A 128965-nucleotide genomic window follows, 5' to 3' on the forward strand; every position below is an offset into this window, starting at 1 on the left:
CTATATTATTTTTAAATAACTGAAATTTACTGTCTCTTTCCCATATTATAACCTATTCGTTCTTAGCTGTTACAACGAGTAACAATTCTAGTTCAAGAGTATTTTAAACGCAGAGCCCAATACTAAAACCCACAAACCCTAATAAGTTACTGCATATATATGGTGTAGAAATGAATGAGGCCCCTTTCAAACATCGACTATTCATGTTCCGAACCTAATGTTAATGAGATAAACGCCTGTATTCTAAAAGCTCACTCACACTCAAACTCATTGAGTGGGAGATCTTAATCTTCTCATAACGTTTCAATGGCGGTATTTCCAGCCGAATAGGGGCTTGATTTTCAGTGATTTACCTTATATCTTTCCATCTATTTAGAAAAAACTTTCTCATTGAACAGCATTAACGAAATTTATATGTCACACTCAATGAGTATGAGTGTGAGTGAGCTTTTTGAATACAGGCGTATGTCTTGCCTTAAGTTAATTTTGCACTGGATTTGGCACATAAAAAATTCGACGCCTTAAACGAGCGTAACTTGCACTAATGTGTTGTACCTAAGTCCCCGTTTCCACGTAGTTTGATACCAGTGTAACCAGAAAATGTTTAGATAGTTGGGAGCATTCTTTCCAACATATCTAGCTGTAGCACAAGAGAATTTTTAATGTGCGTCCTCATTTACAGTTACAGATTTTTTGTAGCTTTTTGTTAAATATTTCAAAATCTTTTGAATATTATAAAAAGTAAAATCAATTTATTTAATTATTCTTAATATTTGAAAAATGGTGCTTATTAGCACTCCCAAATCTCCAGTAGATTAGTAGCCTTTGCATTGACGTAATTTATGAGGGACCGTTACGTCTGTGCACAGGCTAGTTGATTAGTGAAAATGAGTTAGATCTCCATATTTTCACGAGACGCAAATCCAAGTGAAAACGCTTTTTACGTGTTTATATCACTTTAAAAAGCTTATAATTCATAAACCATACAACATCCTTTATATAATAGTATTATAAGAATTATTATCCTGACTGTGTCTCTGGTTTAGGGGATTGTGAAGTTGAGATTTAAAGACAACAATGGATCCATTGAAAGGCAAAGCTAATTATTCAAGGGTATGTCATTTGTTGGTAGATAAAGGTGGAGAAGTTTTAAGAAATGCGTTGCATGCGGTGCATCCACCTTCCACCTTAGCTTCCGTATTGAATGCAAACAAGAAGACCTTACAGAGAATACGATACAGTGTAATTAAAGCCTCGCAATGGGATCTACTCTTCCCAAGATCTGGTACACCAGATTCAAAAAACTTTGATATTACCCTATTGACTGTCCTACTCCGAAATATTTGTGGATTGTCCGCACCAGCCACCGGATGGAATGTGATGCCTCCAGTCAGCGATACTTCTATATCTGCAAATATTTTAAGAGTCAAAATGTTTAGAAATGAAGTCTATGGTCATATTCCGACTGCTGGTTTGGACGACGTAACGTTTGAAACATTGTGGCAAGAAATTTCTGTTCCGTTAGTCAGCTTGGGAATTCCTCAAAATGCTATTGATGAATTAAAGGTGGCTCCTCTTAGCCCTGAAGAAGAAAGTTATATTGAAATATTAAAAGAGTGGAAACAACAAGAGGATGATTTCATGTCAAAATTAAACGATGTTGAAAGTAAAGTAGTCAAATTAACTAAGAAAGTTGAAAATGTTTATCCCTCGCATGTCGAGCAACTGGCTAAATTTAACTTTGCTGGAAAGATTCGTGACCTTAGTAGAAAATTTAAAGATGGCACTAGAAAGTGGTTGTTTGATAAACTTTCAAGTTGGTTTGGGAGTGAAGAATCCAGGGTCTTGATCTTAACTGGAGGTCCAGGCGTTGGAAAAAGTGTTTTGTCTGCAAAGCTTTGCGAGCTTTTTAGAAAACGTGGTCAACTCGCAGCTCACCATTTCTGTGACTTTCGAGATTCTGATTCCAGCAATCCTCAGAGAATCCTCCAGTCCCTTGCCAGTCAAATGTGTGATAATGTTGAAGGATTTCGTGATAAACTAACAGAAATTCTTCGTCGTGAGCATTCTCGTGACTCGCTGTCAGACGCATTTCGTGTTCTTTTGAACGACCCCCTCCATGCCCTAGACAGACACGACCCAATGTTGATAATCGTTGATGCTTTGGACGAGAGCAAAACTAACGAGAAAAGTGAATTATTGGAGTTGATATCTGAGAGATTTTGTGAACTGCCTGATTGGATTAAGATATTCATTTCAAGTCGACCAGAGCTACAAGTACGAAAGATTCTTGAACATCTTCACCCGTGGGAAATCCGTCCTGATGACAAAGATCACAACCACGACATAGAGTTTTTTGTTCGTCATAGTTTACCTAATCTTGATGATAATAGTATAAGGTCAGTTTTGTCAAAATGTGAGGGATCGTTTTTGTACGCTTATTATTTTGTCAGTGAATTGAAACAAAAGGGCGTGGGAATTGAACCCGACCTAAGTGATTACATCTCCAACGGTATTTCGGGATATTACGAAAAACAGTTCAAACGTTTAGACATAGGCCTCCAACATTTCAAGCAAGATACCTCATGTCTCTTAAACAGTTTCATCAATGTCGTTGCCGTTTCTAAGGAGCCCCTTCCAATAAAAGTTCTCTTCACATGCATGGGTCTCTCTAAAGACGAATTTAAAATACGTAAAGCGGTTCTTGACCTAATGTCAGAGATTCTTCCAGTTTACGATGGGTGTCTGACTGTTTATCATAAGTCATTATGGGATTGGCTGACATTGAACGGTTATGAAGAACATGCATTCGTTGCAGATGTTGAAGACGGCAAAAGACGTCTCTGGCGTGCTTGTAAGAAACAATTCTGCGAGATAGATGCTTTAAAGTCTAATTTAGAATTCCAAATTTCAGCCGAGAATAGGTACGCTTTAGAAAATGGTTTGGAATATTTGGTCGATGCTGGCGAGGTAGAGGAATTTCATTGGTTGGTGCATGTTGGTATAAACTTCTTGAAACTAAAATTTTTATGATTGAGCGAGTTTTTTTTAAGCGAAATCTTGGCACGTACCGTTCTAAACTTTCCAAAGATATTTATTGGGGCCTCATTCAACACGTTTTTTCTCCGAAATAGTAAAGTTAGCTATGAGAGAGGAATATTTAAGACTTATGAAAAAGATCGTTGTTACGTATATTTGCAAGCACTTGCTAATGGGCACTTTGATTTTTCACAAGGTGCTGTCAATTCCAAAAGTGTAGCTAGGGATATCTTTGGTGCGACAAATGAGATTTGGATAGAATATGTGACAACTGAAAGCAATTCTAATTTAAGCATTGTCCCCGAAGCTGTGTTAAGCGTTCACTTTTTTATATTTTAGTGTCACCGGACAACACGATGCTTGCTTGCATACATGCGATGAGCGAAAAGTTCGAATGCTTAAAATACCAGATCTTACAACAATCTTTGAGGCACAAATTACAAAAGGACTCTCCTGTTCTTGCCTTTTCTCCAGACTCTTCATATATTTTATGCAATTCAATCCGGTTCTGCATCAATATTAAAGAAAAGAAAGAGGTCCCCTTCATTACGCACGGCCCCGATGACATCAGTGACTGTTCATTTTCTTCATGTGGAATGAAACTTGTCACATTAGAGAAAACGTCAATCAAAGTGTGGGATGTAAAAAGAAGAATTATTGGTTGAAGTTGAGAATGTGTGGTATGGTCTTATTGTTTGTTTAGTAATTGTAACTCGTACATTCTTCTTTGGCCACAGTATGGGGGAGTCTGATTACATGAACGTCTTGAATTCTGAAACTTTAAAGACTGATAACAAAGAATATTCGTGTTGACCAGAATTTGTGTAGTAATGATTCCTTTCAAATGTTTTCCCGCGCCTTATTTCTCCGACTGAATGTTAAAATGAAAATGAATTACATCTGTTTGCCATCTGGTGAGAAAGTTATAATTTCCAATAAATATTGTTCAAAAGTCTTTGTGTGGAAAAACAGAAAGTGTGTAGCATTTACAAATGATTTGAAAAATGATTTAGCTTTGGTAGTGTACGATTTCATAAATCAAAAGATCGTTGACGTGTTTGAGATTGGATTTTTGCCTTGTGATACTCTGTCAATTACATTTCGAAATTAGATGGGACGAGTTTCCTTTTATCTTTAGGATTTCCCAAAGTACTCAGTGTTTTATCCTTCAAATCTCTTCTCGAATGGCCTGATGCTACTTTTGTTGACAATGCCAAATAGATTGTCGTGCACTCTCTCCAGACACTTTGTATGTGCGTGCTGTTTTGAAAATTGTTCTTTCAATAAGAAGTGTCGAGAGTGGGAAACATTGCAAACTGTTGCACTGAAACAACGAGCATTAGCATGTTGGTGGTCAGAGTCGTATCTTTGGTTGGTCTGTGAAGGTCTGGTTGTTAAATATCGTTATGAACCTAGGAGTGAAAATATCTTAGGAAGTCAACATGAAGAATCTATTGTAAATTTTGAACGTGTCCTTGCATTTAAAAATGGAGTTCTTGTGATTTACGGCGATCGGAAACTTTCTATTTTAAGAATTTGTAACGAAAAACTGTGTTATCAAGAAACACCGTCATGTAGGTTTACTGACCTTTCTGTTGCAATAAGTTCTGATGGGTGTGCTGTTATGTTATTCAATTCTCATTTCATTTCATTTTATGAATTGTGGGAAATAAAATGTGGCAACACGTGGATGTACGTTCAACCGGAGAGTTGAATCTACACGATATTCGTTGGTGGTCTTTATCTGGTACAAAAACGACTCGCAATGCAGTGTTCTTGACAGGAGATACATCGTCTAATATTCGTTTACTTTCTATTACTTTCGGCAGACCAAATGATGTGCAAAATTTCATAACTTCCTATTGAAACTATCACGGTGCTGTTTATATCGATTCTGATTTGATCGCTATTTTCTCCCGTCAATGGATACATTTTGTTAAGGTGTCGGAAGGCAGAATCATAGCTTCCAGATACTTTCGTATCTTCTTTTTTAGCAGTGTATTTCCTCCTTATCCACCTCCTTTCTTTCTTCCATCAACGCGTTCTCTTCTGTTCGTTGACAGAAATGGCAACAAATATTTGAAAATTCATAATATTGAAAAGTATTTCTAAGATTTCCTTTCTTGATGTAAGTAGTTTAGAATCCGATTTCTTGTTTAAATGCGAAAACCACGCGTAAATCAAAACGTTCAGCTATGGAACGTACTGAAATGCGAAAACCACGGAAATCGTTGAAACGTTTTTTTTAGTTTTTCCTTTCGTGATGTAAATTGTTGAGCATGGAATTTCTTGTTTTAACGGCGAAACGCACGCAAATTGTCTGATATATTTTTAAAAAAAAGGCAATTAACTTTAACTAGTCAACGGATTTAACAAACACGGAATGCGTCCATGAAAACGTTTGAACTGTGTAATATTAGTACAAATATATTTTCAAAATATATTTTTATAACCTGCGTGTGAGATCGTTTAATTCACATACTTCCTTTGTGTACTTGTGATAAGCGTACAGGAATCGAATATTCAGCATCTTACTTGTTAGGCGATCAGTTTATTCTACACACAGTGATTCAGTATAATAGCCTTCTTTACTTGTTTTACTGTTCCTAACGGAAGACGATGAACGAAAAATCCTTCTATAATTAACATGGATCATTATTACATTTTTTCCGCTTTGGGTAAAAAAAGGCTCTGAAAGAAACCAAAAAAATTACGCTGTGACTAATGGAGTACATGAGTAATGAATCATGGATATCTTTGTTTTTAGAATTAGTTTCCTGTTTTGTCAGGCACATTGTATTAGAAGTTTTTTGCATTCCATTTTTATCTTCTAAAGCAATTTTTTGAAGCTCCTCTGGAAGATATAAAGTACATAAACCTTTTGGAAAAGGAGAAAGAAGCCTGTGGCGAAGTACAATTTCTTGGTGTAGTCAGGCAATAATCAGATCTTATTTTTTTCGAATATCAAAATCATATCAGAAGATACAAAAGACGATGTGTCCTTCGATTAAAATTTAGAAGTAAGCAAAGTATTCTCTAATTTTTGCAGTAGAAAACCTGACTAGCCTCGTTTTTTTGTATGTCGCAATAGGCCTCTTGTTCTACTTCGAATAGGTCCATGCATAGTGATGTGAACCCGCGTCATGATGTAAAGGGCGGATTGCATGGACGAGACTGGCCCGTTCCCTATATTTTATTATATTATTTTTTATACTATATTTTATACTACATTTTATTAATTCAAACGTTTTGGTTACATGCAACCGGGTCAGCTTGGGCTGTAGTTGTGTCAAGCGGGCCAGCTCGGCTTGCCGATATGCGCGTGGCATTTGGGAAGGGGGGGGGGGCTGTCAGCATGATAAAAAGTTGGTCAAATTACTTTGTTACATGTAAGCAAATTTAAGCCAATTGATCAAATATGCAACAACTTTTATTTTAGTGTTTAGGAATATTTAAGGATCGTGATTCTCATAGAAAAGTTGACCAATCTCCTAGGCCCATGTCATACAAAAATTTTCAATTCCACTATCAAAAGTGAGTCAATATTACGTGACACCCCCCTCCAATCCTAGCTTGTTTGCCACGCCCCTGCTTATTTGAAGTTTCGTTTGAGGCCGGCAAACTGGCCTAAAAGCACAAGAATGAATATCATACTTTAAAACCTAGGAAGGATTGACATTTACCCAATTGATTTAAAAAAAATTCGCTAAAATATCATACTGAAATCACTCATGTAATCGTTTACTGGGCAAACGTGCTATCCCAGTCCATGTAATCAGCCCCTAAATGGTATGATTAAATCTTGATTCGTGAATATCAGCGACAGCGATTACTCATGAATGCAGTGATTTCGCGGTGGTAGTTTCCTATTTCTCGAATATATTATTTATATTATTGTATAACCGTGAAGTTACGAGATAAAAGTATTTGTCATGCACATGCATGATATAATTTACCACGTATGTTTTTCTATACTCCATATAAATACAATATATAAACATTTTTAAATATTTTATCTCTTTGCTTAAAGCAAATAATAGTTAAGTAAATTAGCTTGTAGGTACACCACGTAAGTAAGTATTGTAGTTGCTTGTAGTTTAAATATGACTCGATGTTGTCGTTGTAACGGGAATGGACGGTGTGCACAATGGATGTGTTTGTAGAACGATCCAGTTTGCATTAATTGTAAGCCTGGAAAGAACAAACGATGTGAAAATAAAAAAGCAGCTCGTCATTTTGTTGAAACTGTTCTGTTTAAGAGAAAATTTTTTGAACTGCTTCTGACATCGTAATCACCCAATGTTTGCTTCTGTTTTTCTGTATTAAAGATAGAAAGAAAATGGCACAAATTAATTCTGAAAGGCAAATTTAATTGCTATTCAAATTAGTAAGATGGCTCCAGACGGTTTTAGTTAAGCTATATAATGCAATATTTTGATAATTTTTTATCAAATGCGTACCAGGCAGTGGTACCAGGCTACTAATACGAATTCACGCATTTCTTGTTTGTTTCAACTGTAAATACATGCATTATGTCATATAATAAACTTTATTAACCTCGCTCGCCCGCCCGGACCTTCGACGAGTCAGGAAAACTGAGGAATTTCACATGCCCGTAAAGGAATACTTGAATTTATTCCACAGGCAGATAACTGTCACTGGTTTGATAATTGTTATTTATGAATTATGTGGTCAAAAAACAAACGAATTAGTTCATCATATTTCTTCTGGTAAAACGATCTTTTAATAGATTACTGATATCCGCGCTCTGTTGTACTTGGAATAAAAAGGTATTACTTTGTTTTGATTGTTTTTATTGTGTAATTTTGAATCATTCTATATTAAATTTTTCAGCATTCTCGTTCTTACGGCTACACCCTAAAATATTTATCAATAATTGATTATCAATTCAAGATCATACCGAAAATGTATACCGAGAATATTTCAAACTATTAATAAATCATACAATATATTAGCAACATTAGATGAACTGTTTGACATTTAGAATTTTAGAGATTTTAATGATGAACACACCACACACACATGCATCAGCATGATGCATAGCTGATCGATAGCTTGGTCTGAGTCGAGTCATTTTGTGTAACACTATATAACACTTATTCTCACACTGTGCCGGCCATGCAATGTTGGCTGTTTCTCTTTACATGTCATGAGCAAATCAAATTGTGAACAAGATACCTCTTGTCAGATTCACGGTTACGATTACAGACAGGCTTTGGTTGATCAAATATGTTGAATAAACACTAGATTGCAAGCTGTTGCGATACTTATCATGCATGGAAGGGGAGCTTTTTGTTAAGATTTTAGCCAGATGTAGACGTAATGTTTAGTCACTGTTAATTTAGACGCTGTGAAGTTCACATAAGAAAGCTTATTTTTAAATGTAATTATGTTAAACCCACTTAACATGGTTTCAGATGTAGGGTTGTGAACAGCGTTGTTTTAATTTTACTCGGGAAGACATTCCATCGCACTATATAAGCAATGTCTGATAGTGATACAGATCAAGACATGCAGGCTTGAAGTCGAAGGCAAAAGCCAAAGGCAAAGCGGAAATTTCATATTCTAGAAATATTATGGCAGTATTTCATCGAGGATGGGAGACTTACGTTTTGGTCTGTATAGTTTCTCGATTAGATGAATGCGAAGAGCAATTCAAGAAGTGAAGACGCATTTTGTTAGTAATTAGCCATGATCCGCCATTTTGGTTTCACTCATTAATGAGGGAAAGTGAGTGGGAAAGTGAGAGAGCTAGCGTTCTTGGCTTAATTGAGTTCACTGGCCCTCGCAAGGCGGCTCGGCTAAGTGAGTGATTGGCGGATGAATGCTAAATTTAAAGACGTGCTTAACCAACAAAGATGTTCCCGCTGTCTGTGGGAAAAAATTGCGGATGCTTGAGGATACAACGTGATAAATATAATAATTACATTATGTTTATTTTTATTAAGTCAGTGACTTTTTATTCATTGTTTTTGATCGTTTTAATATTTTCAACTCAAATTATCTACTCACATAATTATTGTTGTAGAATTTTCTTGCTATTACGTACTTATAATCATACATTCTACATTACTTTCCTAAAAAGCTACAACATAAAAAATGAAAAATGTCGTGTATTTCAGGTAAACCATAAACATGTATAATACGTTTAATGTAGTTTATATGTTTCGATTCTTTATAAAGATTTTGAAAAGCAACAACACAATGAGACATTTTTGTGGCATATAAATTGGGCAGGATTCGCTCGAAAAAAGGTCTAGAGGCTCTAATTAACCTAAGTTTTTCCTAGAGGAACAGGAGGATCTCTAAATAACAGGGAAACAGGCAGACCCTTGTTCAGGTCAGTCAGCTCGACTCAAATAATATTATTGTCTGACTGACCCATCGAGTCTCCAGGTCGCGTTTTCGACCAGAATAACCAGTACAAATGCACTTCACGTGGCGAGATGTTGTCCAGAAGGACAGCACTTTCTGCCATTAATGGCGGTCTGCACAAAGTGCAGAATGCCATTTCCGCCACGGGAAGTAGGCCGAATTATAGTCCTGTCTTTCGACAGCGGAGAGGGTCCACCCGAAAATGTCTTTAAGACACAATCTTGCAAAGGTGGCCGGAAATTGTGTGCATGTGCGTCCTTGAACAAACAGATTCGAAGATATTGTGCAGTTGCCGTGGTAGCATGACAGAACAAACATACGACAGGCTATGAGTTTGCAGGAAGGATCCACATACACACAAATAGGGGACTGGTATTATACAGACTATACAGCAAGGAAGGATAATGTTTGAGTTTTAAAGGCAGATATTAAACAAAATTTTCAATGTTTGGTACTTGCAGTTAGTTTTTATGGAACGGAAGTTAAGACGTCCTTTGGAGTTCTAATGTATCTCTCGTGACAGTCTGAAGACCAACGTCCTAGCGTTTTGATGAGCCAAGAGGGTAGGCCGGCTGAGTCCGCAGCTGTAGCAGCTCCGATCCTGAAACTATGAGAGGCGTAGAGTTTTTCGGCTAGTCCTTGCCCTTGAAGTAGATGACGTAGGTGCGATGTTAGGGTTACACGTGTAAGTGAGACACCTGATGTAAATTGGAACAGTGGACGAGTTGTTTGGCCAGACGATGACTGGAGTAGATATGTTTTCATAGCTCGAACCTGGCAGAGTTATTTGGAAGCCGGTACCCCCAATCACTGGATGCTTTCTACGCCCCTTAGCTTGATTCACGACAAAATCATTTTCATCGAAAACGCACGCGCTGGGTGGTTCAATTAAATGACGTAGCTTGTCCATCCGTGAGCGACAATTGGTTTCGCTTCCAGCTCATGGGAGGTCTTGGTATTCCGATCTTTAACGACATCTGTGATGAAGAGCATTTGAACTCCACCACCATCTGTCATCTTCTCTCGAGTAGAATCATCCACGAGAATGGTACACCATCAGCAGAACATGGAGATTCCATCAACGATCTTCGCCGTGAGATTGCAAAACAACGTCAAGCTAGGAACTCGTTGCTGCTACAGAACTTGAGATCGAGCATGAGTGAAGAGCAGATTCGAGCAAATGACCTCGCCCAGTTGAAAGGATCCTCAGCTTGGCTAACTGCTCTGCCACTTGCTGATGAGGGCTACATCTTGACCAAGCGTGAGTTCTTTGATGCAATCTACATGCGTTATCGATGGCCTTTGAAACGCCTTCCATCTTTCTGCGCTTGTGGAAAATCGTTCACGGTAGATCATGCCCTGTCGTGCCTGAAAGGAGGTTTTATCCATCGAAGACATAATGAGATCCGTGATCTACTTGCTGCTGCTATCGATGACGTTGCTTACGATGTTTCAATTGAACCTGCTCTTGCTCCTTTGACTGGCGAGGTTCTTCCATCCAGTGCTAACTCAACCGATGACGCCAGAGTGGACATTGCTGCGAGAGGTTTTCTGGCAGAGATGTGAAAAGGCATTTTTTGATGTAAGGGTGTTTAACCCATACGCCTCCACACATCGACGCCAGACGTTGAGCAGCTCGTTTAAAGCCAACGAACGGGAAAAGAAGCGACATTACAACCAACGGATTGTTGAGGTCGAGCATGGCTCCTTCACACCGGTCGTCTTCAGCGCCTTTGGCGGATGCGGAAGAGAGACCCAACATTTTCTCTCCTTCCTGGGTGCGAAACTGGCTGACAAGAAGAATCATTCTCCATCTATGGTGGTTAGCTGGTTACGACGAAAGATCGCCTTTGCTTTGCTTAGAGCTCGCGTGGTGTGTGTTCGTGGCAGTCGAAGTTGGAGGACTGCGTCCATCACATCAACTAATGACATTACGTTGTCGGAATGGAACTCCAACATTAGCGAGTAGTCTAGTTAAGTTGTTTTTGTAAATAGTCTGTAGAACTATTATACTTAGTTTTAATGCATGATTGATTATTGTAAATTTCCCTAGTATTAAATGACGTAAAATTCATTCAATTGTTGTCAATTAAATGATCGTTTCGTGCGGATAGGTTTGCAAAAATTTTACGCGCGAAATATAATTTCACAGAGCGATAAAAAGCGGTTAATTGAAAAGTATGTTTTCTCTTTCCTCATTATCCAAACCCTTCGATGATTTGACATTACGATGAGCCAATTGTTAAACGACATCCACGACGAAAAGGGTCGGTTTTGGAACGCTTGATCAAGACATCATAATATTCCGCGTGGAGGATATTTGGGTGGAAAATAATGTCATTGCGGGATGATAGGTGGCACTCGGGATCAAATGGAGAATTACACGTGTACAGCGCAGGAAACGAAAAAAGGCCAGAGTGAAGGCGGCCCAAAGCATCACATTGTCTAAACAGTCTGTAAACTGAGGACGTAGGTCAGAATGAAGACACTAGAGTTCGGTCACAGTGATAGGCCGTCGATCCCGCAATTTTTCACCCTTGAGGCGCTTCAGACCTTTCAGACTTTTCTCTAATAATTGCATGCTCCCCATGTCGAATGGGATTTGAAAAATTACGTGGAGGTAAGACACGCTAGCTAAGTATGTTTTAACAGTTGAATATGAAACAGATTTGGATAGATGATCGACGAAGTAGAGCAGGGTAAGTTCAGTCGCAGGCAGTAAAGGTGAACAAGGTGTCACGATACCTTTGGCAAGGCAGAATGAAATGAATTGTTTTACGCCAGCGGCGTATGTTTCTTTAGTTGACGGTGCCCCTGAATGCTGAATAAGTTCATAAACACGGTTCTTTAAGTTTGGATCATGGATACTGGGATGACGCAGGGCAGAGGAGAGGCCAGTGGCGCTAATTGTTTGAAGCGGTCCATCTGAAAACGAGAGAGCGAGTCAGCAATGCCATTGTCAAATCCGCGTACAATGCCTGGCCGTAAAGTAAAGTTGTTTTTCAAAGTACAAAGAACAATCGGTCGGAGTAAATCGATTATCTTCGGACATTCTGATTGAGAACTTGGACAACGGACTCGTTGTCACAGAAAAACACAATGCGTTTTGTTGCCCAAAAACAAATAATATAAATGTAAATACACTGAATTAAAAAAATTTAAAATGGTTAGTCGATCATTATCGCCTTGACCTCTATACGAACTTGCAGCTCTAATCGATAAGCGAAACCTTCCTCGCTAAATAAATCAAGCTTAGACTACGTGTAGTTGAGAAACACGCGCTGGTAATCCTCAACCTCTGAGGCAACAAATACCTGTAATTTAAACTAGGGTTTGATTTTCATCTGCAAGGAATTAGTTGCTTTTTGAATATTTCACGCAACAACTTTGCATCAAATGTGGTTCATAATCACAACTACGTAAAATAGACAATAAATACTTCCTGGCATCACTGCTACTTTCCTGATCAAAACGTTGAGAAGCTCTCTAACTTTGATAAAATTGTTGTCTTTGCTTTCATGGTATTTGGATTTGAAACATGAAAAGCAATTCTTGAAATTATTGGGTTGCTTGGCGGCTCTACTCAGTTTGTGATTTAATGCGCAGGAGAAAAAAATGTTGTTTGTATATCATATATAAGTTGAACAAATATTTCCGGGACAATCAGCAATACTAACAATTAACAAAGGTAATCTTAATACTAAGACTAATTAATCCTGAAACACGGAACACTAACTCACCCCCCGTAAGGTTGAAAATGTCAGGAAAACTGAGGAATTTCCTATGCACGCCAAGGAATACTTGAATTGTTTCACAGACAGTCACGTGATTTTTGTGGTGAAAAATCAAAACTCGCTCATCCAAACACTGGAATATCTTTGTGATAAAAATACCAAATAAATCCTGATATTTCTTCTGGTAAAATCATCGTTTAACAGATTTCTGATATCAGATCTGTTGTACTTGGAATAAAAAAGTATTACTTTGTTTTGATTGTTTTTAAAGTGTATATTTATTTACAGTGCAATTTGGTATTAAATTTTATGGCAATGTAAAATAAATATACTAATGAAAATATATTTCGAAATAACTTGGAATGCAGTTGACCTGAAGTTTGGACTTTCATAGCCACTTTAGGACTTGCGGAATCCGCTTCCGGAGTCCGCGTTTTATCCCCATATGCGGAATCCGCTTTCGGAATCTGCGTTTTATCCCCATTGTGACTCCATATCGGAAAACACATGCCTTTTTCGTGTTAAAAAATAAAACATGGTATGATTTTTACCGTGTAAATCATTGCGTAAATTCGATTGAATAGAAATAGATTTTTCTAATATAATCACTGAATATAATCACAAAATTTCCTTTCATTAAGATGTTCTCGCGCTTACCACGAACACGCAATAAACACGCACTTAGACCCAGACCTCTCACGGCCACCACCTGTCGTCGTGGGGATTTTATCCCAAGATCTTGGGATTTTTTAGAATAGAGACAAGATAATGTTTTAATAATGATAGTTGTAATACTGATTAATCTGCCTGCTCGGTATAACTGTTATTCACTAAATATTTTAATATACCATACAGAGTATACAGCAGTTAAGTGCTGAGATCAGTGAGAAGGTTTCTTCCTATCGTTTATACAAGACCAAGTATTTCGCCAGGCTTCGGTTAACGCGCATGGCTGAACACTTCGCCTGATGAGGGGACCTGGGAACTAATGAAAAAAATCTTGGGATTTTTTTGGGGGGAAATAGGGAATCTTGGGATTTTTTGGGAGCTATATTGGGATTTTTAGGAAAACTGACTTGGCAAGTGGCAACACTGGTCGTCCATCTCCTTTAGCAACAACTCCAAACACTGGAATATCTTTGTGATAAAAATACCAAATAAATCCTGATATTTCTTCTGGTAAAATCATCGTTTAATAGATTTCTGATATCAGATCTGTTGTACTTGGAATAAAAAGGTATTACTTTGTTTTGATTGTTTTTATAGTGTATATTTATTCGAAGTGGCTAGACAGCCGGCAGCCGGCTGTATAGTTTTTACTTGTCAAGCCTAAATAACCGGCAGCCGGCCATATTGTTGCTTGAAGTCAGCTTGAAATACTAAACGGCCGGCAGTATTCTTCGTTTGCGATGGCGTAATTTCGGGATTTCAGTTGGTGTGCAAGTATGAAGAAATATATTTTTGTAAGGCTTCTAGTCAATATCGTTGCTGGAACCAAAAATTATGTAGTGCCAGGTTTGGTTAATATTAAAGTATGTATATAGACTGTATAGACGGGTTGCAATGTTTGTGTTGGAGGCGGAGTACTTATTATTAAACTACAAAAATTAATGATTGGTCGCTTGATGTTGTTAAATCTATGTTAGTGAAAATGATTTATTGATTTCTCTTCTGCCTCCAGTGCAATCTAAACAAATTACGTCACGAGAAATCCATCTTTACATCAAAATGTGTAAATATGATTTTAGTTATCAAAATATTATTATTAAGTATAAGTGTTCATTGTCTTATATACCAAAGTCTAGTAATTAGTGACCAGTTTTATACGTGCTTAGCTTTGCATTTGCTGCAAAACCAATTCCTTGTCTTGGGTGGTCTTTTCAGTGAAGTACATTTAATATGATACCAACACAGGCACCTTTCACATGCTACACTTTCATCTTTGCTGCTGATTGTGGTTGAACATCCAGGACATATCCACTTTGTCTTGTTCTTTTTTTCACTGACATTAAGAACAACTTTCCATGCATTGGCAACAAAATATTTCTCAATCCTATTCAAATCGACATTCTCTTTGTCACGAATCATGTCTGGAAGCTTAAGAGGATTTGTTTCGACTTCTTCTGGTGGTATTAAATCACCACTTTGGATTGCGTTGTTAGCAACTGAACAACGGACAAAGCACTCTAAAGAATCCTGTCCTTTTCTACTGCTTTCACCTTGCAAAATGGCAGCAACCCTTTCTTTGCTTTCTTTACTTTGGGTAGCCCAATGACAGTTAATTCCGCTCCTTTGGGCCTTCCTCTCTTGAGCATTTTCGGTGGCATTTTTATGTTTTTAAGCTCTTTCTGCTTGCAATCATTTTCTTTGCTCTTTACTTGTGAAGATGTACCAGCAGTCTTAGACTTATCAGCGAGGATGGTGGGAGAAGTTTTGGCAACGTTACCTGGAACATTTGATTTGTTTTTGTTTCTACTGGCCTTCTTTTGATCACGGGGAATGGGACCAAAATCTCTTTTATCATAGGGTATGTCATGATCTTTGTTACGAAAATGTTCGTTTTGGGTTTTGGTGGGCTTTTCTTCATCAATATTTGTTGTGTCTTCAGTGTTGCTGCATCTTCCCAAGACTGTCTTGTGCTTGCCAAAGTTGAGAATTTGTTGCAGATCAGCCATTCTACTGTCAAATGTCTTCATTCCGCCTTCACTTGCCAGTGAAGCCAGGGTTCGTGCCACATTCATTGCCTTGTGGAATTTCTGGGCTTGCGTCAAAGTGGTAGATTTCTCTTTACTTTCATGAAGGACATCGACGTTGCTGATGCCGCATGTGGTTGGCACATTGGCTGCCTCAGAAGCTTTATTATAGTATTCAACGGTCCATCTGGCAGAGAGGAGGGAAGGATCAAATCGAGATAACTTAAGCGCAGTTCTGGCTTTAAGGATGTGTCTACATGGAAGTCCCATTTTCACAGGATACGTGCATTGGCAAGTGTTACCTGACACTGTTACTTCACCATAGGTACAACTCTTTATTAAAACTTTGTTCTCGGACAAAACCTGTTGTACGGTTAAACGTTTGGCAAGTTCAACTTGACGCTTAAGGTGTTTGAAAGCGTATGGTGTTAGAACTTCAGCATATGTGCGGATGTCCTCCTCACACGATTCAATTGATATGGGCTTGCGTAATGTTGCCATAATTTTCTGGTGTGTCCTTTCATTCCGCAATGTTCCAAGGAGTGCAAACATTTCTGTAAAAAATTGTAAAAGTGTTGCATAGCGAGAGCAAACACTTTTAATCTTCGCATTAGCACTCTCTAAACGATTGTTGGTTGTTTCACCAAGGTTAAAAGTTGAATCCTTAAAACAAGAAACCCATTGCTCTTTTATAGGGTGCCAATTGTCAAAGAAATAGTTTCTTACAGCTTTTGATTTGGTTTCCTTTAACAGAATTTACGTTTTCTTCATAGGCTTCTTCTGTTTTGGAATAAATTATTGCGGTTAATATCTCAAGAACTCTGTCCCGTTCACCTGACGTTATCCCCATTTTCTCAACTGTTATCTCCCTTCTGAAAGTTCGAAGTGTATGATAAAGGCATATAAGTAGGGATGCGCTGGGAAAGCATTTGGCGAAGGCTTGACGTTCTGTGAAATCCTTGTCGGACATGATTACTGTAGTCCTTATCCAAGCTGGATTGTGCCTTTTAAATGCTTCCATGGCTGCTGTTATGACAGTTTCACTCTCTTCAGCAACGATTAGAAGGGCGACAATATCACTAAGGCCATTTCCATCCACTACCATCAGCACATAGAGTGGCATTCTCAAATCAAGAAGTTTGTAAGTAGCATCCACAAGCAGGAGCTCAGGAAACCTGTCGTACGCATGTTTCATGTACTGGTCTTGAAAGAAAAGAGACTTAAAATTGCTGTCTTCGTCCGTTGCTACTTCTACAACTGCGCCTTCTTTTGTCTTCAGATAATCCACGACGACGTCAAGGTCATTGCTATTTATTTTCGACTTGGTTTTGGTTTTCAAGTTTGAAATATCCTTTAATGTTACTCGCTGTCCTGTCGTGGTTTGTATTTTCTGTTGCAGCAGTTTGTTGTTAGCTTTTAGGCGCACTGCACCTTGGATTTCCTCTTTCAGTGCACCAGTGAGCTTTCGCTGACGAGGTAGATGTTTGTACAGTTCTTCTGACAGAGAATGGTTGTGATCCATGGTCATTTTCATAACTTCTAACGCTTTTCCGTCCGTGGACAAAACAATATAAACTTCGAACTGACATCCTTGTTTAAAGGTTTTAGTATCACGCTTTCTGTCGTCTCTATTCTCTGCTTTTCTTCCTCCAAATTTGCAGCTTAATTTCAGGGAGTAGTACTGGAGGCTCAACTCAGCATTTGCTACTCGTTTGGGGACTCGCTTCTGTGCAGATACAAGGGTTCTGACATCTCGTTTCCACAGCTCGCAAAAGTGAATATCCTCATATTTGGCTTTGGCCTCATTAAAGTCATTTACAGTATAGAACTTTCTACCAACGTAAAATATGTCATTACTAGCATCTTGATCTACTTCTTCTTTAATCGAGAGGATGTCACCTGTTTCACTTAAGGGGGAGGATTTAACTACATCATCTGGCAACACTATCGCAGTCTGTTCTGGTGATGTTACAGATGGTCGCTCTAATGCGCTAAATGTGAAAGACATATGAAAATAGTTAAAGTATTGAATTCAATGATTGCACACTAAACATCTCAGGAGAGGATAGAATGGATTATGATGAATAACATGCTTAGAAAACTTTAATACTTGAGTGGTAGCAGGCAACATGGCAACATTGTGACGACTAATCAACTGTACACTACACTACTGTATAAATTATACTGTGACAAAACTGGCAGATCATTACCATGCTTTAATTTCTTTGTTTCTTATTTCATTCACCATATCCAATCGAATTTTTGCTATATCTTTCTATAAATGCAAATATGTATAACAGCTATGGTGCTTAATGAATTACTTTACATACTGTTAAATTAATAAGCACATATACTGCACATAATAAACAAACACACAGCAGCTATGCAGGACTATGATGGTTGTGTATACGTAAAAGTTTAGGAGACCAATTACTGCAGGACCAAAACTCAAAACTAAGAAACCGACACATTGCCATCACAGATATACTACACCATGTAACTAACAAACTAAAAATCCAAAGGCAAGGATACAAGGCAAAGGTAGTTAATTAAATGCAATACCTGGTTGAATGAGAATGGCTGTTGAAATACCAAATGCTTCATGTACTAGTTGAAGAAATAGAAAACATTATGGTTAAAAATATTATTGCCCTCAAGCTTGCCCAGCAAATAATATTTGACAAAGGCATATCAAAATTGTATTGAGCAACGTTAAAACGAAACGTTACTTGAATAAAATTTTATTAAATTATTATGCCTCTTTGGAGTATTATTTGCTGGCCAATAATATTTTTTACTAGAATTTATTTTCTGCCTGATGTTTTTATTGCTAAGGGACCGGTCATTAAATATGGTAGGTGGGGGGGGGGGTGGAGGAGAAACCCAACATTTTGACACAAAAAAACCACAAAAGTTGTATACTTTTCAAGACCTCCCCATATTTATCTTATATTTTTGAAGACCCCCCTCTCGATCCTTGGTCCTCTTGAAAATTAGTTTTGTAGTAAACATGCAGTATGGCCAGCCATACTGCATTCTTACTACAAAACTGAATTTAAATTTTCAAGAGGACATCCATCTATTTCTTATAGCTATTTCTTATAGACATTTCTTATAGTTTAAAAAGACATACCAGGTTTAATGATCATAGCATTTTAATACTGATTGCCTATCATAATTGTTTTGCATATTACAGTATACCTACCTGACACAGAAATACTCCACAGTCAATGTAGTTGTCTTGTTTCGGAATATCCTAATAAATTGTGTCAATGAACAAAATAATATTTAATTAACATAAACTGCCTCCGTTTCTAATCACCAGTCAGCAACATTTAATTATAACATAAAGTTAGCCTGCTCACAGCAACCAGGTATCTCTGTCACTTAGAAATTCAAGACCCAATGTTTCATCCAAGTCTAGTGTCGGGGGTTATCTGAAGTAACAACTTTAAGGATCTTTATGAATACAGTGACATCATTGACCAACAAGGTGAAGATACTCTAGCAGCCAATAACAATAGCTACTACCTGCTCTAATCATAGCATTTTGGTTGCAAAATAATAATTTTATGTTACTATAAATTTTATGTTACTATATGTGGCCGAGGGTCAATTAAATCATCCAAAGCTGACTAATACCACTTTTTAACAATGAACATATATCAGTGCATGATCTGTCTTGCTCGCTGTTATGCTACAGTGATCTGTCTTAATTGCCTTCCAACGTACTGCTATATGCTATGCACATATGACAGCTAGTAACTTACTTTTGCAGTCCCAAAACTCCAAGACTCTGAATTATGTTCAGGGTAAGGTGAGTAACAAGTTTTCTAAAAATAAATGTGTATTTAGACAAAGTACATAATTAACAGGACTGCATTTATACTCATTACTTCTGAATTGACGTATTACCTTATTAATTTTAAATGATCCACAACATAGTCAGGTATGCAATCTGTACCACCCAAGGAGTCATAGTAGGTGACAACTTTATTTCTTTTGTCCACCACCTTTGGTTAGATACAAAATTACTTAATTACATGTACATGTGAGCTAAAATATACCTATACAATATGTCATTTGTAGTACACTAATAAAGTAGTCTACTCTGCTAGTCCATGCATGCACATGTCATACATACACATAGTGTCCAGTGTTTATCTTCATTGATAGGGAACATGAGCAAGTCACTTAGAACTGAACTATCCTAAAAAATACAAATAAATTATTATTTTTTATCATATGTAATTAACAGTTGACTATCTAGCAATATCTTGTTATTTCTCAACATAATTATAGTGTTGCAACATAAATAATGCATACAATTTAGAGCAGTACTACTTAATTGATCGAGGTATTGTCAGTCACTTTTAAAAACAGAAAAAATGTAATTAACACATGATTGTTTTATTATTTTGTTTATTGTTTTACCACCTACAGAGATGCACCATTCCTTTTTAGACTTTCGGACTAGGCAAGTTAAACAGTATAGCTTAATCCCCTACTACTTTAAAAAAAGGGGTAAGCATTTTCCACACAAATACAAAAATATAAAAAATTTGCCAACATCACAGGGCTATATATTTTCTGTATTTTACATGTTTTTTTCTGCTGTACTGTTAACTTTCGAAATTCAAAAGAGGAATGGCGCATTGATATTATTAATAATATAGCCTGCAAGCAGGCTCTCCAGTTGCTACAGGTGTACCTTGTCCATCCATCTAGCAAATGAATTGGAAAATTCCTCTTTTTTAAACTTTGTGAAACAGAAGCTGTTTTTAATTGTGATTGATACATTCTGTAAGAGACAATATACATATATATACCAATAATTAATTAATCAATCAATTATAACATTAACATATACAGTAAACCTAGCAATGCTCACCTATTCTAATTATTATCAGAGAACATGCAATGGAATATATGATCAAGACACATATAAAATTCATAACACATGTACACTATTGTGTAGTAATACCATACAGTGCAATATCATGGGACACCATGGTTGCCTTGAATGTATGCATGGTTTTGCAATTGGCCATGTATTCCTCAACAGCTTATAGTATAATAGTGTGTTTAGACATAGCATCCTTGATTAATTGATTATGAAGTGCATGCATGTATGTAGCATAACATAATGAATCATATACATACAGGCATCTTCTGTGCGCATTCTTGTAGAAGATTTCCATAGAAATTTATTATCTAGAAAGGAACCAAACAATTAATGATTATAAATTAGTAACCTCTAAGGAAAGCTTGCCTTATCCTTAAGCTGCAAAACTCTCCCTTAAATGAGTGTAAGTTCATCTGTTGGACAGAGTATAAATACCATACAGTAAACTAGTAATGTGGCAATGCATTGTAGTAATCAACAGTGGGTCAAAGTACGGCCCACCATAGAACTCTGCACCGTAATGGGAAGCACCAACAAGAACAGAATGATACAATACTGTAGGGATGGTACTGGCTGGATTATACAAAGCGGATTTAATTCCTTAGGGGTATATTTAGTCAGTTGGGGAGGGGGGGGGGGGGCTAGCAAATGTGTGGATGACCATTCGATGACCACTTGCACTATGGTTAGCTTTGCCATTGGGATTTGGGAAACAGTAGCCATACGCCAAATGGATTGTATAAAGCTTGTCTTACCTCGTCATTGAGCCACTGATTATTAGATACCTGTACTAGGCTTAGGTTGATATTTGCTGCGATCTCTTCTGAACAAATAGTTTAAAATTTAGTAAATAAAGTAAATATTTGAGTTTGAGCAAGATTTCTAAGTGTATTCCAATTTACCTTTACTGTTTTCAGCCATATGGATACAATCTTGGAAATTTGTATTACAAATTGACTTGTTGAATATTCCAACTTCCCGCCATCTGTATATACCGCGTAGGCGCGCAATAGCGTGTCTTTTTCGCGCGTCGCGCACGTTTTTGTTCCCAGGTTATTAGGGGCCAGACAGCGCTTTTGCAATAATACATATAAACAAAAGCTTCTGAGTAGTGGTTTTACTGGTTTATACGAGTCGCAAATATCTTGTACTCGAAACCATTTTCTTCAAACAGAGAATAACAAGTAAAAAAAGGGGAAAATATTCGGATTCCTCATGTATGACGGCTCAATTACTGCAAATTATTTATAAAACAACACGATATATATACAATGGCATTTAATAAACTTTATTCGTGCGAAAATACGAATTCTTGGCATTTTGTATTAGGATACTCGTGTAGACAATACGTAGATACTGCAGGTTAGATAACTGCCGGCCGTTTAGTATTTCAAGCTGACTTCAAGCAACAATATGGCCGGCTGCCGGTTATTTAGGCTTGACAAGTAAAAACTATACAGCCGGCTGCCGGCTGTCTAGCCACTTCGATATTTATTTGTGCAATTTGGTATTAAATTTTGCAATATTCCCCCACAAGGCCCACAGACTTGGTAGTTTGTACTGTAATATATACTGGTAACTACAACATTAAATATTTATCAATAAGTCATTATCAATTCATAATAAATATTTCAAACTTTTAATAGAAAAAAACAATATATTAGCAATTAACACTTGATGAACTGTTTAATGTTTATCATCTTGTGATGAACACTCACCCACCCATGAAGCATAGTTATGTCTCAGTCATTTTGTGTAACTGTGTGTCATGTAATGTTTGTTTTTTCTTCATACATGAGGAAATTGAAATAAGGACAATGGTCTTCTTGTCAAATTTAATGTTATATTGTTATGATTACAGACCTAAGGACTTTGGTTGGTTGAATAATACATAAGAAAGCACTATAATTAAATTGCTGCCTCCAATTCTTCACATGTTTTGCACAAAATGTTCCAAAAAGACACATCACATTGTGTTTCATATAAGAGCAATGTAATATTAAGTACAGTGTAATGATTTAGTTTATTCGCAATATGTCTGCTTTTCTGTTGGGTAGACATATAGGAAAACAAGTTTCTAGACTGGAGTGTAAATGCTCTTAATAACTGCAGAGTCTCAGGTGTGCAAGAGAAGATTTTGAGGGGTGAAGTTTTCTATAAAGTTTAATAATATTTATCCAAATTGGACAGAGATATAATAAGCATGTAAATAGTTACCTGATCACTATGTTCAAATTGTGATGTAGATTTAAACAGTTTAAACTCTGCCATTGATGGATTCACACAGTTTTAATGTACAGTATTTCCCCAGAGTTAGGAATGTGTGAGCATCTAAGTTCTAGGGAAAGGGAGTTTAACTAATAAATATAAAAAATACAAATATGAGAGTAATCATGAAAGGTATTAATCGTGCAAGTGTGAATTGATGCATTTATTATTAGTCAGTGACTCAGTGTACATATTTATATTCAGACATGTACAGTAACTATACAGCCTGGGGTATTAGGTTGGTTTAAATAAATTAAAAAGAAATTAGTTCTACTTTCTCGCTAAGTTATTTGATCAGTTTTGAAAATAACTACATTCTGCCCAACAACAAGACACTTCTGTTTTGATCAAGTCAAAATTTCATGATCATTATTAATACCATTCTTACTTTAGTAATATCCAAATGAGAAACTCAGCTATGTTATTACAAACTAATGACATGTGTGGTTTTTCAAGAGTTTCACTCAAGCTTCACCCTTAGTAATTTCACTAGTTAAATATTACTTATATTTACAAGTTTCCAGTCCAGTATTCAAGATATCTGAGAGGTCAAAATATCAAGTTTTATAGCAACATTTATCTACTTTGAGAATGTCATATTGAAAAATGTTATCACACTGAGGAATATAGATTTTCTTGATATATATTATAAATAATTTATTGGTAATAACTATTATTATTACTTCTACATTTGTGTCATCATGTGCCCTGGTATGAAATTGAAGCCGGGATATTCAAAATGAAATGAAGTATTTACTATTCGTAATGGTAATGGTAATGGTTTATTTACACATTTTAAATAGCGATGACGCTAAATTACAATATGTTTACAATACAAATAGCTATAAAAGATAAAAGGTTTTACTAATTATTTACAGCAATTATATATAAAAAACCTATATACATAACTATCAGTACATGAGAAATATTATAAAAATATGCTAACTAACTAATTTAGCGTTATATAAACTTATGGAATAGGCCAAAGGACTTTGTTTAAAACGTTCAGTTCTACAAAAGAAATTATATAATGTTTGGCTATTAGTTCTTGTTTCCTTTTGACTAACCTGTTCTACTTTCATTGGTAATAAGCTATGTAGTTTATGATTTGGATCCAGCATTTCCTTAATTAAGGATATGCATGATTCGTCCCTACGTCTTTGCAGGGTTTGCAAGTTCGTCTCGGCTATTACTTGCTCATAATCCTGATTTGGGTGTATTATCCTTAGTGCTCTTTTTTGAATACGTTCAATACTCTTTCTTTGTTCTTGTGTTAAACCTCCGTTCCAAATCTCTGCACCATATTCTAGCACAGAGCGGATTACAGAGCAGTAAAAGGATAACAAATCACCCGTAGGGGCTCCATAATTCTTTAAAACCTTTAGTAAATACAAACGCTTAGCCGCTTTTTTAATGATATATTCAGTATTTACTTTCCATTTAAGATCGTCACTTAACCATATCCCCAATAGCTTGTATGATTTTGTACGGGAGACGTTATGGCTACCAATAAGGATTGGGGCTATCGAGGTTACGTTTTTCCTGAAGTCAATTATCATCTCCATGCACTTTTTATCATTCAATTCCATTCCTTCGTCCGTTGCAAATTGTACCACTTTATCTACATTTTCCTGGGTATTACCGATTGGTTGATCATCTAAATGATCAATCACATTGATTACTTCCGATATTGTGGTGTCGTCCATAAACATCGCTGCATCCTGCTCTTCTACGGCATTCCGTGTTTGATCCTGATCATTCGATGCAATAGACGCTGGTAGTTGGTTTATTTTAATTATAAAAGCGATTGGACCCAACTTGCTTCCCTGTGGGACACCACCCTTGACTCTTTTACGGTCGGACTGCTCTCCTTGGAAGGACGTTACTTGTGATCTATTAGTTAGGTATGATGCAAACCAGCCAACCATGGCCGGACGAACGCCAATTTTAATGAAATTATCTAACAACAAGTTATGATCAATCAGATCATATGCCTTCCGGAAGTCAAGAAACATGATACGAACAATCTTTCCTGGGCTATCCATTGCTTTATACCATTTGTGTAACAAGTAAATCAACGCATGTATTGTTGACGTTCCAGGCAAACCTCCAAATTGACTACCACTGATCTTATCATGGACATCCTCGTAAATCCATTCAGTAGCGTAGGATTCTTGTACCTTAGATAGAATACTCGTCAATGAGATAGGTCTTAAGAGATCCACCGCGACACAAGGTTTACTTTTTGGGATTCCACACACCTTTGAGATTTTCCAAATGTCTGGGAATATTCTGGAGGTAAATGACTCATTAAAAATGTAGCTTAACGGTTCAGCGAAATATTTCGCAAAAAGTTTTATTATCTTCACATTTGGGTCAAACAGACCACTTGCTTTATTCGAGTTAAGTTTACTTAACTTTTTTGCTACACTGTCTACAGTTACGTTCGGTAATTGCTCATCCGTTCCAAAATTAAGCCAATTATCATGTACTTCAGGGTAATTACTAGTAAGACTGGTAAAGTACTCGTTCATTAGATTAGCTGTATCTTTTGGATTTAGTGGGGTATCAGATTCTGGGTTACTTAGGACAAAATCCTGTTTATTCTTCCCAATAAGTTTTTAATATTATTCCACCACTGCTTCGAATTAGAACATCGAGCAGGTTTGATTTTCTGACTGTAATACTTTTGTTTCGCTTTCCGAATTTCTCTAACAATTTTATTACGAAGCGATTTATACTCGTCCATTCTCCCGCATCCATACATTTTATTTCTATTAGATATCATTTGTTTAATCCTCCCAGTCATAAAGGGCTTATCATCTTTATGGACCTTCACAGTTTTGGTTGGAAAACAGTTATCAATCATTGCATTAGTGATCGATAAAAAAGCGTTTACCTTGGTGTCAATACATGGAGCATCATAAACCGCTGACCACGTCTCTTGTCCGATACATTCTTCAAACGTAAACAACCTTGCTTCTTTGATGGGTCTCACTGTGATCTTTTTCACCTCATTTTTGCTTTGGGTTTGTTCTTTAGATTTCCATATAATAGCACAATGATCTGAAAAGCCAATCGGTGCCAATGATATTGGTCTTTCATAGAACAAATGGGCATTGGTCAGGATCAAGTCCAGAATTGCATTCCCTCTGGTTGGTGTTTTAACTACTTGTTTTAACTTACAATGGTTTTTTAGGACACGTTCCTGAAACCCATTACTTTCTGGATTGAAATCCCCAGCCAACAGTTATTGATGTATCTGGACTCTCACTAATTAGAGTGTCATAACACTGGCAAATATATTCATAAAACCTTTCAATTGTTTCGGTATTCATTGATGGTGGTAGATAAACACACGCAAGTGCTAATTTAGAAATTTTTCTTGGAAGCCATTTTGGTCTGAGGGTAATCCAAAGGCATTCATAGTCAAGATTATGGAAATCCGGTCGAATTTTGAAGGGAAGTGATTCTCTTATATATATAGCTACGCCTCCTCCTCTTCGAATTGACCTATCTCGCCTAACTATAGTAAAACCAGAAATATGAAGAGCCGCGTCATATGCGTTTGCAGAGTTTATATTTCAAGGGCCGCTTATTTGAACATGAATATATAAATCCCCCACCACCAATTAATCTTCTAGCTATATCCCTGATTTACAAGTACTTTTGCAGAGTTTTTAGTTCAAATCACTTCCCTAAAAAGTTTTCCTTGGGCGTATATCTTTTATATTGCCAAAACCTTTAAGCTATATTTGTTGTAATACATATATGTTATTGACTGAGCGAGAGGTCCGTACAGGAGGATACTGGTCGAGTTCTTTTTTCGCTTGATTCAATCCTTGCCGCACTCCAGTACATGGAAATTATATAATCTTTGTAGAGCATAGGAAATGATAAAGTGGCTCTGTCAATACTCACACTAGTAGCAATTTTCATGCCACGTCCGCGTCGTAGATTTGGTGCATCTTAAACTCGCTTTTTATTAAGTGGCTTTAGGCGAGGTCCATACAAGCGAAAAAAGAACGAGACCAGTATCCTCCTGTACGGACCGAACAAGCTCAGTCAATAAACTATTTATTATATGACTAAAAACGATTAAAATTCCCAACTAAAAAATTCCCGCCGAACCTGGCCGGTCCGTACTGTTGGTTACCGACCGCTCAGGAACCAATCAGAATGCTTGATTTTAGTTGATGGACCGATGAACTATTCTAGTCATATAATAAAAGTATTTCTGAAATGTCCTAATCACACACATGACAGAGTTTTTAAAAACAAGACGCCTGTTCTGGCGTTAACTCCGGCGCACGTGCCAGTCTTCAATATAGAGCTTCTGAACATAAACGATACAATAATTTTCTTGTATGATTGCATGGCGACTTTAGTAATTATAATAACTTGTAGGTACACCACGTAAGTATTAAATACTGCAAAGCTTTCGGTCCGTTAACCCGGACCTTCATCAGTGCAATTACTTGAATACACGTTTGCGCGTCACTTAAATATCATGTTAGTCGAAAGCTTTGCAGTATTTAATACTTACGTGGTGTACCTACAAGTTATTATAATAAACGATACAGTTCATATTCGCATTTAGATGCCTTGCGAACCTAAATGTTCGATCGCGAAATTCAAAAGGACATCGTACTTTAAAAAGTATAGAAGTTCAATTGTTCAAAAATGTAAATAAACCGCATGATATATTCGCTTTGTCTTACACTTTGCCTTTGGAATTCGCGCTTATATAGTTATATTAAATATTCAATCCTATGCAAACTACGACGTGTCAACGCGCCCATACACGATGACATCATCTTGTTAAACGGCGGAATATACAATAGGACCAGAATCTACATGTATTAAATATATTCTTACCCCAATTCAATCTAAACTGCATGAACAGCATGAGACGCACGGTTTATTTTGTTTCTGTTGTTTATTTGTTTATGAAATCGAACAGCATGAGACGCACGGTTTATTTTGTTTCTGTTGGAGGAACTGCCATATCATGCGAGCGAAATCGAATTGCGCATCAGTACATTACTCAGAGATTTCGAGCTGTGCACCACAACTCTTGGGAGACAAGACTGGGACGTAGATAAATACGGTCACATACACATTTTAAATACTAGTATATTTCGCGCCATTACAGACTTGCGAAGACGAAAAATAAAAAAAACCCCAAAAAAAACCCAGCAAAACAACCGAGGCGAATTTTGAACTCCGTCGCCGACGCCGGAGTAATAATTTTAATTCAAACCCACAGAATGAAAGTTTTGTGAGACACAAAATTAATCCTCAGCCTGCCAACAACTGTTATATTTACTATGTCCATTCAGTCTCTTATTCCTTATATTCATATAATCATGTTTGCATATCGTAGGAACAATAGCGTACGAAAGAAATCAGTCATCATAAGACAAATATGTGAATATACACCCCCCCCCCTTAAGGTCCCTGCTACGACGCTGAAAACTCACAAATTTCTCACTAATGTTTTGTTTCAATCATTGCCGCACTCCAGTACATGGAAATAATGTAATCTTTGTAGAGCATAGGAAATGATATAGTGGCTCTGTCAATACTCACACTAGTAGCAATTTTCATGCCACGTCCGCGTCGTAGATTTGGTGCATCTTAAACTCACTTTTTATTAAGTGGGGCTCACCAACTGCATAATATGTTGCACAAAAAATATTAACGACTGTTGCGGAATTTAGGTTAACGCATAGTTGAGTATAGCAACCATAAAAGTAAACAGTCATTTACAGTATGCGCAAAAATATAGTGTTATGGTCGTAATTTGTAATTCGAAACGGCCTTTTGATGTTTTTTTAAACGTGTGCCGAACTGGCGTTTTGTTTCACCTAGATATTCTTTCTCGCAATCATCACATGGTATAGAGTATACAGCATGAGTTTTCTGTTTAGTCGGTACGCGATCCTTGGGTTTTGCGAAAATATGTCCCAGTGTCTGAAAGGGTTTTAAGGCAACATTAGGAGTGTTGGGAATACTGTCTACACAGTAAAAAACTCCACTCATTTCGTGGAATTTATTAGAGGTTAAACTCTAAACGCAGACCAAGTGCTCGTATCGTTTGATGTCGTTTCCTTGTTTACCAAAATCCCTGTCAATCTTGCCATCAAAGTTGCTGAAAAAAGACTCACATAAGATGTTTCTTTATCACAAAGAACATCGTTGCCTGTGGAGGATATAATCGATCTTTTATCCTTTTGTCTCAATACGACTTATTTTACTTTCGAAGGCAACTATTACCAGCAGGTTTTTGGGACAGCGATGGGATCCCCGGTCTCGGCAGTAATTGCTAACCTAGTAATGGAAGATGTCGAGCAAAGAGCCTTAGCCTCTAGTCCAGTTAAACCTTTGTTTTGGAAACGATATGTTGACGATGTGGCCTCTGCGGTTAACAAAAACGAGATCGATAATTTGTTGAAACATTTGAATTCTATTGACCCATCAATTCAATTTACTGTAGAGCGCTGGAGTGAGGGAAAGTTGGCTTTTTTGGATACTTATGTTCATAAAAATATCGAAGGGCAGTTAGAAACTGATGTTTACCGTAAACCTACACATACGGACAAATATCTATCCCTCTACTCACACCATCCAAAAAGTCATAAAAAGTCTGTTGCAAAAACTTTGTTTCAAAGAGCTGAATCGTTAACATCCAATCGCGTTGCTAGGGACAACGAGCGTGATTATGTTCTCAGAGTACTGAGAGAGAACAATTATCCACGAAACTTTTTAAACGATTGTCTAAAATCCCCTGTCTCGACTAGATGCAATTCCTCAGAGGGTCATTCCTCAAAAACAGGTTTTGGTACAGAAAACTCATGCTGTTTACTCTATACCATGTGGTGATTGCGAGAAAGAATATCTAGGTGAAACAAAACGCCAGTTCGGCACACGTTTAAAAGAACATCAAAAGGCCGTTTCGAACTTAGACAGTTCAAAATCAGCCTTGGCGGAACACGTGTGTCAAACTAACCATAACATTGCGTGGAACGATTCAAAAGTCATTACCACTAATGATCGTTATGGACAAAGGCGTTATTTGGAAGCCTGGTATATTAATGCGAGTCTTTGTGCCCTAAATAGGGATGACGGAAGCTATTTGCCAAAAGAATATTTACATCTGATTGATAGATGACGTCATTTTGAGAGTATATAAGGAACTGAGTTTCAACATCAGATCACCCCTGATGAAGACACTAGACCGGTGTGTCGAAACGTTGGGTCGTGAAAGTTAATCTTTGTGTGGTGATTACTTTCATTTATTAAAACCAGAGTAGCGATAATTACGATGGATTATATACCTGGTTGCCGTAAACTCATTAACTTCAATTCGTAATTACCTCTTTTTACATATTTAAAGCTGGTCTTTGGCTTGACGTTTTCTTGTATTAGTGTAAACACTCAATTTCTGAAACACATTTGATGTGCCTGTTTTGTGTGTAACATTTCATCGGGATCCTTGTTTAATATTGTTTCTGTTATAATTTTAGGAGGAGATCTACCATTATTTTGCTTATACACAATATTGCATAATGTTGGTTGAGTGTTTACAGCGAGGACAACTCAAAGTTATTCAACTCGTGTCAGAAGTTCTCTGAGTCAAGGTGCGAATAATTTACTGAGTAAAAGTTCCGTTTAATGTAGCTCCCTACAACTAGTACAGTTTTACGTGATCTATGAGATCAGCTAGATGTGCCTTGTTAAATATCGGCGAAAAACATTCGTTTATTTAATACAATGGCATCTATTAATCAACTCCCTACACGAATGTCATCTAGACAACAGAGTGTTACTAGAGCATAGGTATTGAAATTGATCAGGATATGCATGTCTCGAGTAAAATTAGACTTCGCATTAGCACATTCTGTTATTTAAGCAATAAAAACTAGGAATCCAATTTCGCAGTTAATCATCAATTGAGAACCTGCATCCTCATCATGCACAATCGCATTGTCCCATTGATACTGAAAATTTGGTTCAACTACGGGGTCGAAATTTTTGGATATTATGCAAAAGTAAAGGAATTTATTTATTTATTGTTAACATTTAACGAATGCTGCCTATTAGCACTCCCAAATATCCAATAGATTAGTAGCCTGTGCACTGACGTAATTTATGAGGGAGCGTTGCGTCTGTGCACAGGCTAGTTGATTAGTGAAAATGAGGTAGATCTCCATATTTTCACGAGACGCAAATCCAAGTGAAAACGCTTTTTACGTGTTTATATCACTTTAAAAAGCTTATAATTGATAAACCATACAACCTTTGTATAACAACAGTATTATAAGAATCATTATCCTGACAGGTTGTTTTTCTGGTTTAGGGGATTGTGAAATTAATATTTAAAGACAACAATGGATCCATTGAAAGCCAAAGCTAATTATTCCAAGGTATGTCATTTGTTGGTAGATAAAGGTGGAGATGTTTTGAGAAATGCTTTGCATGCGGTGCATCCACCTTCCACCTTAGCTTCCGTTTTGAATGCCAACAGAGCGACCTTGCGGAGAATACGATACAGTGTAATTAAAGCCTCGCAATGGGATCTACTCTTCCCAAGATCTGGTTCACCAGATTCAAAAAACTTTGATATTACCCTATTGACTGTCCTACTCCGAAATATTTGCGGATTGTCGGCACCAGCCACCGGATGGAATGTGATGCCTCCAGTCAGCGATACTTCTATATCTGCAAATATTTTAAGAGTCAAAATGTTTAGAAATGAAGTGTATGGTCATATTGCAACTGCTCGTTTGGACGACGTGACATTTGAAACATTGTGGCAAGAAATTTCTTTTCCGTTAATCAACTTGGGAATTCCTCAAATTGATATTGATAAATTTAAGGTGGCTCCTCTTAGCCCTGAAGAAGAAAGTTATATTCAAAGATTGAAAGAGTGGAAACAACAAGAGGATGATTTTATGTCAAAATTAAACGATGTTGAAAGTAAAGTATTCAAATTAACTAAGAAAGTTGAAAATGTTCACCTCTCGCATGTCGAGCAACTGGCTAAATTTAACTTTGCTGGAAAGATTCGTGACCTTTGTAGAAATTTTCAAGATGGCACTAGAAAGTGGTTGTTTGATAAACTGTCAAATTGGTTTGGGAGTGAAGAATCCAGGGTCTTGATCCTAACTGCAGGTCCAGGCGTTGGCAAAAGTGTTTTGTCTGCAAAGCTTTGCGAGCTTTTTGGAGAACGTGGTCAACTCGCAGCTCACCATTTCTGCGACTTTCGAAATTCTGATTCCAGCAATCCTCACAGAATCCTCCAGTCCCTTGCCAGTCAATTGTGTGATAATGTTGAAGGATTTCGTGATAAACTAACTGAAATTCTTCGTCGTGAACATTCTCGTGACTCGCTGCCAGACGAATTTCGTGTCCTTTTGAACGACCCCCTCCATGCTCTTGACAGACACGACCCAATGTTGATCATCGTTGATGCTTTGGACGAGAGCAAAACTGAAGAAAAAAGCGAATTTTTGGATTTGATATCTGAGAGATTTTGTGAACTTCCAGATTGGATTAAGATATTCATTTCAAGTCGACCAGAACTACAAGTACGAAAAATTCTTGAACATCTTCACCCGTGGGAAATCCGTCCGGATAACGAAGATCACAACCACGACATAGAGCTTTTCGTTCGTCATAGGTTACCTGATTTTGATGATTATAGTATAAGGTCAGTTCTTTCAAAGTGTGAGGGATCGTTTTTGTACGCTTATTACTTGGTCAGTGAATTGAAAGAAAAGGGCGTGGGAATTGAACCCAACCTAAGTGATTACATCTCCAACGGTATTTCCGGATATTACAAAAAGCAGTTCAAACGTTTAGAAATAGGCCTCCAACATTTCAAGCAAGATACCTCATGTCTCTTAAACAGTTTCATCAATGTCGTTGTCGTTTCTAAGGAGCCCCTGCCAATAAAAGTTCTTTTCACATGCATTGGTCTCTCTAAAGACGATTTTAAAATACGTAAAGCGGTTCTTGACCTAATGTCAGAGATTCTTCCAGTTTACGATGGGTGTCTGACTGTTTATCATAAGTCATTATGGGATTGGCTGACATTGAACGGTTATGAAGAACATGCATTCGTTGCAGATGTTGAAGACGGCAATAGACGTCTCTGGCGTGCTTGTAAGAAACAATTCTGTGAGATAGATGCTTTGAAGTCTGTTTTAGAATTCCAAATTTCAGCCGAGAATATGTACGCTTTAAAAAATGGTTGGAAATATTTGGTCGATACAGGCGAGGTAGATGAATTTCATTGGTTGGTGCATGTTGGTATAAACTTCTTGAAACTAAAATTTTTTGATCGCCTGAACAGTTATTTTTTCAGTCGAATTCTTGGCACGTACCGTTCTAAACTTTCCAAAGATATTTATTGGAGCATCATTCAACACGTTTGTTTCTCCGAAATAGTCGAACTGATTGGAATATCTAAGACTTATGAAAAAGATCATTGTTACGTATATTTGCAAGCACTCGCTAATGGGCACTTTGATTTTTCACAAGGTGCCTTGAATTCGAAAAGTGTAGCTAGGGATATCTTGGATACGACAAATGAGTTTTGGATAGAATATGTGAGAACTGAAAGCAATTCTAATTTAAGCATTGTCCCCCAAACAGCGTTTACAGACAGTTCATATTTTGATATTTTAGTGTCACCGGATCAGACGATGCTTGCTTGCATACATGCGCATGAGCAAAAATTTCAAATGCTTAAAATACCAGATCTTACAACAATCTTTGAGGCACAATTTACTTGTAAAAGACGTCTTTGCGAATTCTCTGCCTTTTCTCCAGACTCTTCATATATTTTATGCAATTCAATCCGATTCTGCATCAATATTAAAGAAAAGAAAGAGGTTCCCTTCATTACGCACGGCCCTGTTGGCATCAGTGAATGTTCATTTTCTTCATGTGGAATGAAACTTGTCACATTAGAGAAAACGTCAATCAAAGTGTGGGATGTAAAAAGCAAGAATATATTGGTTGAAGTTGAGGATGTGTATGATGAGCGATTTTATTGTTTGTTTAGTAATTGTAACTCGTATATTCTTCTTTGACCAAGGGATGAGAAAAGATATGTTTCCCCGGTCGTAGATTACATGAACGTCTTGAATTCTGAAACTTTGGAAAAGATTGATAAAAAGAATATTCGTGTTGACCAGAATTTGTGTAGTAATGATTCCTTTCAAATGTTTTCCCCGCCTTATTTAATTACCGACTCGAATGTTAAAATGAAAATGAATTATATCTGTTTGCCATCTGGTGAGAAAGTTATAATTTCCAATAAATATTGTTCAAAAGTTTTTGTGTGGAAAAACAGAAAGTGTGTAGCATTTACAAACCATTTAAAAAATGATTTAGCTGTGGTAGTGTACGATTTCATAAATTAAAAGATCGTTGACGTGCTTGAGATTGGATATTTGCCTTCTGATACTCGTGTCAATTACATTTCGAAATTAGATGGGACGAGTTTCCTTTTATGTTTATATTTTCCCAGATTACTCAGTATCTTATCCTTCAAATCCCTCGTCGAATGGCCTGATGCTACTTTTGTTGACAATGCCGAAATAGTTTGTTGTGCAATCTCTCCAGACACTTTGTATGTCGCGTGCTGTTTTGAAAATTGCGTTCTTTCAATAAGAAGTGTTGATAGTGGGAAAACATTGCAAACTGTTGCACTGAAACAACGAGCATTAGCATGTTGGTGGTCAGAGTCGTACCTTTGGTTGGTCTGTGAAGGTCTGGTTGTTAAATATCGTTATGAACCTAGGAGTGAAAATATCTTAGGAAGTCAACATGAAGAATCTATTGTAAATTTTGAACGTGTTCTTGCATTTAAAAATGGACTTCTTGTGATTTACGGCGATCGGAAACTTTCTATTTTAAGAATTTGTAACGAAAAACTGTGTTATCAAGAAACACCGTCATGTGGGTTTACTGACCCTTCTGTTGCAATAAGTTCTGATGGGTGTGCTGTTATGTTATTGTTGGATTCTAGGTCAGATTATCAATTGTGGGAAATAAAATGTGGAAACACGTGGATTGTTCGTACAATCGGAGAGTTGCGTCTACCTTTTATTCGTTGGTGGTCTTTATCTGGTACAAAAACGACTCGCAATGCAGTGTTCTTGACAACAGATAAATCGTCTAATATTCATTTACTTTCTATTACTTTTCCAAATGATGTGCAAAATTTTCATAAACTTTCTATTAAAAACTTTAGAGCGGCTGCTTATATCGATTCTGATTTGATCGCTTTTTTTGCCGGACATGAATGGATACATTTTGTTAAGGTTTCGGAAGGAAGAGTCATAGCTTCCAGATACTTTCGTGATCTTTTTTTTCCTTTCAATGTATTTCGTCCTCATCCATCTCCTTTCTTTCTTCCATCAACGCGTTCTCTTCTGTTTGTTGACAGAAATAGCAACAAATATTTAAAAATTCATAATATTGAAAAGTATTTCTAAGATTTCCTTTCTTGATGCAAGTAGTTTAGAATCTGATTTCTTGTTTAAATGCGAAAACCACGCGTAAATCAAAACGTTCAGCTATGGAACGTCCTGAAATGCGAAAACCACGGAAATCGTTGAAACGTTTTTTTAGTTTTTCCTTTCGTGATGTAAATTGTTGAGAATAGAATTTCTTGTTAACGGCGAAACGACGCGTCTATGAAAACGTTTGAACTGTGTAATATTAGTAGAAAAATATTTTAAAATATATTTTGTATCCAAGAGATTTTCCTGCTGTGTGTTTTTATAACCTGCGTGTGAGATCGATTAATTCACATACTTCCTTTGTGTACTTGTGATAAGCGTACATGAATATTCAGCCTCTTACTCGTTAAGCGATCAGTTTATTCTACACACACGAATAACCCTTTTTCCTGAAAATATTTTCCTGACGGATGAAGATGAACAACAAATCCTTCTGTTTCTAACATATCCGCTTTGGGTAATAAAAAGACTTTGAAAGAAAAATAAAAGAAACATTTTTTGAAAGTTCAAGGTATATAGCTATCTTTATGTCCCAAGTTGCATGCAACTGAACATGTTTTCTTGCATTAAAAATTAAAATCCTGGCAAGTGAAGGAATATTTTCGTAGCGAGGCAAACTAAGCTATAAAAAGAAGGATATTTTGATCATTTTTCTTTTGTCAGAGACCTGAGTGAAATGAATATCCGGGAAGGTTGAGGTCATTGATTTACCTGGACTAAAATAGCTAGAATGTGTTTCATGGATATCTTTACTTTTAGAATTAGTTTCCTGTTGTGTGAGGCACACTTTTATCAGAATTTTTTAAGATAAAGTACATGAACCTATTCGCAAAAGAGCAAGAAGCCTGTGACGAAGTACAATTTCTTGGTATAGTCAGGCTATAATCAGGTCTTATTTTTTTCCAATATCAAAATCATGTTTTGTTTATGTCATAAGATAATAAAAACGAAGTTTCTTTCAATCAAAATTTAGAAGTAAACAAATTTTTCTGGAATTTTTGCAGTAAAAAACCTGTCTAGCCTCTAGTTTTTGTGTATGTCGCAATAGGCTTCTTTTTGTTTTTCCGAAATGTCCATGCATAGTGATGTGAATCACGTCATGATATAAATGGTGCGCATTAATTGTAAGCCTGGAAAAGACAAACGATGTGAAAATAAATTTTGTTGAAACCGTTATGTTTAAGAGTTTAAGAACTGCTTCTGCATGACATCGCAATGACCCAGCCATAGGCAGCATATACTGCGCTCATTCATAGCGTCAAGGGGCTGTTTAGATGATCCTGGGATAGCGCGAAACTATCCGGGGGCAATCAATTATGCTTGGTCAAAAATCGTATTGTTAACATGATCCCGAGTTGAATTTTCAAATTTTCATATTTTCTCATAAGACAACATAAAAACCTTTCTCATAAAGGCAATATTTTCGAATTCATTGAATCCCCGACAAACTTGACGTATAGAGGTTGTTTTTTTTCAGCACTTGTGTATATAATAAAACAGCTATCGTGCTCACTCTCGTCGTATATGACTATTGGTTAACTCTGCGCTACGCGCCTCGTCGGCTATCAGATCATTTTTTTTGGTACAATTATAGAATACCAGGGGTCGGTTGTTCGAAAGGCGTTTAGCTTAAACCGCGGATAAGCCAAAATTTAAAAATACTCCCATACATCTTGTGAATGCCTGAACCTGCATTTTATGCATTTAATATGTACTTCCATTGAAAATTAAGCTCTTTACATCGAAATAGTTCAGTACATTTGTGGAATAAAGAGATAATTTTGTTTTCCATTTTGAACTTATCCGCCGTTTAAGCTAAACGCCTTTCGAACAACCGGCCCCAGGCCGGCAATAGTCCATTATGTTAAAAAATTTGTTAGAAGATCAATTTTAGAGTATAGAACTGCCCGTTCTTTAAAAAAAGTGTTTATTCTAAGTCCAATTCATGGTTTGAGTAGCATAAAACAAGGTACATGTATCTAGAAGACTATATGACATTCACTGTTAAGAGGTGGGTTGGCCAGGTATTCTATAATTGCTCCATTAATTCTCAATTTTATCCATGCCAAAACTGAAAGTCAACATATAGTGTAAACGAATGAAATTGCTACGTGGAAAATTTGACTATTTGGCAGTTTAAAATTTCATCCGTGCAATTTTTTAGGTACCGTTCCAAAAATTGTGCGTAGTGTAAATTGGGCTTTAGATGTCATCAATAGGTTTCGATGGCCTTCTCAACAACTCCTCTTTCTGTTTGTGATGAGAAATTTTCATTGGAACACGCGCCATAAGTTCTGCAGGTGATTTTCAACAATATCACTGCTGATCTCTGAACTGAAGTTTTTCACGGAGTTGGTACTATACACCATGTCTATGAACTTATAACGGATTACGTGTTCTCTCACAGAACAACAAATAAAGAGGATGCTGCTCGTCTGGATGTCGTAGGTGATCGTTTTTAGGGACGTCTTTCGCACCGAGTTATTACAATACATCTCTTTCCAAATGATATTGACCGAGCGTGAGGTCTTGTGTGAAATATCAGACACAGACTATTTAGTATGCTATTTCATAGTACAGATCGAACAAGCGAGGTCACTAATCTGTTTATCATAATATGACTGAACTGCATGAGACATCCGGGATACTAGTCCAGATACGGAATATACAGACCACGGTCCGGATATGGGTTTTTACCGACCACTCATCAACCAATCAGAATAGAGGATTTTTAAAAGTCAAATAACAAAGTATCATTAATGACTATAACTCCTGAGTGTTTTTGCCTATTTTATGCAGTTGTTATACCACATTTGAAGCAAAGTTGTTTGAAGACGCTGCCTGTTACACTGCTCCCTGTTATATTGGAACGTATTCCTATTGATCTCATAAAATTCACACTTAATGAGTGTGAATGAGCTTTTTTGAATACAGGAGTATCGTATGTATCTCGCTTCTTTGTTCTGTACACCGTCAATTCATTGAATATCTGAACGCAAAAATCTGTGTATAAGCTAGTGTTTGACTTTTAAGCTCGTTAAGATATTTGTTCGAAATACTTGAGCAATAATCCCTAGTTTTAACTAGGTACAGGCACGGGCCTACAGCAGGGAACTCGTTAAAGAGACATCACAGAATGGCTTTTTCCACCATGCAAAGATTCTGATAATGGCCAACTTACATCGCACGCTGATGGAGTGAAGTGGAAATAGACATGATCACGTGAATTTGGACTAAAGAAATAAGTGAATACCGCGAGATTCAGTTGGAAACAGACAGACAGTCACGTCATTTTTGTCAAAACAAATCTTACAACACTGGAATATCTTTGTGATAAAAATACCAAATAAATATATGTTATTTACCAGATTGGAGGTCCGTATAGGGAAATATTTCCCAAGGTGTCAAAAACAGCCCAAGGCCAAAGGCTGAGGGACGTTTTTGAGACGGAGGGAAATATTTCCCTATACGGACCGACTAAACTGGTAAATAATAGTTTTTTTTTAATTCGTGTATGCGTGCGAATGTTAAGTGACGCCATATAAGGAAGACATGTTTATTTCAAAACAAGGTCCAAGCGTACAAAAGCGGTTTAGATGTATAAATAATCTAATTAAAAACATCAAAAGCATTAAAAAAGCTGTGCTTGGCTCACAATTTTCATAAACAACTTTGATCGCAGCGAAGAAGAATTCATATTTTGGCAGATGAATTCAACGAATGTGTCAAAAAATTTGTGTGTATGTCAAAATATAAAATAAACATTGTTTGTAATCGACCCTCGAATCGGCCACATGTTTACGCCTTGCACCAGCAGAGGAAGCCATTTTACTTTGTAAATATGAATTTTAATTAGATAAGCAGAGCCGCTGAGGGCGTGCGAGCGGGCGCATGTCCGCAATTTCTGGCCATGACGCGTGATTACAAAATCTTTGTAATCAAAAGTTAGATTTCACACCAAAATTGCACGACACAAGTGCAATTTCCACTTTATTATATTCATTTTGAAGTCATACAAAAGATTAAAGAAATTCAAACCGATTTATTGGCTTAGAGAACCGTAAACGGTGTAAAATGTGAGTAATTTTCATTTATTTTTGTCAAGAAATTTTGCGGGGCATTTAAAAATTCAAAATAATAAAATGTTGTTCCATTTTCGATTGTAATTTGATTGGATAGTTACACTGAAATACTAAATCTGATTGGTTATTGTGGTGCAGACTTCAATCTTATTGGCTTATAAATTATGTGATTAATACTCAAAAATAGTGTGATTTGGGAATTAATCACACTATTTTTAACCAATAAGATTGCATGAAACACTATTGATTTTAAAATGAATATAATAAATTCAAAAATTACATACTTCCTTTGTTTAGTTGTGATAAGCGTACATGTATACACCTCGTCCTCGTGTATGTTACGCGATCAGTTTATACTCACACACGAATTACCCTTTATACTTGGTTCACTGTTTGTAAAAATATTTTCCTAGCCTCTTGCTTATTAGATAAGCAATCAGTTTATGCTCATAGCCCGGCCCTTTTTCCTAAAAATATTTTCCTGACGGATGAAGATGAACAACAAATAACACTAACATGGATAATATATTCCATGTTTATTCCGCTTTGAAAACACGTTAGTCGTCAGGATCTCCCTTTTTGGTGGCTTTACACCAAGAGCTCGGGCTGTCGAAAATGTTAGCACTTCTGCAGCACTTGAAGACGTGAATTTCCCGAGCTTTTCATTTCAAGTGCTTTTGAAGAAAGATGGGATTGGCCGCGGAAGGTTTTCCTCCGTTTTTACAGCGGAATTACCACAAAGTGGAGAAAAGGTGGCTGTAAAAAAGTTTTTAAGAAGTGAACAAATCGACGCCACAATCTTACCGAAAGAGGCAAAACTTTTTAAAAACAGTTTACGACATCCAAACATCGTAGGATTTAAAGTTATCTGTAAGGATACTGATTACGTATTATTTCTAGAGTTTGTCCAGTTCAGTTTCAAGCCTTTTGGGATAGACCTGCAGGAGAATTCTCTTGCGGAACTACTGTGTCATTTTAACAAATCCGACTGTGAACACGTTTCGGAAAAAGTGTTTTATCGGACTGCGGAAGGTGTGGAACTTGGAGTCCAATACCTTCACGTCAAAGGACTTGCCCACCATGATTTAAAGCCGGCAAATGTTCCTGTCTCGAACCAACATATGCGTTCCGCATTTTATCCCCATATCCGTATCCCATAACTCCTTATATAAAATACAGTAATATGGAAGGCAGAAAATTAAAGGATTTGTGACTCCATATCGAAAGACACATACCTTTTTCGTCTTAAAACATGGTATGATTTTACCCTATAAATCATTGCGTAAGTTCGATTGAATAGCAAATACATTTTTCTAATATAATCACTGAATATAATCCCAAAATTTCCATTCATTAAGATGTTCTCGCGCTTACCACGAACACGCAATAAACACGCACTTAGACCCAGACCTCTCACGGTCACCACCTGTCGTCCATCTCCTTTAGCAACAACTCCAAACACTGGAATATCTTTGTGATAAAAATACCAAATAAATCCTGATATTTCTTCTGGTAAAATCGCCGTTTAATAGATTTCTGATATCAGATCTGTCGTACTTGGAATGCAAAGGTATTACTTTGTTTTGATTGTTTTTATAGTGTATATTTATTTGTGCAATTTGGTATTGAATTTTGCAATATTCCCCCACACCGCAGGCCACACGGCCCACAACAAACAACAGACTTAGCAGTCGGTACTGTCACTACTGTGTATATATTTATCAATAAGTCGTTATCAATTCATCATATATCTTTCAAACTTTTAATAGCAAAAACAATATATTAGCAACACTAGATGAACTATATTTAATGTTTATCATCTTGTGATGAACACAAAATGAGGCATAGTTATGTCTCAGTCATTTTGTGTAACTGTGTGTCATGTCGTAGCTAGAGATTTGCCAGGCGGAAAACGGATTCTTATTATAAATATGAGAGCCCAACATATAACATTTAAGAAAGCCATCAAAACAATTTAAAGTTTAAAAGTAAATATATTTGTAACGTTTCGTCTTTAACCTAAGACATCTTGAGACAAGTGATATAAAATTACATGAGATTTGAATATATATATAATCTATTTACATATGTAAATTAATGACGGATGGAAGGTATAAGATAGTACATGACAAAACCACACAGACGAAGGGACATAAACACAATACAAAAACTATGAAAACACGTTACAGTAGCCTGCTCGCAGACTGAATTAGGGGGCCGGAAATTAAACGGGAAAAATTCAGTCTGCTGAACTGCGGGCATTTTCGTGTACGGTGACGTAATATGAACTGCATAATAATATGATAATTATTCGAGCGCACCGCATACTAAAATGCAAATGGTGGCCATTGCCAGGAGCGCGCATGGCGTCGAACAATCCTAATTGCAACTGCATTTTGTGCTCTCGAACGATCGAAAAGCCGCACGAAAGATATTTGGTATCCGGGAAAACAAAATTTAAAGCTAGTGAGGCTCTTCGACAGTTGCCATTTGATGTTTTAGAGACATCAATTTACATTTGTCGACAGTGTCTCGATAAACTACGGAAACGAGCCGCTCTTCTTGCTCAAAATAAGCTCATCGTAAGCGAACTTAAAGAGGCATATGAAAAAGGTCAACTCGAAAGGCGACAAGGCTTTGAAGACGAAGACGAGCAGCAAACGGCCATGTATAACAGCGCCAAATTTGCCCAGCACATCTCAGACAAAGGCTACGACATCAATTGCCAGTACACGTGAAGTGGCCAGTGCGCTGCCAGAATTGTTGGAAATACCAACTCCCATTTCACATTCAACCCCTGTAAAGTCCAGAGAAACGACAGGAGTTAACGTTATAGCAACGTGGCCAAGTCAAAGCAGGCAGAGGCAGCTGAATCCTGATTTGGAGCCATTAGGAAAGATGCTTGTGAGAGGAACATACAAGCAAATTGCCAATGCAGCGTGGAACAATCCAAACTTAAGAAAACATCTTGTCTTCAATGCTTTGAAAGATATTAGAAAAGAATGTGTTGGCTTGTGTTAAAAAAAAACCCAAGTTGCCTGCGGTCACCTTCAAAGGAGCAGATGCTTAACTTTTCTTTTGATAAGCAAAGAAAAGAATTGGAAGAGAGAGCACCATTGTTTTTCTCTGTTCTAGTAGCTGCTGGTTCAACTAGTACCAAAAAAGAGGAGAAGGCATGGATTCCAGCTGTTGGCATGGCTTCATCTATACTCCTCAGAAACCTTTCACCATACATGAATGCTATTCAGTTGTTGTTAGGAATATTTCTATATCATTCTAATTAAGCGGTAAGTTTAGTACCACATTATTTTATTTATTTAGATCCACCCTATATGGAAATAGATAAAAGTTGACCAGTTTAACCAGGACACATTTCTCTTCTATACACTTGTATATTAAAAATTTCTACATTACATTTACAGCCTGTAATGTCACGGTTTTCCAAGTTGAGACTGGTAACATCACCGAACCATCTAGCAAGCCAGGAGAATGCAACAGAATCAATGCAACCCTCTGTTTGGTTTAAACTTACAATTGACAATGTGGACTACAGACAGAATGTTCATTACATGACTGAGGATCACCAAAACATTGATAAGCATTATGTCTCTGTTAATGCAACCATTAATAGGGTTTCAGCAAACCATTTGAGTCACAAGAGTCCTGTTGGTGGCATCAATGAAATGGAGAATGGGAAGTGTATTCCAAATCACACAGAGCAGAAAGCACAGAGAGATGACTACATTTCTCTTGTCGAGCGTGTAATTGTGGAAAATGTTCCATGCCTTGAATTTGGAAAGGATATTATACAAAAGCATATTCCACATAAATACACTAAGGAAGCATCAGAACCAACAGAATCTGTGAGTGTTATAAACAAATATTCACCTTTTAATCCTATGTTGTATATCATAGCCTCATACAACATACACCACCAGAATGATTTTTGCTCTTCCCCAGGTCCCTACAGCATGTGAAAAAAATAACATTTTATTTGAATTATAATACTACAGGCATTTCTTGGTGTAATCTACGAGAGTGAGAATGATGCTAATGGGATAAACAAGATATTGCATGATCTTCATAAATATGTCCCATTTACCGGTGAAGGAAAAGACCGAGAATATGCCAACCAACCTATTGTTGGAGATCAACTGACGGTAGAGCGAGCTGTCAATTGTCACAAGGCGTTGTGCAATGGCTTCACACGAGAAGAGCAGCTAGATGGTCTACAATTTGAAGTGGCAGACTGGCATGCTGGAAACAAGGCTATAGGTGTAAGTTGAATGGTGTTACAGGGACTACTGTATAAACCAGTTAAATCTTATCAGTCAGAATGCTCATTTCATTTTTTTTTAAATATGCAACATTGCATTGTAGATTCTGCGAGCAGGCTATGTAGATACTAGTCAGAGGAGAAGTTAAGGAGAAATAAAGTTTCACTGAGGAATGCTTACCAGAAGGGGAGATATTAGCTCTCTAAGCTTCTTCATATACTGATATTAGCAATATTGTTCCCTTGCCTTAATAGGAAGGAGACTGATAGTATTAGCAATATGTTGTTGGATGAGTTTGAGACATCTTTTCATTCCCAACTTTTTCTGCAACAAACATATTCAGTTATGTGTTTTATTAATGTTAAATTTTTTATGCAATTATAGGTTGCATTTTCACATTTGTACGGTGCAGCTTCAGCAGGAGACAAGTGCATTGTACAGCGACCGTAATTTGGTAAACCGCCGCAATGTGAAAAGTGATGTGGACTCAGCTGTATTGGCAGCACGGCGCTTCTTCGCACTTGAGATCGAAGCACGAATTGTAGCAGCTGCAATGACAGAACTAGGCATGGAGGAGTTTGATGATACAGCAGATGGAATTCCAATAATGAACAACTGGGCTAAAAAAGAAATGGGAACCTACATCCTACGTTTTGGATGAAGAAAAACACAAAAAGATTGCTGCAGCTGTAGAATGCCTTGAGGAGAAGCATCTACAAAGACTGAAAGACAAGACAGCAGATGGCCGATACAAGTGTCGATTTCCCGGTTGCGGAAAAACTTTCAGCAATGATGGAAAATGGCGAATGATGCATGAACGAGCTCATGACCCTCCCGTTTGCATTGAAAAGCAGCCAATGCTGGTGGAAATTTTTGATGGGGACGTTGTAGATGATGATATGTACAACTATCAAAAAGCATTGCTGGACTATGGGATGGTAGTGATGAACTTCGTAGATGCTATTTCTGAGGGTGATGGTTCAAGAGTCATACGAAATTGGAAATTTTTTCTTCTTTATTTCCACCATGACAAAGGGAGCCAGAAATATGCACTTGAAACTCTTTATCTGATGTTTCAGGTGCATGCCCTTCTCAGTCCAAAAGCAGCCCACCATCTTGTGTGGAATAGATTTTCGAAGAGGAAGCATTCTCTCGGAGGAAATATTTCTCTTGACCTCCAACTAGAATTCCTCAATGGGATTTTCAAAGATGTCGTCAAGAAACTGGGTCCCAATGCCAACCCTAGATCCATTAGCAGAATTTGTAATGCTATGAACGTAACAAAAAAGTTGACTGAAAATTTTGACAGTGCTATGGCCCTCTACAAGAGATCAGGAAAGCATTTCCGCAAATCATGTAGTGCTGACTTGAAAAAAATTGTGAATGAACTTTTGTTTCATGAAGCATTTGCAAAAACACCAGGAAGATCGTATGGTGCCTACTCAGGGATCAAACCATCAATTGTGTCAGATTTTAATTTGCAGAGGTTTTATGGTTGGATCAATGGCCACAAGAACTATATGATCCTTCATCGAAAGGCCAGATAAAAGAATTGGCTGATGTGAACTGCAAACAACAAACAGATATATTGCACAAGGTTGTTGTCACAGTGTTGTTTATACAGTAGCATATTGCATTTCAACCCTTTTTGTATACCAATGATTTACATACCATTTGATGAAGCTTTTGATGTAGTTTCAAACAAGATTCAATAGCTCAACATGAAGTTCTCATATGTTTTATAAGCAAAGCATCTGACTGGTGTGGGAATCAAAGGGCAAATCAATTGCTTAGTTTATTAAACAGTTGGGAATTTCACCCAGAAATATTAAATGTTTTAAAAGTGTGGCCATTGATGATTCATTTTTACCCTCAATTTTACCCAAAATAAGAAACTTGTCAAGGGACCAGCCAAATACCAACATGCACTTGATAATAGTTATAAATGATTTCACAAAATAGTTTAACTGTAAATAGTATGGTTTACAGTGCACTTGGTGTAGTTTTAATGATTTCACTAAATAGTTCAAATGTAAATAGTATGGTTTATAGTAAGCAATAGATGTTTAAGATGACATGATATCATGGTATAGTAGAAAGTGTAATTTATTTACTCATGACAGCAAGGTTTTCAAGGAAACTATCATTTCCATCCTCATTTGAATCATATAAGGACTCTGTTTCATCAAAGTCATATTCATGACTATGCCAAAGCTCATGAAGACTGGAGTCATCCTTCAGTTCCTCTCAATCCATTTCAATGTCAGAAATTTCTTCGAACATTAACATATCATGCTCAACTGTAATGTCACCAAATACTTGTGAAATAATATTCAGTACAGCATATGCATGGTGTCTTCGCCAAATTTCAACATTTCGTAAAACATCTTCTACTGTAAAAGGTTTGTGGCATGTTTATAGAATTTGGATAATCTGAAGCCAACCAAACTCCAGAAACGCATTAGGTACACCTACAGCTGATGTCATACCAGACATTTCCCTCTCTATTAACTCCTTCTTAAATGTTATAAGATTTGCTCTTAATTTTTCCTTGGCATTTGCACTTACTGCTCTTGTTGCATACAACTCTCCTGAAAGGCTTGGGATATCTGTAGTTTCTTGGATAGCAACAAGAGGCACTGTGCTACAATCTGCTAGTCCACATTAACATTTTGCAGCACAAATTTCACAACACATATGCGAAGGGCCATCACTGCTATGACTGTAGCCAAACTCTTCCATTATCGTTTTGCGAAGACATACAGAGTCTTCGTTTGATAAAAATGTTGCCATCTTTGCTGAGCAGCAACTTGACAGCAATCCATTGTAAAGAATAATGCAGTTACTGGGTTTTCCATCTTGACCAGCTCTCCCACTTTCTTGTACATATGACTCTAGGGTGCTTGAGGGACCAAAGTGAATGACTTTGTGAACACATTTGCAATTTACACCCATGCCAAAAGCGATTGTAGAAATCAAGACACGAATGTGGCCAGCCTCATCTCCAAACTTGTTAATGATGTGTTCTTTCACCACATTTAGGGTGCCTGCATGGTACATTTCAACTAATCTTTTCTCAGGATCTGTGCTACCATGATAAAATTTTTCTTTTAAGTTTAACTGAAACATTCGAAATATTAGTCCACACTGTTTACGGGTTCGACAATATATCAGGGTGCGATCTGTTTTAACCCCATTATGGTAAAGCTCATCAATAAGCCCTGAAAAGACCATCTCAAGAGTCAAATTATTGTTGATATACTGAACACTGTAACACAAGTTCTCACGGTCAGGACTCCTTTGTACTGTGTAGGTGCTCTTTTTTTGAAGTTGTAAGGAATTAAATATATATTCTCTTGTTGATTTTGCAGCTGTTGCTGTTAGGACCAAAAACTTTAAATGTGATGGCATCAAAGATCTTAATTCGCCTAAATTACCATACCATTGTCGGAATGGTATGCTTTGTCTACCATGTCCCCCGTCACTTGAACCCCTAAAATGATAAGCAAATATAACAGATTTAAAAAAATAGATATGTGAGCAAAAAGGCTATGCATTGAAACTTACCATTGGGCAATACAATGTGCTTCGTCTACAGCCACTCCAACAAGATTTTTTACAAACAATTTGGAAGAAAATATTGCTCTCCATTTGCTAGTCGAAAGAAGACACTTAGGAGACGCATACACATGCGAGTATCTCCCTTGCATTACAGTTTCTATCACCTTGTCTTTAGAATCGTCCGTAATACAAACGGCAGGTATTCCCAGATTGGTCAAGTAAGCAACCTGTTCTTCCATCAGCGATTTTAAAGGCGAAATCACAACCAATATGCTTGTGCCGTTGTCCTTTGGCTTTATGACATCAGCAATAATTTTATATTTGCAAAAATAATTTATTCAAATTATTTAGCGACTAAACGAATCAAAACGCTTGATCTATCGTTGATACGTTTGAACCAATCACGTTCAGTTACTTAAATCCGTGTAAGTGTTACGTCACCGTACACGAAAATGCCCGCAGTTCAGCAGACTGAATTTTCCCCGTTTAATTTCCGGCCCCCTAATTCAGTCTGCGAGCAGGCTACGTTACAGAAGATTAAGTGGGATTGAACTGCCCTGGATGTTAAGTGAGGGTTTGAGTTTGGAGATGAGGAGGCTTTCATGAATCATGAGCTCATGTTTGTCAGAACGTGAAGAAAGAATTTTAAAATCATCTAATTCGGCAGAATGCCCTGCAGTGGTTAAGTGGGAGAAGATGCTGGACAAAACTGGACTAGATGACGGTTTTCCAGTTATAGGGGAAATTCCCAAGTATTCCGATACTCTGGTGTGTAGATGGCGTGTGGTTTGACCCACGTACGATGCGGAACAGCATCGACACTTGAAAAGGTATACAACACCAGATTTCAGAAACCTGGGAACTTTATGCTTAAATGGAAAGAAGGAAGAAATACGTGTGGTGGAACGAAAAAAAAGCGAATATTGAGATGCGAACAAGCAGCTGCAGCATTACAAAGTCGAGTAATTTGATTGCGAATCTGAAGCGACTGGGAACCAGTGAAGGGAAGGCAAAAATAGGCCATTTTCTTTGAAACTGTGTGAATAAGTGGTTTTGGCTCAAAGGTATTGTTAAGGAAGCGACGAACTAATTCGTCAAACATATGAGCGGGATAACTATTCAGGTTGAAAAAATTCCTGACAACCTCAAGTTGGATATGAAAATTTTCATAACTAGAACAGAGGTTGAAAATTCGGTGAAGTAAACAGGAGATTAAAGAGCGTTTATATTCAACAGGAATAAAACTGTGGAAGTTGGTAAAAAGACCGGTAAAAGTGGGTTTACGATAAACAGAGGTGGAGAATTTACCTCTTGAGCGAGTTATTTCAATATCTAGGAAAGGCAGCTTTCCGTCTCTTTCCAATTCAGATGTAAAAGAGATATTAGGGTGCTGGCAGTTTTTAACAGAAAGAATCATCAACATAACGTCGATATAGAATAGGTCTGAAAGAAGAAGGACAGTTGATTTCTCATGGAAAGACATGAAAATATTGGCGAAGAGTGGTCCTAGAGGGCTACCCATAGCCACACCATCAATCTGCTGATAAATCTGGCCATTAAAGGAAAAATGACAGTTTTTAACAGAAAGAGATAAGAGTTTGGTGAATTGTGAACGATCAAGGCCTTCAAAACACATACAGTTTGAAAAAATGAGATCTGAGATAATCTCAATCATTTCATCTACAGGAATATTAGTGAACAATGATGCGACATCAAAACTGGCCATAACTACATGGTCTGAATCAATGTCACTGCTCAACAGTTCCTGCATGAACAAAGAAAAACGAGTCCTTTATGACAAAAGAACTGATAGAGATTGGAGTAAGGAAAGGAATGAAAAATTTAGCTATTGCGTACGAATAGTGATTGATATGTGATAGAATGGGCCTTAAAGGAATAGAAGATTTATGAATCTTTGGAAGCCCGTATACGGTATGCCAATGCGTGTACCAGTGGGATACAGTTCATTGTAAGTTCTTTCGTTGATGCAGTTGCTAGCCTTCAGTTTCTTTAGCAACGCTTTAACTTGATTCTCACGTTTCAGGGTGAGTTTAACCCACCTTTCCGACACTCTCAATCACGTGACCCTGCACGTGTTAAAAACAACAGCGACTCGGACAAACAAATCGGACAAATCGTATAGATTAGTATAACGCGCGCGTTAAATCGGTGAAGAAAAAATAATATTTTGTGTTTGTGTTTGCGAAAGAAGAAAGAAATCGCGGAAATAGTCGGAAAGGATCTTGTGTGATTGTACATTGTAGAAAGGCTGTTATATTATAAGCTGAAAAACGTCTTAAAATCAGGGACGTGCAATAGCTAGCCTTCTTCGGCTGTGATTATTAATATAAAATCATGGTGAAAAGATGTGCTTGGGGTACTTGCAACACGGATTCTCGTTATCCTGAAAGGTTGATTAAAGACGGAATACCTGTAACGTTTCACCATTTTCCTTCGGAAAAGAAATTTAAGGAAAGGAGAGATGCGTGGATCCGTGCTTGTTGTCGTGCGGACACGTTTGTTTGTTCGAAGGACAGCTACATATGTAGCTTACATTTTGTTGAGAAGACAGGGCCAACAGACAAATACCTTGATCCCATTCCAGCCACGGCAACCAGGGACAAGGTTTGTAATTTGTAATTTTTGTAATCTTACGTTGTACTAATGTACTTGAATCTAAGAGCTATTTAAAAATTTTGCGTGTGCGTGCATAAATTTAATCCCAATATAAAATGCAAATGAGAAGCATTGGTAAATCATGCATTATGGTATTAGAATATCGGTGTACGTTTATAGATTAAACGTCTTCGCAAAAAAAGAAAATCACCGACTAAGAGATTGGGCTATGGGAAAGATTTAGGACAGAATCGGACGTACTAGCTGCTGAGTCAATGTTGGTACTTTCATCTGAGGAAAAGTCGACTGATGGCAGAGATGAAGCTGTCGATGCCTTACTATCGTTGTCAGCTAGTATACCAGAGGGTTTGGTAACAACAGCACAAGATTCTGTTCATGAGGAGCAGGAATCATCAAGTGAAAAAGAGGAAAAGAATATTAGACCTTTAGACTGTGCAACCCAAGTAAGCTGGTGACTTTTACTGTTAAATTTCACTGTTAATTTATATATTATTTGTTATTGTATGTTACATAATTTTTTATATTAGTCCATCCATTTTTAACTTGGTAATTTTTCCCTGATAGACTAATATTACATTGGACCATATGAAGGCTTTCACTGATAGCCAGATGATGTCTCATCCAAAAATGTCCAGACATTTATTCATGCAAAAGGTAGAAAATCCTAAGAACACAATGCACTATACAGGTTTGTTCAAAATTATAACTTTTCAATAACCTTATATGAAGGAAGAATAATAATTTGTCATTTTCTAATATTTATTGTTATATATTCAAGGCTTGAATATAAAAGTTCTTCATGCACTTCATGATCTTGTCAAAGACAAATCAGAGAGAATGCACATGTGGAAAGGGGTTAAAAAAACAAATGATAAAGATCTTGATGAGCATTACCTCAAGGTTAGTGGCCATGGTAAAAATTGTATTGCTAATACATTTAAACTAGCCAGAGCAATTTCATAATGATCAAATTTATTTTTTAGCAAAAATGTAACCTCACAGCACTGTCATCATGGGAACAACTGGTGTTAACAATGGTTAGATTACGTCGTAATTTAACAATTACAGTTCTGGCAAATTGTTTTGGAATTTCAAACTCAAGTGCAAGCAGAATCATCACTAGCTGGATTTTGTTTTTGGTAAAAGAACTTGAATTTTTAGTGGATTTCCAACCGGTATCTCAGTTATCTGGAATAACACTTCCTGAAGCTTTCAGGAATTCCTAACTTAAGAGGCATAATTGATTGCACAGAATTTTATGTTGAAACACCACATCGTTTGCCTAGCCAGAGGAGCACATATAGCAGCTACAAATCAAGGAATACTTTCAAATTGTTGATTTCAATTTCTCCAATTGCACACATCAATTTTGTGTCCAATCTGTTCTCTGGCAGTATAAGCGACAAAGAGATTGTAAGACAAAGTGGCTTTTTGGAAGCATTGGAACCTGGTGATGCTATTATGGCTGACAAGGGATTCAATGTGCAAGATCTATTTGCTCTTCGTGAGACAAAATTGATTGCCCCACCAATAATGAGAAAGGGTGTAGCATCTTCAGAAGCCTCCACAATGACCAGAAGAATTGCAGCATCTAGGATTCATGTTGAGAGAGTAATCAGAAAATTGAAATGCTTTGGTATTTTAAGAGGTATCATGCCATTGACATTGAAACCTTATGCAAGTTCAATTGTCAAATTGTGTTCAGCTATTGTAAATTTACAACAAAGCGCTATTAAAATATAGTACTTTTATTCTTCATATGCTTCATGTGTATTTCATTTTATACTTTTTCAACAATAAAAGAGACTCCAAATGCTTTTTTAACATAGTGCGCTTATCTTCAGCTTCTTCTGGCTCGAACCATCTATGCTGAAGAGAGCAATAGCCTTCTGGCTCAGATTCATACTCATCCAACTCCTTAATTCAAGGAAAAAAGTAGTTTAGTTATTGCAAACTTATATCCAGTAGATTACAGTTGCAAAAAGTTGCAATATACCTGCAGAAAATACTTTAAGAAAAGTGATATGTAAATGCCACAGTTGTTGCTGTTTAGTGGTTGCTGTGGTACCTGTAAAATTAGTATGATTCTTTAATATTGATGTATCATGTAATTCATCAAAATTACCTCAAACAAAATTGCTCATAACTTGATAGTATAAGAGAATTATTAAGATTTAAATCATGCTTTAGTAATAAATAGCATTAAACAACAGTGTATTGAATGCTATAACTGATACCTTCAATGCTTTGCAGGAAAGATTCAAATACTTTTGCTTCACACCAAATTTTCTTGAAATGTGTTCCAGGAAGCTTAAAAAGAATATATACAATTTCCAAAGTTGGCAAATACTTTATTAATTAATAGAAATTCACATACATGTACATATTTTAAAGGCATGAACTATGCATTATATATGATATGAAGTAACAAACCTAATGATGTTAGTACACTCAGTATTCCTCAAGTTATCATCCCATGTTAATGAGTCCATGACCAAAAGATGCCAAGGCGTGATCACAACTAATAGCCAATGTTTGCTAGGAAAGTTTGATGTACTCATTAAAAATTAAATTATAAATTACATTATAAAATTTAAATTCATTAAATGATACATTACCTTCTATTAATAGGAATAACTAGGTATTCATCATTGATCAGTCTTGGTGGAAAAAACATCTCTCCTTTTATATTTCGTTCCATTCTAGAAAATTACACAAAAATGTTGCATATATACGTTATGTCAGAATTTACATGTATATATATTTAAATTTGTGCTCAACATTGGCATTACTAACCGTGACAATTTATTATTTCCTTCTTGTTCCCCACATAGAACAGTGTAGAAAAAAGTGCTCATTATTTCAAATTGGCAGCTTAAATCCCTGATAAACAAAACACTACGTAAGAATTCTATTAAAATCATAATGAAATGGCTCAAGACGTAAATTTACTTACTCCAATAAAACTGATACAATGTTGTCATTCAAAAGTCCTTGGGGTTTCAAAGTTTCAATGCAAGCTTCATAGACATCAACACCATTACATCGAATAGATAACTGGTCATGTTCTTCATTATTATGCTTATCAGTTTCATCATCATTGTTATGTTGGAGGTTGATGGGATTAGTTTGTGGAACAATATTGGTTGCAGGAGCACCATCATTATATGTTGTATTCTCAACATCCATTTCTTCTAAAAAATGTTTAATATAATAAATTTCAAGCACTCTAAAAAGGACCATAGAAAAGACAATAATAATCTATTGTAGATTATTTATTTAAATACAATGTATGGTACCTGTTTGTAGGTGAACATTTGGGAGTTGTTGCTTCAGTAAACATGGTAAAACATGGTTTAGAAGCACATGTTTTGTATAATTTGCATTATATGGCACCCTCACAATCCAAATACCTTTGTTAGTCCATACAACAAAGTCACAGTTTTCCAACTCCGCAACAAACATTTGAATTTGAATTTGGCAATAATATCTGCTTGATTCTTTCAATACCAAATCATTGTTGATCTTTTCTCCACCAATTTCAGGAGTAAGAAAAGCTTCTTTAGGAGTAATATTCTGGTGCTTCCAAGGACATTTATACTCCACAACGACATCAGGGCAGTTATCAGCGCAGCCACATGACCGAATGTTATCCAAACTGGCACCTATATAAGGCTTCTTCTTTGATAACAACAGACCTTTGGAAACTAGGGACAACTTACAGTGGTTTTTAGATTCCACCTTATGATAGCTCTCGCGGGCACTTTCTTCATGCTTTAAACCCCAACCTCTGGGGTCTGATGGTGCTTCTTCTGTGGTATTGGCAGCTTTTGAAGTGGTTAATGCTTTGAGCAAAGACGAAACATCTCTTCGTTTGCCTTTATCCAGGCTGTTCTGCATGGTAAAAACTCTATATGCAGTGGATCCAGAAATGAGGCCCATCTTCTGTTTATACCATTCATCGCATGTCGATTGCCCTAAGGTTAACTCATTTACTAAGTTGATCTCCTCCTGGCTGTGTGTTAAATTGCTCAGAACATCTTCAGCTGCAGCTTTGGTAAAAAATTCTTGGCCTGATTGTTCAAACAGTTTAATAAGTTTTTCATTTATAATTCCATTTCCTGAAGAAAGTTCATTGGGTTTAGGCACACATTCAATCGAATTAGTTTCATTCTCGTTTCTAGGTTCCTTTTCTTCAGCTGAATGTTTATCTTTTTCACCATCAAGCTTAGAAAGTAATGGTAGAATAGCTGAGTTGCACCCACTACTCTCTAATGAATGTGTAAACTGTTTTAGAGCCTCGTTTGTTGGACAAACTTGGTCGTGTTCGTTTCTTAAATCGGTATTTATATGTTCAATATAAACATGTTCTCGCTTGGGCTTTTTTAAAGGAAGATCACAATGTGAAATCTGCAAGTCTTTAACATCACAAGGCTTGCTATCAACAGTTGGCTTCTTGGTCCAAACACATGGCATACTTGTTGGGCTGTCCTTATCGCGTGTATTCAGTAAATCATCTAAAGAATACATGGCGGCAGCAATATGCTTGCAGCCACCATCGCGACCTCCCTTACACCGGCATCGGGCTTTCAGAACACTCCCTCTGTTTGCTCCTTTACCTTCAAGTATAAACCAGCAATCGTAGAAAGGTTTTCCTTCATCTGTCTTATCTTTCATAGCTGGCTTAACTTTACCCATATACAGGTGAAGTCTTTCATTTACCAAAGTCTCAGTCAACAGTGATTCGACATATCCGTCCTGGAAAAGACGATATTCGTCGAACGATTTATATGCCGCCAATCCTTGTTTATCGTATTCAGTCGAATGATAAATAAGATAGTTGAAAATATCATACAACCCAAACGGCGGGAGTCTGCGAAGTTGTTTGCCAGGTTTTTATGAGATGTGAAAGGGTTATCGATTTCCATTTCATTGATGTAAAACCTCTCGTTGTCCAAGGTTTCTTTTTCTTCGAAACTGCGACTTAATGGAATCATCATTTTGTTTACGGCAGTTGCTATTTCCACTAATGCAGGTTTTAGGTATCCACTCACACTAACACCGCGATTTTGCAGATACTCTTTTAGCTGTACAACACTCATATCCTTGAAGTTTTTCGGCTCCGAGTCATTAGAAGACATATTTCTACCTATTTCCGCGATTTCTTTCTTCTTTCGCAAACACAAACACAAAATATTATATTTTTCTTCACCGATTTAACGCGCGCGTTATACTAATCTATACGATTTGTCCGATTTGTTTGTCCGAGTCGCTGTTGTTTTTAACACGTGCAAGGTCACGTGATTGAGAGTGTCTGAAAGGTGGACTGCGTCGTCTTTCAGAGGCTCAAATTTTGAAGTATCCGACAGGATTTCGTCCATCTTCATATTATAGTCATCTTTGTTGAGAATTACAACACCGTTACCTTTGTCGGGTTTCATAATAACAACGTTGCTATCGCTCCTAAGGTCTTTGAGAATGTTCAGTTCTTCCTGTGTGTAGAAGGTGTTAGGTCGATTGTAGCTGCGGAAACCGGAGCTACAAATTAAGCAAGAACCAATCAATACCCATTCCGTTTTTTTCCCTGATTCGATCAAAGTTAAGTTTAAAAATATAGCATACATTTACATTTCAGTCATCATGTTGAAAATTGAAGGGTCCTGGAGAGTCAAATTAAAATCAAGCACTTACATACTATTCTAAATCAAGGCTGCTTATTTGAACATGAATATGATTTACAAGTACTTTTGCAGAATTCATAACCAATGATTTATTAATTCAGCTTTCCTGACTTCTGTTCAGCTGAAACAGTTCATTTATTGGCAAAACTGAAAAGTATTTTTAAACTACTTGCATGTTTGAATATTCGAATCCATTGAAAAGGTTCATTTCTAATCATTTAATCGAGTGTTTAGTTGAATAACTTTTTTGACAACCCCAGTGTAAATGATAGTGAATAGGAACCGTCATCTTCTTGAAACTTTATGTAAAATATAGAAAGCCTGACTAGAAGCTTCGAAAGAACTCGCGGTCTTTTCATAGTATTAATATTATATCCTGTGTCTCTGTATAAAACATGATGATAGCAAGCTTGTAAATATTCACAATGGTTTCAGAATGATTTTGAAATAGATTAGAAATATCACTGCAAATTGTCTTCTATTAAAATATCGTGAACCGACAAGAAGCACAGAAATACCGACAAGAACTCCGACAAAAAATTATACTAAGGACAGACAAAAACCGACAAAAAATACAGATAGCGCGTGCTGAACGTGAACATTATTTTGTATTATACTATTATTAGAGACACGCACAAAGTTAGTGGTAACTTTGTCGTGGGTCGTGTTTTTTCTCACGACTCGAGGAATAGCACTTCACTACTCAAAAATTAAATAATTATTATATCACCTATGAAGTTATGTAATATTTTAAATACTTTATTATAACTTTTTGGCACCGAAATGAACTTAGAAAATAACGAAAATATTCATAATATCGCATTTAAAGGCAATTATAAATTTTCGGTGTGGAAGCACTGGCTTCAGTCGTGAGCTCATGGCGTGCGGAAGCACAAAAAGGCCAACAAGACAGGCCCGAAATTCGTAATATTTTTACTGTTATTGTAAAAATAAAGTCGAAGAAACACAATATTAGCGTCTATTAGATCGTTATCGATGATTATAAGCTTTCTGTCAGTAATTTTTAGCTTGTTGTCGGTTGTTGCCGCCATTTTTGGGGTACTTTTTTCAAAAACCGTGAGCGTAAGACTTGGTAACGGCGACTGTCTTTAATTTTAGGCTGAATTTATTCTTCTAATGGTCCGTTTATTCCAAAAATTTTGATGTTTAAACATAATTTTTAAATCCATTTCAGAAGATTTAAAGTACCCCAAAACGTCATCGTGAGAAAGGCTAATTGCATTTGTTCGAATTGCATTCGACGCGACCAAAATGCGACATATAACCTAGGCCTAAACTAGCCAAGGCCATACCTAGATCACTTCATTAGTGGTGGTTTCATTTTTTTCAATCCTGGTCGCACTCCAGTACATTGAAATGATATAATTAACAAATAGATTACAATGAACCGTTGTCTGTTCAGTTATAGATACACGGTATGACGTCATATGTGATAAGAACAAAAAAAGTGGCCACGAGCCGCCGTTTTATATAATAAAACTGAAAAAAGTCCAAAATTAAACCGGTAAAAAGAAAATTGCTGTGACGTCATTCCGTGCTTCTGTCCTCTTATAGATCATGGCTCTCGACCAATGAAATTGCTTGAATTCTTCACGTTATTATATAATCTGCTGTAGAGCATATGAAATAATACAGTGGTGAGTGGCTCTATCTGTATTATCTATAATACCTGTTTCCTCGCCTTCCCCGACACAGCTAACCCAAGCCAAATATAAATGCATAATATAAATACATAAGAGATGCCTCCGGAGGAGGCTAGGTTTCCTCACACTAGTAGCAATTTTCATGTCACGTCCGCGTCGTAGATTTGGTGAATCTTAAACTCACTTTTTTATTAAGTGGGGCTCACCAACTGCATAATATGTTGCACAAAAAATATTAATGACTGTTGCAGAATTTAGTAAACAGCATTTACATAGTATGCGCAAATGTATAGAGTTATGGTCGTAAATTCTATAATAGTGTAGTATCATATAGCATAGAAAATGGAGGTTTTGAGGTAGCACGTAGCAGCAACCGCGAAACCAATGTCCCACAGAATAACGTAAGCGGACGCAAATGTGGGTTCTAGTGGAGCAAAAACTACAGAAAAAACATCCTGTAGTTCTGTAAGAGATGCGTCAGCGAAATGCATCATTGATTGGTAAAGCATCCTGTTTTGTTATTATAAATATAGGTTAAAATCATTGTTGTAAGTTAGTTGTGCATTAGAGCGTGAATTGTTGTAAAGTGTTGATTCCTGAATAAATGTAAAATTATATACAGTCCCAGATTGAACGATTTTGGAGCAGCGTAGCGGAAAATCAGACTTGTTTGGAGATTTTCAACAATAACCTCTTTTTACATATTTAAAACTGGTCTTTGGCTCTACGTTTTTTTTGTATTAGTGTAAACACTCAATTTCTGAACCACATTTGATGTGCCTGTTTTGTGTATCATTTAAATCATCTGGATCCTTGTTTAATATTGTTTCTGTTATAATTTTAGGAGGAGATCTACCATTATTTTGCTTATACACAATGTTGTATAATGTTGGTTGAGTGTTTACAGCGAGGACAACTCAAAGTTATTCAACTCGTGTGAGAAGTTCTCTGAGTCAAGGTGCGAATAATTTACTGAGTAAAAGATCCGTTTAATGTCGCTCCCTAATCTGTTCTACCTAAAGCCCCGTTTCCACGTAGTTTGATACAAGTGTAACCAGAAAATGTTCAGTTAGTTGGGTGTATTCTTTCCAACATATCTAGCTGTAGCACAGAGTATTTTTAATGTTAGTACTCAGTTAAAGTTAGATACGTTGAAAGAAAAGGCCCTAAACAGCTAAAAATTTGGTTAAACTACAGGGTCCTCGAGAATGATTTTTTGTAGCATCTTGTTAAAGAATTTCGAAATTTTTGACTGCAAAAGTAAAAGCAATTTATTTATTTATTCTTAATATTTAAAAAATGCTGCCTATTAGCACTCCCAAATCTCCAGTAGATTAATATCCTGTCCACTGACGTATTCAAGTGAAAACGCTTTTTACGTGCTGATATGTACTTTAAAAAGCTTATAATTGATAAACCATACAATCTTTGTATAACAACAGTATTATAAGAATTATCATCCTGACAGTTTGTGTCTTTGGTTTAGGGGATTGTGAAGTTGATATTTAAAGACAACAATGGATCCATTGAGGGCTAAAGCTAATTATTCCAGGGTATGTCATTTGTTGGTAGATAAAGGTGGAGATGTTTTGAGAAATGCTTTGCATGCGGTGCATCCACCTTCCACCTTAGCTTCCGTATTGAATGCAAACAAGAAGACCTTACAGAGAATACGATACAGTGTAATTAAAGCCTCGCAATGGGATCTACTCTTCCCAAGATCTGGTGCTCCAGATTCAAACAACTTTGATATTACCTTATTGACTGTCCTGCTCCGAAATATTTGTGGATTGTCCGCACCAGCCACCGGATGGAATGTGATGCCTCCAGTCAGCGATACTTCTATATCTGCAAATATTTTAAGAGTCAAAATGTTTAGAAATGAAGTCTATGGTCATATTCCAACTGCTGGTTTGGACGACGTAACGTTTGAAACATTGTGGAAAGAAATTTCTGTTCCGTTAGTCAACTTGGGAATTCCTCAAATTGATATTGATGAATTAAAGGTGGCTCCTCTTAGCCCTGAAGAAGAAAGTTATATTGAAAGATTGAAAGAGTGGAAACAACAAGAGGATCTCCACAATGTCGAGCAACTCGCTAAATTTAACTTTACTGGAAAGATTAATGACCTTTGTACAAAATTTCAAGATGGCACCAGAAAGTGGTTGTTTGATAAACTTTCAAGTTGGTTTGGGAGTGAAGAATCCAGGGTCTTGATCCTAACTGCAGGTCCAGGCGTTGGAAAAAGTGTTTTGTCTGCAAAGCTTTGCGAGCTTTTTAGAGAACGTGGTCAACTCGCAGCTCACCATTTCTGTGACTTTCGAAATTCTGATTCCAGCAATCCTCAGAGAATCCTCCAGTCCCTTGCCAGTCAAATGTGTGATAATGTTGAAGGATTTCGTGATAAACTAACTGAAATTATTCGTCGTGAACATTCTCGTGACTCGTTGTCTGACGCATTTCGTGTTCTTTTGAACGACCCCCTCCATGCCCTTGACAGACACGATCCAATGTTGATCATCGTTGATGCTTTAGACGAGAGCAAAACTGACGAGAAAAGCGAATTATTGGAGTTGATATCTGAGAGATTTTGTGAACTGCCTGATTGGATTAAGATATTCATTTCAAGTCGGCCAGAGCTACAAGTACGAAAGATTCTTGAACATCTTCACCCGTGGGAAATCCGTCCTGATGACGAAGATCACAACCACGACATAGAGCTTTTTGTTCGTCATAGTTTACCTAATCTTTACGGTTATAGTATAAGGTCAGTTATTTCAAAGTGTGAGGGATCGTTTTTGTACGCTTATTACTTGGTCAGTGAATTTAAAGAAAAGGGCGTGGGAATTGAACCCGACCTAAATGATTACATCCTCAACGGTATTTCCGGATATTACGAAAAACAGTTCAAACGTTTGAAAATAGGCCTCCAACATTTCAAGCAGGATGCCTCATGTCTCTTAAACAGTTTGATCAATGTCGTTGCCGTTTCTAAGGAACCTATGCCAATAAAAATTCTTCTCACATGCATGGGTCTCTCTAAAGACGAATTTAAAATACGTAAAGCGGTTCTTGACATAATGTCAGAGATTCTTCCAGTTTACGATGGGTGTCTGGCAGTTTATCATAAGTCATTATGGGATTGGCTGACATTGAACGGTTATGAAGAACATGAATTCGTTGCAGATTTTTCAGACGGCAATATACGTCTCTGGCGTGCTTGTAAGAAACAATTCTGCGAGATAGATGCTTTGAAGTCTGTTTTAGAACTCCAAATTTCAGCCGAGAATAGGTACGCTTTAAAACATGGTTGGAAATATTTGGTCGATGCAGGCGAGGTAGAGGAATTTCATTGGTTGGTGCATGTTGGTATAAACGTCTTGAAACTAAAATTTTTTGATCACCTGAACAGTTCTTTTTTCAGGCAAATTCTTGGCACGTACCGTTCTAAACTTTCCAAGGATATTTGTTGGGGCCTCATGCAATACCTTTGTTTCTCTGAAATGGTAGAAGTTAGCCCTGGGAGAGCAAGTGTTAAGACTTATGAAAAAGATCATCTGCGCGGAATAGTTGAGACTTGTGAAGAAGATAGTTGTTACGCATATTTGCAAGCACTTGCTAATGGATACTTTGATTTTTCACAAGGTGCCGTCAATTCCAAAAGTGTAGCTAGGGATATCTTGGGTGCGACAAATGAGTTTTGGATAGAATATGTGACAACTAAAAGCAATTCTAATTTAAGCATTTCCCTCGAAGCTGTGGTTCCATACGACTCAAATTTTAATATTTTAGTGTCACCGGACCAGACGATGCTTGCTTGCATACTTGGGGAAAAAGTCCAAGTGCTTAAAATACCAGATCTTACAACTGTCTTTGAGGCACAAATTACTATTATAAGACCTCTTTGCCAATTCTCTGCCTTTTCTCCAGACTCTTCGTATTGTTTATACAATTCAATCCGGTTCTGCATCAATATTAAAGAAAAAGAAGAGGTCCCCTTCATTACGCACGGCCCCAAAGACATCAGTTGCTGTTCATTTTCTTCATGTGGAATGAAACTTGTCACATTAGAGAAAACGTCAATCAAAGTGTGGAATGTAAAAAGCAAGAATATATTGGTTGAAGTTGAGAACGTGTATAGTGAGAAGTCTTATTGTTTCTTTAGTAATTGTAACTCGTGTATTCTTCTTTGGTCAAGGGATGAGGAAAGATTTGGTTCCCCAGTCTTAGATCACATGAACGTCTTGAATTCTGAAACTTTAGAAAAGACTGATAACAAGAATATTCGTGTTGACCAGAATTTGTGTAGTAATGATTCCTTTCAAATGTTTTCGCCGCGTTATTTGCTTTCCGACTTGAATGTTAAAATGAAAATGAATTATATCTGTTTGCCATCTGGTGAGAAAGTTATAATTTCCAATAAATATTGTTCAAAAGTTTTTGTGTGGAAAAACAGAAAGTGTGTAGCATTTACAAGTGATTTGAAAAATGATTTAGCTTTGGTAGTGTACGATCTCATAAATCAAAAGATCGTTGACGTGTTTGAGATAGGATTTTTGCCTTATGATACTCGTGTCAATTACATTTCGAAATTAGAAGGGACGAGTTTCCTTTTATCTTTAGGATTTCCCAAAGTACTCAGTGTTTTATCCTTCAAATCTCTTCTCGAATGGCCTGATGCTACTTTTCTTGACAATGCCCAAATAGATTGCTGTGCACTATCTCCAGACACCTTGTATGTCGCGTGCTGTTTTAAAAATTGCCTTCTTTCAATAAGAAGTGTCGAGAGTGGGGAAACATTGCAAACTGTTGCACTAAAACAACGAGCATTAGCATGTTGGTGGTCAGAGTCGTACCTTTGGTTGGTCTGTGATGGTCTGGTTGTTAAATATCGCTATGAACCTAGGAGTGAAAATATCTTAGGAAGTCGAAGTCAAGATGAAGAATCTATTGCAAAGTTTAAGCGTGTCCTTGCATTTAAAAATGGAGTTCTTGTCATTGACTGCGTTCGGGAACTTTCTATTTTAAGAATTTGTAACGAAAAACTGTGTTACCAAGAAACACCGTCATGTAGGTTTACTCTCCCTTCTGCGGCAATACGTTCTGATGGGTGTGCTGTTATGTTATTCAATACTTATGGTGTTTCACCTTATGAATTGTGGGAAAAACGTGGCAACACATGGATTGTACGTTCAACCGGAGAGTTGGGTCTACCGGATCTACTGGATATTTGTTGCTGGTTTTTATCTGGTACAGAAACTACTTGCAATGCAGTGTTCTTGACAAGAGATAAATTGTCTAAAATTCATTTACTTCCTATTACTTTCCGAGATGGTGTGAAAAAATTTCATGAGATTGAAAACTTTAGTCTGGCTGTTTATATCGATTCTGATTTGTTCGCTATTTTCGCCAGTAGATGGATACATTTTTTTAAGGCGTCGGAAGGCAAAATAATATCTTCCAGATACATTGGTAATCTTTTTTCTTTTCCTCCTGATCCATCTCCTTTCTTTCTTCCATCAACGCGTTCCCTTCTGTTCGTTGACAGAAATGGCAACAAATATTTAAAAATTCATAATATTGAAAAGTGTCTCTAAGATTTCCTTTCTTGATGTCAGTAGTTTAGAATCCGATTTCTTGTTTAAATGCGAAAATCATGGAAATCATTGAAACGTTTTTTTAGTTTTTCCTTTCGTGATGTAAATTGTTGAGCATGGAATTTCTTGTTTTAACGGCGAAACGCACGAGTTTATGAAAATTTTTGAACTGTGTAATATTAGTTAGAAAGATGTTTTTAAAATATATTTTGTAACCAAGAGATTTTCCTGCTTTGTGTTTTTATAACCTGCGTGTGAGATCGATTAATTCACATACTTCCTTTGTGTACTTGTGATAAGCGTACATGAATATCCAGCTTCTTACTTGTTAAGCGATCAGTTTATTCTACACACAGGAATTCAGTATAATAGCCCTCTTTACTTGCTTTACTGTTCCTAACGGAAGACGATGAACGGAAAATCCTTCTATAATTAACATGGATCATTATTACATTTTTTCCGCTTTGGGTAAAAAAAAAGCTTAAAAAATTACGCCGTGACTAAAGGAATACATTTTCAATTGTTTATGTTATTTTCCTGAAAGTTAAAATTATAGCTGTCTTTATGTCACTAGATATGAAAACATGATTTCTTCCATTAGAAATTAAAATTTAAAGGAAAATATTTTCGTAGCGAGGCAAACGAAGCTATAAAATTAAGGATATTTTTGTTCATCTTTCTTAATTTAGTATACGAGACTTGATTGAAAAGAATATCAATGAAGGTTTAGGTCAATGATTTACCTGGACTAAAATAGCTGGAATGTGTGATGAATTATGATATCTTTACTTTTAGAATTAGTTTCCTATTTTGTCAGGAAAACTTTTATCCCACGTTTTTAGCATTCCTCCATTTTTATATTCTAAAGCAATTTTTTGAAGCTCCCCTGGAAGATAAAGAACATAAACCTTTTGGAAAAGGACAAAGAAGCCTGTGGGGAAGTACAATTTTTTGGTGTAGTCAGGCTATAACCAGGTCGTAATTTTTTCGAATATTAAAGTCATACTTTATGTCAAAAGATACAAAAAACGAAGTTTCCTCAATCAAAATTTAGAAGTGAACAAATTATTCTGGAATTTTTCCAGCATATAGAAAACCTGACTAGCCTCGTTTTTGTGTATCCCGCAATAGGCCTCTTGCTCTACTTCTAATAGGTCCATGCATAGTGATGGGAACCCGCGTCATGATTTAAGGGGCGGATTGCATGGGCGATGCTGGCACCTTCCCTATAGTCCATTATAGTCAATTCAAACGTTTCCGTTACATGCAACCGGGTCAGCTCGAGCTGTGGTTGTGTCAAGCGGGCCAGCACGGCTCCCCGACATGGGCGTGGCGATTGGTAGGGGGTTGGTGTGAGGGGTGTGACACCCCCTGGTAATTCAGCATGATAAAAAGTTGGTCAAATTGCTTTGTAATTTGTAAGCAATTGAGCAAACATACAACAACATTTGTCTCAGTATTTATGAATCTTTAAGGCTCGTGATACTCATAGAAAAGTTGACCAAACTCCTACTCCCAGGTCATTTTCCACTGTCAAAATTGGGTCAATATTAAGTGACACCTCCCTCCAATCCTAGCTCGTTTGCCACGCCCCTGCTTAGTTGCCGGGGTAGCAGTTTCGTTTGAGGCCAGCAAACTGGCCTAAAAGCACAAGAATAAATATCATACTTTAAAACCTGGGAAGGATTGACATTTACACAATTGATTTCAAAAAATTTCGGTAAACTATCATTCTGAAATCACTCATGTAGTCGTTTGCTAGGCAAACGTGCTATCCCGGTCCATGTAATCAGCCCCTAAATGGTATGATTAAATTTTGATTTGTGAATATCAGCGATGCCTGCAGTGATTTCGCAGCGATTACTCATGGATGCGGTGATTTCGCGGTGGTAACTTCCTATTTCTCGAATATATTATTTACATTATTGTATAACCGTGAAGTTGCAAGATAAAAGTATTTGTCATGCACATGCACGATGTAATTTACCACTTATGTTTTTCTATACTCCATATAAATACAATATATACACATTTTTAACTATTTTATCTCTATGCTTAAAGCAAATATTAGTTAAGTAAATTAGCTTGTAGGTACACCACGTAAGTAAGTATTGTAGTTGCTTGTACAGGGTGTCCCAAAAAAACCGAAAACTATTGAAATCACCCATAACAATGCCATTGTTAGAGTTTGAATGCCCAAGCACTCTGTTGGGCCCACAAGTGCATAAATCAGGGTTGCCATAAGCATTTTTATGCATGCATATGATGCAGTCAAATTTGCTTGTTCGCAAAAATGATATTTATCAACAATATTTACAATTTACAAAATATGGATAACATTATTTAAATGTGCATCTCAAGGACCATGACCTTCGACATGTCCCCTTTCTCTAGCAACACAAAGCATTTAGCATTTTATAAGTTGCATTAATTCAAATTTTAACAATGAGTGATTTCAATAGTTTTCGTTTTTTTTGGGACACCCTGTAGTTTAAATATGACTCGATGCTGTCGTTGTAACGGGAATGGAGGGTGTAGACAAAGAATGTGTTTGTAGAACGATCCAGTTTGCATTAATTGAAAGCCTGGAAAAACGAACGATTTAAAAATAAAAAAGCAGCTCGTCATTTTGTTTAAACTGTTATGTTTACGAGAAAACTGTATTACGTATAATCATTATATCATCTTATAAAATTTATATATAATATATTCATATAACCATATAGCATTCTCTTCAGTCAGACTTACATGCATGAGTAAGCAAATAGCTATCCACACCTTATCTCACAAACACGTAACAAGGTGTCGACCACAAACCACGATAGAATGCATGTGCTATAACGCGCTGTATTGCGTACGGGAAATGACTTGTAGTTTTAGTTTAACCAAGCGTATAAAGTCTGAAAGCAACCAAACACGGGCAGAGAAATGCGTAAAGCATTCTTCGTAAGGCCGCAGTGCCTAAATATTATATTGTAAAAGCAGAGTACTAAACAAAAGGAGTTGAAGTTGAAGACAAGGCTTTGTGGAGTTGTGCTCAGACAGAGATAAGTCAAACGTTTATATTATATTCTTAATTAAGGTTATAATCTTATAGAGACGTTAATTACTGTTATTGGAAAGTTAAGGAATAAAAAGTTATATATAAATGTAATTGACTCACACTGTGTTTGTTGCGAGTAGAAACAGAACCAAAAGCGAGTATTATCAAAGTTTATAGGACCACGCTCGTAACAACTGCTTCTGACATCGCAATCACCCAATGTTTGCTTTTGTTTTTCTGTATTAAAGATAGAAAGAAAATGGCACAAATTAATTCTGAAAGGCATATTTAATTGCTATTGAAATTAGTAAGATGGCTCTAGACGGTTTTAGCTAAGCTATATAATGCAATATTTTGGTACTTTTTTATCAAATGATACATTTTCTACAAAGAGACCTCGGTCCGATATCGATCTCTTGGTAAGAAGTTACTAACTCACCCCCAGTAAGGTTAAAATTTAAGTCAGGAAAACTGAGGAATTTCACATGCACGCCAAGGAATACTTAAATTTATTCCACAGACAGTAAACAGTCACTGGTTTGATAATTGTTATTTATGAATTATGTGGTCAAAAAACAAACGAATTAGTTCGTCATATTTCTTCTGTTAATACGATCTTTTAATAGATTTCTGATATCCGCTCTGTTGTACTTGGAATAAAAATTATTACTTTGTTTTGATTGTTTTTGATTGTGTAATATTGAATCGTTTTATATTAAATTTTTCAGCATTCTCGTTCCTACGGCTACACCCTAAAATATTTATCAATAATTACTCCGGCGTCAGCGACCGAGTTGAAAATTCGCCTCGGTTTTTTTTTGGTTTTTTTTTAAATTTTTTTTATTATTATTTTTCGTCGTCGCAAGTCTGTAATGGCGCGAAATGTACTAGTATTTGAAATGTGTATGTGATTGGATTTATCTATGTCCCAGTCTTGTCTCCCAAGAGTTGTGGTGCACAGCTTTGGCTAATTTTCCGATGCGCGATTCGATTTCGCTCGCATGATACGGCAATTCCTCCAAGAGGAACAAATAAACCGTTCTGTTCGATTAAGTTTAGATTGAATTGGGGTAAGAATATATTTAATACATTTAGATTCTGGTCCTATTTTAATAATATCGCTGCTATTTCGCCGTTTAACAACATGTGGCCGTGTATGGGCGCGTTGACACGTCGCAGTTTGCACAGGATTGAACATTTACCGAGCGTCAGCGAGGCAGCACACTATTCTTGACATTCTGAGGTTTCTCCAGAGTTCAGTCGACCCAGGCTTTTGCGCCGATTTATGTATTGTCAAAATTTGGATCTGTGTCTGTCTGGAAAGATGTTTGTCGTAATTCCGGGGGCATATATTAAGCTTCAAGTTTGTTGGAAGATATAGGGGGGGATTCGATTTCGAATAATTTTTATTGCGTATGCAAATTCGACATGCTTAAGTCCGAATGCAAACCACAAAGCCGATTGTACGAAAAAATTCTTGAAAATATACAGGTAAGTATGGCTTTATTTCTTTCTGCTGATATCCATCAAGGCGATGAACTTTTTAGTATTCATTCTAGAGGCAAGCAATGTGCTTTTATGAGTTTATCGGCGCTTCTTACAGCCTGAAATTTTCCCTTATCGTCGTGGTCAAAAATTACATTTAATAATGTCTTATTACAAGGAGACAAAATGTACCTAAAAGCGCTGAATAGTGGCTTTATAATGTTAGAATCGGATGAATATTTTTTGTCTGTGGGAAATTTACCGATTTTTGTGAATGTTTCACTGAATATCATCTGCCCATTGTCATATTTGTGGTGAAACCCTTCAGGCACAAAATATTGTTGATCCACCCATGGTGGTGGAGCTGATTGAGGCACAAAATGTTTCATAACATATGGAACAGAAATTCAAGGTCTTGTTATAACAGATCGAGAAATTGAGTGCCACTACTATGACATTCACACTGCACTGTTAAACATATTTTCAGATGAAAGTTATGCTATTATTATTATATTAGGTTATATGATGGCCTTGATTAAGGAAACAGATGATTTTTATCTTATTGACTCGCATGCTAGAGATTCTAGTGGCATGCGTGATCATAATGGCACTGCTGTTGTCATGAAATTTTATAATATTCTGGAATTAGAGTAATATTTGTATTGTCTGTCAGTTGGACTACATGCCAACTTATTTGAAATTGTACCTGTGCAATTCAGTACGTGTAAAATGTCTGATCAACACAATGATTGTGTAAAAGATCGAGAATACCAGACAATGAAACATTCAGTAGAAACTGATCATGATAAACAAGCTAGACTTAACAAAGTTAATGAGTATAAATGAGTATAATAAAGAAAGTAGTCTCATGAAACTGCTTGTGAGAAACAATTAAGGCTTCAAAAAGCTAATGAGTATAAAAAAAGAAAACAGTCAGAGGAAACTGACAGTGAGCAAAAACAAGACTTCAAAAAGAAAAGGAGTCTAAAATGAGAAAGCAGTCTGAGGAAACTAATAGTGAGAGAAAAGTGAGACTTCAAGAAGAAAACAAGTGTAAAAAAGGAGGCGGTCAGAAGAAACTGACAGGGAAAGGCAAATAAGACTTGACAAAGACAGATTATCTAAAAAACAAAAGCGGGCAAAGCCGCAACACAGAATAAATCAAGAGGATTACTTAAATTTGTTTGATATAGGCAATAATGGTAGAATCGAGGAGCAATGTTGGGCAAAAGCTAATATAAACAAGTTTCATAAGTCAATGCAATACACTGTTGCTCAGTGTACAGTTTGCCATGAGGCATGGCCAATAAAATCTAAACCTAGTTCACCATATATGTGTTCACGATGCTTTAGAGATAGAAAATCTCCTAAAAAATTTTCTTGTGAAAACTTGATAATACCTTCTTATGTTCCAGATGAATTACAAAATTTAACTCAGGTTGAGGAAATGTTAATTTTTCGTGCTTTGCCAATGAGAGTGTATGTTAAACCTGGTGGTCAACGAGGTTATTCAGGGCATTGTATTAACTTGCCACAAAATGTTACAGAACTTGCAACATCTTTGCCAAGATACCCCAAAGACTTGGCTGTGATTATTGTCAAGGTTTAAGTGCCGATAAACTCATAAAAGCTCATTGCTTGCCTCTAGAAAGGATACTAAAAAGTTCATCGCCTTGATGGATATCAGCAGAAAGAAATAAAGCCATACTTACCTGTATATTTTGATAAACTATTTGTTTTTTTTGTTATTTCTGTCCAGTTTGCTTGCATTTGTATGTGTTAAACCCAAAACTTATCATCTAAAGGCCATGTTACATTATGCAATTTCTATTGCAACTTCAAATATTATTGCAAAGATGTAAAATTTGAGTGTTTTTTGCTAATGCTTTAAGGAATTTTGACATCTCAAAGTAGCCTAACAACAGCAGTACATCACGACCCATGATATAGTGCTATTGTTTTGCCACCTGTGCTAAAAAATTGCAATTACATTGTACCACCCCAGGTAGCTCAAAAGTATTTGGACACAAATAGTTTTTGGCTACCTGAACTATCACAGAGGAAAAATAGACTATTGCTCTATTATTCTTCTGATTGTATTGAAGTTGCAAATAACATGTATTTACGTTGAAGGCAGCAATCTCCTTGCAATAGCAACTCCTAGTATAACTATATAAGCACGAATTCCAAAGGCAAAGTGTAAGACAAAGTGAATGTATCATGCGGTTTATTTACATTTTTGAACAATTGAACTTCTATACTTTTTAAAGTACGATGTGCTTCTGAATTTCGCGATCGAACAACATTTAGGTTCGCAAGGCATCTAAATGAATATGAACTGTTTGTTTATGTTCAGAAGCTTTATAATTATATTGAAGACTGGCGTGCGCGCCACGCCGGAGTTAACGCCAGAACAGGCGTCTTGTTGATTATCAATTCAAGATCATACCGAAAATGTATACCGAGAAAATTTCAAACTATTAATAAATAATACAATATATTAGCAATATTAGATGAACTGTTTAACATTTAGGATTTTAGAGATTTTAATGATGAACAAACCACACACACATGCATCAACATGATGTATAGCTGATCGATGGCTTGGTCTGAGTTGAGTCATTTTGTGTAACACTATATAACACTTAATTCTCACAATGTGCCAGCCATGTAATGTTGGTTGTTTCTCTTTGAATGTCTTGAGCAAATCAAATTGTGCACAAGATACCTCTTGTCAGATTCAGGGTTACGATTACAGACAGGCTTTGGTTGGTCAAATATGTTGAATAAACACTAGATTGTTAGCTGTTGCGATACTTATCGTGCATGGAAGGCGAGCTTTTTGTTACGTTTTTAGCCAGATCAAGATGTAGACGTAATGTTTAGTCACTGTTAATTTAGACGCTGTAATGTTCACATAAGAAAGCTTATTTTGAAATGTAATTATGTTAAACAAACATGGTTTCAGATGTAGGATTGTGAACAGCGTTGTTTCAGTTTTACTCGGGAAGACATTCCATCGCACTATATAAGGAATGTCTGATAGTGATACAGATCAAGACATGCAGGTTTGAAGTGGAAGGCAAAAGCCAAAGGCAAAGCGGAAATCTCATATTCTAGAAATACTATGGCAGTATTTCATCGAGGATGGGAGACTTATGTTTTGGTCTGTATAGTTTCTCGATTAGATGAATGCGAAGAGCAATTCAAGAAGTGAAGACACATTTTGTTAGTAATTACCCATGATCCGCCATTTTGGTTTCACTCATTAATGAGGGAAAGTGAGTTGGAAAGTGAGAAAGCTAGCGTTCCAGTCTTAATTGAGTTCACTGGCCCTCGCAAGGCGGCTCAGCTAAGTGAGCGATTGGCGGATGAATGCTAAATTTAAAGACCTGCTCAACCAACAAAGATGTTCCCGCTGTCTGTGGGAAAAAACTGCGGATGCTTCGGGATACAACGTGATAAATAAAATAATTACATTATGTTTATTTTTATTAAGTCAGTGACTTTTTATTAATTGTTTTTTATCTTTTTAGTATTTTCAACTCAAATTAGCTACTGAGATAATTATTGTTGTAGAATTTTCTTGCTATTACGTACTTATAATCATACATTCTACATTACTTTCCTAAAAAGCTACAACATAAAAAATGAAAAATGTCGTGTATTTCAGGTTAAACCATAAACATGTATAATACGTTCAATGTGGTTTATATGCTAAGATTCTTTATAAGGATTTTGACTATGAGAGGCGTAGAGTTTTTCGACTAGTCCTTGCCCTTGAAGTAGATGACGTAGGTGCGATGTTAGGGTTACACGTGTAAGTGGGACAGCTGATGTAAATTGGAGCAGTGGACGAGTTGTTTGGCCAGACGATGACTGGAGTAGATATGTTTTCATAGCTCAAACCAGGCAGATTATTTGGAAGCTGGTACCCCCAATCACTGGATGCTTTCTACGCCCCTGGGTTTGTTGCCGTTCAGTGATCATCACATACCAGTTTTTAGCTTGATTCACGACAAAATCATTTTCATCGAAAACGCACGCGCTGAGTGGTTCAATTAAATGACGTAAAATTCATTCAATTGTTGTCAATTAAATGATCGTTTCTTGCGGATATATTTGCAAAAATTTTGCGCGCGAAATATTATTTCACAGAGCGATAAAAAGCGGTTAATTGAAAAGTATGTTTTCCCTTTCCTCATTATCCAAACCCTTCGATGATTTGACATTACGATGAGCCAATTGTTAAACGACATCCACGACGAAAAGGGTCGGTTTTAAAACACTTGATCAAGACATCATAATTAACATTCCGCGTGGAGGATATTTGGGTGGATTGCGCGGATAGGGGCACTCGGGATCAAATGGAGAATTACACGTGAATTCACTACAGCGCAGGAAACCAAAAAAGGCCAGAGTGAAGGCGGCCCAAAGCATCACATTGTCTAAACAGCCTTTAAACTGAGGACGTAGAGCAGAAATAGGGGACTAGAGTTCGGTCACAGTGATAGGCCGTCGATCCCGCAATTTTTCACCCTTGAGGGCCTTCAGACCTTTGAGGTATTTCTCTATAATGCATGCCCCCATGTCGAATGGGATTTGAGAAATTACGTGGAGGTAAGACACGCTAGCTAAGTATGTTTTAACAGTTGAATATGAAACAGATTTGGATAGATGGCCGACGAAGTAGAGCAGAGGTAAAGTAGAGAAAGGAACAGACGTTTTGCAAGGCAGAATGAAATTAATTGTTTTACGCCGGCGGCGTATGTTTCTTTAGTTGACTGTGCTCCTGAATACTGAATAAGTTCATAAACACGGTCGTTTAAGTTTTTATCATGGATACTGGGATAACGCAGGGCAGAGGAGAGGCCAGTGGAGCTAATTGTTTGAAGCGGTCCATCTGAAAACGAGAGAGCGAGTCCAATTGTCAAATCCGCGTACAAGCCTGGCCGTAAATGTGAAGTTGTTTTCAAAGTACAAAGAAAATCGGTTGCAGTAAATCCATTATCTTCGGACATTTGACGTCTTCTGATTAGAACTTGGACAACGGACTCGTTGTCACAGAAAACAAATAATGAATAAATGAAATAAATAAATAAGTAAATACACTGAATTAAAAAAATTTAAAATGGTTAGTCGATCATTATTGACCTCTATACGAACTTGCAGCTCTAATCGATAAGCGAAACCTTCCTCGCTAAATAAATCAGAGACTACGTGTAGTTGAGAAACACGCGCTGGTAATCCTCAACCTCTGAGGCAACAAATACCTGTAATTTAAACTAGGGTTTGATTTTCATCTGCAGGAATTAGTTGCTTTTGAATATTTCACCAACAACTTTGCATCAAATGTGGTTCATAATCACAACTACGTAAAATAGACAATAAATACTTCCTGGCATCACTGCTACTTTCCTGATCAAAACGTTGAGAAGCTCTCTAACTTTGATAAAATTGTTGTCTTTGCTTTCATGGTATTTGGATTTGAAACATGAAAAGCAATTCTTGAAAATTGGGTTTGCTTGGCGGCTCCAGTTTGTGATTTAATGCGCAGGAGAAAAAAATGTTGTTTGTATATCATATATAAGTTGAACAAATATTTCCGGGACAATCAGCAATACTAACAATTAACAAAGGTAATCTTAATACTAAGACTAATTAATCCTGAAACACTGAACACTAACTCACCCCCCGTAAGGTTGAAATGTCAGGAAAACTGAGGAATTTCCTATGCACGCCAAGGAATACTTGAATTGTTTCACAGACAGTCACGTGATTTTTGTGGTGAAAAATCAAAACTCGCACATCCAAACACTGGAATATCTTTGTGATAAAAATACCAAATAAATCCTGATATTTCTTCTGGTAAAATCGTCGTTTAATACATTTCTGATATCAGATCTGTTGTACTTGGAATAAAAAGGTATTACTTTGTTTTGATTGTTTTTATAGTGTATATTTATTTGTGCAATTTGGTATTAAATTTTGCAATATTCCCCCACAGACTTGGTAGTTGGTACAGTAATATATACTGGTAACTACAACATTAAATATTTATCAATAAGTCATTATCAATTCATAATAAATATTTCAAACTTTTAATAGAAAAAACAATATATTAGCAACACTTGATGAACTGTTTAATGTTTATCATCTTGTCATGAACACTCACCCACACATGAAGCATAGTTATGCCTCAGTCATTTTGTGTAACTGTGTGTCATGTAATGTTTGTTTTTTCTTCATACATTAGGAAATTGAAATAAAGACAATGGCCTTCTTGTCAAATTCAATGTTATATTTGATACTAGAAATACATGCATGCAGCAACCCCTCACCATTTCAAACAAAGCAAAATATTTCCTGAGCTAGTTTCTAAGTTCTATTTCGTGATCTAAGTTCTAGGGAAAGGGAGTTTAACTAATAAATATAAAAAATACAAATATGAGAGCAATCATGAGAGGTATTAATCGTGCAAGTGTGAATTGATGCATTTATTATTAGTCAGTGACTCAGTGACTCAGTGTACATATTTATATTCAGACATGTACAGTAACTATACAGCCTGGGGTATTAGGTTGGTTTAAATAAATTAAAAAGAAATTAGTTCTACCTTCTCACTAAGTTTTTGATCAGTTTTGAAAATAATTACATTCTGCCCAACAACAACAACACTTCTGTATCAAGTCAAATTCATGGTCGTTATTAATACCATTCTTACTTTAGTAATATCCAAATGAGAAACTCAGCTATGTTATTATAAACTAATGACATGTATGGTTTTTTAGGAGTTTCAATCAAGCTTCACCCTTAGTAATTTCACTAGTTAAATATTACTTATATTTACAAGTTTCCAGTCCAGTATTCAAGATGTCTGAGAGGTCAAAATATCAAGTTTTATAGCAACATTTATCTACTTTTGAGAATGTCGTATTGAAAAATGTTATCAAACTGAGGAATATAGATTTTCTTGATATATATTATAAATAATTTATTGGTAATAACTATTATTATTACATCTACACTTGTGTCATCATGTGCCCTGCTATGAAATTGAACCCCGAATATTCAAAATGAAATGAAGAATTTACTATTCATATGCGTTTGCAGAGTTTATATTCCAATTTACATCAAGGATGCTTATTTGAACATGAATATATAAATACCCCACCAACAATTAATCTTCTAGCTATATCCCTGATTTACAGGTACTTTTGCAGAGTTTTTAGTTCAAATCACTTTCCTAAAAAGTTTTCCTTGGGCGTATATCTTCTATACAGGGTGTATCAAAAAAAATGTCCCAAATGTAAAATTTCCGTTTTGCAGGATATTTTGCAGAATTTGGCAAATTTTTGTGTTCCTAGAGATAGATAAGACTTATCTGGTATACCTAGGCCAAGTTTGGTTTTTCATTAACAAAATTATGTCACCGGGGGGGTGGTTTCTTTCCACTGATATTGAGAGGGCTTGCGCGCGAAAATGTGAAGCTGAAATTGAGATATTATTTAGCTGTCTAAAAGTAGGAAAGCTTTTTAATAAACTGTCAAAGTTTCAGGAAAAATAATGCAAACTGGGAGCAACGCGCGACCCCTAAAAGTGACAAATATTTCATTACGCGCAGTGGATTAAATGCATGGTTGATTTTAGCGTGACCGATCTCATGCAAGGCTGGGCAAATGAATAAATTAAAGCGAGAAACTGAACAAGAAGACGAAGCGATTTAATAATAAGATTCTTATTCTTGATTTTAATCCTCAACATTTCCACCATTTCTTTCTAAGCAAACTGCGGCTCGTCTGAGCATGGTAAACACTGAACGGCAAACCACATTTGTCTGTCCTGCCTCAAATTATCCATTTCGTTCGAAATTCTTTCTTGCAAATCGCCTACGCTACCACCGGCAAATCTAGGCGAATGGACAGACAAATGGTTCGCTGTTCAGTGTTTAGTATGCTCAGACAAGCAGCAGTTTGCTTAGAATGAAATGGTGGACATGCTGAGGATTAACATCACGAATAAATCGCTTTGTTTTTGTGTTCAGTTTCTCGCTTTAATTTATTCATTTGCCCAGCCTTACATGAGATTGGTCACGCTAAAATCAACCATGCATTTAATCCACTGCGCGCAATGAAATATTTGTCACCTTTAGGGGTCGCGCGTTGCTCCCAGTATGCATTATTTTTCCTGAAACTTTGACAGTTTATTAAAAAGCTTTCCTTCTTTTAGACAGCTAAATAATATCTCAATTTCAGCTTCACATTTTTGCGCGCAAGCCCTCTCAATATCAGTGGAAAGGAACCACCCCCCCGGTAACATAATTTTGTTAATGAAAAACAAAACTTGGCCTAGGTATACCAGATAAGTCTTATCTATCTCTAGGAACACAAAAATTTGCCAAATTCTGCAAAATATCCTGAAAAACGGAAATTTTACATTTGGGACATTTTTTTTGATACACCCTGTATTACCAAAAATGTTAAGCTATATTTATTGTAATACAAGTATTTCTGAAATGTCCTAATCCCACACATGACAGATTTTTTTAAAAATAATTTTAATTCAAACCCACAGAATGAAAGTTGTGTGAGACACAAAATCAATCCTCAGCCTGCCAACAACTGTTATATTTATTATGTCCATTCAGTCTCTTATTCCTTATAATCATATAATCATGTTTGCATATCGTAGGAACAATAGCGTACGAAAGAAATCAGTCATCATAAGACAAAATTTGTCTTAATATATGAATCCCCCCCCCCAAATTAAGCTTCCAGCTACGACGCTGAAAACTCACAAATTTCTCACTAATGTTTTTTTTTTCAATCCTTGCCGCACTCCAGTACATGGAAATGATATAATCTGCTGTAGAGCATATGAAATGATATAGTGGCTCTGTCTATACTCACACTAGTAGCAATTTTCATGCCACGTCCGCGTCGTAGATTTGGTGCATCTTAAACTCGCTTTTTATTAAGTAGGACTCACCAACTACCTAATATGTTGCCCAAAAAATATTAACGACTGTTGCGGAATTTAGGTTAACGCATAGTTGAGTATACCAACCATAAGTAAACAGTCATTTACATAGCATGCGCAAATATATAGTGTTATGGTCGTAATTTGTAATGTGTATTGTTATGTAAATCTTAATAGTGTAACATCATATAGCATAGGAAATCGAGGTTTTGAGGTAGCACGTTGCAGCAACCGCGAAACCAAAGTCCCACACAAAAACGTAAGCGGACGCAAATGTGGGTTGTAGTGGAGCGAAAACTAGAGATTTAAACACTCAATTTTTGAACCACATTTGATGTGCCTATTTTGTGTGTAACATTTCATCTGGATCCTTGTTTAATATTGTTTCTGTTATAATTTTAGGAGGAGATCTACCATTATTTTGCTTATACACAATGTTGCATAATGTTGGTTGAGTGTTTACAGCGAGGACAACTCAAAGTTATTCAACTCGTGTGAGAAGTTCTCTGAGTCAAGGTGCGAATAATTTACTGAGGAAAAGATCCGTTTAATGAAGCTCCCTGCAGCTAGTACAGTTTTACGTGATCTATAGTAAAAGATCCGTTTAATGTAGCTCCCTACAGCTAGTACAGTTTTACGTGATCTATAGTAAAAGATCAGTTTAATGTAGCTCCCTACAGCTAGTACAGTTTTACGTGATCTATAGTAAAAGATCCGTTTAATGTAGCTCCCTACAGCTAGTACAGTTTTACGTGATCTATAGTAAAAGATCAGTTTTAATGTAGCTCCCTAGAGCTAGTATAGTTTTACGTGATCTATGTAGATCAACTAGACGTGCCTTGTCTCTCACTTTTGTTAAATATCGGCGAAAAACGTTCATTTATTTAATACAATTGCATCTATTAATCAACTCCCTACACCAATGTCATCTAGACAACAGAGTGTTACTAGAGCATAGGTATTGAAATTGATCAGGGTATGCATGTCTCGAGTAAAATTAGACTTCGCATTGGCACATTCTGTGAGTTATTTAAGCGATAAAAACTAGGAATTCAATTTGCAGTTCATCATCAATTAAGAACCTGCATCCTCATCACGCACAATCGCTCATCGATAAGCCCTTTGCAATTGTTTGAATGCCGTGTGTCTTCTTCAGAATACGTTTCGAATTACACGTTGACCCGGTCATGTTTAAACGTTTTGGTTGATTGTAATTCCAAGGTATTTAAATGTAGTATCTACCCAATCCAACATTGTCCCATTGATACCAATGGAAACACCACCAGCTGATCTGAGTTCATGACGTCATGAGGCGTCTCGACAAAACTAAGTTATCATACGCCTGGTGTTATTTGTCCTAATTCTTCTAACTAATAATATAAAGAGGAAAAAATTTAAATTCTAATTTACAGTCAGGGAAAAAATAAGCGTGGATTCGCTTAAATACAGTAAAATTACTTGATATTTTCGAGTGTCGAAGTCATACGCAATGAAGGAATTTTTTTTTTTTTTTTTAAGAATATTTAAATACAGGATAAATACTTCAGTGAATCATTCACTGCTATCAATGTATGTCCTGCAGTAATTTACAAAGGGCAAATTGGTGCTCTTAAAAGGATACGCCAGTTCATAGATACAAGCACTGCCCTCAAAATTTACGGAGCTTTGATTCAACCGTATTTTGATTATTGTGGCTCAGTTTCGGATGGTTTAAATATCACGTTAAATGATAAATTGCAAAAACTGCAAAATAGAGCAGCGAGGGTAATTACCAAATCTGGATACGATGCAAGTTCCAGCGACCTTTTCACTAAACTAGGTTGGGACAATCTTTCGACACGCCGGAAAAAACACAAGGCTGTAATAATGTTCAAAATTCTTAACGATTTAACACCGAATTATCTCCGTAATTTATTTGAATTCCACAGCACAGGATACAATTTGAGAAACTCTGAAAATGCTTTATTTGTACCAAAACCGCGAACAAATTATGCTAAACGAAGTTTTAGTTATAGTGGCGCGGTGTTGTGGAATGAGTTACCTCAAAATGTACGAGCATTATGCTCTCTTAACCAATTTAAAAGGGAGATTGACAACATTTTTTCCCTATAAAACAGACTCTCGCACGGCAATCTTGTAAATCAGTTTATACAGGGTGTATCAAAAAAAAGGTAATCCAACTTCAACACGCTATTGTACGTGAACTACTCAGTCTATGAACGAATTTTTTTCACATTCGGAAAGATCAGGCTTTTAACTATCGGATGACATGTTTTTTAATACCAAATGGTGAAAAAATGAGCAAATAGGAGGCTGATAAAAAGTGTTAGTCAAAATGCATATTTTCACCTTTGAGCCTAATTAAAGCAGTGCATAACAAAAGAAAAAAACAATTAATCACAACATGTCACAGCTTGCACTGGTTTTATGCCGCATTGCTTGGAATGTTCTCCTAATGTGATTTATTCCTACTTAATATGAATATGCGGGTCGCTTATTCAAAAGCAAAATTCTTCATTTAAATCCCAAAGAGATTTCATTTTCAATGGTTTTAGTCCCAACTCTCAGAGGTGAAAATATGCGATTTTGACTAACACTTTTTAGCAGCCTCCTATTTGCTCATTTTTTCACCATTTGTTATCAAAAACATGTCATTCGATGGTTAAAAGCCTAACCTTTCGGAATGTGAAAAAAATTCGTTAATTGAATGAGTAATTCACGTACAATAGCGCACCAAAGTTGGATTACCTTTTTTTTGATACACCCTGTATATCTGTATTTTAAATTGTATTGTATTGTGTTGTATTTAGTAATTTTGTCCCTAAATATCTAATGAATGTATATAATTATAGCCCACTTTTTATACTGTAGATTTTACCGTGCTTAAATAAAGTTTTGATTGATTGATTGATTGAAGTATAAAAATTAATTATAAAAATATGTAAGAAATAAATTTTAAAGTACTACTAAAATTTATATACTAAAATGCTCTTTCACTTTTCGTTTTAATAGCATAAAACTTTCAATTTCTCTGATGTTACGGAGCAATTTATTAAATTCAATTGCCCCATTATAATAAAATGCATGTTTGGTGGATTCTAATTGTAATTTCGGGATCCTAAAACTTATTCCATTATTTCGCGTATCCTTTACATGCTGTAAGCGTTCAAAATAATCGTCAAAGTTACTGCACAAATTTCTGTCAATACACTGCTTCACCAGTATACATAACTGTTGTTTTGCAAAATAGACCACATCAGGTAATCGTAGATGTACCAGACCATCTGATTTTATTATTTTTACCGCTCGTTCTTGAAAAATTGCAACTTGTGAGGCTTCCGTAGCATTCAAGTTCAAAGTGACAATACTATTCATGTTAATAGTGGCAAAATCATTCTCTTGTATATCGATTCCGCTGCATCCACAGATAAAAAAGCTCGAATTTTCCTTAACAATCTCAATCTACTTGAAGCTTTTTTAAGCGCCTGCCCAAAATGCTCCTTAAGGTTTACCGTCTGATCAACCAAGACTCCAAGATATCTATACATAGTTGTATAATTTATCAATTCATCATTGAGGCAAATCATTAAGGACTTATTCTTGATTTTTCGGCTAGTACCTAACAACATAGACTCGGTTTTGCCTTTTGAGAGATTTATAACCAAGTCATTATCTTTCAATCATTTTGCAACCACCTGCATTTCACTTGACAGTTTACTTTCTATTTCCTGAGTTTCACGTCCAGCTATGAATAATACCATATCATCTGCATACTTTATAATATTGGCACTATTGAGACCATCGTCTATATCATTAATGTACAATATGAATAACAGGGGTCCCAGAATTGAACCTTGCGGTACTCCTGATGTTACTTGAAATTTTTCTGTTAATGAACCGTCAAAACTCACAAACTGTGATCGATCGAATAAATAGTTAGTGAACCATTCAAGCTCCAATGAATTTATACCAAATCTTGCCAATTTATCAAGAAGATTAGAATGTGAATGTGATTCAGTTTTGTCGACGGTCTAGCTTCTGATTGGTTGATTTTTATACCCAGATCAGCTGGCAGAACAAGATTTAAGTCGTTGACGGCCACCATTAGCATTTAGATTTCTTCTCATTCAAGGTTACGAGATTGTCTGTGAACCACTTTTCAACATTTGCCAGATCCTCGTTTAATTCAATACCTTGACTGTCTTTGAAGAAAAGTAAACGACAGTATCATTCTCATACATAGAGATATTACATGACTTAATACAATTGGTTAAATTGTTCACATTCACATAGATAATGAATAAAAGCGGCCCAAAAATGCTTCCTTGTTGGACCCCTACATTAATAGGCTTTATTGAATTGAATTGAATTTATTAATAATCTTGATAGCAGCTTACAAGAGCTGAGGTATACAGAATTATTTACAGTAAGAATACCCAATATACAAATACACAGTAAAAATATTAAATTTACAACTATACTAGGGAAATTATTTTTAAAAAATTCTAAAAACTACTTTAATGAGTCATTATAAGCTACGATACTAGAAAGTAAAAACGAGTTTCTTTAAAGAGGACTGCTTGTTATAAACGACGGTGACTTCGCATCTGTGAGTAAGATACGATTTGAGCCATGCACAAACATTGAGAGGAAAAACCTATATAGTGTGTCCCAGAGCCACGCCTCCGCGAGGGAGCTCATTCCCCCGCTGATACTCCCTTATTTCAAAGACGTCTCCTTTTTTGATGGGGACCTGAGTTGATAAGATTTTGTATATATTTTATATTATTTTTAAATGGCTGAAATTTACTGTTTCTTTCCCATTAGCTATTACAACGAGAAACAATTCTAGTTCAAAAGCAATTTAAACGCAGAGCCCAATACTAACAACCAGAAACCCTAATAAGTTACGGCATATATATGGCGTAGAAATGACTTAGGCCCCTTTCAAACATCGACTTTTCATGTTCCGAACCTAATGTTAATGAGATAAAGTCTTTGCTTAAGTTCATTTTGCACTGGATTTGGCACATGAAAAATTCCACGTCTGAAACGAGCCTAACTTGCACTAATGTGTTGTACCTAAGGTTCCGTTTCCACGTAGTTTGATACAAGTGTAACCAGAAAATGTTCAGTTAGTTGGGAGTATTCTTTCCAACATATCTAGCTGTAACAAAGAGTATTTTTAATATGCGTACTCAGTTACAGTTAGATCATAGGTAGCCCAACACTCGTGTTCCGCGCGTGTACACGCTACTCAGTGATCAACATATATTAATTTATCCTAAGGTTGGCAACTTTATCACCAATTATCAATAATATATCACATACATACATGTCAAACTTCGATAAAAACTGAAAAACTACCACAAAATACTGCAATATTAATAAATATAAATGAACTTGGATATATTTTCTAAATTCCGACATAGTTTTTAGCTTCAAAATGTATTTGGAAATACGGAAATTTGTTCATTTAAAATAAAGTCTTTGAAAATACATGGTCGAAATTTTCTTGTCGATAGGCGGGATCCAATTTACCCTACATTACGTCACCTTCGGAGAAATCCCGAGTCAATCCTATTTATCCTATTGGCTGCTGAAAAGTCAGAAAATTTCCGAAGATTGCTCCACGAGAGAACAGCCAATAGGATTGACTCCGGATATCTCCGAAGGTGACGTAATGTAGGGTAAATTGGATCCCGCAAATCGACAAGAAAATTTCGACAATGTATTTTCAAAAACTTTATTTTAAATGAATAAATTTCCGTATTTCTCAATACATTTTGAAGCTAAAAACTATGTCGAAATTTAGAAAATATATCCAAGTTCATTTACTGTATATTTATTAATTTTGCAGTATTTTGTGGTAGTTTTTCAGTTTTTATCGAAGTTTGACATGTATGTATATGATATATTATTGATAATTGGTGATAAAGTTGCCAAGCTTAAAATAAATTAATATATGCTGATCCCTGAGTAGCGTGTACGCGCGCGGAACACGAGTGTTGCCGTTGGGCTACCTATGGTTAGATACGTTGAAAGAAAACTATCCAAAAAGCTAAAAATTTGGTTGAACAGGCAGGGTCCTCGAGAATGATTTTTTGTAGCATCGGATTAAATACTAGAAATACATGCATGCAGCAACCCCTCGCTATTTCAAACCAAGTACACAATTTCCTGAGTTAACCTGACCTAAACTTATATTATGAAATGACACCTAAACTTATATTACGAAGTTTCAAACGATTAAAACAGTACAAAATCTTCACAGACAAAGAAAAAACTTCAAATGTTATTTTATTCTGTAATTGCCGTCGACGCCGGCGGCTAAAAGTTTCAGTATACTTTATAAATATAGTGTGTATTTTTTATACCAAAATTCAAATTACACTTTCAAAAACACTTTTTGAAGTTAAAGCAAAGGTGTAATAGCCCTTCACAGGTTTATGCGTTTGCATAAAAAGCTGAAAATTTAACAAATAAACGGCATACAAGGCTGAAAAGTATACAAATACGGCTCATTCTTACCGCGAAACAAATACGAAATAAACAAAGTAAACACGTAGTACCCCTTGTCTTTGAAAACATTTATAAGCTTGCAGATTATGAATTATTCCTCTTACACGGCTTTGTTTTGACTGTATCCACGTTCATCTTTGCTATCTGTCATGCTTCATATATCTTGTTTCTTCTCGTTTTACTTTCTTTGCACAAAGTTTATGAAACGCTTTTACAAAAATGTTTACGAAATTACAGTTAAATTGCTGACGTTCTCATTGAAATACAAACTTTCTGTCTTAGCCAATCAGAACGTTCGTTGATTACCAGTGTACACTCGTTCGCATTTCGCGCATGCGCACAAGTACCATGACCATTGAACGTCCATGGTCCTAATTTAGGCGACTTTGGATTCCGCTATGTTCTCCCGGGTCCCGGGTGTAATTCCTAATCTCTGGGCGGAATTAGTACCCTCGCACGGTGCTCCGCACTGGCTCGGGGATTATACGTATGAATATTATGCAAAAGTAGGCAATTCATTTATTTGTTCTTATTATTTAAGCAAGACGCCTACTAGGCGTTATGGTCGCGTCGTTCACAGCGGCGTAGCCAGCCCAGCTATGCAAATTTTATGTCGTGAATGTTCTTAATAATAAAAATGAACAATATACCAAACTATAGGTCGCATGTTGAAAGCAGGAGAAACACAGAACAGCCCATTTCAAAACCTACATCCAGTGTAGGCTTACTGACTTACCTGTGCGCAGGTTCCCGATTAGGGTGATATGGCCTGCAGCTAGCGACGCTGGGGGTCGACCCGAGAGGAAAATAAAAAGAAAACCAAGCCGAAACTATAGGTCGCTGTCGCTACGCGAGGCGACCAAAAAAGCTGCCTATTAGCACTCCCAAATCTCCAGTAGATTAGTAGCCTGTGCACTGACGTAATTTATGAGGGAGCGTTGTGTCTGTGCACAGGCTAGTTGATTAGTGAAAATGAGGTAGATCTCCATATTTTCACGAGACGCAAATCCAAGTGAAAACGCTTTTTACTTGCTTATATCACTTTAAAAAGCTTATAATTGATAAACGATACAATATCCTTTATATAATAGTATTATAAGAATTATTATCCTGACTGTGTCTCTTGTTTAGGGGATTGTGAAGTTGATATTTAAAGACAACAATGGATCCCTTGAAAGCCAAAGCTAATTATTCCAGGGTATGTCATTTGTTGGTAGATAAAGGTGGAGATGTTTTGAGAAATGCTTTGCATGCGGTGCATCCACCTTCCACCTTAGCTTCCGTATTGAATGCCAACAGAGCGACCTTACAGAGTATACGATACAGTGTAATTAAAGCCTCGCAATGGGATCTACTCTTCCCAAGATCTGGTTCACCTGATTCAAACAACTTTGATATTACCCTATTGACTGTCCTACTCCGAAATATTTGTGGATTGTCAGCACCAGCCACCGGATGGAATGTGATGCCTCCAGTCAGCGATACTTCCATATCTGCAAATATTTTAAGAGTCAAAATGTTTAGAAATGAAGTCTATGGTCATATTCCGACTGCTGGTTTGGACGACGTAACGTTTGAAACATTGTGGCCAGAAATTTCTGTTCCGTTAGTCAAATTGGGAATTCCTCAAAATGATATCGATGAATTAAAGGTGGCTCCTCTTAGCCCTGAAGAAGAAAGTTATATTGAAAGATTGAAAGAGTGGAAACAACAAGAGGATGATTTTAAAATTGAAGTAATCAAACTAAGAAAGACATTTGAAAATGTTCATCTGTCGCATGTCGAACAACTGGCTAAATTTAACTTCACTGGAAAGATTCGTGACCTTTGTAGAAAATTTCAAGATGGGACCAGAAAGTGGTTGTTTGATAAACTTTCAAGTTGGTTTGGGAGTGATGAAAGCAGAGTCTTGATCTTAACTGCAGGTCCAGGCGTTGGAAAAAGTGTTTTGTCTGCAAAGCTTTGCGAGCTTTTTAGAGAACGTGGTCAACTCGCAGCTCACCATTTCTGTGACTTTCGAAATTCTGATTACAGCAATGCTCAGAGAATCCTCCAGTCTCTTGCCAGTCAAATGTGTGATAATGTTGAAGGATTTCGTGATAAACTGACTGAAATTCTTCGTCGTGAACATTCTCGTGACTCGCTGTCAGACGCATTTCGTGTTCTTTTAAACGACCCCCTCCATGCCCTTGACAGACACGATCCAATGTTGATCATCGTTGATGCTTTGGACGAGAGCAAAACTGACGAGAAAAGCGAATTATTGGAGTTGATATCTGAGAAATTTTGTGAACTGCCTGATTGGATTAAGATATTCATTTCAAGTCGACCAGAGCTACAAGTACGAAAGATTCTTGAACATCTTCATCCGTGGGAAATCCGTCCTGATGACAAAGAACACAACCACGACATAGAGCTTTTCGTTCGTCATAGTTTACCTAATCTTCATTATTACAGAATAAGGTCAGTTATTTCAAAGTGTGAGGGATCGTTTTTGTACGCTTATTACTTAGTCAGTGAATTGAGAGAAAAGGGCGTGGGAATTGAACCCGACCGAAGTGATTACATCTCCAACGGTATTTCGGGATATTACGAAAAGCAGTTCAAACGTTTAGACATAGGCCTCAAACATTTCAAGCAAGATACCTCATGTCTCTTAAACAGTTTCATCAATGTCGTTGCCGTTTCAAAGGAACCCCTCCCAATAAAATTCTTTTCACATGCATGGGTCTCTCTAAAGACGAATTTAAAATACGTAAAGCGGTTCTTGACCTAATGTCAGAGATTCTTCCAGTTTACGATGGGTGTCTGACTGTTTATCATAAGTCATTATGGGATTGGCTGACATTGAACGGTTATGAAGAACATGCATTCGTTGCAGATGTTGAAGACGGCAATAGACGTCTCTGGCGTGCTTGTAAGAAACAATTCTGTGAGATAGATGCTTTGAAGTCTGTTTTAGAATTCCAAATTTCAGCCGAGAATATGTACGCTTTAAAACATGGTTGGAAATATTTGGTCGATACAGGCGAGGTAGATGAATTTCATTGGTTGGTGCATGTTGGTATAAACTTCTTGAAACTAAAATTTTTTGATGGCCTGCACAGTTTTTTTTTTCAGGCGAATTCTTGACACGTACCGTTCTAAACTTTCCAAAGATATTTATTGGGGCCTCATTCAACACGTTTGTTTCTCCGAAATGGTGCAAGTTAGCTCTGTGATTGGAATGTTTAAGACTTATGAAAAAGATTGTTGTTACGTATATTTGGAAGCACTCGCTAATGGGCGCTTCGATTTTTTACAAGGTGCCGTCAGTTCCAAAAGTGTAGCTAAGGATATCTTGGGTGGGACAAATGAGATTTGGATAGAACATGTGACAACGGAAAGCCATTCTAATTTAAGCATTGTCCCCCAAACTGTGTTTACAGACGATTCATTTTTTGATATTTTAGTGTCACCGGATCAGACGATGCTTGCTTGCATATATGCGCATGAGGGAAAATTTCAAATGCTTAAAATACCAGATCTTACAACAATCTTTGAGGCACATATTACTATTAAAGGAACTCTTTGCGAATTTTCTGCCTTTTCTCCAGACTCTTCATATATTTTATACAATTCAATCCGGTTCTGCATCAATATTAAAGAAAAGAAAGAGGTCCCCCTTTCATTACGCACGGCCCCGATGACATCAGTTACTGTTCATTTTCTTCATGTGGAATGAAACTTGTCACATTAGAGAAAACGTCAATCAAAGTGTGGGATGTAAAAAGCAAGAATATATTGGTTGAAGTTGAGAATGTGTATGGTGAGGGATCTTATTGTTTGTTTAGTAATTGTAACTCGTACATTCTTCTTTGGCCACATTATGGGTTGGGGACTGTCTTGGATTACATGAACGTCTTGAATTCTGAAACTTTAGAAAAGATCGGTAACAAGAAAATTCGTGTTGACCAGAATTTGTGTAGTAATGATTCCTTTCAAATGTTTTCCCCGCCTCATTCGTTTTCCGACTCGAATGTTAAAATGAAAATGAATTACATCTGTTTGCCATCTGGTGAGAAAGTTATAATTTCCAATAAATATTGTTCAAAAGTCTTTGTGTGGAAAAACAGAAAGTGTGTAGCATTTACAAATGATTTGAAAAATGATTTAGCTTTAGTAGTGTACGATTTCATAAATCACAAGATCGTTGACGTGTTTGAGATTGGATTTTTCCCTCATGATACTCTTGTCAATTACATTTCGAAATTAGATGGGACGAATTTCCTTTTATGTTTAAAATTTGCCATAGTACTCAGTGTTTTATCCTTCAAATCTCTTCTCGAATGGCCTGATGCTACTTTTGTTGACAATGCCAAAATAGATTGTCGTGCACTATCTCCAGACACTTTGTATGTCGCGTGCTGTTTTGAAAATTGCGTTCTTTCAATAAGAAGTGTCGAGAGTGGGGAAACATTGCAAACTGTTGCACTGAAACAACGAGCATTAGCATGTTGGTGGTCAGAGTCGTATCTTTGGTTGGTCTGTGAAGGTCTGGCTGTTAAATATCGTTATGAACCTAGGAGTGAAAATGTCTTAGGAAGTCAACATGAAGAATCTATTGTAAATTTTGAACGTGTCCTTGCATTTAAAAAGAAACGCCGTCATGTAGGTTTAATGACCCTTCTGTCGCAATAAGTTCTGATGGGTGTGCTGTTATGTTATTGTTGGATTCTAGGTCAGATTATCAATTGTGGGAAATAAAATGTGGCAACACGTGGATTGTACGTTCAACTGGAAAGTTGAATCTACGTGATATTCGTTGGTGGTCTTTATGTGGTACAAAAACCACTCGCAATGCAGTGTTCTGGACAACAGATACATGGTCTAATTTTCGTTTACTTTCTATTACTTTCCCAAATGATGTGCAAAATTTTCATAACCCTCCTATTGAATACTTTAGAGCGGCTGTTTATATCGACTCTGATTTGATCGCTATTTTCGCCGATGAATGGATACATTTTGTTAAGGTGTCAGAAGGCAGAATCATAGCTACCAGATACTTTTGTAATCCTAATTTCTTTAGGGATATAAATCCTTCTTATTCATCTCCTTTCTTTCTTCCATCAACGCGTTCTCTTCTGTTCGTTGACAGAAATGGCAACAAATATTTCAAAATTCATAATATTGAAAAGTATACTAAGATTTCCTTTTTTGATGTAAGTAGTTTAGAATCCGATTTCTTGTTTAAATGCGAAAACCACGCGTAAATCAAAACGTTCAGCTATATATGGAACATCTTGAAATGCGAAAACCAAGGAAATCGTTGAAACCTTTTTTTTAGTTTTTCTGCGAAACGGCCGCAAATTATCTGTTTTAACTGCGAAACGGCCGCAAATTATCTGATATGTCTTAAAAAAAAGCGAATTAACTTTTACATAGTCAACGGATTTAACAAATACGGAATACGTCTATGAAAACGTTTGAACTGTGTAATGGTTGTACAGAAATATTTCTAAAATATATTTTGTATCCAAGAGATTTTCCTTTGTGTACTTGTGATAGGCGTTCATGAATATTCAGCATCTTGCTTGTTAAGCGATCAGTTTATTCTACACACAGGAATTCAGTATAATAGCCCTCTTTACTTGCTTTACTGTTCCTAACGGAAGACGATTAACGAAAAATTCTTCTATAATTAACATGGATCATTATTACCTTTTTTCCGCTTTGAGTAAAAAAAAGGCTCTGAAAGAAACATGAAAAATTACGTTGTTACTGAAAGAATATATTTTCAATTGTTTATGTTATTTTCCTGAAAGTTAAAGGTCTTTATGTCCCTATATAAGAAAATATTATTTCTTCCATTAGAAGTTAAAATCTAAAGGAAAATATTTTCGTAGCCAGGCAAGACGCTGTAAAATGAAGGATATTTTTTTTCATCTTTCTTCATTTTGTCAGAGACTTGAGTGAAATGAATATAAAGGATGGTTTAGGTCAATGATTTACCTGATCTAAAATAGTTGAAATGAGTAATGAATCATGGATATCTTTACTTTTAGAATTAGTTTCCTGTTTTGTCAGGCACATTTTTATCAGAAGTTTTTAGCATTCCATTTTTATATTTTAAAGCAATTTTTTGAAGTTCCTCTGGAAGATAAAGTACATAAACCTTTTGGAAAAGGAGAACGAAGCCTGTGGCGAAGTACAATTTCTTGGTGTAGTCAGGCTATGACCAGGTCTTATTTTTTTCGAATATATCAAAATCATATTTATTTTATGTGACAAGATACGAAACACGAAGTTTCTTCAATCAAAATTTAGAAGTAAACAAATTATGCTGGAATTTTTGCGGCAGAAAACCTGACTAGCCTCGTTTTTGTGTATCTCGCAATAGGCCTCTTGCTCTACTTCGAATAGGTCCATGCATAGTGATGTGAACCCGCGTCATGATGTAAGGGGGGTTTGCATGGGCGAGGCTGGCCCGTTCTCTATAGTTATTATAGTCAATTCAAACGTTTCTGTTACATGCAACCGGGTCAGCTGGGCTGTGGTTTTGTCAAGCGGGCCAACTCGGCTTGCGGATATGGGTGTGGCAATTGGAGAGGGGGTTGGTGTGAGGGGTGTGATACCCCCTGATAATTCAGCATGATAAAAAAGTTGGTCAAATTGCTTTGTTACTTGTAAGCAAATTGATCAAATGTACAACGGCAACATTTGTTTCAGTATTTATGAATATTTAAGGATCGTGATACTCATAGAAAAGTTGACCCATCTCCTACACCCATGTCATACACAAATTTTCATTTTCCATTATCAAAAGTGGGCCAATATTACGTGACACCCCCCTCCAATCCTAGCTCGTTTGCCACGCCCCTACTAAGTTGCCGGGGTAAAAGTTTGCATGTAATCGTTTTAGGCCCGCAAATTAAACTGGAGTAAAATCACAAGAATGAATATAATACTATAAAACCCAGGAAGGATTGAAATTATTAAGGCTAAACGAGACACAATTGATTTTAAAAAATTTCGCTAAAATATCATATTGAAATCACTCATGTAATCGTTTGCTGGGCAAACATGCTATCCCGGTCCATGCAATCAGCCCCTAAATGGTATGATTAAATGTTGATTCTTGAATATCAGCGACAGCGATTACTCAGGAATATCAGCGATGCATGCAGTGATTTCGCAGTGGCAACTTCCTTTTTCTCGAATATATTATTTATATTATTTTATAACCGTGAAGTTGCAAGATAAAAGTATTTGTCATGCACATGCACGATATAATTTACCACGTATGTTTTTCTATACTCCATATAAATGCAATATATAAACATTTTAAAATATTCTATCTTTTTGCTTAAAGCGAATAATAGTTAAGTAAATTAGCTTGTAGGTAGACCACGTAAGTAAGTATTGTAGTTGCTTGTAGTTTAAATATGACTCGATGCTGTCGTTGTAACGGGAATGGACGGTGTAGACAATGGATGTGTTTGTAGAACAATCCAGTTTGCACTAATTGTAAGGCAAAAAAAAACAAACGATGTGAAAATAAAAAAGCAGCTCGTCATTTTGTTGAAACTGTTATGTTTAAGAGAAAGTTTTGAACTGCTTCTGACATCGCAATCACCCAATTTTTGCTTCCGTTTTTTCTGTATTAAAGATTGAAGGAAAATTGCACAAATTAATTCTGAAAGGCAAATTTAATTGCTATTCAAATTAGTAAGATGGCTCCAGACGGTTTTAGCTAAGCTATAATATAATGCAATATTTTGGGACTTTTTTATCAAATGCGTACCAGGCAGTGGTACCAGGCTACTAATATGAATTCACGCATTTCTTGTTTGTTTCAACTGTAAATACATGCCTTATGCCATATAATAAACTTTATTAACTTCGCTCGGTCGCCCGGACCTTCGACCAGTCAGGAAAACTGAGGAATTTCTCTTGCACGTCAAGGAATACTTGAATTTATTCCACAGACAGTAAACTGTCACTGGTTTGATAATTGTTATTTATGAATTGTGAGGTCAAAAAACAAACGAATTAGTTCGTCATATTTCTTCTGGTAAAACGATATTTTAATAGATTACTGATATCCGCTCTGTTGTACTTGGAATAAAAAGGTATTACTTTGTTTTGATTGTTTTTATTGTGTAATATTAAATCATTTATATTAAATTTTTCACCATTCTCGTTCTTACGGCTACACCCTAAAATATTTATTAATAATTGATTATCAATTCAAGGTCATACCGAAAATGTATATCGAGAATATTTCTAACTATGAATAAATAATACAATATATTAGCAAGATTAGATGAACTGTTTAACATTTAGAATTTTAGAGATTTAAATGATGAACACACCACACACACATACATCAGCGTGATGCATAGCTGATCGATAGCTTGGTCTGATTTGAGTCATTTTGTGTAACACTATATAACACTTAATTCTCACAATGTGCCGGCCATGTAATGTTGGCTGTTTCTCTATACATGTCATGAGCAAATCAAATTGTGGACAAGATACTTCTTGTCAGATTCACGGTTACGATTACAGACAGGCTTTAGTTGGATAAATGTGTTGAATAAACACTAGATTGCTAGCTGTTGCGATACATATCGTGCATGGAAGGTGAACTTTTTGTTAAGTTTTTAGCCAGATGTAGACGTAATGTTTAGTCACTCTTAATTTAGACGCTGTGAAGTTCACATAAGAAAGCGTATTTTGAAATGTAATTATGTTAAACCAACTGAACATGGTTTCAGATGTAGGATTGTGAACAGCGTTGTTTTAGTCCGGGAAAACATTTAGTCGCACTAAGGAATGTCTGATAGTGATACAGATCAAGACATGCAGGCTGGAAGTCGAAGGCAAAAGCCAAAGGCAAAGCGAAAATTTCATATTCTAGAAATACTATGGCGGTATTTCATCGAGGATGGGAGACTTATGCTATGGTCTGTATAGTTTCTCGATTAGATGAATGCGAAGAGCAATTCAAGAAGTGAAGACGCATTTTGTTAGTAATTAGCCAATATGCGAATCAAGCGATGGGAATGTTTGAAAGATGCATTTTACGGTTAGGAATGATAAAGACGGTTTCGCTACAGCTATAAAGAAATTTGAAGAGACTCTTAATTATTGTTGAGACAAATGAAACCTACGAACGCTTTAAGTTTAACAAGCGGACGAGAGATACGGTGAAACAATTAATCCAACAATATACGCGACGGCTTTCCCAATTTTCAGCAACATGCCGCAATTTATCAGTAAGTGTCTTCAGGCAACATTGCTACGAGATTGCATGAATCAATTTCAAGGGAAAGTCAGTGCGAAAAAGGTTTTTGCAAAGTTTCGCCGGAAATTTAGCGAAGCAACGAAACAACAACAAAGAAATTAAAATTCTTTCTAAGCATCGTTGCTAAAATCACCCGCACGTATCCAATATTGTAGCAAGTATACCAATAGACAAAGTTATTTTATCATTGGTAGTCTATATTTTCGTTTTGTGAATACGAACATGAATGTATACCAATGGTAAAAGGGGAATTGTACCAATGTTGTAAGAGTTTTCGTATCATCAATTGTGTCATGCTGCGATTGTCTCCTGCTGAGCACGGTCTCACGCATGCACGCTAAATGACCTTACCATTGGTAACATTCGTACGAATGGAAAATGCCTTATTTAACATTCGTTTACACTCGAATATCACACCGTACCCTTGGCAATATTAAACTTACAAGTCTCTAGGAATATAGACTATAGACGGCCCAAACTGCGTAAATACTCGAACTGTTTAAACAATGTCATTATTTATTATATTTTTGCTGCGTTCTTTAAATACCACAAAAGCTTTTCGAGTCGGAGAATATTTTTTTTATCAAGTTATCGAAGATTTAGAACGCATTAAGACGGCTACTGATGATATTTCAATTCGTAATCGATTGCGAAAGTTCAGAGCAGTGAAAGACCACGATGTTCAGTTGAAACTGCTGTTAAAACGTTGTAGAGGAAGAAAAGTGAAACTCAACAATGTCAAAATCCTGCTCATGATAGGAACTACATAGAGATCAGTTGTTGTCACCTGCTCGCGGGTGACCTCCTTAAGACCAGGCGAATCGCCTGACAAAAAAAACGTGTTGACAACGTATTACTATTGAGAATTCTAGTGAGCTGAGAGTATTTGGGAGACAGAAGTGTACTTTTTTGTACAATTTATTACATTATTATAAAACAAAAAAGATTATTGGTGATTCGAGTGTTGCCGGAACAAATTCGGAACACTCAAACAAACGTCACGTCAGTTCCCTACATAGGTAGGTAATCACGTACATCAGTTGGAATGCTTGAATTATCCAAAATTAAGAATATGAGCAAACCCAATGATGGTGCAGAAGTAAGAAATATCATGGGATCCATACATTATCTAGCAAAGTGTTTGCGGTAACCTAGTGACGTCGTGGAACCATTGAAACCACGAAAAATGTTGTTTTCGTATGGGACGAGATCCGCGAGCAAGCGTTTTGTTTACTAAACACAACACAACCACCACCTACCACACACTTCACAACCACTACCTACCACTCAATTCACAACCACCACCGACAACACACTTCACAACCACCGCCTACCACACAAATCACAACCACCACCTACCACTCTATTTACAACCACCACCTACCCCACACTTCACAACCTCCACCTACTAAACACAACACAACCACCACCTACCACACAAATCACAACCACTACCTACCATTCTATTTACAACCACCACCTACCCCACACTTCACAACCTCCACTACTACCACTGCACAACCACACCTACCACTTAATTTACCACCACCTACAACACACTTCACAACCACCACCTACCACATACTTCACAACCACTTCCTACCATTAATTTACAACCACCACCGACAACACAAATCACAACCACCACCTGCCATTCTATTCACAACCACCACCTACCACTTAATTTACAACCACCACCGACAACACACTTCACAACCACCACCTACCACATACTTCACAACCACTTCCTACTATTAATTTACAACCACCACCTACCATTATTTTTACAACCACCACCGACAACACACTTCACAACCACCACCTACCATATACTTCACAACCACTACCTACCATTAATTTACAACCACCACCGACCACGCACTTCACAACCACCACCTACCACACACTTCACAACCACCACCTACCACGCACTTCACAACCACCACCTACCACGCACTTCACAACCACCACCTACCACACAATTCACAACCACACGGACTTACGAGAATTACGATCCAAAGAATGAAGTTCGTTTCCCCCCCTAGGTTCAGCCAGTTTTTTCAACCCGGTTTTCAATGTGTTTAGGTTTACGATTGACACTGGTAATATTGATGTCAGGACGATATAATTGATTTCAAAAACAGCAATTGTCAAAGAAAACAAGACGCCTGCTCTGGCGTTAACTCCGGCGTGCCGTGCAAGTGCCAGTCTTCAATATAAAGCTTCTGAACATAAACAATAGAGTTCATACTCATTTAGATGCCTTGCCAACCTAAATGTTAGTCGATTCGAAATATAAAATAAATTCCTCGAAAATACGAAAAGCTACAAAGAGCTTAGGAGTTTGATTACGGTAATCCAAAATGCTTTGAAGCAAACTTCCTATAAAATTATTTCAATAGATCTTTTTTATATCGATACTATATTCTGTTTTGCAGTTTTATTTTTTCATGGGTAAGAAAAACGACAATGCTTTGTATTTTTACGGATTCACCCTAACTCACAGTTGAGAACAACACAAACAAATGTTATTTTATTGAAGAATGTTTAAGTAAAACACAAAAATTAATTAGCGTTTACGATGATCAATCAAAAAATATTATCGTCATCAATGACTACCTTTAATGCACAAGATATAACAAAATAACGATTTATATATATAAATATATATAATATATATATATGTTATATCTCAACTGTAAATCATCCAATCAGAAAGCTCGATTTGTACCACGTGATCAGTAAATTAATCATGGAGTTCCATCGAATTTTTTCACATTATGCTATAAAAGTCGAATACCCCGCTGCAGCGGGGTATTCGAGTTTGCGTGTACCACGCGTGGATGCCTCGTACACGACTCGAGGTTGTCAACAATTTCAAAATGGAGGCAAAAGAAGCCATTTCACCCAGCTTTTGCGCTGCCTACACGTTGTTTCGATATAATATATAATTTATAGACCTTCCGCTCGGGGAATTCGACGAAATATTACCCCTCGGGAAGATATATCCCTCGGGCGAAGCCCTCGGGATATATCTTCCCTTGGGGGTAATATTTCGTCGAATTCCCCTCGCTCCAGGTCTATAAATGATAAATATACACATATATACATATATATATATATATATATATATATATATTATATATATATATATATATATTTATATATATATATATATATATATATATATACCGAAGCCCTCGGGATATATCTTCCCTTGGGGGTAATATTTCGTCGAATTCCCCTCGCTCCAGGTCTACAAATGATAAATATACACATATATACTATATTATTATATATATATATATATATATATATATATATATATATATATATATATATATATATATATATATATATCTATATATACCGGCGTAAAAAGCATTCAAATATATGGACCACTGTGCAACAGAATTCAACAGAACTCATTATAACTGACATGCCTGTAGTCCATGCAATACACTATTACAGCTATCTAGACGAGAAATCACAGCGTTCTCGAGAATGATATCTGTAGCATCTTTTGAATATTATGCCGAAAATAAAAGCAAGTTGTTGATTTATTGTTAATATTCATCATAATTCGTTTGGTTGTTGAAAGTCATTGCCCATTAGGACTCCAAAATTCTAAAGTAGATTAGCGAAAATGAGGTAGACTAAGTTCCATATTTTCACGAAACGGTAATCCATTTGAAAAGTCTTTTAACGCGTTTATATGACAACAACATTTGTACACAACATTTGTTTACAACAACATTTGTACAACAGTGTCATAAGCATTATCATCCTGCATGACAGTTTGTTTTCTGGTTTACTTTTATAGGGGATTGTGAAGTTACTATTTAAAGACAACAATGGATCCATTGAAAGACAAAGCTAATTATTTCAGGGTATGTCATTTGTTGGTAGATAAAGCTACAAATGCTTTGAGAAATGCTTTGCATGCGGTACATCCACCTTCCACCTTAGCTTCCGTTTTGAATGCCAACAAAAACCTTGCAGACAATACGATACGGTGTAATTAACGCCTCGCAATGGTATCTACTCTTTCCAACATCTGGTACACCAGATTCAAAAAACTTTGATATTACCCTGTTGACTGTCCTGCTCCGAAATATTTGTGGATTGTCTGCACCAGCAACCGGATGGAACGTGATGCCTCCTGTCAGCGACACTTCTATATCTGCAAATATTGTACGAGTAAAAATGCTTAGAAATGAAGCCTATAGTCATATCTCGACTGCTAGTTTGAAAGAAATAAAGTTTGAAACATTGTGGCAAAAATTTCTGTTCCGTTAGTCAACTTGGGAATTCCTCAAAATGATATTGATGAATTAAAGGTGGCTCCTCTTAGCCCTGAAGAAGAAAGTTATATTCAAAGATTAAAAGAGTGGAAAAAAGAGGATGATTTTATGTCAAAATTAAACGATGTTGAATGTGAAGTATCAAACTTAGAAAGACAGTTGAAAATGTTCATCCCTCGCCTGTCGAGCAACTGGCTAAATTTAACTTCACTGGAAAGATTCGTGACCTTTGTAGAAAATTTCAAGATGGCAGCAGAAAGTGGTTGTTTGATAAACTTTCAAATTGGTTTGAGAGTAAAGAATCCAGGGTCTTGATCTTAACTGCAGGTCCAGGTGTTGGAAAAAGTGTTTTGTCTGCAAAGCTTTGCGAGCTTTTTAGAGAACGTAGTCAACTCGCAGCTCACCATTTCTGTGATTTTCGAAATTCTGATTACAGCAATGCTCAGAGAATCCTCAGTCTCTTGCCAGTCAAATGTGTGATAATGTTGAAGGATTTCGTGATAAACTGACTGAAATTCTTCGTCGTGAACATTCTCGTGACTCGCTGTCTGACGCATTTCGTGTTCTTTTGAACGACCCCCTCCATGCCCTTAACAGACACGATCCAATGTTGATCATCGTTGATGCTTTGGACGAGAGCAAAACTGACGAGAAAAGCGAATTTTTGGAGTTGATATCTGAGAGATTTTGCGAACTGCCAGTTTGGATTAAAATATTCATTTCAAGTCGACCAGAGCTACAAGTGCGAAAGATTCTTGAACATTTCACCCGTGGGAAATCCGTCCTGATGACAAAGATCACAACCACGACATAGAGCTTTTCGTTCGTCATAGTTTACCTAATCTTGATGATAAAAGTATAAGGTCAGTTATTTCAAAGTGTCAGGGATCGTTTTTGTACGCTTATTACTTGGTCAGTGAATTGAGAGAAAAGGGCGCGGGAATTGAACCCGACCGAAGTGATTACATCTCCAACGGTATTTCGGGATATTACAAAAAGCAGTTCAAACGTTTAGACATAGGCCTCCAACATTTCAAGCAAGATACCTCATGTCTTTAAACAGTTTCATCAATGTCGTTGCCGTTTCTAAGGAACCCCTCCCAATAAAAGTTCTTTTCACATGCATGGGTCTCTCTGAAGACGAATTTAAAATACGTAAAGCGGTTCTTGACATAATGTCCGAAATTCTTCCAGTTTACGATGGGTGTCTGAGTTTATCATAAGTCATTATGGGATTGGCTGACATTGAACGGTTATGAAGAACATGCATTCGTTGCAGATGTTTCAGACGGCAATAGACGTCTCTGGCGTGCTTGTAAGAAACAATTCTGCGAAATAGATGCTTTGAAGTCAGTTTTAGAATTCCAAATTTCAGCTGAGAATAGGTACGCTTTAAAAAATGGTTGGAAATATTTGGTCGATGCAGGCGAGGTAGAGGAATTTCATTGGTTGGTGCATGTTGGTATAAACGTCTTGAAACTAAAATTTTTTTATCACCTGAACAGTTCTTTTTTCAGGCAAATTCTTGTCACGTACCGTTCTAAACTTTCCAAAGATATTTATTATGGCATCATGCAACACCTTTGTTTCTCCGAAATGGTAGAAGTTAGGTCTGAGAGAGGAATAGTTTTGACTTATGAAAAAGATAGTTACACATATTTGCAAGCACTCGCTAATGGATACTTTGATTTTTCACAAGGTGCCGTCAATTCCAAAAGTGTAGCTAGGAATATCTTGGGTGCGACAAATGAGATTTGGATAGAATATGTGAGAACTGAAAGGAATTCTAATTTAAGCATTGTCCCCGAAGCTGTGGTTCCATACAAATTTGATTTTATTGTGTCACCAGACAATACGATGTTTGCTTGCGTAAATGTGCTTGAGGGAAAAGTTCAAATGCTCAAAATACCAGATCTTACAACTATCTTTGAGGCACAAATTACTATTATAGAACCTCTTTTCCAATTCTGTGCCTTTTCTCCAGACTCTTCGTATTGTTTATACAATTCAATCCGGTTCTGCATCAATATTAAAGAAAAGAAAGAGGTCCCCTTCATTGCGCACGGCCCGGTCATCAGTTTCTGTTCATTTTCTTCATGTGGAATGAAACTTGTCACAGAGCAAGCGTCAATCAAAGTGTGGGATGTAAAAAGGAAGGAGATATTGGTTGAAGTTGAGACTGTGTATGGTGCGTGGTCGTATTGTTTGTTTAGTAATTGTAACTCGTACATTCTTCTTTGGCAGATTATGAAGTGAGGTATGTTTCCTCTGTCGTAGATTACATGAACGTCTTGAATTCTGAAACTTTGAAAAAGATTGATAACAAGAATATTCATGTTGACCAGAATTTGTGTAGTAATGATTCCTTTCAATGTTTTCCCCGCCTTATTTGCATTTCGACTTGAATGTTAGATGAAAATGAATTATATCTGTTTGCCATCTGGTCAGATAGTTTTTTCCAATAAATATTGTTCAAAAGTTTTTCGTGGAAAAAAAAATGGTGTGTTGCATTCGTAAATGATTTGAAAATGATTTAGCTTTGGCAGTGTACGATTCATAAATCAAAAGATCGTTGACGTGCTTGAGATTGGATTTTTGCCTTGTGATACTCGTGTCAATTACATCTCGAAATTAGATGGGACGAGTTTCATTTTATGTTTAGGATTTCCCAAAGTACTCAGTGTTTTATCCTTCAAATCTCTTCTCGAATGGCCTGATGCTACTTTCGTTGACAATGCCCAAATAGATTATCGTGCACTCTCTCCAGACACCTTGTATGTAGCGTGTTGTTTTGAAAATTGCCTTCTTTCAATAAGAAGTGTTGATAGTGGGAAATCATTGCAAACTGTTGCACTGAAACAACGAGCATTAGCATGTTGGTGGTCAGAGTCGTACCTTTGGTTGGTCTGTGAAGGTCTGGTTGTTAAATATCTATGAGCCTAGGAGAAAATATCTTAGGAAGTCACATGAAGAATCTATTGTAAATTTTGAACGTGTCCTTGCATTTAAAAATGGAGTCCTTGCGATTTACGGCGATCGGAAACTTTCTATTTTAAGAATTTGTAACGAAAACTGTGTTATCAAGAAACGCCGTTATGTAGGTTTACTGACCCTTCTGTCGCAATAAGTTCTGACGGGTGTGCTGTTATGTTATTGTTGGATTCTAGGTCAGATTATCAATTCTTGGAAATAGAATGTGGCAACAGGTGGGTGTTCGTTCAACCGGAAAGTTGAATCTACAGGATATTCTTTGGTGGTCTTTATTTGGTACAAAAACGACTCGCAATGCAGTGTTCTTGACAGGAGATGCATCGTCTAATATTCGTTTACTTTCTATTACTTTTCCAAATGATGTGCAAAATTTTCATAACCTTCCTATTGAAAAGTTTAGAATGGCTGCTTATATCGATTCTGATTTGATCGCTATTTTCACCCGTGAATGGATACATTTTGTTAAGGTGTCGGAAGGCAGAATTATAGCTTCCAGACACTTTCGTGATCTTTTCTTTTCTGGCAATATATTTTGTCCTCATCCACCTCCTTTCTTTCTTCCATTAACGCGTTGCCTTCTGTTCGTTGACAGAAATGGCAACAAATATTTAAAATTCATAATATTGAAAAGTATTTCTAAGATTTCCTTTCTCGATGTAAGTAGTTTAGAATCCGATTTCTTGTTTAAATGAGAAAACCACGCGTAAATCAAAACGTTCAGCTATGGAACGTCCTGAAATGCGAAAACCACGGAAATCGTTGAAACGTTTTTTTAGTTTTTCCTTTTGTGATGTAAATTGTTGAGCATGGAATTTCTTGTTTTAACGGCGAAACGCACGCATATTGTCTGAAATATATTTTAAAAAAAGCCAATTAACTTTAACATAGTCAACGGATTTAACGAACAGGGAATTCATCTCTGAAAACGTTTGAACTGTGTAATATTAATACAAAAATATTTTTAAAATATATTTTGTATCCTAGAGATTTTCCTGCTGTGTGTTTGTAACCTGCGTGTGAGATCCATTAATTCACATACTTCCTTTGTGTACTTGTGATAAGCGTACATGAATATTCAGCCTCTTACTTGTTAAGCGTTCAGTTTATTCTACACACAGGAATTTAGTATAATAGCCCTCTTTACTTGCTTTACTGCTCCTAACGTTAGACGATGAACGAAAAATCCTTCTATAATTAACATGGATCATTATTACATGTTTTTCCGCTTTGATTAAAAAAAAGGCTCTGAAAAAAACATAAAAAATTACGCCTTTTCTGAATACATTTTTCAATTGTTTATTGCCCTAAATAGGAAAATATGATTTCTTCCATTAGAAATTAAAATCTAAAGGAAAATATTTTCGTACCCAGGCAAACGAAGCTATAAAATGAAGGATATTTTTGTTCATCTTTATTACTTTAGTCAGAGACTTGAGTGAAATGAATAACAAGGAAGGTTTAGGTCAATTACTTCTTGATCTAAAATAGCTGGAATGAGTGATGAATCATGAATATCTTTACTTTTAGAATTAGTTTCCTGTTTTGTCAGGCAAACTTTTATCAGAAGTTTTTAGCATTCCATTTTTATATTTTAAAGCAGTTTTTTGAAGCTCCTCTGAAAGATAAAGTACATGAACCTATTGGAAAGAGAGCAAGAAGCCTGTGGCGAAGCTCTCGAATTTCTTGGTGTAGTCAGGCTATAATCAGATCTTAATTTTTTCGAATATCAAAATCATATTTATTTTACATCACAAGATACAAAACACGAACTTTCCTGCAATCAAAATTTAGAAATAAACAAATTATTCTGGAATTTTTACAGTAGAAAACCTGACTAGCCTCGTTTTTGTGTATCTCGCAATAGGCCTCTTGCTCTACTTCTAATAGGTCCATGCATAGTGATGTGAACCCGCGTCATGATGTAAGGGGTGGATTGCATGGGCGAGGCTGGCCCGTTCCCTATAGTTTATTATAGTCAATTCAAACGTTTCGCTTACATGAAACCGGGTCAGCTGTGGTTGTGTCAAGCGGTTCAGCTCGGCTTGCCGATATGGGCGTGGCAATTGGGGAGGGGGTTAGTGCGAGGGGTGTGACACCCCCTGATAATTCAGCATGATAAAAAAACGTTGGTCAAATTGCTTTGTTACTTGTAAGCAAATTGATCAAATATACAACAACATTTGTTTCATTATTCATGAATATTTAATGCTTGTGATACAAAAGTTGACAAATCTCCTACACCCATGTCATACACAAATTTTAATTTTCCATTATCAAAAGTGGGACAATATTACGTGACACCCCCTCGAATCCTAGCTCGTTTGCCACGCCCCTGCTAAGTTGCCGGGGTAGAAGTTTGCATGTAATCGTTTTAGGCGCGCAAATTAAACTGGCCTAAAATCACAAGAATGAATATAATACTATAAAACCCAGGAAGGATTGAAATTATTAAGGCTAAACGAGACACAATTGATTTCAAAAATTTCACTAAAATATCATCATTACCAGAAATTTGGGACAAGATGGCGTCTTGCATTCGGATAAAAACAAACATGGCGGCCAAATTTCATGCGAAACAATATGGCTTAATCACAAAACTTTAAATTACGCTGCGTATGTGTGTTTTTTTCTTGGTTCGGAGTTCGAATTCTGTAAATCGCTAAGAAAGGAAGAGTTATAAGAAAAAATATTCACTCACTAGCAAATCCTCTAGGTTCCTGAGTGCGATTTATATACAAGTCCAATTTGAATGATTCGGCTATATAAACCATAGTAATATATGGTAACATGCTCTACAATCTGGTCAAATACACCACTTTCCTTTTGGACGATGCAAAGTTCGGAGTTGGAAATGTCTTTGGTTGTGATATAGCTACCGATATAACTCATAAATATCTTCGTATTTTTTACCGCCACGGTTCCCACAGCGTTTGAAATTTCATGATTCTGCAGTGTGTTAAGCATCCGGCCATATACATTTGAAGCATAATTATAATTGCATAATTATACCATCGAGCCATTTTATGAAATTTTCACCAATTCCTTTGGTCAAGAAGCGGACGCTGCCCACGAACGCGGACGCAAAATGTCCCAAATTTCTGGTAATGTATTGAAATCACTCATGTAATCGTTTGCTGGGCAAACGTGCTATCCCGGATTCCCGGTCCATGCAATCAGCCCCTAATTGGTATGATTAAATGTTGATCTTGTATATCAGCGATGGTTGCAGTGATTTCGCATTGGTAACTTCCTATTTCTCAAATATATTATTTATATTATTGCATAACCGTGAAGTTGCAAGATAAAAGTATCTGTCATGCACATGCACGATATAATTTACCACGTATGTTTTTCTATACTCCATATAAATGCAATATATAAACATTTTAAAATATTTTATCTTTTTGCTTAAAGCAAATATTAAGTAAATTAGCTTGTAGGTACACCACGTAAGTAAGTATTGTAGTTGCTTGTAGCTTAATATGACTCGATGCTGTCGTTGTAACGGGAATGGACGGTGTGGACAAAGGATGTGTTTGTAGAACGATCCAGTTTGCATTAATTGTAAGCCTGGAAAAAACAAACGATGTGAAAATAAAAAAGCAGCTCGTCATTTTGTTGAAACTGTTATGTTTAAGAGAAAATTTTTTGAACTGCTTCTGACATCGCAATGACCCAGCCACGGGAAACATACGTATATGCTGCGTTCATTCGTATTATTTCTGTATTAAATTTAGAAAGAAAATGGCACAAATTAATTCTGAAAGGCATATTTAATTGCTATTCAAATTAGTAAGATGGCTCCAGACGGTTTTAGCTAAGCTATATAATGCAATATTTTGATGCTTTTTTATCAAATGCGTACCAGGCAACTAATACGAATTCATACATTTCTTGTTTGTTTCAACTGTAAATACATGCCTTATGCCATATAATAAACTTTATTAACCTCGCTTGCTCGCCCGCCCCGACCTTCGAACAGTCAGGAAAACTGAGTAATTTCACATTGACGCCAAGGAATACTTGAATTTCTTCCACAGACAGTAAACTGTCACTGGTTTGATAATTGTTATTTATGAATTATGTGATCAAAAAACAAACGAATTAGTTCGTCATATTTCTTTTGGTAAAACGATCTTTTAATAGATTCCTGATATCCGCGCTCTGTTGTACTTGGAATAAAAAGGTATTACTTTGTTTTGATTGTTTTTATTGTGTAATATTGAATCATTTTATATTAAATTTTTCTGCATTCTCGTTCTTACGGCTACACCCTAAAATATTTATCAATAATTGATTATCAATTCAAGATCATACCGAAAATGTATACCGAGAATATTTCAAACTATTAATAAATAATACAATATATTAGCAAGATTAGATGAACTGTTTAACATTTAGAATCTTAGATATTTTAATAATGAATACATCACACACACATTCATCAGCATGATGCATAGTTGATCGATAGCTTCGTCTGAGTTGAGTCATTTTGTGTAACACTATATAACACTTAATTCTCACAATGTGCCGGCCATGTAATGTTGGCTGTTTCTCTTTACATCTCATGAGCAAATCAAATTGTGGACAAGATACCTCTTGTCAGATTCACGGTTACGATTGCAGACAGGCTTTGGTTGGTCAAATATGTTGAATAAACACTAGATTGCTAGCTGTTGCGATACTTATCATGCATGGAAGGCGAGCTTTTTGTTAAGTTTTTAGCCAGATGTAGACGTAATGTTTAGTCACTGTTAATTTAGACGCTGTGAAGTTCACATAAGAAAGCTTATTTTGAAATGTAATTATGTTAAACCACGTGAAACATGGTTTCAGATGTAGGATTGTGAACAGCGTTGTTTTAGTTTTACTCGGGAAGACATTCCATGATTTCCATCGCACTATATAAGCAATGTCTGATAGTGATACAGATCAAGACATGCAGGCTTGAAGTCGAAGACAAAAGCCAAAGCGGAAATTTCATATTCTAGAAATACTATGGCAGTATTTCATCGAAAATGGAAGACTTATGTTTTGGTCTGTATAGTTTCTCGATTAGATGAATGCGAAGAGCAATTCAAGAAGTGAAGACGCATTTTGTTAGTAATTAACCATGATCCGCTATTTTGGTTTCACTCATTAATGAGGGAAAGTGAGTGGGAAAGTGAGAGAGCTAGCGTTCCAGTCTTAATTGAGTTAACTGGCCCTCGCAAGGCGGCTCAGCTAAGTGAGCGATTGGCGGATGAATGCTAAATTTAAAGATGTGCTCTACCAACAAAGATGTTCCCGCTGTCTGTGGGAAAAAATTGCGGATGCTTGGGGATACAATGTGATAAATATAATAATTACATTATGTTTATTTTTATTAAGTCAGCGACTTTTTATTGTTTGTTTTGATCTTTTAATATTTTCAACCCAATTATCTACTGACATAATATTGTTGTAGAATTTTCTTGCTATTACGTACTTTAATCATACATTCTACATTACTTTCCTAAAAAGCTACACAACATAAAAAAGAAAAATCGTGTATTTCAGGTTAAACCATAAACATGTATAATACGTTTAATGTAGTTTATATGTTAAGATTCTTTATAAGGATTTTGAAAAGCAACAACACAATGAGACATTTTTGTGCCATATAAATTAGGCAGGAAGCGCTCGAAAAAAGGTCTAGAGGCTCTAATTAACCTAAGTTTTTCCTAGAGGAACACGAGGACCTCTAATTCGCAGAGGGTGTGAGCCAGCTCTGTGCATGTTGTTCAGTGAGTTGAGACCTGATGATCTAGGGACAACCATTAGTTATACTGAGAAACCCGACAGAGCATGCAAAAACTATCGGTTTTTCTAGAGGAACAGGTGAACCTCTAGATAACAGGGGAACAGGCGGACCCCTGTCCAGGTCAGTCACCTCGCGACCCAAATATTGTCTGACTGACCCATCGAGTCTCTAGGTCAGGTCATCAGTTCGCGTTTTCGACCAGAATGACATGTACAAATGCACTTCACGTGGTGAGGTGTTGTCCAGAAGGACAGCACTTCCTGCCATTAATGGCGGTCTTCACAAAGTGCAGAATGCCATTTCCGCCACGGAAGTAGGCCGAATTATAGTCCTGTCTTTCGACAGCGGAGAGGGTCCACCCGAAAATGTCTTTAAGACACAATCTTGCAAGGGTGGCCAGCAATTGTGTGTATGTGCGTCCTTGAACAAACAGATTTGAAGATATCGTGCAGTTGCCGTGGTTGCATGACAGAACAAACATACGACAGGCTGAGTTTGCAGGAAGGATCTACATACACACAAATAGGAGACTGGTATTATACAGACTATACAGCAAGGAAGCATAATGTTTGAGTTTTAAAGGTAGATATTAAACAAAATTTTCAATGTTTGGTACTTGAAGTTAATAGTTTTTATGGAACGGAAGCTAAGACGTCCTTTGGAGTTCTAATGTATCTCTTGTAACAGTCTGAAGACCAACGTCCTAGCGTTTTGATGAGCCAAGAGGTTAGGCCGCGGCTGAGCCCGCAGCTGTAGCAGCTCCGATCCTGAAACTATGAGAGGCGTAGAGTTTTTCGGCTAGTCCTTGCCCTTGAAGTAGATGACGTAGATGCGATGTTAGGGTTACACGTGTAAGTGGGACAGCTGATGTAAATTGGAACAGTGGACGAGTTGTTTGGCCAGACGATGACTGGAGTAGATATGTTTTCATAACTCGAACCGGGCAGAGTTATTTGGAAGCCGGTACCCCCCAATCACTGGATGCTTTCTACGCCCCTGGGTTTGTTGCCGTTTAGTGATCATCACATATCATTACTGTTAGTTTTTAGCTTGATTCACGACAAAATCATTTTCATTGAAAACGCACGCGCTGGGTGGTTCAATTAAATGACGAAAAATTCATTCAATTGTTGTCAATTAAATGATCGTTTCTTGCGGATAGGTTTGCAAAAATTTTGCGCGCGAAATATTATTTCACAGAGCGATAAAAAGCGGTTAATTGAAAATCATGTTTTCCCTTTCCTCATTATCCAAACCCTTCGATGATTTGACATTACGATGAGCCAATTGTTAAACGACATCCACGACGAAAAGGGTCGGTTTTGGAACGCTTGATCAAGACATCATAATATTCCGCGTGGAGGATATTTGGGTGGAAAATAATGTCATTGCGGGATGATAGGTGGCACTCGGGATCAAATGGAGAATTACACGTGAATTCACTGCAGCGCAGAAAACCAAAAAAGGCCAGAGTGAAGGCGGCCCAAAGCATCACATTGTCTAAACAGTTTGTAAACTGAGGATGTAGGGCAGAATGAAGGGACTAGAGTTCGGTCACAGTGATAGGCCGTCGATCCCGCAATTTTTCACCCTTGAGGCGCTTCAGACCTTTCAGGCTTTTCTCTAATAATTGCATGCTCCCCATGTTGAATGAGATTTGAAAAATTACGTGGAGGTAAGACACGCTAGCTAAATATGTTTTAACAGTTGAATATGAAACAGATTTGGAAAGATGGCCGACGATGTAGAGCAGGGTAAGATTAGTCGCAGGCAGTAAAGGTGAACAGGGTGTCACGATACGTTTTGCAAGGCAGAATGAAATGAATTGTTTTACGCCGGCGGCGTATGTTTGTTTAGTTGACGGTGTCCCTGAATGCTGAATAAGTTCATAAACACGGTCTTTTAAGTTTAGATCATGGATACTGGGATGACGCAGGGCAAAGGAGAGGTCAGCGGCGCTAATTGTTTGAAGTGGTCCATCTGAAAACGAGAGAGAGAGTCAGCAAGGCCATTGTCAAATCCGCGTACAATGCTTGGCCGTAAATGTAAAGTTGTTTTTCAAAGTACAAAAAACAATCGGTCGGAGTAAATCCATTATCTTCGGACATTTTGACGTCTTCTGGTTGAGAATTTGGACAACGGACTCGTTGTCACAGAAAAACACAATGCGTTTTTTTGCCCAAAAATAAATAAATAATATAAATGTGAATACACTGAATTAAAAAAATTTAAAATGGTTAGTCGATCATTATCGCCTTGACCTCTATACGAACTTGCAGCTCTAATCGATAAGCGAAACCTTCCTCGCTAAATAAATCAAGCTTAGACTACGTGTAGTTGAGAAACACGCGTTGGTAATCCTCAACCTCTGAGGCAACAAATACCTGTAATTTAAACTACGGCTTGATTTTTATCTGCAGGGAATTAGTTGCTTTCTGAATATTTCACCCAACAACTTTGCATCAAATGTGGTTCATAATCACAACTACGTAAAATAGACAATAAATACTTCCTGGCATCACTGCTACTTTCCTGATCAAAACGTTGAGAAGCTCTCTAACTGATAAAATTGTTGTCTTTGCTTTCATGGTATTTGGATTTGAAACATGAAAAGCAATTCTTGAAATTTTTGGGTTTCTGGGCGGCTCTACTCAGTTTGTGATTTAATGCGCAGGAGAAAAAAATGTTGTTTGTATATCATATATAAGTTGAACAAATATTTCCGGGACAATCAGCAATACTAACAATTAACAAAGGTAATCTTAATACTAAGACTAATTAATCCTGAAACACGGAACACTAACTCACCCCCCGTAAGGTTGAAAATGTCAGGAAAACTGAGGAATTTCCTATGCACGCCAAGGAATACTTGAATTGTTTCACAGACAGTCACGTGGTTTTTGTGGTGAAAAATCAAAACTCGCACATCCAAACACTGGAATATCTTTGTGATAAAAATACCAAATAAATCCTGATATTTCTTCTGGTAAAATCATCGTTTAATAGATTTCTGATATCAGATCTGTTGTACTTGGAATAAAAAGGTATTACTTTGTTTTGATTGTTTTTATTGTGTATATATTATTTGTGCAATTTGGTATTAAATTTTGCAATATTCCCCCACAGACTTGGTAGTTTGTACTGTAATATATACTGGTAACTACAACATTAAATATTTATCAATAAGTCATTATTAATTCATCCTAAATATTTCAAACTTTTAATAGAAAAAACAATATATTAGCAACACTTGATGAACTGTTTAATGTTTATCATCTTGTGATGAACACTCACCCACCCATGAAGCATAGTTATGTCTCAGTCATTTTGTGTAACTGTGTGTCATGTAATGTTTGTTTTTTCTCCATACATGAGGAAATTGAAATAAAGACAATGGTCTTCTTGTCAAATTCAATGTTATATTGTTACTAGAAATACATGCATGCACCAACCCCTCGCCATTTGAAACGAAGCAAAATATTTCCTGAGCTAGTTTCTAAGTTCTATGTTGTGATCTAAGTTCTAGGGAAAGGGAGTTTAACTAATAAATATAAAAAATACAAATATGAGAGCAATCTTGAGAGGTATTAATTGTGCAAGTGTGAATTGATGCATTTATTATTAGTCAGTGACTCAGTGTACATATTTATATTCAGATACAGTAACTATACAGCCTGGGGTATTAGGTTAGTTTAAATAAATTAAAAAGGAATTAGTTCTACTTGCTCGCTAAGTTATTGCATCAGTTTTGAAAATAATTACATTCTGCCCAACAACAACACACTTCTGTATCAAGTCAAAATTTCATGATCATTATTAATACCATTCTTACTTTAGTAATATCCAAATGAGAAACTCAGCTATGTTATTACAAACTAATGACATGTGTGGTTTTTCAGGAGTTTCACTCAAGCTTCACCCTTAGTAATTTCACTAGTTAAATATTACTTATATTTACAAGTTTCCAGTCCAGTATTCAAGATGTCTGAGAGGTCAAAATATCAAGTTTTATAGCAACATTTATCTGCTTCTGAGAATGTCAAATTAAAAAATGTTATCATACTGAGGAATATAGATTTTCTTGATATATATTATAAATAATTTATTGGTAATAATTATTATTCTTACTTCTACACTTGTGTCATCGTGTGCCCTGGTATGAAATTGAAGCCCGAAGAGTCAAAATGAAATGAAGAATTTACTATTCATATGTGTTTGCAGAGTTATTTCAATTTACATCAGGGACGCTTATGAATATATAAATGAATATATATAAATGAACATGATATATAAATCCCCGCACCCAAATTAATCTTCTAGCTATATCCCTGAGTACTACAAGTACTTTTGCGGAGTTTTTAGTTCAAATTACTTCCCTAAAAAGTTTTTCTTGGGCGTATATCTTCTATATTACCAAAAATGTTAAGCTATATTTATTGTAATACAAGTATTTCTGAAATGTCCTAATCCCACACATGACAGATTTTTTTAAAAAATAACTTTAATTCAAACTCACAGAATGAAAGTTTTGTGAGACACAAAATCCATCCTCAGCCTGCCAACAACTGTTATATTTATTATGTCCATTCATTAAGTCTCTTATTTGTTATAATCATATAATCATGTTTGCATATCGTAGGAACAATAGCGTACGAAAGAAATCAGTCATCATAAGACAAATATATGAATATACACCCCCCCCCCCCCAATTAAGGTTCCAGCTACGACGCTGAAAACTCGCAAATTTCTCACTAATGTTTTTTTTTCAATCCTTGCCGCACTCTAGTACATGGAAATGATATAATCTGCTGTAGAGCATATGAAATGATATTGTGGCACAGTCTATACTCACACTAGTAGCAATTTTCATGCCACGTCCGCGTCATAGATTTGGTGCATCTTAAACTCGCTTTTTATTCAGTGGGGCTCACCAACTACCTAATATGTTGCCCAAAAAATATTAACGACTGTTGCGGAATTTAGGTTAACGCATGGTTGAGTATAGCAACCATATAAGAAAACAGTCATTTGAGTATGCGGAAATATATAGTGTTATGGTCGTAAATTGTATATGTATTGTTAATAAAGGAATTGTTATGTAAATGTTAATAGTGTAGTATCATATAGCAATTGAAATGAAGGTTTTGATGTAGCACGTAGCAACAACCGCGAAGCCAGTGTCCCACATAATAACGTAAGCGGACGCAAATGTGGTTTGTAGTGGAGCGAAAACTACAGAAAAACATTCTGCAGTCCTGTAAGAGATGCATCAGGGAAATGCATCATTGATTGGTAAAGCATCTTGTTTTGTTGTTATAAATATAGCTTAAAATCATAGTTGTAATTTAGTATACATTAGAGCGTGAATTATTGTAAAGTGTTGATTCCTGAATAAATGTAAAATTATATGCAGTCCCAGTGTGTACGATTTGTTTGGAGATTTTCAACAATGACCTCTTTCGTAATTATCGCTACTCTGGTTTTAATAAATGAAAGTAATCACCACACAAAGATTAACTTTCAGGACACAACGTTTCGACACTCCGGTCTAGTGTCTTCATCAGGGGTGATCTGATGTTGAAACTCAGTTCCTTATATACTCTCAAAATGACGTCATCCATCAATCAGATGTAAATATTCTTTTGACAAATAGCTTCCGTCATCCCTATTTAGGGCACAAAGACTCGCATTAGTATGCCAGGCTTCCAAACAACGCCTTTGTCCATAACGATCATTAGTGGTAATGACTTTTGAATCGTTCCACCCAATGTTATGGTTAGTTTGACACACGTGTTCCGCCAAGGCTGATTTTGAACTAAGTTCGAAACGGCCTTTTGATATTCTTTTAAACGTGTGCCGAACTGGCGTTTTGTTTCACCTAGATATTCTTTCTTCCAATCACCACATGGTATAGAGTATACAGCATGAGTTTTCTGTTTAGTCGCTACGCGATCCTTGCGAAAATATTTTTTTTTTTTTGCGAAAATATGTCCCAGTGTCTGAAAGGGTTTTAAGGCAACAGTAGGAGTGTTGGATACTTATGTTCATAGAAATATCGAAGGGCAGTTAGAAACCGATGTTTACCGTAACCTACACATACGGACAAATATCTATCCTTCTACTCACACCATCAAAAAAGTCATAAAAAGTCTGTTGCAAAAACTTTGTTTCAAAGAGCTGAATCGTTAACATCCAATCGCTAGGGACAACGAGCGTGATTATGTCCTCAGTGTACTGAGAGAGAACAATAGACCTTTTTCATAATGGCGTCAAACGCGGAAAGTATATGACACGAAGTTTGATTGGCTCGATAGTTTTGTGGAGCAAATCAATTTCGTGTAACATCAGACTTTCCGCGTTTGACGTCATTATAAGAAAGGTCTATTATCCACGAAACTTTTTAAATAATTGTTTAAAATCCCCTGTCCCGACTAGATGCAATTCCTCAGAGGGGGATTCCTCAAAAAAAGGTTTTACTACAGAAAACTGATGCTGTAATCTAAATCAGCCTCGCGGAACACGTGTGTCAAACTAACCATAACATTGCGTGGACGATTCAAAAGTCATTACCCTAATGATCGTTATGGACAAAGGCGTTATTTGGAAGCCTGGCATATTAATGCGAGTCTTGTGCCCTAAATAGGGATGACGGAAGCTATTTGTCAAAGAATATTTACATCTGATTGATAGATAACGTCATTTTAAGAGTATATAAGGAACCCAGTTTCAACATCAGATCACCCCTGATGAAGACACTAGACCGGAGTGTGGAAACGTTGGGTCGTGAAAGTTAATCTTTGTGTGGTGATTACTTTCATTTATTAAAACCAGAGTAGCGATAATTGGGATGGATTATATACCTGGTTGCCGTGAACTCATTAACTTCAATTCGTAATGACCTCTTTTTACATATTTAAAGCTGGTCTTTGGCTTGACGTTTGAACCACATTTGATGTGCCTATTTTGTGTGTAACATTTCATCTGGATCCTTGTTTAATATTGTTTCTGTTATAATTTTAGGAGGAGATCTACCATTATTTTGCTTATACACAATGTTGTATAATGTTGGTTGAGTGTTTACAGCGAGGACAACCCAAAGTTATTCAACTCGTGTGAGAAGTTCTCTGAGTCAAGGTGCGAATAATTTACTGAGTAAAAGATCAGTTTAATGTAGCTCCCTACAGCTAGTACAGTTTTACGTGATCTATAGTAAAAGATCAGTTTAATGTAGCTCCCTACAGCTAGTACAGTTTTACGTGATCTATAGTAAAAGATCAGTTTAATGTAGCTCCCTACAGCTAGTACAGTTTTACGTGATCTATGAGATCAGCTAGACGTGCCTTGTCTATCTCTTTGGTTAAATATCGGCGAAAAACGTTCATTTATTTTATACAATTGCCTCTATTAATCAACTCCTTACACCAATGTCATCTAGACAACAGAGTGTTACTAGAGCATAGGTATTGAAATTGATCAGCGTATGCATGTCTCGAGTAAAATTAGACTTCGCATTGGCACATTCTGTGAGTTATTTATGCGATAAAAACTAGGAATTAAATTTCGAAGTTCATCATCACTGGAGAACCTGCGTCCTCATCATGCACAATCGTATTGTCCCATTGATACCGATGGAAACACCAAAACAAGATTTAAGTCGTTGATGGCCACCAATTAGCATGAATTTAGATTTCTTCTCATTCAAGGTTACGAGATTGCGTGTGAACCACTTTTGAACATTTGCCAGATCCTCGTTTAATTCAATACCTTGACTGTCTTTGAAGAAAAGTAAACGACAGTAACATTCTCATACATAGAGATATTACATGACTTGATACAATTGGGTAAATTGTTCACATTCACATAGATAATGAATAAAAGCCGCCCAAGAATGCTTCCTTGTTGGACCCCTACATTCACAGGCTTTACAGAGGACTGCTTATTATTAACGCCGGTGACTTGGCATCTGTGAGTAAGATACGATTTGAACCATTCACAAACATGAGAGGAAAAACCTATATAGTGTGTCCCAGAGCCACGCCTCCGCGAGGGAACTCATCCCCCCGCTGATACTCCGTTATTTCAAAGACGTCTCCTTTTTTGATAGGACCTGACTTGATAAGATTTTGTATATATTTTATATTATTTTTAAATAGCTGAAATTTACTTTCTCTTTCCCATATTATAACCTGTTCGGTCTTAGCTATTACAACGAGTAACAATTCTAGTTCAAGAGTAATTTAAACGCAGAGCCCAATACTAAAACCCCCAAACCTTAATAAGTTACTGCATATATATGGCGTGGAAATGACTTGGGCCCCTTTCAAACATCGACTATTCATGTTCCGAACCTAATGTTAATGAGATAAAGTCTTTGCTTAAGTTTATTTTGCACTGGATTTGGCACATGAAAAATTCGACGTCTGAAACGAGCCTAACTTGCACTAATGTGTTGTACCAAGGCCCCGTTTCCACATAGTTTGATACAAGTGTAACCAGCAAATGTTGAGTTAGTTGGGAGCATTCTTTCCAACATATCTAGCCGTAGCAAAAGAGTATTTTTAATGTGCGTACTCAGTTACAGTTACAGAAAACTATCTAAAAACCAGTGCCTTTTTTAACTATATATCTGGGGGGGCAATTGCCCCCCCAGAGAATGCATTTGCCCCCCCAGTAACTTCATTTCTGCCCACGTAGTGCGACAAGATTGCTTTGAGAATTGCTGTTGATTTACTTGATAAAGAGATTATGCCCTTCCATAGCCTTCTCCACAGTTATCTTGCATGTAATGCATAATGTTCTTCGACAAATAGTCACAGTAGCGATAGATTTCATAGAATCAATCGAATAAAATGCTAGCTTTCTAAACCTCGCCACTATTTCTTAGTATTTCCGCCCGGCGGTTTGTTGATGACTATATTTTTTTGCGATGCTGTCTGCAATAGTGGTGATTTCATCTGATAGCATGACAGTTGAAAGAAGTGTTTCAAAATATAATATCTTGTACTCGAAGCTGAAGACAGCAACAAATCAGAAAACGTTAAATAATAGAATGGTTATAGCCTGGTGTCCCTACTGCTTTATATGACCCAAGGCCAGCCGTTGTATCCTTTTTCAACAAAAAAGACCGACGCAGTGCAAGGCCATGTCTTGAAACATATAAACAAAGAGATTTTATGGCCAAATTTTTTTCCTAAATGCTGTACAACTATAACTACAAAGAGTTGAAATTATTGTTTGCATTTAAACATGGGTTTCCTTCTGTCTCGCGCGTTCGCCAAACCTCGTCGGCTCATTTTTCGTTTCGCCTTTTTCCTGCTTTGCCCCCCCAGTGAAAATTCCTTAAAGGCCCTGTCACACTGTTGCGTATCGCATTAGCGTATGGCAGCGCATGATAAATATCACGCATACGCCGGAATACGCTGAAATATGCTGGTGGTACGTCGTGCGTAAGTTATACACGTTCCAAGCACGGTCACATACGCTGGTATACGCCGAGGAAGAAATTTTTTTTTTTTAAGCATGCTTAAAAATCTTGTGCGTGTTTGAACGTATGGTTTATACGGTAAAGATAAGCTAGTCATACGCTGAATACGGCACAAGGACGCTAAATGTACTGTATACTAATAGGTTGAGTACGCTAATCATACGCAAATGAGTAAGTGTGCCGTACAACTAACGTGTTGATAGCGCATCAGTAACGAAGGTCTAACTTATGTGTGACGTAAGTTTAACGTCTATAGAGGGCTTAGCGTATGACTGACGATTAAGTAACGCATTTACCGTACAATTAGCGTATAGTTAACGCCTGGTCGTCGTATCCTCAGCGTATTGCAAACGTTACGAGAAAGGGTATATAAATATTATAGCATGTCATTTATTGTGTATAATATATATTTATGTTGGATGCCTTCATATCATCTTGTACCTTCGAGGATAAAGGATGGAGTTAGCTGTTCTTGAATACCAGTTTGATCTCATAGCTTTGACGATTCGTCACATAGAAAATAACAGAAGGAAAAGGAGAAAAAGAAAAAGACGTGAACTGAACTGAACTGAACTGAACTGAAACTTTTATTTAATCACGGTAGACTAATCAGGATTTACAAAAATGAAGTAAAATACAAGAAAAACGAACACACATACATATACATATACAAGTTATAATACAAGTAAGATACCTGTTTTCCATTAGTGCCGTGAATTTAATTAAGATAAAAAGGAATTATCGAATAAAACTGTTGCATTCAGATCTGAATTTACGCAAAGAATTAACATGTCGTAGTTCATTAGGTAGAGAATTCCATAGCACCGCACCACTATAGCTGAAGCTATTTTTCAAATAATTTGTACGTGGTTGCGGTACTGCTAATTTGCGATTGGTGTCTCTCAACGTGAAATTTGTTATTCTACTGCGATCAATAAACATTTTAGAGAGATAATCTGGTGCAAGACCATTTAGCGATTTATATACCATAGTAGCTTTGGCAATTTTGCGCTGAGATGCGAGACTTTTCCAGCCAAGTTTTCGAACAGATATTCCGCGTTTGTATCATGGCGGGAAAACGTCAGAACTCTGGCGGCTCGATTTTGTAATTTTTGTAGTTTATCTGCGAGAGTGTTACCGCAAGTATCCCACACCTCAGAGCAATAGTCGAAGTAGGGTTGAACTAAACAGTTGTATATTAGTCGCAGTGTGGAGTGAGGAACAAAGGCCTTATACGTTTTAGAGCACCTATACCTGAGGCAACTTTTGCACAGTTTTCTAATATGAATCTTCCAAGACATATTTCATCAATATATGTACCAAGAGATTTTGTGAAAGTGACTTGTCTAATTGGAACATTATCAATCACCAATGAAGGAGATGATTGAAATGTACCGATTCTTTGATAGGATCCGATTAACATGAATTCGGTTTTAGATTGATTTAAAGTAGTCTGTTCGCTGAGAGCCATTCAACTGACACTAGCAAGATCTTCGTTAAAACAATGATTAATGTCATCAATATTATTACTTGCATAAGTCAAGCTGGTATCATCAGCAAACATCCGAGCCCGAGAATGTGAAAGGCAGTTTGGTAGATCATTGATGTAAATTAGAAACAAAATTGGCCCTAATATAGTGCCCTGCGGTACTCCGCAACGAAGCAAACGACTAGTCGAAAGATGACCATTAAGAAAACACTTTTGTTCCCGCCCATTAAGGTAAGATCTAAACCAATTACCAGCAATTCCATTAATGCCGTATGCATTCAGTTTACCTAGCAGAATTTCATGATCTACAGTATCAAAAGCTTTCTTGAGGTCAAGGAACATAACAGCATTGACATTTCCATGGTCAATGTTGTAGGCCCATTCATTAGTGGCTTCAAGAAGAGCAGTAACAGTTGAATGTAGACCACGAAAACCTGACTGGCAATTAGTTAGCAATTTATTTTGAGATAGATAAAGTTGCAATTGATCATATATAATCCTTTCAAAAACCTTGGCAATGACAGGTACAATCGAAATCGGTCTATAGTTATCGACACAGTTCCGTTTTCCTTGTTTGTGTATGGGAACGACTTTAGCACATTTCCACTCATTCGGAAATATACCTGTAGTAATGGAACGATTAAAAATAAGAGTAAGCGACTCCGCGATTAAATCTGGGCATTCTCGAAGTAATCTAGAAGATATTTTATCCAAGCCTGTTGCTTTTGATCTACTCAACCTGGATAAGAGCGTGAAAATCAATGACTGATTAGTTTCTTTCTTTAAGATGGAAAGAGACATTATCATTTTGGGACGGTAAAAAATCGATATATGACCGGTTCGTTTCACTAGAGCATATTTTATCGGCAAGTTTAGGTCCAATATTAGAAAAATGTTCATTAAAAGCATCAGCAATTTCATTAGAATCGTTAATAATGTCTCCATTCAGATCAATTTCATTAATATGAGAACGTTTTTGATTCCTAGATGTAAGTTCATTGATGATATTCCAGGTCTTTTTTGGATTGTATTTATTTTCACAAAATGCCTTTTTGAAGTAGCTTTCTTTAGCTTTAAAGATTTCTTGATTTACAGCATTACGCATTTTTTTAAACAAGCACCAATCGAAAGGATTGTTGGAACGAACTGCTTTAATCTTTTGAATATCTCTTTCATGCATTTTGGCTTTTAAATAAGGCGTAATCCAAGGTGATTTGAAAGCTTTGACACGTTTTGTGCGTAACGGAGCATGTTTTTCTACAACAGAGTTGAATGTAGTTTTCCAAGCGTGCCACATATCATTAGGATTTTCAAACTCATTAATATAGGTCCAGTCTAGGAGACTGATATCGTTACGAAATTTAATAGAGTCGAAATTTCTAAAGTTTCTGTAGCAAATAGTGGAGTGGCCTCTGCTAGATGAGCCTACAGATAGTTTTCGAAAGGCGTAAATGAGACTGTGATCGCTTATACTCACGTGAGAGACACCAGAGCAAACAACTTTATCAGGAGCGTTTGTAAAAATGTGATCAATTAGTGTAGAAGAATGACTTGTAATCCGAGTCGGTTCATTTATCAATTGAGAAAGATTGTATAATTCAGCAGTATCCATGAGCAATCTTGAACTATGATCCAAGACACTAGAGCTCAAATCACAGTTCAAGTCACCCAATAGATAATACTCGATATTTTCGGCGTCAATTATCTCTAATAGAGATTCAAACAAATGAAATTTAGCCAGAGTCGAATTTGGTGGTCTGTACCAGGTTGCTACGAGAAAAGGCTTGGATTTAGGTTTGTTGATTAAAATGCACAAATTTTCCAATTGATCAAATGACAAGTCGTGGCGAACTGAAAAATTAATACAGCTGCGAATATAAAAACAAACACCTCCCCCATATCTACCGTTTGTGTTTCTATCCCGACGAACAATTTCATAGCCATTTATGTGCACTTCATTATCACTAACCATAGAATCAAGCCTTGTCTCATTAATGGCCAATACATCAATCATGTTATCAGTTAGATAGACTCTCAACTCATCGATATGCTTAACTAAGCTAGTAATATTAAGTGATGCAAGTTTAAAGCCACTCATTTTAGGTAAATGCAGGTTTAGACTTTTAGAACTAGTAGTTTGCGAAGATTGCGTATTAATTACTGAAGCATCAGCTCTAAACGACACGGTATCATGTCAATTACTATCTGAGGTATGGATGAGATCATGGATCGGAAGGCGAAGGCAGTTTGACATTTACGACCAACTTCTGGTGGAACTCCGAAGCGAGGATACGCGATGTTTCAAGAACTTTATGCGGATGGTCCCCGAGATGTTTGATGAGCTTCTGGCAAGAGTGAGTCCCAGGATCACCAAGAAACATACCTGGTATAGGCGACCCCTGGAGCCTGGGCTGAAGCTCTCTTTGACTTTGCGACACCTTGCCTCTGGGAGCACGTATTCAGCCATGAAGTACGGATGGAGGGTCCCCCACAACACCCAGTCACTTATTGTCAGAGAGGTTTGCCAAGCCATCATCGACGAATACATGTCCGAAGTAATGACCTGCCCTACCACGCCAGAGGGATGGCGTGCCATGTCTGATAAGTTCCTCAAGTGGAGGAACTTCCCCCATACATGTGGTGCTATAGATGGAAAGCACATTGCCTGCAAGTGTCCACCAAAAAGTGGATCCCAATATTTCAACTACAAGGGATTCTACTCTGTTGTACTCATGGGCCTTGTAGACGCAGATTATAAATTCATCTGGGCAGACCTCGGTGGTAAAGGGTCATCATCGGACGCACAGATCTACAACAACTCTGAAATCAAAGAATTAACAGAAGACGGAATTATAGGATTCCCCGTCCCCGATGCTTTACCAAATGACTATCAGAGTGTCCCCTACTTCTTTGTAGGTGACGATGCCTTTGCCCTCCGAGAGACAATGATGAAGCCATACAGCCGCCGTGGTCTACACCATGAAGAGAGGATATTTAACTACAGGATTTCCCGCGCCAGAAGAGTAGTTGAAAACGCTTTCGGCATCCTGACGAATCGTTTCCAGGTTCTGTTAACTACAATGCAGCATCACCCTGCTACAGTGAAGCTCATCGTTAAAGCTTGTATTGTCCTGCACAATCTCATGAGGATACGCTACCCTGAATTACAGAACCAGCATCTAAGACCATGCAGAGAACATGAACAACAACTTCATTCCTGGATCATGGAGACAAGACAGAAATTTGCTCGACACACATACAGTTGTTGGGAGAAACACATCCACCAACAAAGGAAAGGGGCTAAGGAATCTGTTGAAGCACTGGGTCAACTCAGAGGCAGGTGCAGTTCCATGGCAAGACAGAATGATTTAGATCAAATTATTGTAAACGAAACTAAACCACAACAAAACTTTTTGTAGATGTCGAAACACATGTTAATTATATAGTCACTCCAAGATTAATACTGCAAGATTTTAGAATATATACAATGTTGTCCTTTAGACAAGGGTGTAAATGCAGTGTGTATTATGAAATTATGAGAAACAAAAAATGAGAATTTAATTTTGACATGTCGATTATCGTGAGAGTTACTACAGTAACAAAATAGTCAATACTTCTTTCACGTTGGTGGTCGAAGGTTGAGAACCTCATCCTGAAATCCAATATCATCAGTGGATTCCATGATGTCTCGAAATCCTGAAAGACTAGTAATGTTCGGGTGACTTTGCTCAAAGGCTGAGCTTGGACTGTGCGGCGTTGGGCTAGACGTTTCCGTTATTAACTCTGTTGCAGAAGCCAAAGAGGCACGAACCGGGCCAGAGGTAGGAGTGCATTGTTGCTGAGTTTGCTGAAACGGTTGCTGAGCAAGTTGTTGGGAAGGAGGAATCATCTGCTGTTGTTTAGTGGTAGTCTTGTGATGATGTGGATACTGAAATAACCGCTGGTGAAACTGCTGCATGTACTCCATGGGCTGAGAGCCTCTCCCCAACGATGCCAGAGGCATGTTTATAGGCATGTTGCTACGTTTCTGATAATGCTCAGAGAAGGATGGTGCTGATGCTCTAAATGAACAGAAGGGAATACTTGTAGTGGGGTGCAAATCGTGGGGTGGTTGAGAAGGGATCCCTTGTTGATAGATGGAGCCGCCATTGCACTTGGAAATTCATCCTCGCTGTCCTCATCCATGAGTTCAGACAATAACCTATTGATGGAGGACCTTGCCTTCTTGTACTTGGACTTCGACATAGTCAAAAGGCTCTCTTTAACATAATTTGCAAAGACACTTCGTGCTGTAATGGGCTATTGTTTGGCTTTGTAGATGTCTTTGAGGATGGTGCCAGACGACACCGCGGAAATTGGTATAGACTTAGCCGCAATTCTCAATACTTAGACTTCAAACTTGGTGAGAAAAAACATTTATTAATATTCAAGAAAATATGTCTTGCACAAAAGATTTGAAGCTTGCACACGGTAAAAACGAATCGTCTGAATTAATAACCTTGTGTATACTTTAAGCCTCAAAATGGCCATTTCACAGCGGTCAGATGTGTATGATGAGCTGTCAAAAGATTGCAGAATGCGTATTCAAAGAAAAATTGAACTTTTTTAAGATATTCAAAAGGTTTCTCTTTGATAGCGGTACAGAAATGCACAATTGTGAACCAGGGATTAGATTTTCGGGTTGAATCGTCTTAAAACACCAATTTCTGCGGTGTCGTGCCAGACTCAGCAACTCTCTTCTGTAGAGTCTCAAGGACGTCACTCTCTGTGTCCTGAGGTCGCTTGTGGGACCTTCCAGCGGTAGATGATGGTATTGGAGTGACTTCATCTAAGACATCCTGCATATCAGCGCAGGCGCTCTCGGCAGCATTAAGATCTCCTCTGTGAAGCTGGATGGTTTCCTTCACCTAGAAAGACCAAAAATATCATGTGGAAATTGTCTCAAATTACTTGGTCATCATGTTGCTAAGGTAATATGGCTGTCTACTTACACTCTGCATGGGCTCCGGTCGGTGGCGAGTGACAGTCTTCAGGAAGGCAAACCTTGAGAGAATCCACTGTTCTCTCTCAGTCAGGTTTGGAGCACTATCCCTGCTTTTCTTCTTGTCAAGGCGCGTATGGGTGTCGCGCAACGATCTGAACCAGCCCTTGAGGATGTCAATGTTCAGTCTTGTTCATCTGATGTGCTTGCTCTTCCCAGATCTTCTCTTTCTTGTCTTTCCGCCTATAATCTGTCATCTTCACATTCCACAGCACAGGATTGTCCATGATAAACTCCAGCATCAGCTCCTCTTCTGTGGCGCTGAGGTTGTAGGGGTTTTTCTTCGCCCTCTTCCTCTTATTTTTCTCCTTGCTATCAGCCCGCTGGAAGGAGGTGAAGTCATCAATGGTTTCAGATGATAAAGCCTATGAATTATGGGAGTCTTGGGAAGGTTGTGTTGGGGACTTTGAGAGCTCAGGAACATGTCGCGCATTATTTAAAGATGTCTCAGGAATAAGTGCATCATCATCAGTTGGTTCAACTACATCTGCAGGTGCACAAACACGTTGTTCGTCAGCTTTGGCAACGGCTGATGATGGAGTCCTCTTTCCTTTTCTTCGTCCGCGGGTAGATGATGTCTTTTTATTTGCCATGGTGTCTTCTTCTTTTTTCACTGTAGGTTTGACATTTTCTCGAATGGAGCCGTGTGAAAATACTGCCGCTTATATACGATTAAAAGTCTGTGAAACGCCAGTGGTATACTTGACATGCGCATTCCAAACGCTTCTCGTAAGCTATTCATACGCTGGCATACGCCAGCGACAGGCTACTCATACGATACTCATACGTTTAATAAGTTAATTTTATGCAAAATGTCCTATTTTTACGGACTTTTTCGTGCGCATAAAAATGAATGAAACGATCTTTATACGCGACTCATACGTTCCTATCATACGCAACAGTGTGACAGGGCCTTAAAAAAGGCACTGCTAAAAACTTAAAAATTTGGTTGAAACGCAGGGTTCTCGAGAATGATTTTTTGTAACTTCTTGTTAAATATTTCGAAATCTTTTGAATATTATAAAAAGTAAAAGCAATTTATTTATTTATTCTTAATATTTAAAAAATGCTGCCTATCAGCACTCCACTAGACTAGTAGCCTGTGCACTGACGTAATTTATGAGGGAGCGTTGCGTCTGTGCACAGGCTAGTTGATTAGTGAAAATGAGGTAGATCTCCATATTTTCACGAGACGCAAATCCAAGTGAAAACGCTTTTTACGTGTTTATATCACTTTAAAAAGCTTATAATTGATAAACCATACAACATCCTTTATATAATAGTATTATAAGAATTATTATCCTGACAGTTTGTGTCTCTTGTTTAGGGGATTGTGAAGTTGATATTTGAAGACAACAATGGATCCATTGAAAGCCAAAGCTAATTATTCCAGGGTATGTCATTTGTTAGTAGATAAAGGTGGAGATGTTTTGAGAAATGCTTTGCATGCGGTGCATCCACCTTCCACCTTCGCTTCCATATTGAATGCAAACAAGAAGACCTTACAGAGAATACGATACAGTGTAATTAAAGCCTCTCAATGGGATCTACTCTTCCCAAAATCTGGTACACCAGATTCAAAAAACTTTGATATTACCCTATTGACTGTCCTGCTCCGAAACATTTGTGGAATGTCTGCACCAGCCACCGGATGGAATGTGATGCCTCCAGTCAGCGATACTTCAATATCTGCAAATATTTTAAGAGTCAAAATGTTTAGAAATGAAGTCTATGGTCATATTCCAACTGCTGGTTTGGACGACGTAACGTTTGAAACATTGTGGCAAGAAATTTCTGTTCCGTTAGTCAGCTTGGGAATTCCTCAAAATGATATTGATGAATTAAAGGTGGCTCCTCTTAGCCCTGAAGAAGAAAGTTACATTGAAAGATTGAAAGAGTGGAAACAACAAGAGGATGATTTTATGTTAAAATTAAACGATGTTGAAAGTGAAGTAGTGAAACTAAGAAAGACAGTTGAAAATGTTCATTCCTCGCGTGTCGAGGAACTGGCTAAATTTAACTTCACTGGAGAGATTCGTGACCTTTGTAGAAAATTTCAAGATGGCACCAGAAAGTGGTTGTTTGATAAACTTTCAAATTGGTTTGAGAGTGAAGAATCCAGGGTCTTGATCCTAACTGCAGGTCCAGGTGTTGGGAAAAGCGTTTTGTCTGCAAAGCTTTAAAAAATAAGGACTTACTGCAAAAGTGGCACTTACATTAGCAGATGCATGGCTTTTTGCAAGCAGGATGGAATATTAAACGCATGGCAGGATTCTTCTTTCCTGGTTAAATATTGCTTTCCATGAGACTGTAAAAAATCATATGTAGTGTAGCGCATCTTCTTTCCATCACTTTACAAATTTCCGACATCCAACTCTGAGATGATAAACCAACATAATTTCTTTGCCTCAGGACAGATGGGTTACTTCTCCTTGCAATCTCAATGAGCTCATTGTTGGCCACACTGAGAACTTGTGTTAATATGGTTTCAACTGTCTCTCCTGGAAAGACACCCTATAAATAACATGACATAATACAGTCAAGTTTTTTATTCAAAGTATGTCTAAATACTCTTATACAGAGCAACAAGATATTTCTTATGTTTTAAAATAAATATTTATATATGAGATCTTCGTTATCTTTCTGAATTTTGTATGCATGAATGCACTGTGTATGTACTATGTAGTACGTATGCCATTGCGCAAAAATGCCAAAATATTTAACCACAATACTGGTAATATAATTGAATACCAATATTATGATTGAGCATTTAAATTTTTGAAGAATATCACATGTATTTATTTACTGGAACTGGAATTTCAGCTGTAGTTTCGTCTGCCAAACTTAAACCATGATATTCTTTCATTATTCACATCATTACATGGCTTGCATCATTTCTCCAGGGGAAACCGCGTCAAAATAGTGCAAGCTATGGTCATGCATGAATCGGGTTATATCTATGTCTGCCAAACTGAAAGATGGTGAAATTTCTAGGCAATGCTTGGCACGGATATTTTCCGTTAATGTTTTCTGGGTTTCTTTTATAATTCTCTTAATTCTACCGCGTTTTTAAGCCTTCTCTCACATGGCGCACATATTCGATGAGGAAGTTCGCTATCTTGCGGCAACTTTTCACCGAGAATAATCTCCGCGTTTCGAAGAATTGTTTCGCACTGCTTTCGATAAAGATTCGTGCTGTGTTTCGGATTTTACAATTACAAAGCTTACAACGCGAAATGCTGGCCGTCGATCCTTTTATTTTATAGAGCTTTTTTGGCGTCTCTTTACTAGCCATCAACCCGTTTGAACTTAAACGCATGTTCAAATCTGTAATTTGATTACTAAATGTGATTTGATACATTGTGTCCCCCCAAACAGGATTGGATCATTTAGCGTTTACAGTAAATGCAAGCAATGTCGAGGTAAAGTCGCGAAATATTGTAATGAAACTTTTAGGATATTTCACAATTTTTCACACACGCTCCTTTCCCACCCCACCCTAGATAATATTTTAATTTTCCCCCAGTTTTTGGAGAAAATGATAATCACGTGACCAGCGGTAACCAGGGTCTTCGCCGCAGCGTGGGCCGTGGAGCGTAGCTTAAAGACCCTGGGTACGAGGTTGCACAGGCTAGTTGATTAGTGAAAATTAGATAGATCTCCATATTTTCACGAGACGCAAATCGAAGTGAAAATGCTTTTTATTTGTTTATATCACTTTAAAAAAGCTTATAATTGATAATACCTTTGTATAACAACAGTATTATCAAAATTATCATCCTCACAGTGTGTCTCTGGTTCTAGGATTGTGAAGTTAATATCTAAAGATAACAATGGATTCATTAAAAGCCAAAGCTAATTATTCCAGGGTATGTCATTTGTTGGTAGATAAAGGTGGAGATGTTTTGAGAAATGCTTTGCATGCGGTGCATCCACCTTCCACTTTAGCTTCCGTATTGAATGCCAACAGAGCGACCTTGCAGAGAATACGATACAGTGTAATTAAAGCCTCGCAATGGGATCTACTCTTCCCAAGATCTGGTACACCAGATTCCAACAACTTTGATATTACCCTGTTGACTGTCCTGCTCCGAAATATTTGTGGATTGTCCGCACCAGCCACCGGATGGAATGTGGAGCCTCCAGTCAGCGATACTTCTATATCTGCAAATATTGTAAGAGTCAAAATGTTCAGAAATGAAGTCTATGGTCATATTCCGACTGCTGGTTTGGACGACCTAACGTTTGAAACATTGTGGCAAAAAATTTCTGTTCCGTTAGTCAACTTGGGAATTCCTCAAAATGATATTGATGAATTAAAGGTGGCTCCTCTTAGCCCTGAAGAAGAAAGTTATATTGAAAGATTGAAAGAGTGGAAACAACAAGAGGATGATTTCATCTCAAAATTAAACGATGTTGAAAGTAAAGTAGTCAAACTAACTAAGAAAGTTGAAGATGTTCATCCCTCGCCTGTCGAGCAACTGGCTAAATTTAACTTTGCTGGAAAGATTCGTGACCTTTGTAGAAAATTTCAAGATGGCACCAGAAAGTGGTTGTTTGATAAACTTTCAAATTGGTTTGGGAGTAAAGAATCCAGGGTCTTGATCCTAACTGCAGGTCCAGGTGTTGGAAAAAGTGTTTTGTCTGCAAAGCTTTGCGAGCTTTTTAGAGAACGTGGTCAACACGCAGCTCACCATTTCTGTGACTTTCGAAATTCTGATTCCAGCAATCCTCAGAGAATCCTTCAGTCTCTTGCCAGTCAAATGTGTGATAATGTTGAAGGATTTCGTGATAAACTAACTGAAATTCTTCGTCGTGAACATTCTCGTGACTCGCTTTCAGACGCATTTCGTGTTCTTTTGAACGACCCGCTTCATGCCCTTGACAGACACGATCCAATGTTGATCATCGTTGATGCTTTGGACGAGAGCAAAACTGACAAGAAAAGCGAATTTTTGGAGTTGATATCAGAGAGATTTTGTGAAATGCCAGATTGGATTAAGATATTCATTTCCAGTCGACCAGAGCTACAAGTACGAAAGACTCTTGAACATCTTCACCCATGGGAAATCCGTCCTGAAGACAGAGATCACAACCACGACATAGAGCTTTTTGTTCGTCATAGTTTACCTAATCTTGATGATAATAGTATAAGGTCAGTTGTTTCAAAGTGTGAGAGATCGTTTTTGTACGCTTATTACTTGGTCAGTGAATTGAAAGAAAAGGGCGTGGGAATTGAACCCGACCTAAGTAATTACATCTCCAACGGTATTTCTGGATATTACGGAAAGCAGTTCAAACGTTTACAAATAGGCCTCAAACCTTTCAAGCAAGATACCTCATGTTTCTTAAAACGTTTCATCAATGTCGTTGCCGTTTCTAAGCAGCCCCTGCCAATAAAAGTTCTCTTCACATGCATGGGTCTCTCTAAAGACGAATTTAAAATACGTAAAGCGGTTCTTGACCTAATGTCAGAGATTCTTCCAGTTTACGATGGGTGTCTGACTGTTTATCATAAGTCATTATGGGATTGGCTGACATTGAACGGTTACGAAGAACATGCATTCGTGGCAGATGTTGAAGACGGCAATAGACGTCTCTGGCGTGCTTGTAAGAAACAATTCTGCAAGATAGATGCTCTGAAGTCTGTTTTAGAATTCCAAATTTCACCTGAGAGTAGGTACGCTTTAGAAAATGGTCTGAAATATTTGGTCGATACTAGCGAGGTAGATGAATTTCATTGGTTGGTGCATGTTGGTATAAACTTCTTGAAACTAAAATTTTTTAATGAGTTGAGCGGGGGTTTTTTAAGGCGAATTTTTGGCACCTACCGTTCTAAACTTTCCAAAGATATTTATTGGGGCCTCATTCAAAACGTTTTTTTATCCGAAATGGTAGAAATTGGAATATTTAAAACTTCTGGAAAACATAATTGTTACGTATATTTGCAAGCACTTGCTAATGGGCACTTTGATTTTTTACAAGGTGCCGTGAATTACAAAAGTGTAGCTAGGGATATCTTGGGTGCGACAAATGAGATTTGGATAGAATTTGTGACAACTGGAAGCAATTCTAATTTAAGCATTGTCCTCGAAGCTGTGGTTCCAGACAATTCACTTTCTGATTTTATTGTGTCACCCGACAACACGATGCTTGCTTGCGTTCATCTCGGAGACGAGAAAGTTCAAATGCTTAAAATACCAGATCTTACAACTATCTTTGAGGCACAAATTTCGATAGGACCTCGTTACCGATTCTGTGCCTTTTCTCCAGACTCTTCATATATTTTATGTAATTCAATCCGGTTCTGCATCAATATTAAAGAAATGAAAGAGTTCCCCTTCATTACGCACGGCCCCGATGACATCAGTTACTGTTCATTTTCTTCATGTGGAATGAAACTTGTCACATTAGAGAAAACGTCAATCAAAGTGTGGGATGTAAAAGGGAAGAATTTATTGGTTGAAGTTGGGATTGTGTATGGTAGGAGGTTGTATTGTTTGTTTAGTAATTGTAACTCGTACATTCTTCTTTGGCCAATGGGTCAGGAAAGATTTGGTTTCCCAATCTTAGATTACATGAACATCTTGAATTCTGAAACTTTAGAAAAGATTGATAACAAGTATATTCGTGTTGACCAGAATTTGTGTAGCAATGATTCCTTTCAAATGTTTTCCCCGCCTCATTCGTTTTCCGACTTGAATGTTAAAATGAAAATGAATTATATTTGTTTGCCATCTGGTCAGATAGTTCTTATTTCTAATAAATATTGTTCAAAAGTCTTTTTGTGGAAAAAAAGAAAGTGTGTAGCATTCGTAAATGATTTGAAAAATGATTTAGCTTTGGTAGTGTACGATTTCATAAATCAAAAGATCGTTGACGTGCTTAAGATTGGATTTTTGCCTTGTGATACTGGTGTCACTTACATTTCGAAATTAAATGGGACGAGTTACCTTTTATCTTTAGAATTTCCCAAAGTGCTCAGTGTTTTATCCTTCAAATCGCTTCTCGAATGGCCTGATGCTACTTTTGTTGACAATGCCGAAATAGATTGTCGTGCACTCTCTCCAGACACCTTGTATGTTGCGTGCTGTTTTGAGAATTGCCTTCTTTCAATAAGAAGTGTCGAGAGTGGGGAAACATTGCAAACTGTTGCACTGAAACAACGAGCATTAGCATGTTGGTGGTCAGAGTCGTATCTTTGGTTGGTCTTTGAAGGTCTGGTTGTTAAATATCGCTATGAACCTAGCAGTGAAAATATCTTAGGAAGTCAACATGAAGAATCTATTATAAATTTTGAACGTGTCCTCGCATTTCAAAATGGAGTTCTTGTGATTTACGGCCATCGAAAACTTTCTATTTTAAGAATTTGTAAGGAAAAACTGTATTACCAAGAAACGCCGTCATGTAGGTTTACTGACCCTTCTGTTGCAATAAGTTCTGATGGGTTTGCTGTTATGTTATTATTTTTATTTCAGTTTA

At 36.8% G+C, this 128965-nt stretch overlaps 6 protein-coding genes and 1 pseudogene across 7 annotated transcripts; all 7 read left to right on the top strand.

Moving 5' to 3' along the window:
* Window positions 1–1128: 1128 nt before the first annotated feature.
* Window positions 1129–3033, top strand: LOC114534832 (the record flags this gene model as incomplete). The annotated part of the gene is made up of 1 exon (XM_028556303.1): window positions 1129–3033. A coding segment is annotated over one exon (1905 nt), but the record flags the coding sequence as incomplete, so codon positions are not given.
* A 4726-nt stretch (window positions 3034–7759) lies between these two features.
* Window positions 7760–97510, top strand: LOC114534834 (annotated as a pseudogene).
* LOC114534810 lies at window positions 14278–63252 on the top strand. 2 transcript variants are annotated; one of them, XM_028556283.1, is made up of 3 exons: window positions 14278–14406; window positions 58322–58435; window positions 58964–63252. In XM_028556283.1, the coding sequence occupies exon 3, from the start codon at window positions 58995–58997 to the stop codon at window positions 63072–63074; it is 4080 nt and encodes a 1359-aa protein (XP_028412084.1). In that variant the 5' UTR covers window positions 14278–14406; window positions 58322–58435; window positions 58964–58994; the 3' UTR covers window positions 63075–63252. The 2 variants fall into 2 exon arrangements, with proteins under 2 accessions (XP_028412084.1, XP_028412085.1); XM_028556284.1 differs by lacking the exon at window positions 14278–14406 and adding an exon at window positions 41101–41227.
* LOC114534812 lies at window positions 26050–34486 on the top strand. Its single transcript, XM_028556286.1, has 3 exons — window positions 26050–26191; window positions 30566–30679; window positions 31399–34486. Exon 3 carries the CDS (start codon window positions 31430–31432, stop codon window positions 34136–34138), a length of 2709 nt encoding a protein of 902 aa, XP_028412087.1. The 5' UTR covers window positions 26050–26191; window positions 30566–30679; window positions 31399–31429; the 3' UTR covers window positions 34139–34486.
* Window positions 29337–30618, top strand: LOC114534833. The gene is made up of 2 exons (XM_028556305.1): window positions 29337–29880; window positions 30566–30618. Exons 1-2 carry the CDS (start codon window positions 29337–29339, stop codon window positions 30616–30618), a joined length of 597 nt encoding a protein of 198 aa, XP_028412106.1.
* On the top strand, window positions 73312–86761 carry LOC114534813. The gene is made up of 3 exons (XM_028556287.1): window positions 73312–73528; window positions 76984–77097; window positions 84235–86761. The coding sequence occupies exon 3, from the start codon at window positions 84266–84268 to the stop codon at window positions 85877–85879; it is 1614 nt and encodes a 537-aa protein (XP_028412088.1). The 5' UTR covers window positions 73312–73528; window positions 76984–77097; window positions 84235–84265; the 3' UTR covers window positions 85880–86761.
* A 10866-nt stretch (window positions 97511–108376) lies between the features above and the next one.
* LOC114534838 (E3 ubiquitin-protein ligase DZIP3-like) lies at window positions 108377–123709 on the top strand. The gene is made up of 3 exons (XM_028556309.1): window positions 108377–108513; window positions 112490–112603; window positions 122811–123709. The coding sequence occupies exon 3, from the start codon at window positions 122842–122844 to the stop codon at window positions 123664–123666; it is 825 nt and encodes a 274-aa protein (XP_028412110.1). The 5' UTR covers window positions 108377–108513; window positions 112490–112603; window positions 122811–122841; the 3' UTR covers window positions 123667–123709.
* Window positions 123710–128965: the final 5256 nt, after the last annotated feature.

Source organism: Dendronephthya gigantea, unplaced genomic scaffold (genome assembly GCF_004324835.1).
Source record: "Dendronephthya gigantea isolate DGI-Jeju-01 unplaced genomic scaffold, DenGig_1.0 000107F, whole genome shotgun sequence".
NCBI lineage: Eukaryota > Metazoa > Cnidaria > Anthozoa > Malacalcyonacea > Nephtheidae > Dendronephthya > Dendronephthya gigantea.

What these genes read in the sequence shown, in the direction of transcription:
- LOC114534833 (XM_028556305.1), top strand. Translation starts at nt 29,337, where the DNA reads ATGGGATCCCCGGTCTCGGCAGTAATTGCTAACCTAGTAATGGAAGAT. An exon ending in TTCCTCAAAAACAGGTTTTG is followed by an intron (nt 29,881 to 30,565) that starts GTACAGAAAACT and finishes TTATAATTTTAG; the next exon opens with GAGGAGATCTACCATTATTT.
- LOC114534812 (XM_028556286.1), top strand. Translation starts at nt 31,430, where the DNA reads ATGGATCCATTGAAAGCCAAAGCTAATTATTCCAAGGTATGTCATTTG.
- LOC114534810 (XM_028556283.1), top strand. Translation starts at nt 58,995, where the DNA reads ATGGATCCATTGAGGGCTAAAGCTAATTATTCCAGGGTATGTCATTTG.
- LOC114534813 (XM_028556287.1), top strand. Translation starts at nt 84,266, where the DNA reads ATGGATCCCTTGAAAGCCAAAGCTAATTATTCCAGGGTATGTCATTTG.
- LOC114534838 (XM_028556309.1), top strand. Translation starts at nt 122,842, where the DNA reads ATGGATCCATTGAAAGCCAAAGCTAATTATTCCAGGGTATGTCATTTG.